Below are 105,630 nucleotides of genomic sequence, written 5' to 3' on the forward strand. Positions count from 1 at the left end.
GGAGAGGATGTGTTATGCAGATCAAAGCCTGGTGTCATGGACAGAGCCTTTGGCATCTATGCCTGTGGATCATCTTCTGGGAGCAAGGACTGGTGGGAAGTAATGGCATCAGAAGAAAGGCCAGAGCATCTTTCCCAACAGTCTTGCTAATCTATTGAGAAAGGCTTCTGAGCAGGTTCATAAGAGTATAAAGATCAAAGCCTAAAAAGAAGTGGAGAAACAGGTTGAATTTAAGATGCAAAAGGAAGCAAAGACCTGGACTTCATAGAATCATAGAATCATAGAATAGGTAGGGTTGGAAGAGACCTCCAAGATCATCAAGTCCAACCCCTGATCCAACTCCAATTACTATATCATGGCACTAAGGGCCACGTCCAATCTCTTTTTAAAAACCTCCAGGGATGGTGAATCCACCACCTCTCTGGGTAGGCCGTTCCAATGCCTGATAACCCTCTCTGTAAAGAATTTTTTCCTAACATCTAACCTAAACCTCCCCTGGCAGAGCTTGAGCCCATGTCCCCTTGTCCTATTGTTGGTTGCCCGGGAGAAGAGACCAACCCCCGCCTGGCTATAACCTCCCTTCAGGTAGTTGAAGAGAGTGATGAGGTTGCCTCTAAGCCTTCTCTTCTCCGGACTAAACAACCCCAGCTCCCTCAGCCTCTCCTCATAGGACTTGTGCTCAAGTCCCTTCACCAGCCTCGTTGCTCTTCTCTGGACCCGCTCCAGCACCTCAATGTCCTTCCTGAACTGAGGGGCCCAGAGCTGAACACAATACTCAAGGTGTGGCCTCACCAATGCAGAGTACAGGGGAAGGATCACTTCCCTGCTCCTGCTGGCCACACTGTTCCTGATGCAGGCCAGGATGCCATTGGCCTTCTTGGCCACCTGAGCACACTGCTGGCTCATGTTCAGCCTCCTGTCGATCAGCACCCCCAAGTCCCTTTCTGCCTCACTTCATGAGAGTGGACTTCAGATTGGCTAGGGAATGGGTAGGCAGGAATCCCTGGGGAGCCAAAAAGGAAAAAAAAAAGAATTGATCTTCAAATAAAACCTCCTTGAAGCACTAGAACAGTCCATTGTGATTGCACAAGAAGATAGGGAGATGGCAGGAAGCAAGATTGGCTGAAGAGGGAGGTTCTAGCTGAGCTCAGACATAGAGAGGACATAGAGAAGAAATATGCAGAAAAGTGGAAACGGGGTCAGGAATCTAAGCATGCAAGAATTGAATTAGGAAAGTCACACAGCTGGGATTGAAACCACCAAGAAACATAGAGGGCAACAAGAAGGACTTCTACAGATAAGCAGCCTTGAAAGAAAAGTGAAGAAAAATGTAAGCTTGTCGCTAAATAGTGCAGGCAAGATAGAAAGGACATAGTGACATATTTGTAGAAAAGACTGAAGTACTTAATGCCTTCTTTGCACTGGTTGATTACTGCAAAAGTCAGGTCTCTGAGCCTAGTAGTAAAATGTGGAGACTGAGGCACTACCCACCATACAGGAAGATAAAGTTAGGAAGAATTTAAGTGTTTCCGGACACAGGACCAGACAAGATGCATCCACAGGAGTTGAGACAGCTGATGTCTTCGTGAGGCTCCTCTTTGTCATCTTTGAAAGGCTGTGGCAACTGGGGAATCTTCCCAGTTTTTGGTGTTACATCAATATTTTAGAAAGCCAATAAGTGAGATCTACAACATGGTCATCTCCTGGGAAGATGAAGGAGCAAGTCCTCCACATTTCAGACATGTGAAGGACTGGAATCAGGCAGCAGAGATTTATCAGGGTTAAATCATCCTTGACCAACCTGATTGTCTTCTATGATGAAATGGCTAGCTCTGTGGATGAAAGGAGAGTTACAGATGTAGCTTATCTGAAGCAAGACTTTCAACACAGTCTTTCATAGTGTACTGGTAGCTAAACTGAGGAGATATGGACTGGATGAGTAGAGTGCAAGGTGAGTGAAAAACTGGCTGGACTGCTGAGATTAGAGAGTAGTGGTTAATAGTTCAACATGGTATTGGGTTTGTGTGTCAAGGTTTTGGTAGCAGGAGTGCTACAGGGTTCTTCTATGGGAAGCTGTTAGAAGCTACCCCTGTGTCTGACAGAGCCAATGCCAACTGGCTCTGAGGTGGACCTGCTGCTGGCCAAAGCCAAGCCCATCATGAATGGTGGTAGTGCTTCTGGGATAATAGATTTAAGAAGGGGAAAAAATGCTGCAGAAACAGCGGTGGAGAAAGGACTGTGAATATGTGATTTTTTTCCTCCCCACTCAGCACTGATGAGGCTACTGGTAATTATACTTCCTATGGAATAAAATAGACTTCAAGATTTTTACTTTTTTTTCACCATCAACTCTAACACCCATCTTCCTATTTTATGTGCATTATATGCTTACTTTTTTCCCTAAGAAATCAGAGTGATTTGACAACTAGCTCATATAACAAGTGTTGTACAAATACAACAAAGAGAAAAGAAACCAGAAAAACTCTAATCCAATATTGATTTTAAATTCACTAAAAACTCCTTGTAAATTTAAATCTCCACAGTACACTTCACTGATGGAGAAAAACAAGATATATCAGAGAATTTGGAATCACTGAGAAATATTATTTCCCTGGGTAAAAGTACTGAACATGACCCAGTCGCACCAATTTTGTCTGGAATAGAGAAATCCTGTGTTTTATTACAAATCATTACTATTTCTTTCAGAAATCTAAGAAAGAAACCGTGCCCTACGTCAGATGTAACAGACACATAGGTTTACTGAGAATATAAAATTACTTTTCGAAGCCATAGTGACTTGGATGGGCAGGGAATCTAGCCTGCTGTCCCTGCCTCACACTTGGCACCGTGTTTATCCATCAGCTTCTGTGATATTTGGTACTTTATTGCCATATTGTCAGGTTTCATAATTTAGCCAATAGACCAGGTTGTAACGAGTAGCTGTGGATGACTGTGTCTAACTCAGATGCTTGGACTTTTGCAAATGTAACACAGAAAAGAAATTAAATCCTTATTTGAAATTATTTTAATATAGAGTTGTACAGTAAGAAATTTTCTTACCAAGGTATAAAAGATTACTTGTTGACAAACAGCAGTTCATTCTGGTTTCAGTTCTGGGAGTTTCCAAGTGCCAGGTGACACACAGGTGCTTAGTGTCTTCTTGTACTGAGGACTGGACTGCTCATGTCTCAGAAGCTGACATTTCAATGGTATTAATGGCTCAGATTAATGGTGAAATATCTTCTTGCCTAAAGATAAACAACCTCAGGGCTGTACCAATAGCCAAAGAGCACAGGACTGTTGTATTATCCTCCTTCTGCTTTTGTTTTACTTTCTGGCTGCGCTGTGATTCAACATTAAGTTAATGGTGATCCTTGGTCATAAATGGCTAAATTTGTGTATCAAACATAGGTGGAGCCAACACTGAGATAGTACTGACAAAGTCATTAACTTTTCTGTCAGTATTCCCAACAGAAAAAACAGAAGCATCGGGAATCATCATCCTACTATCTTTTAAAGTCCAGACACTCTTCTTGGATAATATCTGACGGAATAACTATTACTTAGTATTAATATGCAGAGGACTAAGTGAACAATCGGTTGTTGGCATTGTCAATATATTAAAAAAGAAAGTTTATGGTCTGGTTTATGTTCTTAAGAAATCTCCATATGTACATGTGAAATTTAAAAAAATGGTATTTCCCCTCCTCCTCACTAAGACCAAGATGTCTTAATGAGTCTGTGACAAAGTAGCAAAATCAAGAAATTTTGTTCAACATAAATAATAAGTAGCAGATCTACAACTAGGATTTCTATGTCCAGTCACTTGTTATAGCAATAAAAGATTTTTTTGATAGTCTGAAATATGACTTAGAAATTTTAAATTAGAACTAAAATAGGAAATGAAGATTGGAACTAGATGATCTTCAAGGTCCCCTTCCAACCCAAACTGTGAGGGAAAACTAAGACAGCTGCCAGCACACCTCACTTATTTAGACAAGAAAGAGTTTAAAAACAGCCTAGGATATTTCCAAATATATTTGCTGTTACAGAAGACAAATATTAATAGATGAAGAGAGCACAAAAGGAAAATTATATCCAGATAAGAGTGTTTTTTTTACTTCCACAAACTTATAAATTAGAAGTGCATCTGGAAAATATTAAGTGCCATCAGACGTGGTACTTGAATCTTGTAATATTTACAGGAAGTTCTCAGATGAATGAATCAGCTTCTCATGTAATTAATCAAATTAATTCTTCACTGGGAGTACACAACACTGAACTATTTAGCTAGATATAAATAGCAGCCTTATGAGTTTCATTTGACTCTTACTCACTGTTGCATGTTAAAAGGTGTACATTAATGATTCTCACAATCTGGTTTTGTTTACACACTCAAAAGACAATAGCTAGGAAATTAAAACAAAATACATTTTGCTTTCTATTGAAAACTCTTAGGGAAGTAAAGGGAAAACATCAGTAGCGATGGCTGATCAGTTTCTAGTAAAACAACACTGGAACCAGTTAAGTTTCACATATCTGTGTGTTTTGCCAATGATGTAGTGAAGCCAAGGTTTTACACAAAGAGGAGCCAGGGTTCTTTCTTATGTGTATGTATAACTTACATAAGTAAGTATATACATTATATACTTTAAAAGTATCCTTATTTTGTGGTATGTGTAGGTGACACGTGTAGGTGGCTTTCTATGAAAGCAGCATTAAATTCATTCCATGCGATCAAAGCAATGAATATGTTATCCCAGTTCTACCAAAATACAGAGGAAGCCACTATGTCATATCTCAGGTGACTTTTCAGCAACCATATGTTGGCATGATTTGCCTTTACCAACATGTTCTAACTTTGTAGCTACTCCTGCTTTGAGAAGGGGTGTTGGCCTAGGGTTCAGGAAAGGAGTCCAGGGGTCCCTTCCAACCTAAATTATACACTGATTCTGTTTACAAATCTTCATCTGCACTATCATTACACCAAAACATAACTGCCCACAAATATGTAAACCATCTGTTCCATTTCTCTGATTTCTGTTAGAATTAGTGCATCTTTAATTATAATCTTGTTCGTTACAAGCGTCTTTAGATTGCATATGTACTCAATAACAGGTGTTTTGATTCAGGTGCCATTAGGCAATGACTAACTGTGTTGTCTGATGATGACGTTTAATATGGGGGAATACTGCTTGAGGATCTTTGGAATTGGAAATATGTTTGTTGAGCTCCCCTTCCAATTTAGTCTGGTCCATTCTGCCAAGCGATGGTGCAACTTAAAGGATTAGGTAACAATGTGGAAAGCAATATGCCAAAGAAGGTAACTTCTTTTTTATTGTATCTATTTTGACATTACATCCTAGCAATTACTTTTAATGTTTGGATTTGGATTCATTATTTGTAGTCATAATAATAGCTAAGTTGGCATTCACCGAGTTTACTTTATTTGTGCAGTAGTCACATTATATCTTGTGTGTTTACCTACAACCAACTTTGTCTCAGTAGCAGAGCCTCATTTGCCTATTGAACTATTGTCTTTATAATCTCAAACAGATTTTTACAATGTATCTTGCTGCATCTGTGTCTGGTAACTACATCAGGAGTTTGCTAGGATGTTTAAATAGGAAGATACTCTACATAGCAAGTTATCTCACTTTATAACTTAACTGTGTTTTATTCTTTACTTGGTGTCCTGTATCTAGATCCAGCAAAAGACTTGAACACTCAATGGTGTTTAATTTTCAGCCTATGAAGTGGAATCCATATGCCTGAGTCAAGTGCTTATGTTCCTTATACTATACATGAGAGAATAATGCCAAAATATGTGTTTAATCTGTTTGGTAGTTGTCATTAGTAATCAAGAGAATTCTGATTGCACAGTCTAGCTGGCCAGTGCCATGCTTCAAGAGCTACAGCAGTGGAGGTTAAGACCTTAGGAGGTAAGCACAGGCAGTGTCAAGAAGGGGTCACACACATTCTCAGTACAGTCACACTAACAGTACTATTGATAATAGCAGGGGTGGCAGACTCCTTCCTGCCTGTGAAAAAAAATGAGCTGGCATTATCTTTGTGATGCTGCTACAATGATCAGTCAAACCCTTCAGCCTACAAACCCTACCGAAACAACCCTTTTCTATAGAACCCTGAGGAGCTTATAGGAGGAAAGGCAAAGACTAAACCTGTGGTTCCCCTTGGTTTCCTGTAGGGAAATCCATATGTGCAAAGCTTTCTGAAAGTTTGTAAATCCTGTAACCAGGAAAAATCTTTGTAAAAATCTTGGGTTTTGGTTTGGGGTTTTTTGTTTTCTTCCAGTGGTGCTGGCATCCCACAGCAGCTCCCACCGGTCAATGCATCCTCATGTAACAGGTTTCAGCATAGCTGGGACAGCATCAGGGGATTCCTTGCAGAAACACACGGAGAAGCCTTTAGCAGTGTGCAGTGCTTGTGGGCTGGATGCCTCTATAATTGTGGGATCAGCTCTGTGCAGATCTCCTGCCATTCCAGTCATTTCCACACCATCCACACTAGTTAAAACTGTGGTGAGTGCACAGGCAATACTTCTGGAGGAGCCTCTCCCCTTCACTATCATGCCCAATACATGTACCGAAGGCGACTGTCGGTTGCTTATATTTAGGAGCGTAAGGGAACTGGTCCCTTCAGAGCCTAAAGCCCTTGCAGTGTCACATGTGCTGTGTGTCTCCTTTCCCTGTGCTTTGGGTAGACCATACCTAATATTACATATACTCCCTGTTTACAGCAGTTTATCTGCTTCTTTAATTAATGTCACAAAAACTCTCGGAGAAAAGGTAAGGAGAGCTTCACAGGCACTGTCCCCAGGCACAAAACTGCCACACCTTAACTTTTTGCTTATAGAGCACTAAAAAAAAGGATCATTTTATATTAGGGCCTCATGTTCAGAATATTATGTTTTATAAAAAATAGGTCATCATGACAAACGTATTTAAACTTGGGGGGAAAAAACCCCAAGCTCTTCAGACTTTTCTAATCTTTCAGATGACCGAAAAAAATACTAGAGTTACACAAGTCATACTGTTGGGTCAGCAACACACAAATTTAATAAAATCCGAGTCTTTATGTGAACCCCACGAAAAGTCAGTAATAACTGCAGTCAGTTCCTAAGACTCCTTCAGCAGCAGTGGCCACTGCGTGACATCTGGTGGCCACAAGGCGGCATGGCCAGAACACGGCACTACTGAAACTGCAGCGTGTGCCACCCTACCAGGTAAACCCACAGTGTATCAGCTCTCCTCCAAACGGGCCAAACACCCGCTGTAATAACTATTGCTGCAGTTGTGCGTTTTGACATGGAACAGCCCAGCTTCGACTACTGCTAGTGTGTGGCACACTAGGATCCATATCTTCCTTGGACTTGCGACGTTCCCTCCCACCTGAAAAGTTGTGTCCTTCCTGTGCACTCCTACAGCTGTAGGACATGGAGATGGGGATTTGCTGAGTGACAGAATTGTGGGAGATATCCTTTAAAATGCAGAGGTGGAATTCACTGTGAACTTGGCCCTACTGTGCCAATAAAAACCATTCCAGAATGATGCTTTGGTATGTAACAGATGTCACTGGTGGCAGCAGGTACTCCTCATCCTCCTGCAACTGTGCTATAAAATCACAGAATCACAGAACATTAAGGGTTGGAAAGGACCTTAAAGATCACCTAGTCCCCAGCTCCCTGCCATGGGCAGGGACACCTCCCACTGGACCAGGTTGCTCAAGGCCTTATCCAACCTGGCCTTGAACACCTCCAGGGTTGGGGCATCCACAACCTCCCTGGGCAACCTGTTCCAATGTCTCACCATCCTCGCAGTAAAGCATTTCTTTCTAATATCTAACCTAAATTTCCCCTCTTCCAGTTTGTACCCATTACTCCTTGTCCTATCACTACAGTTGCTGCCAAAGAGTCCCTCTCCAGCTTCCCTGCAGGCCCCCTTCAGATACTGGAAGGTCGCTATGGAGTCTCCACACAACCTTCTCTTCTCCAGGCTGAACAGCCCCAACTTTCTCAGCCTGTCTTCATAGGGTAGGTGCTCCAGTCCTCTTAATCAACTTCGTGGCCCTCCCCTGGACTTGGTCCATCTATCAGGGTGGATAAGATCTACTACACAAAGAATAACACAATATCCCGAGTTGGAAGGGACCCACAAGGATCGTGAAGTCCAGCTCCTGGCCCTGCACAGCACAGCCTCAAGGATCACAACCTGCGCCTGAGGGCCTTGTCCAAACGCTTCATGAGCTCTGTCAGGCTTGGTGTTGTGACCACTTCCCTGGAAAAACAGGAGAAGATAACAATTGGGTAAGAGAGAGCAGAGAGATCAAGTGCTCAAAATCCTCAGACGCGCGGCTTATCGACTGAGCGACCCCATCGCCGCCGCCTCAGAAGCGGGACCTCCCGTCTTCGGCGCTGCCGCTGCAGCATCACCAGCACACTGGGGGCGGCGGGAGACCGACTCCAGGACCGACTCCAGGATGGATCCCGGGACGTACCTTCCCGCCGGGCCCGCCCTCCCCACCCCGCCGCTTCCGGCTTCTGGCGCTGGCGGGGGCGGGGCCGCGAGCCGGGCGGGAGCCGCGCGGCGGGCGGCGCATGCGCATGAGGGCGTGGTCGCGGCGGGGGCGTGGCCGCAGATCGGTTCCTGCCCCGCGCGCGGGCGAGCGGGTGTCGCCGGTCGCGACAGAGGTAACGGCCGCGCCCACACACGGCGCCCCCCGGCCCCGCCCGCGACTGCCCTCGGGCCCTGCCGCTGCCCGGGGACAGCACGCCCGGCGCTGTCGCCGCGGCGCTCCCCGGTCCGGCCCCGCAGGGCGGGAGCACCGCTGATTCACCTCGGGCGGCCGCCGGCAGGGAGGGAGGGAGGGAGGGAGGCAGGCGGACAGACAGACCGACCGACAGACCCTGCGGGGCCCGGCCGGACCGTCCCCTGAATTGCTGTCGGGGCGGCCCCGGGGCTCGGGCGGCGCTGGGGCCCGTCTTGCGGCCTCGGTGACCCCCGGGCCAGTCCCGATCCCTTCCCCGGCGGCGGGAGGCCGGGCTCGTGTCGGTGTTCCCGCCCTGTCTGCGGATACGGGCTCTGCCGGCTGCCCGGGACACCGGGGCCTCGGCGGGTGCGGGAGCTGCGGGGTCACTGCGGGGCGATAACGGGAAAGGTCCCTTTGGCTCTGCGTCTGGGGTGTGATGCAGCGTTAGGAAATGCTAATTTACTCCTTATCCACCATGTGTCTCTAGTTGGGAACTTACTTCATCCCGTTCTTTGTACCAAGTGATGCATTTAATGCCCCGGTGACAGCGTTGATCACGCTTGCAGGAGCGTAGTTATGGAGGAGCCTTTAACAAGATTGTTTTTTATTCACAGTCGTGCTGACTTGTTTTTTTTGGGGGGGGAAATGGGTTACAGTTTTAGCTGAAGAAACAAACTGGTCTACATGTGCTTCACTGTCCATTGGAAGAATGACAGATGACAAAGATGTACTTAGAGATGTGTGGTTTGGGCGAATACCGACCTGTTTCACTTTGTATCAGGATGAGATAACTGAGAGGGAAGCTGAACCTTACTATGTGAGTATGACAAAGGTAGTCACAAATAGTCTAATGCCATGGTTATGTTTGTTTCCTTCATTCTCATTGTGTGTAATGAAAAAACACAATGTTTTTCTTCGTATTCCTGGTACCTTCTGAAAGTAAACATATAACCATGCTGTGTGATTTGTTTCTTTTCACAGCAGATTGAAAACTTCAATCTTGTTTCACTAATGAGGGAAACTTACCGCAGGTTATTAAGATCTTTTAAAAAAATTATGAAAAAGTCAAGTGATAAGGTAAAAGAAGGAGGCTCTACATGAGTTTGTGTGTTCTTGGATAGTGGCCATAAGGGAGAGAACTTTTATGTTATCTTAATATGAGAATGCTCAGTCAGAGCTTTATGAAATCCTAAACACTAAGATCGGTCGCCTGCATAACACAAACTCGTAATGACCACTGGTTCCAGTATTTCTGCTCATGGATGACTTCTTATTTTCTTTTCTTTAAATGCCAGCAGTCATGAGAGATCTACCTCAACAGTAAGAAAAGCAAGTAGAATGATTTAACAGAACAGTGCCTGAACTGGATTGCTAGCTGATGATAAAAATGAGGATGATGGATGTATTTGAATTGTAAGCTGGAAGTGCCTTCTGTAGTCACGTGGTATTTATTTATAGTGTACTCATCAGTTTTCATTCTTTCAACACCTAATAGACATTTGATTCATAGAGAATGTTAGCTGATTCAGTGAAACTTAAATTTGAAATGTAACAAGTGCATGGAAGGAATATCCTGAATTACTAGTTTTTATGTGATTCTGAATTTCTTGAGTCTCATTATACACTGAGTAGAACTTTTTTTCTGTGTTCAACAGCATCTTTGTGTCATCAGTTTCTGATTTACTGAATCAGAAATGTGTATTTAGTGAGGTTTTGAAATGTAATAAACCATAATTGCTTTTTGTTCCGTGATAATAGTCCTCATCTTTCTATATTTTAGTTTTACCACTGGTAAAAGATAAACACTTTTACATCATAACTAGCTACTTTACTTCTGAGCTACCTAGAAGTCTCACACTTTAAATTATATATATGTGAGTTAAAATATGTGTGCCTACATTGTGTAGGAGTTACTTGAAAGATATGAGTTTAAATATAGAGATGTACAATCTCAATCTGTTTAACATTAGCATGGAAACCCTGAAACCACATTATCTTCATGATGTGGCCATCTTTCTAGGCCAAGGAGATAGTTTTAAGCTGGTAGGGTTTCTTTTATTTACTCTGCTTAAACTGTGCACAAAAATTCTCAATGCTTAATTCTTTATTTCTGCAAAATATGATTACTCACACATGACAATTCTAAAATTTTAGTTTCTTCATTTTTCAGGTCATGTTGGAGCTAATTGTATAGCCGTGCTTCTTGAAGGGACCAAGGAGTGATGCATATGTGCATCACCTTATGACACTGCATGGGGGTTGGAGAAGTAAATTAAAATTAACTTGTCTGTCTTTTGGAAAGAGTAATCACATAAAGACTAGGCAGCTCTGGTAAAACACTGTCCTGTTGCTATAGTCAAATCAGGTAGGTTCCTGCAGAGTTACACTGGAAATGGATATTTTGATTTTCTTTGGAGTGTTTCCTACAGATGCTTGTTTTGAGTCGAAGCATATTTAGGGATAGTTAGGTTGAACTACTTTTTGTTGCTGATCTATCTGATTTTTCCCTTGTCCTAAAGTTGTTATGAATTTTATTTTAAAATTATATACTGTTTACCTCTTTGTGCAAACAACAGTTAGAAAGAAAATGTATACAGGAAGCAGAGCACTCATTGGCTGAGTGTATAAGGAACAAAATTACAGCATAAGACAGTTTTAAAATGATATTCTGCTGAAGGGTCTAGTCTTTAACAGGGCCACTCTTTTAGCTTCGTCGATGTCAGAAGTGTTTTGTTAAGGTGTCTGTAAGAGTGAGCAACATGAAGCCATTCCATGTTAGAATGCTTTGTTTCATCTTCCTGGACACTTTGGTGATCAGACCATTCCAGTTCCTGTTAAATCTGTGATTTTTCTGTTTTACAGGCTTTTGCACGTAAAATACTGTTTTCCTTTACAATAAAACCTGTGGAGATATCTGGAGAGGTGCTCTTTTTACACAATGATATATTGCAAACATGTACTTAGGCATTAGGAATTCCTTGTATTTCATTTAACCTCCCAGTTCATAAGAAAACATTCCTCGTTATTGTGACTAGATACTGTAGCAATATACAATATGCAAAAGGAAGGTGTTGTTGCTGTTTGTGTAATTTTAGGGATGGCATGTTCTAGCCTACTAGGATTTATTCTGCCTGCTAATGTATTTGGAGATTTACTTTTGGTTTTTTAATTTAATGAGGAGAACTTCTAATCTTATTTGTTATCTTTCTGCTGGTGGAGAAGGGATATTCATCATGGCTAGGCTTCGCGAACGAAGATTTGGGAAGGGCACTACCCACGTTTGTTGCAAGCGCGTTGGTGGCTAAAAAGGCCAATACGAAATAGGCACGACTGGTTGCAAAAGGCACAGCAGAAAGACTCCTTAGGTGGTATATTCTGCAGGGCACGATTCTTTCTGCGTTGTCTTTTCTCCTCGAGAGTGATCCTGCGTGCTTTCTCAAAGGCATCAGCAGCATTATAGATAGTGTGTCTCCAGACCTCCCGATTGGAGGCCAGAGTAGACCAGTTATGTTGATCAATATGGCCAAGGCTGAGATGTTGTTTCAGGGAGAGAGAAGGGATATTAAAAGGTAACAAAATGAACATGTTTTTAAACTATGCTTTTAAAGATCTCAACACATTTAGTATACTTGTAAATCTCTTAAGATAATTAAAGCTAGAAAAGTGATAGAATTGGATCCTTCCATTTTTCCCATGGAAGGGGAAGACTGTAAGAAGGTAAAAGAGATGGGAAGACCAAAAAAAGAGTTCAGTGGGTTCTACAAATGCTCAGTCCCCGTTAATCTGATCAACTGTTGGGTTTTGTCCTTCAGAGAGGCCTTTTGGGAGTGCTGGCCACATTCTGTTAAATTCAGCTAAATGCTATTTGGCTACTGTCTGTGATCTCTAATTGTGTTGAAATCAAAACTGCATTGTTCTTTCACACTACAAACTGAAGTAAAATATTTTACAGAGGAAGTTACACAGTTTAAATGGTTATGTCAAACACTGTTGCAATAAATAATGCTTTAATATATTTATCTATTCCAGCATGGCTGTGCCACGTGCAGCATGCTGAAAATTGGCTTTTGTAACAGTCCAAATAAGTCTCATCAGAATACACCAGCATTAATTTAATTGTAAATATCACACGGAAATAATACAAAATTATTACCAAAAATATGATTGGAATAGCCTGGACTTTATTCTCTCAGGAACAATCAGTGGATATGTGGAATACATTAATAAAGGATAAGATTATATTGTTGTTCAAGTCATTGAAGTACCAAACAATTCTCACTTGAGTGTGTACATGACTCCATTGAATTTATTGAGTTTATTTACCTTTTAAAAATGAAGTCTGTGTTTTGATTACCTTGCTGAATTAGACTCCTATGAAACAAGGGAGAAACAATACGATGATGGTATTAAAAGCAAAGCTGGATAAAGAAAACCTTCTACAACGTACAAGATTGAGTGTTAACTGACATGGTGACTGAGATGGTGGTGAGACTTGATCTTATGTAGTTTTATATAATCATAAAATTTAGGTGTATCACAGATGTAACCTAATGTAGCATTATCTAAAAAAACAATCAGTTCTCTTCTTATAAGAACTTGATTTACTCTCCATACTTCTTTATGAATCTGATATTTATAAATTATAATATCATGGCCAAAATATTATATAACTTATATATTAAAGTGTGATCTAACTGTTGGAGAAATTCTGGAAGAACGTTGCAGCAGAGATCAAATTTTCCATCAGGCAAATATATCCTTATATGGTTTGGGATGTGGGTACCACAGACATTCACTTAGGTCTAGCATTATTCATATACTATAAAGAAAATACTTTAGGAAGCAACACTGCTTATGAGGAACACTGGAAAACAAATGTTTCTCTAAATCTGCAAAATATAATTTATGTGTTCCTTAGGTCTATCTATTTTTATTAATAATTATGAAGCAAAACTTTACAGGATGAATACTATTGATTTAAAATGTCTGTTCTAAAGCTAATGGCTATTTTACAGGGAGATTAATCTTTTCTCATTCGGACACTGAAATGCATTGTTTGTTAATGCTTACAGACTGATTTATCTAAAGTAAATGTGCCACACAGTCATCAGTTAGAGCACTGATTGATGCAGTCTGCTTAACCACTCTATTAGGCATGAGATTTTTAAAAAACAGAGAGGGGAGGAGGTTGCAAATAAAAATAGCATAGCATTCTGATTTAAATAGTGTATAATGGTACACTTGAGAAAAAAGATAGTATATGAGAATGCTGTAAGAAGGTGTCTTGTTTCAACCGATAAAATATTTACAGTTTTCTTTCTGATTTTAGTTGCAGGGCAAAGGTTAAATAGTGGAAGAATCATAGTAGCCTTGACTAATATGTCAAATTGGCAAACCCAGTGCAAAGAAAATGGAAATTGCCAGCTATTAAGTATAAAACACTTGGAAATCAAACCCTTAAGCAGCTAGTTTTCAATCTTTTTTTTCTTTCTTGTATTTGAATTTCCTTTTGAAGTCATAGCAGATACACAGTTGCTCATTCTATACAGTAAGAAGTTAGAATCTCTTCTTATGTGTTCATATGAAAAAGGTTTAAGACTTCATTATTTAGCCTGCTTAAATACAGAAAAATGGAAATTGAATTCCACTCTTCTTCCTCCTACCCCATTGAAAGAATCAAGAACTTAATTTTATACTATTTTTTGCTATTAAATTTTTTACAATTTTTTGTGTTAGTGTGTTGGATACTGATATTCTTCATCTTCTGAGTACATAATTTTATAGCCTTTCATTGACCATTAATAAGTAAACTAAAGATGTTTAAATGTCTAAAAGACATTTTACCTTGAAAAAGGGAAAAAGAGAATGCTGACTGAATTTTTGTTATGAAAATGCCTACTTGTTACAAATTTTTATTAATTTAGTATATTTAATATATACTCAAGGCTTCTATAATTTTTTTTCAGTTGCTTTTGCCAAGGATAAGCTACTTGACATTGGTAACAGACAAAGTGAAGAAACACTTTCAGAAAGTTATGAGACAAGAGGAAGTTAGTGAAATATGGTTTGAATATGAAGGTACACCACTGAAATGGTGAGTTTATTTAACTTTGTACCTTTACGCAGTTTGTCATGTAATGAGTTCCCAGGTTCAGCACATTATCAGTACTTCTCCTGAACTAGTCACTCCGTTGGGTTTCAAAGATGGCAAAAGAGGAGGAGAGTAAGAAAAGCATGTTGTTTGGGAAAAACAAAAGAAGATTTAATTTTATACATATAGTAAAAATACAGGCAGAATAAAAAACAATGTGTTAAAGGCAGAGGTTGTTCTGTGCTTACTGTTTTTGTTCTAGTTGTTAGTGTAACATGAAATGCCTGTGGTTTTGGCTTTGCCGTTTCTTGCAGGAGAATCGCCAAATAAATCTTGCCTTAACTTATTCCACCTTCTTAAAATATGCCTAATGACACAGATAGGGAGTAGTTTATTTCTGGAATCTGAGTGCAAATAGCTTACATGCTTAAAGATAATAAAACATGTTACAGTTTTCACTGGTGTGATATGTGTTTGCACTGTAAAACAATCTAATACTGATCTACAATCTTTTGTTGAATTCAATTAGTTCAACTTTATTTTTGTTCTGTCATAAAGTCTATTAAAACTATCTTATTTTGGGGTTTTGGGGTTATGGGGTTTTTTTTTGTGAGAGGTTAGGGAATCAGACTGACATTGTTTCATTTAATTAATTTGGTAAACACCGTTCATCAGATATTGTTTCTTCTTCTGCCGTTAAAGAGTTTTAAAGAAAATACTTTGAGAGCTGCAGTGTTTGCTATCTCTATATAGATAGCATCAGCTCTCCAGAAGGTATTTAGTATTTTGAATGCTGAAGAGATTTTTATCTCTTTTTATTTCCTGTATCATAACAGGAAAGAAAACTACCAGTGACGTTTTTTATCTTCTTGAACCTAGATTGTCTTATGACAAGCATTACATCGTGGAGTCCCTGTAGACTTGGTGATATAGTAGATCTCTTCTAGTCTTTTGTTTCTTTGAGACCAACCTTAGTGTAAGCCTTGAAAATATGTAAATAGAAAAAAGTATAAAAACTGCCTTTTTTAACTTTTTCATAACTGTCTGGCAAAACCAGTTTTAGACATCTATTTAAATTATCTGGGATTTAACAAGAATTTCTTGTGTGCCACAGTGACTTTGAGTTGTGGATACTATCTAAATAAACAGCAAGGTACCAAGCTTTTCCTGGTTTGTTCATAATCTCAGATAGATAATGGGAGGAAACTGTAAGTTTTCACTGAAATTGTAACAAGAAATGAAAGAGAGGCTTTTTATATCAATCAAAAATACAACTGTATTTTCTATAAGTTTTCAAATACCATTATGATTAAACTAGAATTAAAAAAAATGTAGAATATAGAGTAAAATATAAATTATAATTCTAAAATTAAGTGATGAGTTAGTAAACTCACTGAACACTGAAATGGAAATGAATAGTGTAATGATGATCTATCTGCTAATTAAGGCTCTGATCTTTGAGAAAAGCTCAGCCAGGAACAGCGTTGATTTCAGTGGAATTGCATTTCTAAGGAAAATGCTATCTGCAAACCATTATTTTAGGAGAATGGTAATTCCATATATAGCTGAAGCTTCTTCCAGGGAAGACCCAAATACCAGAACTGAGAATTAGATTGAGCTAGTAGTTTGTAGAGAAAGAATAGTGAGCATTAATGTTTAATATTTTTAGCTATGACTTTTGCATTCATAATCAAATAGAACTTGTTAATAATCTTGCTTATTTTAATTATTTACTTTTTATTGTGAGGTCATGTTGCTTGCAGTCAGTGCAGTTTCATACCTGGTTGGGAGGAAGTGTATCTCTGTTCAGCTGCAGCTCTTCTCTTTTCCAGTGAGATTTTTGGTGGAAGTCTGAAACATAGTTTCAACTTCATGGGCTGCAGCGCATGGGCCAAGTTCCTGAAGGAGGAGGAAGCTCTCCAGGTCTGGAGTTACAGGGGCCTGGGGCTTCCCACTGAGATTGTTGGGACAGGGAAGATGGTCTCTTTGCCTGCAGAAGGTGTGTGTACTGGGGGGGAGGCTCTGGGTAAAGGAGCCCAGGGTAAAGGGCTGCAGGAAGAGGTTACCAGACTGTGCAGCATTAGTGACTACAAAAGGAAATAGATCAAATCTCAGAGACCCTGCAGCTACAGGAGCCTAAACCTACAATTACACTGAAGGAAATACAGGCAAAATCTGTGGTTATTGGATTAAAAGCAGTCTCCGAAGACATGGAAGAGCAGGAAGCTTATGAGTTCTGGCAACAGGAGGAAGGTTCCAGCGTAGATTCAGATCTGGCTGCAGGTGAAGGCCTGAAAGCTTTGTCCAGTGATGCATCTGATGTTGCTGAGCCTGAACTGTGCAGAGGCACCAGGAGGAAATGACAAAAATAAGTCCAAAGCCTGTATTCTGCTTATTGTCATTTCTCCAGGATTTTTAACTCTGCCATTTCACGGTCATTACAGCTAAAGCTGCCACTGATTATCATATCCAAAACTCTTTTGTCTTGTTAATAAGTAACAGATTCAGCTGTGGGTCATGTCTGGTCCATCCATCTTGACTGCTTGTGTCCCACTGTCTAGATGTCAGAGATTGGCATGAAACAGGGTCTGTGATGCAGAACTTCTTGAGTTTTTTAAAGAAGACTTCTATTTCCTTACCTGGATTGCACGATCTGTTGCCCTGACTAGTACTTCCTCTGATCCTGAACCACAAGAACTCAACCAACCTGTTGTCTGTCCCATTAAGTTTCATCCATCTAAGCTGCTCCCTCACATGGAAGACAGCCCTCTGTCCTCATCTGCCCTGCACGTCTTTACTAAGCAGTTTACGTCAGTCCTTTCACAACAGTATTCCAGTTGTGCAAGCTGTCTCACTCTATCTCAGGCAGACCAGCACTATCACAGTTATGTTGCTGCATGTGGAACTCTAGTTTCTCCTGCTTGTTTACCAACTTGTGTGCACTTATGTAGACACAATTGTGGTAGGCTCTCTTCTACCTTCTTTTATCACTTTGACATCTCCCTTGTAGCTGTCACTTTTCATCACTTATTTTCAATCTGTGTCCATTAATTTCTGTTTATCTGTGGGTTTTTATTCACACTCCTGTTGTTTGTGGTCCAAAGCTCTCCTCACCAGACTGGCCAACCTGAAGGCAAAGATACTTTTGTCCCACTTAGGTGGATTCCATCTCTCCCCAGCATTCCTTTATCCCCAAAGAATGTCCTGTGTATGTAAAAACCAAGTCCAGTTACTCACACCTCTCTGAGCCAGTGTCCTTTTATGGCAGAAGTGTGGAGATGCCACCTAGCCTCTAGAGCTGTATAGTCACTTTTGATACACTCAGGAGTTCCCTTGCAGCACTTAAAATTTGTGCCCATGTGGGTGAACAGCAAGGACTAATAATCCAAGCACAGGACAAACTGCTAGTCTGCAACTTCTTAACAAGCAGCAGACCTCCGCAGGTTAACAAGTGAGATTGGCAGATGGGGGAGAGCTCCCTCCTGTGTAGGATAGTCTCCTAGTACTATCACTGCTTCCTCTTGCTGTGGATGTGCTGTTCAGACAGCTCTGATGCTTCCTCAGAACTTCCATCTGCTTGTCTGCCACTGAGGCACTGATAGCAGGTGGAGAAGGAGCCTGCCCTCTTGCCAGAGGTTAAGGAAACTTTTCTGTGTGACCATCCAGGATGGTGTGGCAGTCACATACTCGCACCACCTGAGCTGGGACCGAGGTCCCTTTGCAGCTGGCATCTCCAGGGACCTGATGGGTGTCCTGTGTGACACACCCCACGTGCGCACAGTCAGACAAGGTTTCCTTACTGGCTTGACCCTTGGCTTCCCAAAGCAGTCCCAGACGTCTGGAACCTGAAAATAGTTTCATCATGGTGCCAACAACAGAATAACAGTTTGAGCTGGGTGCCTCTGAAGAGGTACTCCAAACAAAGGAAACCCTGGGCTTTTATACCCTCTTGGTGTATGTGTGTGATAGTCTGGGGTTTTCCTGCTGGGTCATTGACTCCTGCTGCGTCTCCAAGTGTCTGGTACCCTGGCCGCAGCCACAGGTCCCCATGCCCTTCGTCATGCGAGGGGTTGGTGCCAGTTCCCAGCCTTTTGCTTTGGGCTCCCTTCACCCAGAGCTCAACCTGCAGCTGGCACTGCAGCTGCGCACCAAGCTACCTGCACCGAATGTATTCCTCAATACTAGAGGTCACAAGACTCTGGTCTTCCCCATCTTTTGAGTCTCCGTTGACCACTCCAATGACTGCCAGCTCTCCTCCTCACCAGGTTCTCATCTCTGCAAGGTCTCAGTGAAGATGCCAGCCATCTCTTTATTTTTCCTGATGGTGTGCAGCCCACTGACCTCCTGCAGCTCTGTGATTTGGTGACATAGCTCCTTCACTAACAAGTACCTCCTCTAAGCAAGGACACTTCCTCTGCTTGCATCAACCCTCAGGAAAGGTCCCAAGCTCTTGTGGCAGCTTGAGACCTGGAGAGCTGCATCCTTTCTCAGGAGCCGTGCCTGAGCCACATGCCACTCTGATGTGCTGGAATGGTTTCTTCAGCAGATGCTAGAGGTTGACACCCTATAGCTTGTTTCCATCCTATTTGAGCACTTGGACATGGCCTTCAGTGGAGTTTTTGTCCCCTTTCTGTGGATTGTATTCTAGCCCTGGATGCATAGGTGTCTCTCTTGTACCAACTGGATGGATGACTGACCCTTCCTATTCTTGAATCAGTGGAAGACTGAAGCTCAAAGCACTGTTTGATCAGGCATCTATCAGCTGTGCAAAGCACAGGGATTTTACTGAAAACATCTTGATTACATGAACTTCATTATGTAGTCTATACTGGGTAGAAGATACAGAGGTAGACCAAGACCTAATGGAGGGATTTTTGTGTGGGTGTGGGGTTTTGTTTTGTTTTTGTAGTTATCTGTTCTGTTGTATAGATGGAAAGTAACTGGAAGTCATTGTTCATGTTTGTGAAAGTTTGTGTTCATCTTATTATCAAAAGAAATCTGATTTTTGTTAGTTAACTTGTCTGAAGAACACTCTTTCATGGAACTCTTGCTGAATCCCTATTAAGGGACATGATTGGCAGTTAGTAGTAAAAAGTCTTTGTGGTAAGAACTTGAGCATTAGCAGTGAATCAGGATAAATCTGGATATGCGCTCTATTGTTTGTTCTCGTGTAAGTTCAGGAACTGTAGTAGTTTTTTGGATTTTATTTTGGGGTTGTGGTGAATTTGTCTTAGCTTTGGGGTGGCTCACCCACAGAGGGTGCTAAAGCACTGCTGTAAGAATTTAACAGGTCAGGAAACTGGCTTGGCACAGGTGCTTTTAGAGCAACGCTCTCGGTTATTACTCTCCAGAGTTTAAAACTTATGTATGTGCTTGATTCTACGACCTGTGCTCAGTCCCATTCAATTCAGTGAAGCTACTGAGTTTACACTTAAGTGTGTGTTTATCTCTTTGTGGGATGAAAAGCTAGTAAGGCTCTTTTAGTTATGATTTTTGAAAGATAACAGAATGGAGCTTGATATGCTAAAAGAAAAAAAAAATTATCAAAAATCTTGCCCATGTCTGCATGTGAGAAAACTGAAGGAAGAGCTTTTTAACCAGTGCCTGTAGAAGTCTTGTGTGTGTGAGATTTATTCCTTATACCTCTGAGTGTTGTATCTTCCAGTGAATTTAAAGGAGAGAAAGCTATAAACCAGGTGTTGCTCCTTTAATCTAGAATACCACTAAAATACAAAATTCCAATTTATTTTTTTCTTCCCCTTTCATTCTTTTTAATTTGATAGTAAAGATATAGAGTTCATATTGATCTTTCCTCTTTCAGCCCTTTACAGATATGTCATTTTTTTACTTTGCTGTTTATTCTCTGCAATGACATCAGGCATGTGAGGGGGGAGAGGATGTTAAGGGACTGTGTGGTATAAACCCAGGGCATTGAAATATCTGAAAGCATGTAGGCTTTTCTGTCAGACCAACTATTCCTGCCACTGTTACACTTTTCAGCTAGAAGTTCTGTTTTGAAGGGTTCCACAGAGCAGCTGTAGGCCACGTAACGTTGTTTCAAAAGTAGCAGTGTTTTGTGGGCACAGCTTGGAGACCATGGGTTTAGATATTGAACATGTAAATTCCAAGCTCGATTCTGCCAGAAACTGTCAGTCATTTATACTTGCCTGTATAATTTTTCTGAATAAGCAATAAACAATGCTAAGTGTGGGATTCAAACAGCTAATATTTTTTTTGTGTGTAATGCAAGTATGTTAACTGTTATATGTAGAATTAAATTCACAGCATCTATATTAAATTAATATCTTGTCATTTTTAGGCATTACCCAATTGGTTTGCTGTTTGATCTCCATGCATCAAATACAGCCCTTCCTTGGAGCATCACAGTACATTTCAAGGTAAAACTGAAATACACCCTTAGTTAAGAATAAGTGAGCACAAGATTGCACGAAGTTTGGAAGCTAGGAAAAGGTTTCATAATTATTTTATAAAATAAGTGAATGTTCATTCTTCAGGAAGTGCATAAAGCTTTCTGTAAATCTGCAGTTGTTTTCCATGAGACTGTGTGTGCTTTCATGATTCACCTTAGAAAATTACCCTGTTTTTTGAAAATCCAAAATTGTTTTTCATGATAAGTTATGAGACAATGTCAGTACAATTAAGCAGATAAAAGAGAACTTTCCATAATGTTTTTTATTCTGTCATCTGGAGTTGACTGAAGATTGGGAAGATTGAGAAGTGCTCATCCTTTTAGGCGTATATGAGCATGGATATGAGATACTGTAGAAAACCTTTAAGTCAGGGAATGCTGCTGTACTTCATGTTGGTCCCTTTTAGAGAACTGAGTGAAATTACTTTCTTCTTGTGGCAGCTTAGTCACAAGAGAGACAGTATTTTGATTGTACATTGTAAAACTATTAGGTATGACTTAATTGCACTACTGATCTTTGTTCAGAAAGGTACTTGAGCAGGGCGAGCTTTGGTGCAGGATTCTTGTATACCCTGAAATGCATTGAGACAATAATCCTAGGTGTGTTTTGAATTCAAAAGTACAACTAAAAATCATGGATATTTAGTTTTGAAATGTTAATTTCTCCCTTGTAAAAGAAACAATACAGTAGGAAAACTGATCTGAAGGAAAGTGCTAGGTTAATAGGCTTGACTTCAGTGTGCGAGAGATTTGAGTGAAATTAAAAATGTACTGGGAAGTAGTTGTGTTGAACTACTGTTTTTCATTCAAAAAATTATTCTCTTCAAGGTGTGTTAGAAAAGTTTTTTTAGCTGTAGTCTTATTCTTTTTGAAAGTGTACACTAAAATCATACATTCTTATTATATGTATTTCTACATGTTGAAATTTTTAAACTGACTAAATAAATCTGAAGTTAGGGATGTTTTTTGAAACCATTGTAATTCCTGCACTTCTGTCTGATAAATGTCAGAGACCTGGGATGAAGAAACTTCCAGAATGTTCTGAAGAAAATGTAGGGCATCTAGTTTCATAAATCATGATTTAATTGTTACGTTCTGAGAGCTCTGGCGTATTAACAGTGGCATTGTGTGGATGTTGCCATTGCAAAGTAGAGGCATCTAGAGAAGTAAGTTGCAGCACCACAGCTTCTCAATTTCATGCAGTAATGTAAATTGATTTTAATGTCCTTATATTGCTGCTTACCAAAAGATCAGCTACTTTAAGTTTTTCTCAAAGGTGTACATTAAAGATCAGCAGAAATAATTTACTGCTAAGGCAGTGTTATTTTAAAAGCTGATGTATTTTACTAATATAATACCTTGGAGTTAGCACCTGCATAATCTCTCTTCCCATTTTGATGTAATCTGAAAGTTTATTTTAATAACCCCCTCTTAATCCCTGAAGTCAAAATGTAACTGAAATATATCAAAATATGTCAAAATATTGACAAGGTTTCCATGTGTTACAGTTTCTTACAGCTGAATAGTTTAGCTGTGAGATTTCTGCCTAGATTATTTTTTTAATTTCTGTGTAGTTGTTCTTCAAAGAGTCATAATTTTCATTTGACTTAATTGAACAGTGTTAAATTTTTCTGAGGTTTAACTTCTGTTGTCATGGTTGTCTCCTTTCTTCTACCAAAGCATGCAGTCAACAACAGATAACTCAAACATCTGTAAAGAGTGTTTTTCAGCTTTAAAAAAAAAGTCAAACTCCCCCTATCAGGTTTCTTTGTTTAAAGTTCAAAACATGAAAAAGGTTTATTTCTGTTCAGCAGAAGTTTGGAAGTTGACAGATGCTTGTAACTGTCCTCCCGCGTTATGTATGCAGACCAAATAATAAACACACTTAGTCTTTGCTTTGAAGAATCAGTTTATTATTTTGTTCTTCAAGTATGCAATAAAATAACATGCATTTATATCTTGTAAAGTTGAAAAACAGTTGCATTAAATAGTTGCATAAGGATGAGTTTGAGCAGCGTACTAAGGTCTGAGAATCATGAAGTTGCTTTTTTTACCCAGGTGTGGCTTTAGAGGAGGAGGGAAACTCTATCCCTTCCTGTTAAAATCATCTCATGTTACTCTGCAGCATGCTGAGCACTATTCATGTTCTCAGTGTGGCAACCAACTCTCCAGATTTTGGGCAGTAGATAAGAAGTGGTGAACTGTTCTGGAAATAGCTGTACTACTGGAGAAGAGGGAACTGGGTGTGCCGGGGAAAGGCTGACGTTCTCCTGCTGCTGAAGCCCTTATCTGCTGGTGCCTGTCTCTCCACCCATGACCTGATGTAGAGGAGAAGAGATTGCATCTGTCGTTATATAACAGCCATCATCTTGGTTTTTTTAGGTGAAAATTGGGTCGGGTGGAGTGAAGAGGAAGTACTTTTCCATGTAGCATATGGATAAATTGTGGAACTGCTAGGAGATATTGCAGAAGCTAGAAGTATAAATGTATACATTTTGAAAGAAAAGAGCATAGATGGTAACTAAACACAGATACATGGATGCTCCCCCTGCCACTGGATACATTCCTTGTGGTTTTTCATGCCCTATTTTCTGTAAATGTAGTCTAATGCAACTAGACTGTCACAGTATAAACAGACGTTTTGTTAACTAGAACTGATAGATAAATATGGGTGGAATGGAGTTGTGAAACCAGACTGTTGAAATTGCCTGTGAGGTTGTTCAACCGTTTTATGTGAGAGGTCATTTAGTGCTCCTGTCTGTACAAATGATACCTATTTCTTTATGACCAGTTCATCCTGCGTCTGCTTGTATGTGAAAATAAAAACCAGTACTCTTTGAGATTTTGAAGAAAATTGAAGTCAACCCTTGGTAACTTTTCTTTCAAAGATACAGAACATGGAGGGAGTAAGACATAACCAATAAGAGTACTTGAATTAAAGCTGCTTATGTCATCTCTTAAAACTTTTTGCAAATCTCCTAGTTGTAGAGCCAGGGGTGACTTATCAGCTTTTTTACGATTGACCTTTTCTTCAGGGAACTGAATAAAGTTATGTACAATTGATCACTGTTTCCTCAAGTAGAAAGAAGGCAAGGAGAATTTAGAAAAAAATAAAAATACAAGCACACGTGATCTGTGTATAAGTATAAAACTTATTATTCTGTGCCCTGAATTATAAATCAGTGGGGATGCTGTATTTTCTGTTGATAGTCTCACATAGATGAAACTGTTTCATATGCTTCTTGTAGATGCAGCAGGAGTTTTTTTCTAAGTTATCACTTTCATATTTAGGTTTTTCAGCTTTTGCTTACAGTACTGCACAGAAATGTATCACTGGTTTCCTACCAGAGAAAAGAGTAGACAGCACTGAGATTCTTTCTAGGAGTGTTTTTGAGCCTTTCACAGTGTTACTCCTTAGAAAGTGGGAAAATTTATCATGCCACACCTAGTTCTACACCTGTGGCTAGATTCTTTACACTAGCTTAGATAGCTCTGACCAGTTTTAAATATATCCTTGTTATTCTGCACAGTACACTGTGTATGATTTCTGGAACCCATCCCCAGAGACTGAGATTTCCTGCAATTTGAAATTCATTGGAAAAAAGTCACCAGGAAGATGTCTACTTGTAGAAAGAGAGAAATGTCCAAAAAAAGACCCTGCAGTTCAATATTTAGACATCTGTGTAGCAAAACAGTCCTTGTAACAAAACTGTTGTTTTCATAAACTTAGCTTAACTGTCAGCTTTTAACTACAAAAGTAATTTTCTAGGTTCCTATATTTCTTGGCATTAGGTATATTAGGTTTCTTCCATTTTTTTGAAAGATGCCAGTGTCTCATTTTGAATTCTTGCATGTAAAGAACTTTTTTGATCTTTTAAGTATGCTATTTCTGTCTGTTCATTTCTTCTGGATTGGTTACCAGACATTACATTTTTTATTTGAGCAAGTAAAGTGAACTTCTGAAAGTATTTTACAGGCCTATGCAGATGTCAATTTGAAAATAACAATCCCAGTAATGTTTTTCTAGTAATCTTGGGCCCAATTATGCTGAGACATTCAGCTTTATAGGATAAAATGGGAGTGAGTTCTGCCCCAGAAGAACTTTCCTTATTGTTCTGTCCTATTTAATGTCTTTATACTTGGCCATTCTCATATGAGAAACTAGATTTACCTCTGTCCTTAGATTTCTAGTCAGCTTAACATACATCGGTCCTAAGTAACAACAGCGCTCCCTTTGCTACTTCAACGCCAAACCACATAAACTTTAGTGGAAAAGAGACTAACGGTCTTCTCTTTGCTTTATGGCCCTGTTTTTGGAGAATATCCTTTTGATCCACAGTTTCCAGAGTTTGGGTTCATAAGGAGAAATCCCTATGTAAAATTCAATTATTTAATTTCCAACTCTTTTCAATAACCTAATGAGGAGGGAACTGTCACTGTTGTCCTCAGAATTTCCTTCAGGTAAGGCAATCCCCAGCTCCCTTTCACATTGCCTACTGGTAGTGGGTTTTTGGTATTTCGGGTTCCTCTATTTTGAAGCATTTTAAACTATTTTTCCTGGGTTTATGTGGAGGAGTGAAGGTATGGGGTTTTTTGCAGTGTTACATTGCTCCTACTGCGACGTGTTAACTATGTTGTAAAGGCTTTTGAAAAATATCCCATTATACGTACTTATATTTCCAAAATGGTTTTGACAGTCCCTCGCAAAAGCTAATTTGTAGTGGGTTAAGAGGAAAAGGCCTCTGGTGGAATAGGATGAGAATTAAAGTATAAAAATGTGGCAAGCCCTTGTTATGGAAGGGAGTACTAATGATGCCATCACTCTGGTTTGGCTCTGAGGTTTGCTCAGTTCAATATGATCATAAGCAACTGTGAAAATAAGATGAATAAGAAGGGAATAAAATAGGCTGGGTTTTAAAACTTGTAATAACTAAAGGTAATGGATTTGTGGTAATGAGTATTTATGTTATTATAAAATGGCAAGTGATAGTAAGTGATGATAAAAGAAAAATTAGAGGAAGAACAACTACAACTGTATGCCTTTACAGTGCAGGACTTCTGATCAGTTAATTTCCAAAGAAATATTTTTAGTACCTGAACAAGATTTACTACTATAATTCCTTAATAAATTAATTAGGAGAGGTAGTTGTCATTTACTGAGGGGATAAGAGTTACCTGAGGAATGGTAGCTGTGCATTTGTGATGCTGAATGCAGTGTACCAGCCCTAACTAAATAAAAAGGGTATAGAATCAAGTCACAAGAGCTAGCAATAGTCACATGGATTAGGTAAAGTTGGAGCTGACAAGGATTTCCAGTATCTCTAAGGAAAAATGTTTCTAAGTGGCAGATATGGTGTAGTTTATATATGTAGATGATACTACTTGGAGGAAACATTTTTCAAGGGCCTACATAGAAAGGGGTGATAAACTACCTCTGAGATTCAGTATGAATTAGATGCTTGTCATTTACTTCCCCCCATTTTCTCCTGTTTGTTGCCTGAGAATTGAACATCTGCTTGAAAACATGTTAAAATTCTGGTTTTACAGAAAATTGTTCAGCTTTTATTTTTCCTGAAACATTTTCCCTGCAAACTGTTTCTTTTCAGCAGAGTGAATGGTTGTTACATTGTTCTATAAAGTAGAAGATTCCAGTATGCTTGTTTTGCATAAATATATGCCTGTTTTAAATTATCATTTATTCTTCATCATCCAAGGTATGTGATGCAGTTATTTCTCTTGATCTATCATTTCTCTTTGTAGAATTTTCCAGAAAAGGATCTTCTACACTGCCATTCTAAGGATGTGATTGAAGCTCATTTTATGGCTTGTATAAAAGAAGCAGATGCTTTAAAACACAAAAGTCAAGTCATCAATGAGATGCAAAAAAAGGATCATAAGCAACTGTGGATGGGGTTACAGAACGGTAAATACAACACATCAAGTATTAATTATATTTAAGTCTAGCAAGCTAATAAATATTTTTTTCAAATTGGAATTGTGCTGAGGGATACAAAATGTCATTGTTCTGCAGAATTTTTGTCTAATGTCATGGAAACCATTTATAGTTTTGGTGTTTGGGTTTTTTTGGTTTTTTTTTTTAACTGAAGTCGTCATTTTTGTGATAATTCAAATGTGGTTTGAGTTATTCAAGGAACTAGATTGGGTTGTGACTCTGTTTTAACAAATTAGGAAATTTGAATTAGGAAAAAATCAAAATAGATAAATATTGTTTAACATACTTTTTGGGAGACACTTGGTGTGTTAAGTGCTCAGTATTGGCGATCTCGGACCATAAAGAAAAGAGATTGTCTCCTAGAGGATTTTATAAAAGTGTTCTTATTTTGCACAGATGGCATGAAGCTGTATTGCAGTGCAAAATAAAATTTCTTTTGTTTGTAGTATCTTCCCTTGTTGTGATTCTTAGAGTCCTTTAAATTGAAAAGCTTTTGTAAGTATTTCAGAAACTGCTCTGTAGAATGGGTTTTAATGCCACTTTCATTGCATTTTTGTCATCCCCTGAAGCTGTCATTTGTTATCACTAGTAAATTTATTTGATGGTAGCATTTTACTGTAAACATGAAGGTGTTTATTCTGTGTTCTGATACAAAATACTAAATGCTTAGATTTAACATATTCCCATATGTGTATAAGAAAGATTAAATGAAACAGGAGAACCTCTGAATGCAAGAACACTTGAATCATGCGTTTGCTTTATACAAGGAGATTCTAAGGTAGTTTGGGTTTAATGTGTGTATTTAGTGAGTGGGGGGGGGGTTTCTTTTTTTTTTCATTGTTGTTTAGTGGCATTGCCTTTCATATGGAAGTTGAAATTATCACTTCTGTGATAATTTTGGAGACGAATGCTTATTAGAAACTCTGGTTTCTATTTTTTTATTTAATTGAGTGAGAGTTAGAAATTGGGGGGTTATCTTAATTTGCCATTTGAGTGGTGAGATTTGAGGGAGGCCATACATACCTGCAAAACTTAGCAAGTAAGAAATTACACTTTGTCTAGTTCAATTCCAAGTACTTCTTGAGACATTCTGTATTGTATAAATACTAGTCAGCAAACTGACTGATAATATGTTCCCTTTTGTGAATTAGCAGTAAATAAGAGTTCTGGTCCAGTGAAAGGCAGAATCAGTATAAAAATAGATATTTCCCTAAAGCTTATGTCATTACAGGGCAATTTAAAATGCAATTTTAATAATGCTGTAGAAAAGAAGTATTTTGTTATAATAGTATTTGTCTTGCAAGCAGATTAGTTTGAGGTGCAAAATGCTGTGTGAACATAATTTTGGTTTCTATTTAAAAAATTATTAGCTTTATTGCAAAAAGAAATTCTGTCACTTTGTCCCAGTACTCAGGTGTTCCAGGCAGTGCATTTTATGTGCTCTTTTTATTAATACTTTTTAAAATTAAGGCTAAAAGACCTCCAACACGAGTTACACTGTGAGTATAATGAGTTACAATATGAGTATAATAATGAGTGACATGATGAAACAGTACGAGTTAAGATTCTTTTCTTAACCAGAAGTTATAGAACCTTGATACTCTCAATATGTAAGGTAAAATGACAGATACACAGCATGTTTTTTTTCCATGCTCATTTTAGGCTATATCTTTTAGTCAGTTATTTGTCTAAGAATATCTTCAGTTGTAGGGAAACCAGAATTTTTCTATTTTGCTCTATCATGTTAGGAACAGAGGTTGCCTAGCAAGGTTAATTTCGAGAAGGTTTCACTGTACTTAGTAAGAAATTGCACCTGTGGAATCTGACACGTAAATGAGAAGTTTAAGCAATGTTTTGAATACTTTCAAATGCTAATTTTAATTTCTCAACTCTTCATAAAAGAGAAACAAGAAAAGCTTGTGAAACCAAGAAAACTCTTTTTAAGTATATTGTATCTTTCAATATGTTTTTATAGGCTTTTGTTTGAGATGTTGTAATTTTAAACTCCTTTGTGAAACAGAATGAATGACCACAAAAAAGAAAAGAAAGTAGCATTTGTGATAACTGCTTTGTAAGTAAAGATACATCTGCAGGTTGTTTTTTCTGTGAAACTTCAAACAATTTTCTTCAGTTCTTAAATATAGGAAGTGTTATTTGTTTAACAAGTGATAGCAATACTTACAGAATATGTGTTAAACTTACATTTTTGGGAAAAAAATCCAATTTTGCTTATTTGGAGAAATGTGACTATCAATTAATGTATAATTTAGTGTAAATGTTTCTGCTGAGAAGCAAGTACTTGAACAGGTAGCATGTGAAACTTAACAGTTTGCCTCTAGATGGCTTTTAAGGGAAGAGCTGTAGTAGTGAATTTGTGGGAAAATCTTGTGCTGGTAACAGCTGGTAGTTATTCATAACAACCTTTACATCCCTCCTCCTACCACTTCTGGTTTTGTGTTAATCTGCAACCAAATCAGAAAAGTAAACATACTCTTCTATCTTGTGCTGTGTTTTTTCTTGCTCTTCAGACTTCAGTTAGCCTATTTTTGTCCATAAACCTGATATTTCTTAGCTACAACAATTCTTTGGGACAGGTACATTTTGACCAGTGTCATGGATGTGTGACTGTGGGAGGGAAGTGATAAAAGCAGTCTATATATCTATACTGACCTTTGTTCCTGTGTAAGAATTGTTAAAATTCTTTGGTCAGAATTCATGGAAAATGTTTCTGCTGTTTTTTCTTTAATAGAGTTATGGCCATTTTTATCATGGATAAAGAGGATTTTCAAGTGAGTGTTTTCTTTTCTTCTTGCCTTTTGAGTGGAAAAATAAAGGCTTTCTGCTTTGAAACAGTAAGACTCTGTGGGTCTACTGATGACTCAGGATCAAACAACTGAAATCTCCACTGTTTTTAGGAGGAGAACTGTATTCTTTTGCATGGTTCAAAGAATTAGTATCTGTAACTTCAGTATATAATGGTTCTTATAAATGAGGGGATTTAGATTGAACACATCTGCTTTTTATCAGTTGTGGAGTGACATAAGCAACTATAGTCTGACATTTTCACAGGCATCGTTTATAACCAGTGAAGACTAGACTTGGTATTTCTGATACGTGAGTGGGGGAAATAGTAAAAATTCATAATAACTTTAAATCTTCTTTTATATATTATAAAATATAATGGAGTCATTACTGAAAATATTATGGAAAAAGAATGTAATGCTCGTTCATGCTGTAGGGCTTACCAAAACTTAAGTGGCCATATTGAATAGTTCTTGCTAAAGAAGAAAAATCCTGCAAGCATTCAGAATGTAGAGTATTTTATCTTTTAATGCATGAGATCTCTTTCTTGTCTTACTGGCAGAATCAGTCCTGTGTCTTGATTTTAGTTCTAAATTTTATCTAAACTATTCTTGGGTTTTGAGAGGCAGAAGTCGTGTTTCTTCTGGATTATCACGTTCCTGTTTAGAAATGTTTGAACTGCGAAAAAGGAAGTGTCTTACAATATCAGCATCTCTTGTGCTATGTACACATGGCTCACTCAAGTTTGAACTCGCTGTTCTTTATTTCATGGTAAGCATGCTTTGGTAGCTGAACAATCTCAACTGATCATTTGAAAATTAATTTAAGCACTATATGCTTAGAAAATCCTCAGAAGTTTATCAGGACAATGAATGAACAAGCCATTAGTTTTTAAATCACAAAGCCATCTTTTTTTCTTCTTCCCTGTATTGCTACCAAAATGAGAATTTCTTTCTGTGTTCCATCTGTGGAGGTTTGGTTAACTGTGAAGAAAGATTAAACAATTCTTTTAAGCTTTGAAAATGGCTGTAGTGATTAAAAGAGGTTTTTAAAAAAAAATCATTGCCTTTTTGGGCTGGTAGTGAAAAATTTCTCAAAATGCATCAAATCACCTTATAATTAGCCTCAGTGCCTGCTTTTCCTGGAGTTAAAATATTATGGCATACACACAGCATCGGTTTGCTGATGTTATGGAACTGAGGAGGTGCAACGTAGACACATTCAGATAGCTCTGCACAAAGTCAGCCCAATGCTGATTTGGTGCTGAAGAGGGGCTGGGTCTGGGCAGGCTGGACCTGCAGAATGAACAGCTGTGTCAGAACAGGCCTTCACATGGATTTTTTTTTTTCTTTTCCATGGCAGTGGGTTTTGTTTAGGGTTTTGTTGGTTGTGGTGGTTTTTCTGGTAATGGATTGTGACCTAGACTTCACTGTTTGTTCATCAGTTTTTACTGGCTTGTTATCCTTTCTCCACAAATGACTAAGCCAGTGCTCCACCGGTATGGGTGCAGTATCAAGAGTCTGAACTACCATCCCCCTGAAACTGATTTTTGTCTTGTTACCCTGCTGTGCTGGCTTGGTGCCTACTTGCATAGCTGCCCTTTGTTGCAGTGCAAAGGTGGGGAATTGATGTTAGCCTGCATTCTCCCCAGCTTTCTCTTTTCTGCTCTCAAACGAGGGCAGAGCAGGGCTGCTCTCTTTGAGGCTACTGAGAAGCAGTGGGTGTCAAAGGAGGATGTGAAATGCATGAAGGCAGAGAAGGGAGGAAAGCAAAAGATAACACAACATTAACAATCCTCCTTTATGCTGAAGTCTCTGACATGAGCACATTGCCTAGAGATAGGTAGACAGAGCTAGATGCTTTCTAGTGTTTTCACCATCTTATGTTAGATGTCCGTATGTCTAATGAAAACCATTACACTCGGAGAGAGCAAACTTGGAGGTTTCTTTTTATTGCCTCCTGTTTTCCTTCCTCCTCTTAGCCTCAAAATAAATCGTTTCCTGAAATATATGTAAGGTCTAACTAAAATTCAAACTTAAGTATCTGTAAAAAACAGACTTTACTTTTAAAATTGACGTTCTTTAGTTGTTGAGGGGCTTTTGTTTTGCAATTTGAAATGCTTCTAAGTTACTTTCTGCTAGTACACTCCTGAATTTGACAGATACATTAATATAAAGGTTCCTTTCAAGAAAAGCTTTATTTTAGAAAAAGCACAGTACAGGGTAAGTAAAGTAGGTTAGCGAGTCATATGGTATTATGCTGCTCTGTTTTCTTGTATATAAAGACAGCATAATTAGGAGACGAAGAAATCAAAATATTAAGGCTATCTAGACTTGGAGCAGAGAGCTGGAGGATGGGTAAAATTGTCAGGAGTCCTTTCCCCTTTAACTTACTCAGGGAAGTCTGTAACAAGCCCTGCTGCTTTATTCCTACACAACCTGTGGGTTATGTGTTTCCAAAATGGATTACACTTGTTTGTCATCAGAGCTTTCTTTTTAGAGTGGCAATACTTACTGAGATCACCTGCTTTTTGAGTACACAGAAAGCTTAGATTTTGTAGGATATATGCATTTTCATATTTGAATAAAGGAAGTAGTTCATCTTGATGATTTTTTTTTCCCCCCTAAACCTTTTTCAAGTAAACTGGTGACCTAGAAATGAAGGGAGGTAGTGTTAAGGAAAAAATGTATTTAAAGTAAAACTTCTGGTAGTAAGTGAAAAGAATGTTGGTAAGGTATAGGTCCCTTGTGTATGTTAGAAGAAAGCAGGGAGAAAAGGCATTTCTGCATCTGATAAATAATCTGAAGAGTAAAATGCTGCTTTCTCATACAATTTTCAAAATGTCCTCTTAACCTGCAAAACTTAAGCAATGTGCTCTTATTTCTTTATCTTCAGAACACTACTTTGCTATAAAAACTACTGGATAAATTACAGCATAAATGTATTAAATATACTCATCTCAAACCTAGTCATATAGTATTAGGAGGGGGATGCCCCTTTTTTTTCTCAGGTTGCATCTGTAACTCAATTTATAATGCAGCTTATAAATTAATATTTTTTTAAACTATAGTTTACAGCTAACTAGACATAAAGAAGTTTATCCTAATTGTTCTCTGGTTGTAGACACTGCTGTTGGAAGTTATAGTGCAATAGGCAAGCAGAGTTGAGTTGACTTGATTTATTTACATGATAATAGTACTAAAAAGGGAGTGACAGACCTAGGTAGCCAACCTTGAAGCCCATACCACTGTACTTGACTATTACTAGTACCTGAGGTAGTTATCACAAAGTTTACTTTTGCAGGGAATCCATGTCTGATTTAGCATGGATGGGTCAAAGAAACCCTATTTGTTTTTTACATTCAAATTTTGCAATTGCCGCTGCTTTCCTGCCAGCTGAACATGAATTTGGAGGGTATGTGAGATTAATGGGCACATGGTGTGGTGCAGATATTTCCAGTAATGACTGTTACATAATTGCAAGGCAAGATTATGACTACCTCAGATATATACATTCATGTTGAATTTTGTTATTTTACTATCTGCAATGTGAAGAATATTTTCGCATATTTCTGTAGCTTCTGCCACATAAAGTCAAAACAGTTCTAAGGTCCTGTCTCTGCATATCTGATAGTTACTCATTTGTGAAGATAGTCTGAAAAGTTTAGTAAATTTGCGTTTTCTCTTCAGTGGTGGATTTGTGTTACATACCGTGATTTTTCAAAATACCCAAGTAACCTAAGTGTTTAGTATCAAGAATGTTTTAACTGTGCCAATGTGTAAAATGGAAATTAAAAAAAAATCTTAGTGATGCCATATCAGTATTTCAAACTATGTTCTTATAAAGGCTGTCACTGAACTGTTAGTAGTCACCAAAAGTCAAATATGTATATGAGTCTTCATGAAGTCCTTGATAGTTCTAATTATCTGTGTTTTTATTGTACAAGAAGAAGAATGGTGAGTTTAGGTGGACTTAGTAATTTAAAGAGAGGTCTTTAAATAGCTAAGAAATTATAGCAATCAGCTGTAAGTAATGTTTCTGAATAGCACAGTAATTACTTTAAAGTGTTTAAAATATTTATCTTTCATCAACAAAGCTCCTTCATGCTTGAGGCATACCACACAAAATTTACTTTTTATAAAATTTGTTACAAATACCAGTGAGAACAATTACATATGCATGCAGAGTCTGAGTCTTCTTAGAAACAATATGGAAGTAGCATTTATACTGAATTTTGAGAAGAATCTTTTTTGGCTGTAGCAGTTAAAAGCAATGCTTGTTAGAGCGTGAGTCAGTAGAAAATATACTTGCTTTAATGTTAAGGAAATACACTTTATATCCCTGACTTTCAGCTGTAGCTCTCTGTACTCTACAGTTTATTGGATAATGTGTGTGATGGGTTAAACCATTAGTGAGTTTGTCAGTGACTGAAAGAAAATGTTGGTGGGAACACTTGGTAGACTGGAGAGCAGATCTGCCATTTAGAGGGACTGTGATGAGCTGGAGCAGTAGGCCAGCAGGAGCCTCCTGGAGCTGACAGACAAGTCCTGCACCAGAGACAGGAAAAATCCCCTTAGTCGAGGCAGGCTAGGGACTGACTGGGAAGCGGCTTTGTGGAAGTGGGTAACGGTGAACAACAAGCTGAATGGAAAGTCTGTTGTGTGGTGTTGCATAAATGAGGATTAACTAGGGAGTTGCTCTAGTGCTTGTGCCCCACCCTTGGCTGAGGACTTGTAAAGCCACCCTGAGTGTGTCATGTCCTCTTTGGGACCCCAGGACAAAAGAAATGTGGGCAAACAGAAAAGAATTCAACAGAGTGCTGGTAGAATTATTATGAGCTGGAGCATATGCTCTATTAGAGACTGGGGGGAACTGCCCTGTTCAGACTGAAGATGAAGAGGCTGAAGGTAGATCTAATAGCTGCTTTCCACTACCTGAAAGAAAGGCTTGTAGAGCAGATGGAGTCAGACACATCTCAGACATGTCTCTGTTGGCATTGGAGGCAGTTACCAAGAACAGTTACAAGGTGCAGCAGGAAGTCTGATGAGACATTGGGGAAGGGGGCCAGGGGTGAGCCAGGCGGGGGAATGAAAGTGCTTGAGTGGAAACCCACGGGAACAGTCAAAACTTGACTGGGCAAGGCCTTGAGTAAACTCATTTAACTTTGTGGAGGCAGCTCTTTTGGGGCAGTGGGAGGAGCTATTATTCCAAAGCTTGACCTCCAAAGGCACTTCCAAACTAAAGTTTTTCTGTGGTTCTTATATATCAGAGAGTCTTTGGTCTCTTAGTTAATGCTATGGTTGGTTCTTCCCAAGTACTTCAGTGGTTGTTAGACAGTGGTGAACCACTGAAAACAGACAAGCATTGTGATTTTTAAACTTAAGGGTTGGACACATTTTTATGCAAGCTGCAGATTGGTATTGCTTGCATAGAGCTAGAGATACAATTTAATTCCAAGCAGCTTTTTTTTTTAATTTATATTACTAAATTGTTTTAAGAAGAAACCTTGAATAGTCCAGACAAAATTGTGCATATGTGCTATCCTGAGAGCTACACCATTTTGTTCACATTTTTGCTTTCTAAAAAGATACTGGAATATAAAAGCAATGAATTACAATTTCCTTTCTAAATTTAAGCAATCTTTACCTGTTTTTTACATTAATTCTTTCTGTTATTTAGACCCTCTCAACAGCCTTCTTGAAGTATATCCAATTCTAGAGTCAGTACTCTGATAGCAGTTGCATCTCTGTCAAATATAGAAACAAAATAATTCCTTACTATTAAGGTATTTTTGTTGATAAGTTTAAAGGGGGGGGATTTCTTTTGCCCAATATATTGCAGTAGGGTCTCGATTTTAACTGTCTATATGCTGTTACCAGTGTCTCATTGTAAGTTGTTTGTAGATGTAATTTTCCATGCTGTCATAATCGTGTATGCAGATTTAAAACTATGCTGCAGTGCAATGCATATGTTGATGGCAAGCACTTGAGCAGTGCCCTTTATTCTCTCGGTGATCCATCCTGTTGTAGAGTCAGGTGGGTGAAAGAGATGTGTGTAACATCAAGATCCACGTGAAATTTCAAGTTGTTTGAAGAACGACAGCACTCAAGTTTCAGAAAATGACTGTAAGAGTCTAGCATGAGTGAAACTAATTTTCTGAAGAGTGTTTCAGGCTGAGACCCAGGGACAAAAGAGACCCAGCTTTCAGCCTGTACTAATCCTTTGTTAACACTGCTCAATAGTAAAAGGTTCAGCAGTTACTGTCTATTAACATTAAACTATGACGGAACTACCAAGAACTTTTTAATGTAACAGGTATAAATTCGGATTAATTTCAGTGACTGCTAAAGGATCTCCAGTCTTGCCTAATGGAGGAAACAACAATTCTCAACATGTTTCCCTGTAACAGTAATTTTTTAAACTGTTTTAGTGGGCACTTTAAAGACATGAATAATGTCACTGATAGGTCTCTGAACCCTACATGCATAATGTGGCATACTGTATTTGTAAATTTATAGTTGAGGTTTAATATGTTGCTTAATGAATTTGTGTACCAACGCTATTTTCATGGATTAGACATTGTAGTTTTGCCAACTCATACTTGTTCTAAATATGTAAATATTATTTTCAAAGCTCTCAGATTCTGTGCATCTCTAATGAAAACTAATGTCTGTCTCGCATTTGGGCATTCAGTGACTGCATTTCTAATAAATGAATATTTATAAATATAAGTTACTTGGTTGATACATTTTTCAACTGGATCTCTCCTTAGTTATTTGTTTATTAACTTTCTGATCTTTGGCATAAAATACAGAGAGAAAATTTTAATATTTTATTTTAGGCAAAGTTATATAGCAACCATCATCTCTTGTTTAAGAAATATTAGTGGAGTCATATGAAACTTTTATGCTGTCACTAATCTCACTTTTGTTTGAATCTTATTGTTGTTACTTTAAATATTGTTATTCAGATATGAACATCTGTCTTTTGCAAGTACTGTTTTTTGCTAATACAGAAACTCTCTGATGCTTCGATCAAACACTTTCTTAAAAACAGATGGATTGTGGAAAACAAAAAGTAATCAGTTTTGACTATTATGGTAGTTTAAATATCATGCAGACTGCATAAGCTTTTCAGGAGCGAGCAGGAGGGAGGTGTAAAGTGTGTAAGGTGCTTTTGCTGATAGTTTGAGAACTCTTCCTTGTTTACTGGCTTGATGAAAACTCAGTTTTGTTTTGATTGTCAAAGTTCCGGCCAGCACGTTCTGTCTTTGTCGTGTCTAGCCAATAAACTGATTAGTTCTTGTAGCTCATCAGAGCATTAGTAGCTTCCTGAAGTCTGTTTTGCATAAACGGGGGGTACTGTGACACAAAAATGGGAGAATGATGTGTCCTTTCACTTATATTTTCAAGGGGGCTGGGGGGATTTTATGTGTTTGTGTTAGGGCGTTTTTGTGTTTATTTTAAGCTTTGAGTCTTAAGGATTCTGTGAAAAGCAGTTATTTTTAGATTTTGTATTTTTGGAGTTTTAGGATTCTGGCATTCAGAATTCTGCTGATTAAAACTCTTGCCAGGTCATATATATCAATATGTGGACTGGATAGCCTTTTCTGCTGCTTGTTTTGAAGCTTTGTCTTGGTTTTCTTACATGTGATTTGGTTTACTACTGTAAAAATACTGTATCCCTGGAGAGAAGTTGAGAGGACAGCAATATAAGGTTATGAGGATGAATTGACTTCGAGGTCTTCAGACAGTGCTTTACACACAGTGGAGATCTGTCTTAAGATATCTGACTCCACTATGTCTAGCTAATTTACTAGGAAGTTTTTGATTCCTGGGATATCAGGTGGGTTGACAAAACGTAGTTGATTACAAAATGCAGCAAATTCATCATTCAACTCTTGCAGATTTATTGCTGTTATATTTGGAAACTACAGGAACTATTAGAAATTTAAACAATACATTGTCTTAAACATTATCTGAGTGTTCAGAGAATAATCTGAGAAATACAAATTTGTAAATTTACCTGCCTTAAATAAAATTACCTGCATGCTTTCTGGGAGGTAAGGAAGCTGGAATGAGGAACAGAAGTGAGTTAACTGCACATTACCATTATTTAACTTTTTTTTGTCTTTCAGAGGCTCACTTGTTTGCTGTATATGCCACAAGGGTCAATACACTTAATCTTCTAACATAAGTCTGTTATTTGTTCAGAATTTCTAGTTCTTCTGATCCATAAGACGTGTCGCTTATCTCTGTTGAATTTTGAGGACAGTAAGCTGTTCACCCAACTTTCCTAATTACTGTAATATAAGTGTTAAACAAGTAAATGTAGTTAATGTTTGTTTTATTTTTTTAAAGTAGGATATATCCAAATATGTAGATTCCTTGTTTAGGTCTGCTGAAGCTGCCTAGCTTAAGTAGGTCTCAATTGTTTTGTTTTGTGTATCATGGTAACAGTTTTATCAACTGAGTTATAGTCAGAAGTAGTAATTGAAGTATAAATCAATCAATGCCTCCTGTAGGATGCCTGTCCATACATTTATAGTGAAAGCTGTAAGCTGTTCTCAGTGCTGTCTCCAAGGATGAAGGAATTATGCTAAATCTTCACTTTCCCACTGACAGTTCCTGAGGAGGAGGCAGTCATTCTTTGTGCCAGACATTGTAAGGCTAAACCTCTGACTGTGTAGGCTGGGGTTCCCAAATGCAGGATTGCTTGAGTACATTCTGCTCCAGGGTTGTCACTGTCACTGCCACTTCCTAAACTTCCCAGCCCAGTGAGCTATGGGATAACACCCTGTGTCCAGGCAGCTCGTCATCTAGGGCAGGTGTCTGCGTGGTGGTGCTGACTGCAGCTCAGGGAAGTGCCTGTCAAGAGGCACTTGCTGCTAATGAGGAAACAAGGGTGTGGAAGTACTTTCTGAGTACTATCGGGAAATGCTCCTACAGAATACCTGGCAGGAGTTTGTTTACAGTTTCTTGGAAATTCTTGACTTGTGTTACATTCAGTCAAGGAAAGCAATGTGTTATAAACCCTGCAATATATATTAAACTATGCCTTTTAGTGCACTGATAGGCATCTGTGCAGTATGCTGGAGTGAAGCAAATCTCAAACTCCTTTTGTTTCGTCCAATTGCTTCAATTTTTATGAGCAGTTTCAGAAGCAGGCAGAACCTTTGTCCAGTGAATAGATTTCTGAATTTCATCTTGCTTCAGGGGGTCTGAATTCTCTCGTGGGTATATGGCCAGCTTCTTGAGACTTGGCTGAACATTGTGCCAAAGAGGGAAAATTGGAGACTCTGTGTTCCTTCTGAAGAAACAGCCACTTTGGTGTCTTGGAGAGTTAGGGCCTATAAGGAAATTGATCTTTTGCTTTTCCCCATGTATAAAGCAGCCTTCTCTAGTAAGACTAGCAACAGCTCTATTCATCTTAGCTCTTTGTGTTCCTTTCTATCACTTTTGATATTAGTTGTTTGCTTGATTTGAATAATTGATTTGCATGTATAAAAGCCTTTATTACTCCTAGACCTATGTTGTTCTCAATACATTTGAAACATAATAAACTATTCAGTTCTTGTAATATCTGAACAGGATGAAATGGTGTGCTGCCTCAGGCTATTTTACTAAACGTAGTTACTTGGATAATAAGGAAATTATGTTTCAAACGTAAACTTTTACTTTTGTGTTGTGTCATGAATCTGGCAGTATATTTTCTGATTATATCCTACATTGTTGCAGATTATTTTAAGATTTACATATCCAAATGTAAACGCCTCAAAAAGTTTTTCTCTTACTTTAGTTTCTCTATATTTTACACCTGTTTTTTATCTGTAGTTAAGAACAATTAGATATTTTTAACAAATTATGAGACAGTGTAGACCAGTAGCAGCAGGGAGTGGAGAAACAGGCACTGTTAATTGAGGTAATGAAATCCATAATTTATGGCCCAATATTTCCTTAACAGTGGGAGATAAGATATGAATTCAGGTTGCTTTCTCTTTCAGTTTGATAAGTTGCCACATCACTGTTTTCATAGGAGAATGCAGATGACCTACCTTTGGCTTCAGGCAAAATAGGGAAGAGAAATGTGGGGAAAATAAATTCAAAGATAGGTCAAACTTCTGTAAGAAAAGTTTTCATGTTGTTCCAATCATGTCTCATTTACCTTTTTTAGCTGAAAAAGAATATATGTTACTAATATTAACAAAGTCTAATTTTACTTTCACAGATAAATTTGAGCAGTTTTGGGCAATAAATCGAAAACTCATGGAGTATCCTCCAGAAGATAATGGATTTCGATACATCCCATTTAGAATTTATCAGGTAGGAGACAATGACATAAAGACACTTTTTCAAAATGCTTCCACTGAGGTGTCATATATCATAATTTGTTTGTAGAATTACATGTTCCCTTTTCTAACATTATGGTAAAACTTTGCATGCCCATATTTGCTGGACCCTTATGTTGCATGAATTAACAAACAAAATAGACTATGTTTATTGTAATAGGTAATAACCATTCATCATGTTGTCAGTGTGTAATATTTGAGAATGTGCTAAGGCTGGTATAGATGATGTTTGTCCGTTTTTAGAAAAAAATAAAATAACCCAAAAATCTAATTCTGTTATTTAAAATAACTGCTAACTATGAAGACTGCTTTAGATGCAAAATGCCATCTGAAAGGTCACAGTCAAACACTTCAGGAGCAACACTTTTCCCTCAACCACTGCATAGGCCTCTTTTCTTGTTGGCATTTTAAGGTGAAAGTAATGGCATAGGTCTTGCATCTAGTTCTTACCTTTGTCTTCTAATTGTATACCTTACAATCCAATCCTTAGCTTTGAATGTTGTTTTTTTTCTGTTTTAATACACCAGCACCCAATTTTTCTCAGCAGTTTATTTGGAGATGTTCCTTGGAACCCTTACAATTTTTTTACATCCCCTTAGTTTTTGTAATGTTAAGGTCACAATGAAGTTCAGAATTATGTGTGGTTAAAAGCTTAAACAAAACTCATGTAGCCTCTCTCTAAATTAAACAGTTGTCCTCTGTTGGAATGTTTTAATCTATTTCTCCTTAGGTTTTACACCTGTAGCTATCAAAAGAAGGTCCTTTATTCATAGTACTGAATAGTCTGATACTACTTTATAACAGGTTATAATGACCATAGATACCTATACAGTCTTGCAGTGGGATAGAAGTAACTTTTAATGTTACATGTAAGACATTTACTGTCATAATGAAACTTTAGATTGAGAACGGAAGTCAGTTATTTTGTCAGAGATCATAGCAGATGGCAAGGTCTGTATAAGTATCAAAAAGTATGTATCAGGAAAAGTAGTACTCACGGCATTTTGTTTGGCTGATGACTAAGTCGTTTGCTTGTTCTCTGATAGGTGTGGGGTTTTTGTACGTCTTTTCATAGAAATCACATAAATGGGTTTGCAAAATGGAGGTTTTGCTGTGAATGGGTTGCAGACCTTTAAGGCTTGAGGGAGGCTTTCATTGATATCAAATGATTTCATGCTAGTAAAGCTTTAAAAAAAAAGAAGAAATCTATTTGGTAAAATCTATCCCTTTAGCCAGTAATACTTGTCTTGATTCTCATTATCTTTTCAATTGGAAACCCTTAGTTGCTGTAGTTCAAACCCAAAATATCTAAGAATAGAAGACCAAAGACAAATAAAAATGATGCTGAGACAGCCTTTGGGAAGGTTGGTTTATATTACTTTCAGTAATGCTGCTCTTAGTATTTGTAAATATTTTTAGTCATGTTCCTCTTTTTAAAAAAGTGGAAGCAGGTGTTTCTAGCTTTTTTTGTTTGGTGTGTTGGTTTGTGTACTGATTACTGCTTTAGGTATTTAAAGGAATTTTCAAAAAGTCTTAGGAAGGGTGAGATTATAATTTAATTCCAAACAAGGAATTCATTCCTGTAGTTTTAACGGAATTTTACAGTACTTAGTGACAGACTTTCATATGTAGAAGTAACTGATTCTAAAATGTTCTTAAGATGTATTTAACCCCTACCCCGAATGCATTTAATTTCCAATAGTGCTGGTAGAAGTCAGCTTTGCGTTCTAATCAGTTGCTTTTATATCCCTATATAAATACCCGATTTAACCTGGATTTGTATTGCAGTGGATGTTTATTCCCTGTGTGTTGTCACATGGTATTCTTGTAGATACTTAAGGATATACAGGTGGATGGCAGGAAATGACTAGGCATTGCCTTCAGCAGGGAGACTTCCTCCTCTTAGTCTCCATACCTTCCATTACTCCAAATTATTAGAAGAAAATTCTGTGAAGGGAGCTGTCTAGATTGTTTTTTGTCAACATGAGGTGGATGAACTTGTTTTCCTCCACAGAAATGTATTAAATTATGACATCAACTAAGAAAATTAGTTTTAGTAGCAGTTAAATGTGACTCAGCGAAGTTGCTGCAGAAAAAAATGCATTCAATAAAGTGATCTGATGTGTTTTTCAGTGAAGGATTGATTATTTTAAAAACTCAAAAGCTCTTTCAATTGTAAAGCTTGTCTATTAAAATGCATTTCTAAAGAGTAATATGAATCATACCTCCTGTGGTGACCAAATCTGATGGAGTGTGTGGGAGAAAGAGATGGCAAAAATACGAGCATCGTACTTGGGTAAGTCAAAACTAAACTAACCACAGGTAATTTTAAAAACCCTTGTCCAGCACCTCTTCTAAGTATAGCAGCTTAGATTGGACCAGAATCCTGGTATCTACTGTAGATGGTGAAGAAAAAGGCTGAGTATCACTAAGGATCAAATAGTTTGCAATTTTAAGTTAACTTAGATATCTTGGAGATTGTATTACCAACTATCACATTCTGTTAACTGTGTAATATGGAACTTGCACCAGAAGAAACTTTGACTTAAGTGGAAACTTTTTCTACCGGAGACAGTTTAAAAATAGTGATTATATTTTTGTGACACTTACTTTGATGTGTAAAAAAAAAAAAAGTTCCCCACTTCATCCCTTCAGAGGTGTAAGCTGCTTTGTTTTCACTTGACAGGTGCACAAAACCTTTTTTGACTTTTTGTCTGATAGTACTGTTGAATAGACTGCTTTTTGCACTTGTTCTTTAATAGCAAGAGAGAAAATAATAGTAATGTTTTGAATATATTCTGAATTTAAGTGTTGTTTTTCATGTTCAGTACTAGAGCTATTTTGACTTGTGGAATTTTCCCCCATGTATTTAAGCCCAGCTGATGGTGTGCAGTCTAATTGAACAAACTATATGACTGATAGATGGCAGGAAGTTTTCATCAGTCTTTGTCTCCGGGCACTGTGACAGGTCATATTAGTCAGGCACTGGAAAGGAGTCTCTACATGCTGATAGTGACTGCTCTGATGAACCTCCGCCTTTTGTCCTACGCTGCAGATGAGAGCGCCCTGAGTCTCAGTTATTGTACGCTTAGTTTGCACTCATCCCCCAGTTTTGGTTTTTGCTCTCTGCCCATGTCAGGCTCGCCCACTTGCTCACTCTCTCCCTGTCAATCTTCCACCTTTCCTCTGGAGTCTGCCCTATGAGTATATCAGATTTAAAGTTGTATATAGCATTTCATTCTTGGAAATAAAATGACAAAAGTATGTGCAAGAAAATGCATGAAAACTCTTCATGACAAGTTCTGAGTTCAGATTTCTAGCGTTGCAATTGGCCTGGGGCAGGTTGGCTGTTTGTGTGTTTGCCAGCCCAAAGGGGGATGATCTGGGATTGTTTGTTTGCTTGTTCCTTTATTTGGGTACTGGGAAATGCCATGGTACTGGAATGAGCATTTCCTTTGCTTCTATTTTCGGAAGGTTTTGAGTAGTTTCTTAATTTTATTGCCTAATTACATAGTAGGCCTTAACTTTCAACAGTTTTTCCTATCCTAAGTCCCTTAAGATGCTATGATTAAGTCGTACAGCCACAAATTCTTATGATGTTTGTCTTCCTGAGTAACATGAGTGAAATTCTCCATACTTATATATCAGTTGAATGCAACACTTTGCTCTTTCTGTCAAAGTTGCAATATGGAGATGTCTAAATAGACTTAATTGTTTACTATTACCTAAAAATACCTAAAACTTACCTTTAAAAATAGCAAAGTGGGAATGGGAAATGAAATATTTTAAGACATTATTGATATCTGTCTCAATTAATGAATCAGGAGCTCAAGCATGGCCATTTCCAAGCAATTGAAGGTTTGTTTTATTCATATTCCCACATTAATTGGCAGAACTCAGGTAATCAATTGCAAAACCCATTAGAAGTATGCAAATCAGCAGCACAGTTTGGCCCATGTTATGACAACTATTTAAAAACTGATCAAAACAGATTAATTGGAAAGATATTGGGTCCACCTATAAAGTTTTCAAGTAATAATGAATCTACCCTTTTATGTTAGTAGGTTATTAAAGTTTTCTTTTATTAAAAGTCTCCATTGCATTTCAAGTCTGAATTTGTCTCGCTTGAATTTCTAGATTCTGTTTTGCCTTACACCAGTTTAAAGTCATCTGACTTTCTGACCTCCCAAGTTCACTTACAGAATGATTTCAGGAGCTTCAGTTTTCTTTGGTAAGCGGAGTCAACTGAGCTCTTTAAGCCTCTGGCATACCACTGCTGAAGTTGGATTTTTAGTCATCTTTTCGAACTCTAGCTAATATTTTGATAATTCTCAAGATTAGTATTGAAGTTAGGGAGACATAGAGGCAAAAAGTATAGTTTATAGGATATTAGACCAAAAATACTTCAAGCACTGGTGGAATACAGGTGAAGTTAGCCGCTACTTGAAACTTCAAATCTGAAAACTTTTATGAAAGAAGTTGAAATGTAATGACTATTCAAGCAAAAGAAATAGAAAATCTAGTTGACTTGTCAACCTGAAGAGGGCAACACAACACAACGAGTTTCAGCTTTTTGTTGTCTAGTGTAAAATGCTTTTGAACAGACCTGTGTGCAATACCTTATTTGACTTTTTTCTTATTTATTCAAAATTATTTTTTTATAAAGGACCTGCTGAAAATAGATCAATTTATTTATTTAAAAATTCCTTTTACAAGGAGGAAGTTTGAGCAAATAGAATTGTATGAAATGGTGATTGATTTTGTGTAACAGCTGGGCTCAGATGAATTTCTGTGCTGAAGAGAAACAAATGGACTCTGGTTCATCATCAACTGAGTACACAGAATGATTTATTCTAACAACTGATGGTTCAGCACTAAAGAAACAGTAGCACACTTTCACCAGTTCTAAATTACTTCAAAATCAAAGCTCTATGAATGAGAAAGTTTAAAAGCTTTGTTAGGTAAATCTATTTTCCTAGTGCCTCATAACTGGGGGGAAAAAACCAGAAACCTGTCTATCAGATATTGCACGTGGGCAGCATGATCTGTAAATTCTTGTTTTCTGAACTGGATTGTTTTGTTCTGTGTTGAAAGTAATAGCAATTTGACTAGTTGTCACCTTCAGTTGAAGGTCACTGTGACCACAGTTGAGGTTCCAGAATTGCATAAGCTTTTCTTATCCATCTAAGTGCACAGTGAAACGGCTAACTCAAACCAGCTCTGTTAAAGATGACTTTTTTTACATATTCTATGTTAAGGAATGCCCATGCCGATCTCTTAAGAGACTTAAGGAACCTGTGTGGAAGATCAGCCTTGTGCCTTTAAGAATCTTGGTATAGCATGGGAACGGGAGCCGTCAGAGTTTAAAAGAAAAATTCTGAGATTATAAACTGTATTTGTTGTCAGAAATGTGACTAAAGTTTCCATAAATATGCCCAAGTTGTCTGTAAAACTGTCAATCTGCCTAGTTCAAAGCTATAGTACAATTTGCTTGGTGTTCAGGGAAGGAGATGCAGAAGAGATGGGGCTGTAAAACCTCGATTTGGGTCACTTCTCTGAGCCATGGTTGAGCTGTTACCAAGCTGGATAGTTTTAAGCTAGCTCAGGCTTGTCAATAGGAGCTGCAGTGAGCCTTCGGAGTCTAATGTAGGTGGAGCTTGTATACAATGAATAAAGTAGTTTTGCTTGTGTGAAAAATAGTCTATTGAGGTTCTGAATTACATTATAACTACTTTAAAGCAATTTAGGGATATACTGTATTCTGCACATTGAGAAAAGCTGAGTAGTATTTTTTTTTAAATCCTTTTTTATCTTACCGTACATAGGATACTCTTAAATCTCGGAAGAATCTAGGTGTGTAAAAACCCAAGTAGAATCCTAGTAGTTACTAAATTAATTTGTGTAAACACTTTTATAGATTTTTATTTTTAAGTCAAAGTACATTTTGAGTTGCAATGAAATAATGAACACTTCTGGTGAAAAAAAAAATTGTCTGTTCCTAATTTGCAAATGCCGTAATCTTACCAAATGTCATTTGCACTCCCTAATTGCACATTGGTAGTTACTTTTTTAGCAAATGGGTTTTGTATAAAACTCTTCATTAGTTGTCTTTTCTTTGAATTGTCTTATGATAATGAAGTTTGATATAAATAAGTTTATGTAAATGTTCATGCTACAAGTTTGAATTTAAACCATGAGGTTTGAATTCTTGTGGCTCTATTTCCCTAACCTGTTTTATTAAGATAGTACTCTTGTAAATTTATATATCATCATAAATTTGTTAGGGTAAAAAAATTGCACTTTTTTTTTACCTCAGCTTTGAATGTTAATTCTTAAGAGTATGAAAACATTGCAAGGCTGTGATGAAAACAATGAATGAAGCAGTAATTCAGTTGAGTTAGATCTGTGTATAATTACTATTAGATCTTGTAATTTAAATGCACTGCTCTTTATTAGATTGCTACGTTTCTTCTGATCATTAAAGCTGACCATTTGACTTCTCCATTTCACTTGGTTTAGTCAACACAAACTGATTTGCCACTTTCACCACATGCTTCGTAATGTGGTCAGGTTCTTATTTTGTAGCAAAAGGCCTTTGCCTACCTTACAGTTACAACCTCGAACTGTATTTCTCCGAGACTGGCTCTCTGTTATAATAGCAAGATCAAAAAAAACCCCAAAACACCTAACACCCGAGTTGGTGAACTGCTTTGCTTGCAGAAAAAGGGGAAAAGCAGATACGGAATTTTTTTCTTCAGAGAGATGAGGAATGTCATCTCTTAAAGTTATTTCTGTGGCTGTACAGCATAAGCAGTGCCTATTGCTTAGGAATAAAGGTAGAAGAAAGCCTGACCTATGATGATGATACAGAACTCTGCATAGATGAAAGTCACAGAAGTATCTGTTTTGATTTGTCAATAACAGTATTCCATCTTGTTTATCCTTTGCTTATTTTTAAGTAAAATAGGTAAATAAAGCAGGTTAACTTTTGCACAAAATTGAGGGTTAGAACATACAGGAAGTGTTCAGGATTTTGGAAAGTGCCAAGACTTCTATTTGCACTTTTTAGAAGGCTGAAAGTGAATTCTATACAGGTAAGTGTGGAATGGAACAAACCTATAAGGAATTGGGATATGACACCATATTCTAGGAATACAATACAAATTAACAAAGAAATATTGGAAATTTAGCTGTCCTTGAATATAGGAGTTCCTTCTAGTTAGTCATTACTGTAGAAAACTAAGGATAATTATTGAATTTAATAGTTTGAAGTAGATTGAAAGTGGTGTATGAAGTATTGTACTTTTCACTACTCCTAAGCAAGCAATATAGTGTTTGCTTATGTGCATGTAAATCCATTTCTAAAGTTGTTTGCTTCATAAGTAGTCAGTGCTCCATTTCTTACTTTTATGTGAGGTTTAAGTCTGCATGTGCACTGCAGCTGTGAAGAGCACTATTGATTTGTTGTCCCTGACACTTCAGATACTTTGATATTTTTTGCCAATTGCAAATACGAATCCTTTTTTGGGAAGGAAATGTAATACTTTAAGACCACGCTTTCCTTGTCGCTGTCTTTATCTTTTCAGTGCTCAACAAAACTGCCTCTAGAAGCCATTTCTTCTGTTTAGAGTCTGTTATTTCTTGCTGTATGACAGTTGCCTTCGGTCTGCTTTATGTGTCTAGAGTGTTGACTTTCTTCTGCCTCTAGGATCTGTACAATTTACTGGAGATTAAATAATGCAAATTCAGTTGTTCAGAGAATATAGTGCTACTTTACCTGCACAAGAAAATTTAATTGATTTAATGTCACCAGGTGACAACCAGAATGTGGTTCAGCCATGCCTGTTAGGTATTTTGAGTGTTATTTCTGCAACTTTTTGTATGGAATTGGTAACAACTTTTGGCAATACATACTCTTGCTAAAAATGACCCACCAGGTATAGCAAGACATTTACAATGAGACCTATGATAAGGAAAGCAAAGCGGTATCCTGGGCTGCTGTAGGATGAGAGTTGCTGGCATGTTGAGGGAAGTGATCCTTCCAGTCTACTCAGCGCTGGTGAGGTCACACCAGAAGTCCAGTTTTGGGCTCCCCAGTGCAAGAGAGACATGGAGCTACAGGAAGAGAGTCCAGTAAAGGGCCTCTAGGGTGATTAAGGGACTGGTGCATCTAATAAGAGAGAACAAAAAGGCTGAGAGACTTGGGACTGTTCAGCTTAGAGAAGAAAAGGTTCAGGGGGATTTCATTGATGTCTATAAATATCTGTCTGAACATCAGGATGTACTTTGAACACAAAATCGGTGTGGACAGCATGATGCGTCTTTAGAAATAGTTACAGAAACTGAAGCAATGTCTTCTATTCTGAAGTGTTGCAATGTACTGATCCCATTAAATTTTAAATCACAAATTTGTTAATGGTTGCTTTTTAACTAGGCATATTTTTTCAGGTTAGTAGAACATGTAGGACTTCAACTTTCAAAGCTTTTACATGCTTCTGATTACTTATTGCTATTACATAAAGCTTTTTCTAAAGGATTATAAGAAAGCATTCTCTGCCAGTTTACGTAATATGGAAAAGGGTGATATTTTGAATGGTTCTTTAATATTTTTATAGATGAGCAAGTAATGGCCCTCAACAATGTATGGGAGAATTAACTGAAATAGTTGCTGTATTTCTCTATAGGTTTATAATAACACTATACTATTGTTAGTTGTGTAGAAAGTTAGGATAGAACTGCAGTTGCTTCATACAGTGTGCTCTATTCTAAGAAAGGCTTCAAGGAAGACATGAGTTGTTGCCCACACATGATTAAGAGGATAATCCTTAACCATTTGTGATCAAAAATGGTTCAATATTATTGTCTAGACTTAACTGTAATAAGCCCTATAATGTAAAATTTTAACCTTATTCCAGATGTGTTTGTAATTCTAGTTGTGTCTTTCATTTGACTGCAGTCTTGACTAAGATACTAGATAATTTTGGCTGTATTACTTGCATGAGTTCATGCAAGTATTTGCCACATGATATTTGCCACATGTTATGGTGGCCGTTGTTATGGACTGTTAAAGCTTTCACTGAGAGAACACATCATATAATTGTCCTTGGTTTTAGAACAGTAATTATTAATGTTCAAAACCCAAAGAATGTCCAGTTCTTGTAATACTGTTAGGAGTGCTTTCAAGAATAACAGAATTTTCACTTGATAGTGTGATTCCTTGATATCTGTGATTGATACGGTGATTGCCTCCTCATCCAAGAAGTTTTAAAGATGTATCCAAGTACACATTTGTCATGACCATTCATATGCATATGTGTGTGTATTTGTAGGATTATCTTAAGCTTCTATATACTTCTGCACTACTAATGTAGGTGACTGCTGTTAGTGTAATTAAATGTATAAAGTGTAGCCTGTTTGTTTAATCTTCTTTTGCTGTTGTTGTGTCAAGCCTCTTAAAAATACTAGGGAGTATAAAGTTCCTGTCCATCACCATAAACACTTTTAATTTCATGAGGAAATCAAAGCTTCCTTCTTATAAAATAAATGCAGAAATTCTAATGCTAATTTTAGTACAAACTCAAAACGTGAAAGGATTCATTTTTTTCCATAGGTTACAATCAGGTATCTATTGTAATTTTTGCAACCACTGAACTAGATAATTTATTAGAGGAATTTAAAATGTAATATGGGAAAACCAAGTAATTTGATTTATTATATGTGTTGATTTTACAACTCGTTCTGCAACCCAGAGCACATGCTGTCAGTGATTTGATTTTGTGGTAATTCGAGATAGATGTGTTGGGCATGTTTATACTCCTTTTTGTCTTATGGTTTTTAGTTACATGTTGGACATATAAAACCTTACTTAGTTCTTTTATTAAAAAAATTAATTGATTTTATTTTATTATGAGATGTACCTTATTCTCTGAAGAGTGATGTTGCAGATAAGCAGTTCAAAATTTTGAATGATGACAAAAGCAGTGCTTATTCAAAGCACACAAAATCATAACTAGAGCATCTACTTGGAGTTTGCAGAGGCAAATTAAAGAAATACCAGGAACAGTCTTTTTTTTGGAATGTTGTTCCAGTCCTAACATCTTGAAGAGTAAAGTGAAATAGAACATTTATCAAAGGTATAGAAAAAAGCAGTGGAGTGTCTGGGAGAAGCCCTCTATTGCTTGGAAGATTTGAAGAGGAGTAGAGGAGCAATGATTACAGGATAAAGGAATATCACATTGTTATGTTTTATACCTCTTGTAATAGAAGCTCAAAAAATACTGATAAAATTTGAAAGGTGACATTTCAAATAGATAAAACGAGATCATTTTTGTGTTTGTACTTGTTGGAATACAAAACTTGTCTATCAGCAGAAAAGGATCTGATAGGATTATGTAGCAGGCCATGGACAGCAGGAGCTGGGAGAAACTCCTTACTCTGAGGAGCTTCATCACAAGACCCATTAATATTTAGCTATGTTTGATTGTCCTATCTCTTTCAGCAAGATATGGAAAGGCTTTGTGATGATGATGTCCGACGATGTAGAAGCCCTTTTATTCTCTTCCCCTCATGTGGTCCTCGCTGCGGGAAAATATTAACCACTTGTGTAACTGTAGCAGAGAATTGTGTAATCATCTAGTTAGCATAATCCGTCCCCTGATTAGCATAACCTGTCCTCTTTATTAACACGTCCTGCCTCCAAGACTTTATATTGTGAAGCGTGTATTCAATAAATATTCCAGTTTCTACCCTCGACCTGGGATCGCATAGTTTTATTGACCACTTATATGTACTTTAAGGGGACCCCTGGTGGCCTAGTGGTTAGCATGCGGGACTCTCACCACTGCGACCCAGGTTCGAATCCCAGTCCCCCGGGCAGATGGAGCTCGTTAGCCCTGTAAGGCCATCCATCTATGAGAAAGTCACTCTAAACAAACCTACGTCCTGAGGACCTCACTGCCATTGTCCAAGCTCGCTTGGCCCCGGCAGATGAACCTTAGGATTAAAGGGTGGGCTCAGTTCAGCGCATGCTGTGTCTCACCTAAAAAATCCATTGCGCAGGCTGGAAAGGTAAAAGACCTTTCCCAAAAATCTTCGTTCGCGAAGACTGGCCATTATATGTACTTTAGCTCATTCAGCTGAAAATCACCCTTATGGAAGAGACAGAGTTTATTTAAAAAAACCCAAAAAACAAAACCAACCGAACAAAACAACAACAAAAACCAAGAACAACTCCCACCCAGAAACATTGCTTGCACCTTCTCTACAATTAAGTACTTGGTGATTCTGGTCCAATATTAAGCAAAAAGAAGTCAAAGGTACCCACCCAGAAACACCAGCAGAAAAACAGCATTTCAGCACCACTGGAAGAGCAGTATTTCAGATGAGGTTTTGCAGTATCTTGTTTTTGGACAGACGTGGTATTCTGATGGTTCCGTGACTACAGCAATTCATCATCTTTTCAGCTAGTCACTTTTACATTGTGCATTGAGATTTTTAATTGAAAACATTTCTACAAAGTAGAAGGCATCTTCTAAAAATATGAAAAAATGTTTTTGAGCAAATATTTAATAAAATTTTATTTTCAAGGAGTAGTTAATTGTCTTTTTTTTTAATGAAATAAGTTGCATCATTATACAAACTCTTATTATTAATTCTAAAGCTTCTTGGTTGAGTTTAAATTGGTTTAAACAAAATGGTTCTATGAAATTAAGAGGGCTTTTTTTAGTATAAAGTGGTTCATTACAAAATGGCACAGACTATGAACTTGACAAGTTACTGAAAATATGATGGAGTATGTAGGGAAGTCTCAAGTTTTACAGTTTTAGGCTGCCAGCTTATGCACATGTGGGAATTGTAAGAAATTATTTTTTTACTTTGTGTGTTCAATGTGTATGTTGACTTTTATTTGTTTGAATACTGACTAGCAGCTGAGTGTTTAGGCAGAAAATCCAAATCCCTTCCTCTAGATGAAAATACTGGTAACTGTGATTTTTCCAGATTAAAACCTAGCCATTCATGAGTTATGTTTTTCATTTTAAGATGCATCCTGTATAAAATATCTGACTAATTAAATTGTGGATTTCATGCTGTGTTTGATGTTCTGTTGATTCTGAAAAGGACCAGGCAGGCTGACAACTTTTTTTTTTTCTTCCCCTTTCTCTTGTCAGGATGATAGGGGAAAAAAAAGTTAAAATTGTTAGCACAGTGTGTAACTGTATAGCTTGTCTCTAATCCTGGGAGGCTTTACACTACCTTAAAGGGTGTCTTAAAACTTGCCCTCAACTATATCTCTTGTCAATGCCGCTATACCTGAATAGGTAATTTTAACCTGTTTTTTTCTCACTGTGGTGTAATTTGTTTTCACTGCCACTTTCCTATCACTGTTATGGTTTAAACTTGCTAAAAAAAGAGTGAAGTTTTCATTTGTTCTGCAAAGCATGTGATTTGTGGTGCTATGTAATAATGTAGAAAATGAGAAATTGCAGTTAAGTCCAACTTTCTAGAAAATATGTTAATTTAGAGATGAATATTTGCTTTCATATAAGTTTAATTATTTGGTACTAAATTGTGGATATGATCAGTGTAAAATGCACTGCAATTTTTGGGTCAGGTGATTGTCTTCATATGCTCATATATTTGAAGCCATTTCCTTTGAAGATGTCAGCAGTTACTGATTGACTTTCACCTGTTGTGTCCTGCAAATGCATCCATAATCTTTTGAACAGCTCACAGTAACATGGAGGCTAGACTGTAAAATAAAATAATTTAAAAAGTGCTACATTCTGTTGAAGCTATGATAATTTTAGTAGGAAGAACTATGGATACTGTATGAATACATGCTTTTGGTCTAATGTGGATTATTTAAAATTATTATCAGCAGTTATGCAGTAGTGTCTTTGTGGGTTAGTTTATAGGTAGTACTTTTTTGCGTGATTGATTAAGCAAATATTGTACAAAACACAACATTATGTAAGCAGTTATTCATAGTGGCTATTCCTCCATGTGTTGTAGTAAATAGAATCATAGACAGTTTGAGTTGGAAGGGACTTTTCAAAGGTCATTTAGTTAAATCCCCCTGCCGTGGGCAGGAACATCTTCCACGAAACCAGGTTGCTCAAAACCCTATCCAGGCTGGCCAGGAACACTTCCAGGGATAGGAATACTAGAGTAGAAAGCTGTAGTCCAGTTAGGCTTATATTCCTACACTTGAAAATGGGTGATGGTAAGATTTTTCTGAAATTATTTATGCTCCTGTATGACTAAGCTACTTTGGAAAGTTATCCTATAAATATTGTGGATTGTAGGATGGGACTTTTCTTTTGACTCTTAATGCAGAAGGCATCTGCTGCATGTGAGGGAAGAAGTGTAAGAATGTTGGGGTAATACTGTGCCTGTAGGATTAGATTTGTGAAACCACAGTCTTTGTATAAACAACATCTAGTTACTTTTATCATTTTAACATTGATGAAGACCAGTGATTTTTATTTACATTACCACATCTGTGTTGCTTAACACTTAAAATACAAAATTGAATTCATTTTCTGTAATGTTTCATGGTAGCAGCTAAGGATATTGTTTTGCAGCAGTCAGCAACTATGTGGGAGACCTGAGAAAATACATCTTTGGCTTTTTTTTGCTTTTCCCTCATATTTTTTCCCTCCCTATTATAACTAGGGAAAAAACTGATCATAATTTATTAATAAGAAATGAGAAACTGCAGTACACACTTGGGAAATTTTTATCTTAAAAGTCTGATGACGATAGCAACCTTTGCCTGCATACTTCTGGTGTTTATTCCACTTCTGCTACTTCAGATGGTAGGCACTTGGGAGCTATGACTAGACTTCTGTGAATACCTCATTCTTTTTAAAAATTAAACTTGATACCAAGTTGTTTTGGCTATAACAATGTTTTAAGGGGGGGTGCCTTTTTTTTTTTTTGTTTGGTTTGGTTTGGGGGTTTTTGTTTGTTTGTTTTTTGATTTTGGTTTTTTTTTTTAGTGTTTTGGAAGTACATTTCTTCAGTATAATGTGCTAGAGTTTACTTCTCAAGTGTGGATCTATCTGAGGTGGATCCTGGTTGGCTGTGTGCATGCCATCATTTTTCAAATGTTCAGACATTTCATTAGCACTGTTTGTATCCAGATTTTGCTACCCTGAGGACACAGAGAAACATCATCCCAATTTTAAAAAGGGAAACAAGGACGACCCAGGGAACTGCAGTGCCCAGCAAGATCATGGAGCAGATCCTTCTGGAAACTGTGCTAAAGCATATGAGGAATAAGGCATTCAGCTTGTTTAGTCTGGAGAAGAGAAGGCTCTGGAGACACCTCACAGCAGCCTTCTAGTACCTAAAGGGACCTACAAGAGAGCTGAAGAATGACTTTTTACAAGGACATGTGGTGACTGGACAAGGGGGAATGGCTTTAAACTGAAAGATCCGTAGTTGAAATCATTCTGAATTCCTTTGCATATCTGCAGCAGAAGTGGGGCATATATGTTCTATACGTATGACTAGTTCTTTAGGTAGGCAGGTTGTCTGTCAAAGCACAATACTTTTTTCCTTTTGTTTTTTAAATTGTACTGTTTCTTGCAGCTGAAATAGTTTGAAATTTTTGACATAAAATCTACTGGAAAAAAGTTCACCTGTCTTGACCTCTTAAGGGTACTTGTTTGCTACTGAAAGTGCCTAATGTTCTTCTAAAAGGAGGAAGATAGACTATCGCAGAAGATATTGGATATTTGTTACAGTATTGCTTTGACTTGGCAAAACATAGGTGTATGTTGAATTCCTAAGTTTGTGCTCACTGCTTGTTTTAATTAAAGAATTTATTAAAATGTTTTGTTCAGGCAGATCATATTTCCATAACAGAAGGTTTGGTGGTTTTCTAATGTAAAAAAAAAAAAATAATTAACACTTTTATATCCATGACACTGTCTATAAATCATCTTCACACTTTTTTCTGGGGTGACAGCTTACTTGCAATTGTTAATAAACAAAAACTCCCCTGCATTTCATGATATGAATGAAATGCAAACTGGGGGGGCGGAATGGGGAAATTCCAGATGTTTCCTTTCCTGCAGTCTTTCATTCCGTCCTATCTTCTACCTGTCTCAAATGGTAACACTACATATTTGCACAGTCCTTAAATTGTTGTTTTTGTTAATTTTGTTATTAAAACAGGCAACAACAGAGAGACCTTTTATACAGAAGCTGTTTCGACCAGTTGCTTCAGGAGGGCAGTTGCATACTTTGGGAGACCTGCTAAAAGATGTGTGTCCTAGTGCTATCGCCCCTGAAGGTACTGCAGAAATAACTTTTGTCCAATAAGATATTTTTGTCTGTTGATTTATCGTTTCTTTTGGTATGGTTTTATTTTTTAATAGGGGTATTTTGGAGGTAGAATTAATCCTCAGTACCAGAGTTTCAGATTTCGCTCCTTCCTGGCTCTTTATTGTGCCCTGCATCACCTGCACTGTTTTGACTGAGTCCTTAGCCACTCCTGAAAAATTAATCTCTGGAAGTTTCATTTTAAAATTCATCTACTTCTTTGCCATCATGCTGTTTTTAATAAAAACACTCATATGTTATTTTCTGCACTTTAAAAAAAATTTCTTAAGCATCAGCAGAAGTTTTGTTACCTTTAATTTTTATATTGCAAAAACCTTTCTTGTGTAAAACTCCAAAACTAATAGAAATTGAAGATGTTTTCAGAATGCCTTTTTCCCTGTTGAAGTCCAGCCTTTTAAAATGTACCAGAAAGCAATTGTTACAAGTATATAATACTGTATGATTACTAAGTAGTATTGTGTGACAAGATAACAATTAGTTCATGTAGCATTATATCATTTCATACAATAGCATTTGTTGATCAGAACTTATTCAGAAAACAAGCATTTCTGAATGTTATTTTAGCCTCAAGGATTACAACTACTGGAACTCTGATACACTTTTTAGGTGGGATAAATGTAAAAGTAATGTACTCTGCAAATTAAGATCAAAGTTTTTTAGTGTGAAAGGTTTTTCATCTGGTTCTTGCTATTGTCTTACAAGTACCCGTAAATTAGTAACTTCTTTTTTTCTTCAGTCAATAAATCACAGTTTCTTTTGAGAAATGTATGATATTCTAGAGAAGATCTTGGCACAGAATTTACTGGTGTAGTATCAGTGTCTTTTGAGTGAAACACTGAATTTGAAACCAGAGTAAAAAATCTGCAAGATTTTGTTGCACACAGAAGTCGTGTAATTCAAAATCAAACAGTTGTCATGGATTTCTCTAAGTATCCCGATCTTAGAAAGTGACTGAAATCTCAAACTGTGTTTTTACCCTGTTTAATACTTGTTACACTTGTTTAATACTTGGAACAATTTCCAAAAACAACAAGTTAAGAAAAATATGAAATGTTGCTAACCATGTGTCTATTTTTCATAAAGCTACCATAAATTTTGGAGCATTGTTTTAGGTAGTGCTTTTAGCTAACTGTCCAAGAGGTAAAGGAAGATACAAATAGATACTTGAATATTAGCACAATCAAGTTTAACCATCTTCAAGTACTTAACTGTCAGTGTCCTACAGACAGTAATGAAAAGGTACAGAGTGAGTTTAAAAAAAATGAATGACAAGGATGGATGCATTTAAACTTGGAAAGCAGTAAAAAGCACAAATTAAATTAAAGAAACTCAAAAAGCATTTATACAAAAGTTATTCCAGTATATAGTGGATGATAATTTTTACAAAAAGGATTTGCCAAAGCTGCAGGTGTCAAATGTGGTAGGTACTGCCTTTATTAAAAGTCTGAATGTAGTGCAGTTCTATTTGAGTAGCAGTGATTGTGCTTCCCATCAACAGGCCTTCTTTTCAGAAGTTGACAAAACTGCCAACCTTTAATAGCAGAACAGAAATATGCTGTGCTAATTGCTTGTTTCATCTTTGTTAAAGACTAGAAAGACTTAGAAGGAGCGATGTGAAATTTGTCGGGTTTCCTTGTATGGAAATATGCTTGTCTGTTCCTGTGTGCATCTGCCCAGTTTCTACTGAGAAACTTACAAACTTAAGAATTTAATAAATTTGATCCTTCACATGGGTGTGAGCTGTCTAGAATTCCACAGATTTTCTCCTGTAATCCAGCTTTGTATTGTAGCGTTGTTTGGTTGTTCCTCTTGTATTCTGAGTGTTCTTCTCTTCTGGTATATAACAGAAGGAAAGCTAGCTGAGCTAAATACAGAAAATAATGTGGACCCTTGAGGAGTTATGGGGGTAGACTGATACGTAGAGGCAGCGGACCAGTGGAGCAAACTGACTGAACAAGTAATTTGGAAGAAAATGACAGATCTGGGAGTCATTAAATGTGATGGGGAGAGCGACTATAAACAATGTGACAGGATGAAAGAGATTGGGGCAAAAGCCAAAACCTGACATAATAAATGCAAACACCTGGACAGAGTAAGTGGGATAGGAGATGATAAAAGGATGACGGAGAAAAAGAAACAATGCTTGTGGAACATACATAGATTGTGCAAGGCATCTGTGAAAGAACAGGGAGTAGAAATCCTGCTGGACAAGTGATTTGGAGAAGGGATTTGGAGGAACAAGTTGAATCAGAAGTTAAAAAGAAAGACAGTTTGCACTGGCAGAACAACAAACTGCAGGTGAATGGGTGGTCAGGTGGAGCTGGAGATGGTAAGATAAAGGACTGAGGAAAACCTGTTCAGGGTTTGCTGTACCCCAGACAGGAATACAAAGTAGAAAATTAGGCATGGCAACATGGAAAGGAAAAAAGCATGGAAAGCAAAAAGAGAAGCAGAACTAGAACAAAATGATAGGGATGATGTGGAAAGGTTCAGACTTAGTGTAAAGTGACCTGAAAAGATAGATGTCCATGACAGCAGTGATTCTTACTGCTGAGGACCATGCACACAAAGACAGTGCAAAGAGGTGTGAAGGGCAGTGCTGGTTTAGACTTGACTGCTTGAATTCATCATACTCTGTTCACTGATTATTCAGCTTAGCCAATAAGTGAATTTGATTATTCTCTTGCTTGGCTTAATCCACTCATTCATTATTCAGATTTAATGTGTACCATATTAAGTGTTCATGCTCTAATATAGCTTTGAGCTGTTAAAAAACCAACTAACCCACCAGACTACATAGTGCCACTTTTGAATTTTGCCTGTAGAAACGTTAGCAGCCATAATGAGGACATTCTTCTCCCTTTTCCAGCAAGTAAACTAAACTGGGCCTACTGAACCACAGCATGTCTGTGCTACTTAAGTCTCCATCCAATCAACTCATTTTCTCTCTGATGCTGAATCACAGAGTTTAACAACTATCATCTGTCAATAGATGTTCCAGCAGTTCAAAATACAGAGGAGATATGGCTATAGGAGGGTGTAATTTGCAAGCACTTTTTCAAACCTAAGATACTATGCATAAATGTTTTCTTTCTAAAGTAGTTGCCTCCATTTGAAGTTGAACACTTGAAATTTAGAAGGTGTTAGAGCTATAGACTTCCTGGACAATCTTAATTTCTTTACACATGCACACTGATCATTATTCAGCTTATAATCACTCTCTACCTCTCATCTCCCTTTGTCTTCTGCGAGACTTTTGTCTTCCTGTCCAGGCTGGGCATGTTTTAATGTCAGGTCTGTGTAGTGAAAAATCACAGTCTTGATTCTTGAAAGGATGAATGGAGAATAAATGTGCTTCAGGAAGTACTGTAATTTCGGCAGCTGAATACTGCACCTTTGGGAATTGAATTCAGTTCTTTTTGCCCCGGGGAATTCACTCATATGTGATATTAAGCAAGCTGAGTGTTACAAAATCACCCATTTTATAGAGCAGCATCAGAAAAATCCAGTGATGAACATGAGTGTTCTGTCCCACCCTCTAAAAAATTAATAGTTCTCACTATAATATCTCTTTGACTTCAATGTGTGATCTATGATAATACAGTCTCTTTCTACAGAAAACTTGTTAAAATGGTTTCTGAAAGAAAAATAGTTTGTGTTCAGACATTAAAAATAGTCCTCTTGGGACATTTTTTGCTATCTTCTAATTTTTGTTCTTGTAAACTTAAATGTTTTATCTTAATCTTCACTTTATTCTGACCAAGACATTAAAATACTGTAACAAAACAGAATACATTATGAAAGATATAGTAGAAAATTATGGAAAACTTTTTCACATCTGGATTTTCAGACTTCATTCAGTGTTATCAAAGTTTAGATCTACTCAACTTTTCTGAACAAAGGGGAAAAAAAGTAGTCTCTTATCAAAGATATGCTTAAAGACATAATAGGTACTGAAAAAGCAAGTTGTTTTCTGTCTTTCTACTCTTCAAAGTAATTTAGATTTTTTTTCAAACTGTTTTTAACCTTCCTCTTTAGTGAATTAAATAATGATGACATCAGCTGCATCTTTTTGTCGGTGCAATGCAATCAGTATGAGCTTCTTTCTTTCTGTTTTTCTCCATCTGTTGAATTTTTTTTTTCCTTTTTCCTCTATGGTTTTCTCTTTTCCTATGACTTTTCATTCAACTGGAAGCTTCATGGTAATTGTGGTGGTCGCTTGTCTATGGTGACATCCGTAACTGAGCTTTGTGCCGTGGGAACACAGAGGATATATGGTTTTCAGACTCAGCATTTGTAGCCATATATGTAAGCTGTTCCTGCTGCCAGATTCTTAGGGACCACCACAAGAAGAGGGAGGGAAGGGTTTCAGGAACCACCCACAGTGTCTATATGCCTTTGCTTTAGGAAACGTGGATATAATTAAGTCTCCCTTTTAGCTGTGCTGAGAAAAATATTTCAATGAAAAAAATGTATTTATATATATGTGGTTTGAGTATATGCATTGATTACCAACTGTTGAAAACACGGTGTGAAGAACATTTTCAGAAGGAGAACAGGTGGAATAGTGACATTAAAAGATTGATAGTGAAAATGGTCTTTGTAAAATACTGTGTCAGTATTATTTTGGACTGTTACAGACTGTGGGTAACTGTTTAGAATACTGTGTTTTATTTAAATTAGCTAATGAAACTATTTATTCAAGGCTTTTATTGTTTGTTGAAGTGCTGTAAAAAATAAAAACTTGAGCTTCCCCTACTTCCCTGTCTCTCCTCAAACTGATCCTTTATTCAGTTATATATATTTTTTTTTTCTGCTTAACGCATGCTGTACAGTGTTCACCATTCTGGGTTGCTAAATAGTTTCATCTTCTTAAGCTGTTAATCAGAGTAAAATTGATGGATAGAAGTTTAAGGCTTTTTGTCATGGGCATTGTTATACCAAAGGAAAGAGTGGCTTCTACTTAGAGTAGACTGGAAGGAGTGTTAGCTTTATATTCTCTTATCCTTAATCACCATAGTGGAGTTGGAGCAGAGAGTATAGCAGTTTGGAACCCAGTTGTCAAAATGTGTATCAAGCATTTTATACTTTAGTAGTAATGGTCAGAAAGTGTGAAGAAAAGCAGTACTTGGAATAGAACAAGCACTGAGAGGCCAGTATAGTTCTTAAAACTTTTGGCAGTTACATTAATTAACTGGATACCCTGTTTTTCTAAAGCAGCAAGGAGAATGTGTCTACCTTTGTTAGTAGCAAATGCAGAATCAGAGGAATGGCTTGGGTTGGAAGGGACCTTAAAGATCATCTAGTTCAACCTCCCTGTGATGGGCAGCGACACCTTCCATTAGACCAGGTTGTTCAAAGCCCCATCCAACCTGGCTTTGAACACTTCCAGGGATGGGGCATCCACAGCTTCTCTGGGCAACCTGTGCCGCTGTCTCACCACCTGCTGAGTAAAGAATATTGGATATAAACCTACCCTCTTTCAGTTTAAAGTGATTCCGCTTTGTCCTATCACTTGACATGCCCTTGTATAAAGTCCCTCTTGAGCTCTCCTGTAGACCTGCTTTAGGTACTGGAAACATCTTTAAGAATAATACAATGTTCAGAGAACCTTCAGAGAAGATGCTCTTTTTTTCAGCTTACAGTACTACTACTGCAGTACTGTACAGTACTTCCCCCTGGAAGACTAGGTTAGAGCTGATCTAATTTAACACTCTCTAATTTTCTGTCTAAATGAGTATTTAGACAGCAAATGTGTTAAATCAGGTGTTTTCTCATTAGCTGAATAGTTTTTCTTTGGTATCTATGATACCAAATGATACCTATTTAGATGCTTTACAGGCGACACTTGCGATTATGTGCCAACACAAATAGTAAGACCGGGTCATTACAGAAAGGATATTACCTTGCATTTAATATCGATACATTGCTTCAGTTTTTTTCTTTGTTCCTATCCTCCTGTGTTGACATGAAGTTTGGGAAGCAGTGAAGTCCTTCTTGTCGTGGTCATTAAATACTAAAATAATTTTCAAACGCATACTAATCTAGTAATCACTTCCTCTATATTGTAGCCTACTGTAATCAATCTTTAAGGCATGTTATTTTTTTGTTTTAGTTACTGCATTAATAAATTGTATTTTATCAGTTACACAGCAGTTCATAAATTAAAGACCCCTCAGCCCAAAATATTACTACAGGTAAACCTATGTTGTATATTAGTATGTTTTTTATTTACTGTATTTCCATAATTATTGTTTACTTCAGTTTGTCTAAAGGCTTCATACAATTGAAATGAAATTTGGGAGTTCTGTGGTTGTATAGATATACTTAGCTTGCTATTCATGGACTATTATTCCTGACCTCCTAGAGTTACAGGAAACTCTTACTGGAAGATGTGCAATTTCATTTCAGTTTTCAGTCTTTTAAGGTAAAACTTTGCAAGTTCTGTACTTTGAGCATAGTAAACTGTGTTTACTTCTCAGATGTGATGATATTCTGTTGAGGGGGTGGGAGAGTGCTGTGTGCTTGTTTTTTATGCTTGCTTTTCCCTAGTTGTTCATACTTAAATCCATGGGAAGGTGATCATTTAGGTTCTGGGCAATGTTTCGTTATTTCTGATCCTGATCACAGTATTAGGGAAGAGGGGCACTTATTTTTTAGTTTTCTTTTCAACTTGTGTTGATCCATCTTATTTTCTTTCATGTCAATGTCTCTTTTCCTGCTCGTGTTCCTTCAACATGTATTCTAACAATAGATAACTCCTGCTGTCCTTTGTCACTCTTTTACTATCTGCTTTTACATCCTTTAAAATTGGCTATTCTTGTTTGACTGAGCTCACTCTAATTTATATAACTAATTTTGTAGTTTTTCAGACCTTAGCTGATTTCCTAACAGGAATAGATCTAGTTCTTCGGGGAAGTAGTTAATCATTGTCATTTCTGCTTTAGTTTTTAATTCTTGTTTTCCACCTTTTTGTCCTGTGATGTTCTATTATCTATACTTCTACTTCAGTTTCCTTGAGTTTTCCAACACTTTTTTGTACCACTGGATATGAAAATCTAAAATATGTCGACACCTAGGGATTTTCCATTTCTCGATTTCTCTTGGTATTCAGTTGTCCTCCAAGATGCCCAGTGTCCTGCTTACTCAGGGAAGTCCAGTGTCCCCCTTTTCATTCACCATTTTACACTCTTGAAATTGTACAAAGATCCTTTCCAGCCAACAGTCCAAAGTCCTGTAGTTTTACTTCTCATAGACTGTGCATCATGTAGTTTTGAATCTAAGCTCATGACAGATGTCTTTTTTTATTTTAATATGAAACACCCATTCATGAGGACTCCAGGGTTAGAATCGGATTATTCTGATTATTCATGCTACAGCTTGTCAACTCATTGTCTGATCTTTTTTCCTATGCTTGTGGGTGCCACTTGCACAGACAAAAGTTGGTTCTTTAATTGGACAGTTCTTGTGTGGTAAAGTGGAATTGTCTGCAGTAGTTCCAGTTCCAGAAAATTAGGCAGTTGTTTAAATAACTTCAGAGCTATTGCTATTTGTGGGAAGATTTAGTGGATTATGCAGGAATAGGCTAAGATGAAGCTTGATCTTGCCCATGGTCTCTTAGACTGCATAGTTATAGTTTCTATGCAGGTAAGGAAGAAAAGATATTAAGACTGTGCTGTTGCCTGTAAGTATAGCATAAGGCTACATACCTGATATTGTAGAACATGTTACTTATGGGTATTCTTCCCAAAACTGCCAAATAATAAAATTATCTGTGCCTGAAGGAGATAGCACCTATTTTCCCCTACTGTCTTACTGAGATTAGGTAGATTAGGCCACCTGCTTACAGCAAGACTGTCATTTATGGCAGATAATAAAATTGGTATCTATCTGTTGCTTCAGGGAAGTTGCGTTGCATTTCCCCATGGTTTTCTGCATCTGATGGTAGTGTTCCTGTTGCCAATTAAGGGACCTTTGTTTCCAGAAGTAACACCAGTTCCAAAGTTCAGGGTTTATCAAATTTGAAAAAAAATGCGAATAATTCACAACAATTGAAAAAAATGTTTAGTAGACATTTATGAAGTTCCTGTAAAAGAACATCCTAATATTGTAAACAGTTCATTTAGAAATAGTGACTCATCTTACTAGGAGAAGGGGAGAAATACAGTATGATCTTGTATAACTACAGAGTAACAACTACAAAAGGAAAGAGTGTTGAGTTCAACAGGATGCTTTTGAGATACAAAGGGTTAAAATGATAGAAAACAGAATTGTTCTGGGGGAGGGAAAGACCTCTTTCCTCTTCCACACTGGAAATGTAAGAAAGACATTGGGCATACTGCAAAGATAAAAACTGTATAGTGCAGAAGGAAGCAGTTTTCTTCCACTGCTATCATGTCTAAACAATTCTGGATACAATTTTAATTTGCTAGTGTTGTTGAAGTCTTCACAAAACTTGTTTTGATTTTTGTCTCATGCTTCCTTGAAGACTCAAATGGTAAACATTTGGACATAATGACGCAAACAGTAGGCTATCAATCAATCCCAGTTTTCACAGCATTGTTGTTCATTCAGAAAAGCTGTGTGAACTGACCTCTTTCTACAGCAGTGTCATTAGTTCTTTCAGAAATAAAACAAGGATCAAAAGGACTTCCAGGATTTTTCTTTTAAGACTTGCTGTACTGAATGATTTTGTAAAATTAGGATCAAATGTTTTCAATTAGCTCTCAGCTTTTTTTAATGTATATTGTAAGAGAGACTACATATTAATTGTGTTTGTTCTTCCTCAGTTTTCTAAGCACTGACTTCCAGTAAATTAGTCAAACAGAAAATTGAATTTAGATTAGATTTGCCATGTAGGCACCTAATTTTCATGCAAATGACAAATAGGGCAACAGAAGGAGGTAAATGTATGCAGTGTGAATGTCTTTGGATAGACATGAAATATGATAGGGCTTGCTCTGTGTGAGGTTAGAATTAACTTGATGTAGGGCTTACTGTGGGAGCTGGGGCAGCACAGCACCATCCCAGTCCTTGCTGTTCCCATGGTGAGCAAACTTAGGAAGCCTTTGCTCCCCATGTCTAGCTAGTAAGTCTGACTGCTTGTGCTCTCTGCTTTTTAGTGCTGTGGAGGTACAGTGTTGAAATACTTTCCTAGGCCACCTAAATTTAGAAATAGAACAAGCCTTGGTCAGTTCAAGACAGTTTATTAGCCACACTTTCATCCTACATGGGTATGAGAGTGTTGTGAAGGGTTAAACGTCTTGTAGAGTGTAGGTGTACTAAAAGATGTTTAAAAGCTCACCAGTGATATGAGTTCTAGTCTACTGTCTCCTCTGCTGTGAGAGTCATCTTGCAGGCCACAACTAAACTTCAGACCACTACTTAAGCTATTCCACCCTTCGTGTGTCCTTGACTCAGTGGTACTTTCCGCCTTGGAGGAGGTCATCATGTACGTCTCCTTTCTGGTATGAGTCATTATTTGTGCCTGTTATCCTTTCCTAACTAGACCATCTGCTTGGGTTATCCTTCTGCATCTGACTTTCATCTGAGTGACTGCTGACTTTGATTTCTTTTTTTTTTTCATACCCACAAACACCTGCTTTCCTCAGTTGCTGTTTTTTTAAGTTGGAGTAGAAAGGGGTTTTTCTGTGTTAAAATTGCATACCTTTTGATTTAGTAGTCCTTTTTGATCAAAAGGGGTGCAAGTCCAGAGGTTGGCTTGAGATTATAGAATTAATAGTCATTACTACAGAATTAATTACTATAGAATTCATTTGTCATGACCACGTGGAAAGGTGCAAATAATCTGAGAGTTAATGACAGTTAACAGCTGTGCTGTTTATATGGTTTCTTGTTAGCCATCTTGATTTCTAAACAAGTTCTTTGCAAAGTCAGAGAGGACTTCTGTATGTGCTGAATGTTCTGGCTCGCTTGGTCTCGAAAGAAAAGAGAAAACATAATGGGGATCTGGGGCTGGTTGTGATCTTTCTACTTAGAATTTCTCAGGAAACAGCAAGCATAGCTTGGTTTTAAGGATTTCTCCAACATTGCCTCAGTAGACTCTACAAGGATTATCCATTTGTTAGCTTATGAGACCTTTGCCCCTTTCCTAGTGGCAAATGGGGTGAAATTTAGTAAGTCCAAATGCCAGACTCTGCACCTAGGACAGAGTAATGCAGAGCACAGGTATAAACTGGGAGAGGAGCAGCTTGAGAGCAGCCCTGCAGAAAGGTGCCTGGGGGTGCTGTCTGGCAGCAGGCCTGGCAATGTGTCCTGACATCCACATCCTGGGGTGCATCAAACACAGCACAGCCAGACAGTCAGAAGAGGTGATTATCCTGCTGTGTTCAGTATTGGTGCAGCCTCACCTGGAGTGCTCTGTGTAGTTCTGGGCCCCGCAATTTAAGGATGTTAAGGTACTCAAGTGCATCCAGAGGAGAGCAACAAAGCTGGTGCCAGGGCTGGAAGGTGTGTGCTGTGAAGAGCAGCTGAGGACTGTCGATCTGTCTTATTTGGAGAAAAGGAGACTGGGGAGTGACCTTATTGCTCTCTACAGCTTTGTGAGGAGGGAAGTACAACAGGAGGTACTGAACTCTTCCCCCTGGTATCCAGTAATAGGACATCTGGGAGTGGCTCAAAGCTGCCCCAAGGAGGTTTAAACTGGACCTTAGAAAGTATTTCTTTACTGAGAAGATGGTCAAACACTGGAACAGGTTTCCTAGAGGGTTGGTCAATTCCCAAGCCTGTCAGTGTTTGAGGCATTTGTACAATGCCCTTAATAACATGCTTTAACTTTTGGTCAGCCCTGGATTGCTCGGGCAGTTGGACAAGATTATTATTATAGGTCCCTTCTAATAGTCTGCAATAGTCTCTTCTAGTCTAGTCTTTCCTCTTGTATCCAACAACTTTCCTAACATCACAAGAGGAATGTGCTTTTTCTTTGTAACTTAGAAGTGGTTTCTGGGAGTGCACAAACATGCACATTCAAAAGGATAGACTGTAGGAAGAGGTACAGCAAATAGGGAAATAATCCTGTTTTCTTGAACAAGCCTTTGGAAATGTGTTCAGCTTCAGCTACATTTCTTCTGCCGGCCACCCAATAAGTTTTATTAGTATCAGACACCAGACTATTCTCTTTAAATTTTTCAAAAAGCCAATGAATTTATTTAGGCACAATGAAGTTTTTTAAGTCTATCATTAGCTGTAATAGTATGAAATAGAGAAAGTAAAATCCTCCACAGAGCAAAATAGCTTTTTTGAAATTTAACTTACTCTGTTTGAAAATTGCAAGCCAGCTCTTCTAAAATTCTCTGGAGAAGAGAGGTGGGTTTTTCATCCTAGAGTAGTCTTCTCTTCCTGGGAACATCAGCATCCTACCACCAATTTCCTGATGGAATGCTATGTATCTGAAAATCTAGGCAGTTAAGAAAAGACTATGGAAAATTACTGACAGAAACTCTGCCCAATTTCTAGTAATCTACCATGTATGTGAGTTCTAGGACAACTGTTGGGATCAAAGCATCTTGACAATATTTTGCTTGTGTTGAATTTTCAGTTTTAAAATGAGTATTTTTTGTTTCAGCAGGAGACCTCAGGGTCTTTATGCACTGTACACGTGTGCAATGTATTCCCACAGAATTTATCACTTAGACAAAGGATAAGGGAAGAGAGACAAAAAGGAAGGAGAAATTAAGAGGCACAGAGGGGTGACGTGGCTTGTACCTGGTCACACTGAGGTCAGTAGCAGAGTTAAGAGTTGGATTTTTTTGAATCATGATCTAAATCAGTCTGTCTTACTACAAAGGGGCCACAGAGGTCATTCAGTGTGACTGACCCATCAAAAACTTCACAGAAAAGAAATGCAAAAGAAACCTTTTTTCTAGTTTCTCATATATCCTTGTTGACAGCAACAAGCATGTCAGCAACAACTCAAGTACACAAAATAGACTTGCAGGATATTTTTTATGGTTAGTTTCGTAGAAAATGTGCCAATGCCTTTAGTGTTGTAACTGGTGGAAGAGTAACTGGAGATGTGGGTCTACCAAAACTTTCAGGAGACATTAATAACCTTCTGAAGACCCACAGTGTGAAGTTCTCAACCAGGACACTGCAGCACACAACCAGATTTGGATGTTGTGGTCTTAGTGTTTTTATTTACACTAGTAAACAGAAGAGGGCTAGAACATATGTGATTTGTGCTATATGACTATCAGCAGTTCTCTGGCATAATTTTGGTCAAGGGCAATTAATACTCTCCCAGAAAACTTGAGCAGTGTTCATGGATTAACAATCTGGGGACTATTCTCAATATGCAGTAATGGAGAGGGAGGTAGTTTGGCTGAATAGGCATGAGTTATTTTCTGGCACTTGCCCTGAGGTTCAGAGAGTGAGTTCTGATCCATTTTACGAGTTGCATCTATACCTTCAAATTAGGTATATTTTGTGTGTCTTTGGTAGTTGGCTGAGTAAAATCATTCCCATCTTCCTTGCACCTTGATATGGTTTGAAGCTGGCTCCCTGCCAAGTCTCCAAACCTCACCACAAGAAGTCCCCTCCCCCTCCGCAAAACCAAGGGAGAAGAGAAAAAAAAACCAAGAGAACCGAAACGAGAGAGAGACAGCTAAAGCAATATATATAAATATATTTACACTTATATTACAATTATATACAATTGAAATATATATACAATTTCAAAAGGGAAAGGGAAGGAGGAAGGGAAAAAAAGGAACAAAACCAAAATAAAGTATACACGATCAATAGCCCAAGATCTAGCAACTGAAAGAATTAACAAAAGAATATCTTACTACTCTTCTTGGGACAACAGAAAGTCGCGCTGGAACGACCGCCAGCAACCTCTGTCTCCCAAGGTTGGCAAGGCCTTTCCAGGCCTCACTCCCAAACACAACAGACTCAACAGCAGGGAAACCTGCACCTCCAAAGCCACTGGAAGGAAAGAGGGGCGAAGGCCTTTCCTCCTTTCTTCTTATGCCCTGGCTTATGGAAAAATCATAGGGAATACCAGGTAAATCTGGACACTTGGTTACAAACTGGTCACCAAGGAAGGCCTAGACTAAACTACCACACACCTCTCTTGCAATCTGGTTCTATTCTGCCTTGATGCATATAGGTATAACCTGATTTTTCCAGGAGATAAACCTCTTACAGGGCTGGAAATAACAACCTGCAAAACTAAAGGACCTATAAAAAATAATTAGGAGAAAAGTAGCAGTCTTACCAATAATGTATAGCAGAGTAATCCACTAATAATACTATGTACTATGTCCTACTCTCTTCTCTGAGGATTCAGCAGCACCTGCTAATAGTAGTTGTGCCCTGTTTGAATACCTCATTTTAATCAGAGATTTTGGTAACTTCACATCCAGTGGATAAACAGTGGATAACTTTATATCTTATTTTGCACCTGTAGCCATTTGGAGAATATTTGTAAGAAAACTGAGTTAAACTTATGTCAAAGCCAAAGTCTTATGCAGTGGCTTGACATGTGCACAGAGATGCTACAGTCAGTGAAGATTTGAGGGCTCTTGTGCTCCTTGTCCTTTTTCCTGATGGTACCATCACCACATTTACAACGACACAGTGCAGTGGGTGTCTGCACTTTGGGAAACTTCCGTAAGTCTAGTATCTTTGTGCAAGCTGTTACTAACAATTTAAGCCAAGAAGCCAGATGTATGGACCAGATACACAAACAGATGCCATTCTGCCACTTGTGATGTTGGGCATCAGTATCCTCAGATGAAAGGGGGATTGCAAAGCCAGTTCTCTTTAATGAACTAATACAGCCAAATTAGGTGTAACTCATTTCAGAGCTATGTACACACAGTGTTTTGTCCACATAGCTAATGATTTCTAGTAATATTCCTAACTAATTAATGATACTAACTTAGCAAACTTTGTTTGCAAATGCTGTATGTCTGTGTTCTTTTATGGATCTGGTTTTCTACTATAAAATGGAAAAATACTTTCTGAACTCTAAGATAAAAATACTTAAGTTGTGAGTCAAACTCTCATTAAAAATAGAGATTATGTGATTATGAGTTTTGCAGCTAACTCTCTTGATATTTTGGAACGGAAAAACTAAAATGAACTTCTGATGAAAATTCACTTCCAGTTTTAACTCTGGCCAGGTAGCTGTTTTGCGGAGGGTTGGTTAGTTTGTTAGTTTGTTTTAAACTTTGTGTTCACTGTAAAGAGCCCTGCAGGTATTCCTTTATTTCTTTTGCCACTCTTTCCTGAATTTTTCAATACTAAATTTTTTAATTTTACCGTGATAGAGATCTCTAAATACTTTAGTCTGATAACTGTTCAAAAGAACTTAAAGTACATGTATAGAAAAAAAGATATTTCATGTGTGCAAACTCTACTGCCTGCTCATTACAGAATTTATTTTTCAATGAGTAAGGGCCCGGAAGAAGCTAATGTAAGTATTTTAGCAAGGGTTTGTATTTCTCTGATAAACAGCACTCCCCTTCTGTTTGTGATCACAGGATGAAAGCTCTCTAAGCTTGTATATGTACATTTTTACTGCTACATCATGTAGTGTGCTCTTAAGATTGAGATCTCATTCCCCAGGAAGCATTTCTGTCTAAGATTAATTGCCCTTTTAAAATCAGTGTTTGATGTATTCCTTTGGCTATATCCTGACTTGCTTTAACCCTCTTTGACCTGACCCCACTCACTATTACCGCCGTGGCTGAAGCAGAAATCCTTCAGCTTGATGTATGCAGTACAGACTTGAGCCTGTGGTTTTTCACATCGATGGATTCAATTAGCTGAGTTTTTACTGATCAGCTTAGCAGAGGTTGAAGAATTTGTCGGACATGGAACAAAACTGTCCGTAGTTTGGACATAATTGAATAGCTCATCTCCACTTTCACAATTGTTTGCTTGTGAAGTTGTTTACTTTGTTAAATAACATATTCCTGGAAGTAACATTTTTTAAAAGGAAAAACCCAGTTTATTTTTCTCTCGTTAAATGGGAGAAGGCACAAAACATGAAATAACAGCAATTAAGCTTTTGATCTGTATATGTTGCTCATCACTCTTCAGCCAAATGTTTTTAAACTGTAATTATGTCCAAATGTCCACTTTTGAATTTGATTTATTAAACTAAGCAGATAAACTAACAATTAGCAGTATGGCTTGAAAACAAGCGAATGTGCCACTCTCTTCTATATTGACAAGTGATTTTTCAGAAACAGTAATCCTTCTTTGCCTTGCTAGGAGTAGGTCATCATTTGGTTAGCTGAAAAGTTCTTTATAAGAGATGGACAGCTATTAGAATCACAGAATATTTGCAGGCATGATGTGAATTATAGTAACTTGAAAATGAAATAAACTAGAGGTTGAAAGTTCAAGAATGCCATTAAAACCCTCAAAAGTGTATGAATGTGCATATGCTTAGGGAATGTATAGTATGATTGCATAGAGAATTTGTTATTTAATTGATTGGCATAATAGTATTTTGAATACAATGACATTATAAAAGTTCTCACAAGCTATTAGCAGCAGGGTCTTTTACAGTAAGTTGATTTGCTTTAGGCCAAACTTCATAGACAAAAATATTTATCAAATGGGGTTTGTTTTTGTTGTTGTTTTTTTTTTCCTAGAACAACATTGATCACATTTAGCTCCCTAGCTGTATACAGAGATAGTCCTTATTTCTGAAGGTCAGCTCTACACAGTTAGAGGGAAGGGCAACCTCAAATCTAATTAAGGGCATAGTGCATGAAAGGGTTAACTTATTTTAAGTCAAGATGCCTGCTGTTCAGAAAAGCTACAAAACTCCTAAAAGTGATTTATCTCTCCCTAAGCAATGGAAAATATATCATGGATGAGTTGGCCTCAGTTTGTCACGCATTCAACTTTTAATGCACACCCTGCCTGTTCCTCGTACATATTAATGTATTGTGTGCTTGCTTGTTACATGTAGCAGCAGGACGATTTGCATTGAACTTTGTCACTTTATCCACATGTGCATGGCCAAACTTAACACATTGCAGAAAATTGTTTTATAAACCTCAGTCACTAACCCCAGTCTTTCCTAAACTAGCACAGGTTTGCCAGTTCAAGGCTGAGGCTAAGGCACTGATGCTAAGGAAGAAGGGTTATAAGAATATTTCCTAGGAGTTTAATCTTTTTTTTTTCTTTTATTCTGCTTGAAGCTAGAGTTTGATGGGAAGCATCTTGGGCTCAGTCTTGTAAGGTCTTCTAAAACCTTTTAAATACTAAAATGTCAGATGTTTAAGAGAAGTATTTTAGTGTTCTGTCATCAAGCCCATTAAAAAACTTCTATGAAATATACGAGAATCAAAATAATAATAAAAAAGCAACAACAGCAATGTTTAGTTAAGTAAAGCTTTCATTTCCATCCTCTATCTTCTTTTCCATTGAACCACATGAACTCTTTTACGGAAGGAAAAATTCCCTTGGTTGTCTTAGACAGCATTACTGTCAGTAACTGTTTTGGGGAACTGTTAAAAATAGTCTGCTCAAACTTAGCCTACTTAGCAGTGTTTGAGGCCAAATTCTCTTTCTCTAAAAACTTTTTCAATTGACTTTTTCAATAGAAAAAAGTTTTCTAGTTCATTTACGTGCTTTCTGGCTCCTATGAGATTAGAAGTGTAAGCCAAGTTCTCGTGAACTGCTCCGAAGTGTAATAAACTTGGTAATAAACTTGCTTGTGGTGACTATTTTAATCCACTTTTTTTTGTTATGTTTCAGAAATGTGGCTATCTAACCTGAGGATAGACTTGAGGTAGAAGATGACAGGAAAAAACAAGAGAGGAAAAATTGGATGGAGAAGAAATGAATCAAATATTTGATTCCACCTCAGTATTTAATTATATTTGATGTCAATGATAATATTGCATATTCATCTACTTCCATTTTGGGGATAGAGGAGGCTAGGCATTTGCCATTTTATCCAGGGGATATAATCATACTAAGAACTGTGACAAAGAAGCTTTTTTCCTCTCCTTTAAGTTACAGGTTGAGATGTTTATGCCACAAGAAGATCATGTAGAGATCAACCAACTGGCCTGTGTCAAAACCATGTAAAGAAATAGAGCAGTAATTAAAGCTAAATCAGTGAATATGGTCTTAATGGCAGTCCCTATTCATATCTTGCCTGGAGTTGGGCTTTTGTAGTCCAGTACTCTGCAAGAACAGAGTTCACTGAAGTTGATACAGGTCTAGTTCTATCGCAGCGTTTTGGACAAGAAGCAGTATTTCTTATGAGGGGCTCTGGTAAAATGACATCAAGACACTGTAAGGATTATATTGAGATATGTAATATAAGTGACAAAACACTCCGGGATGGAGAGACTGATATGGCTAACTGTTTATTTTGGAGAAGAATTTAAAAAAAAAAAAATTATTTAGAAAAGATAGGTTAAGCAATCTTGCTCTGTTTTCTGTGAGTTGTTCAGTAAACGTATTAAAAATTAGCATTCCTTTTAAAAGAAATTTTTAAACAAAATATAAAGTTGTAGATTTTATTTGTCATTAGTTGTCGTTGAGGGCAGGAACTTGCCATAGTTTACTGCTCTCTGGGATATCTGAGCAAATATCAAGAATATCCTGAGCCGAAAACATCCATTTAGGAAAACAGTGGCCTTCAGCTTGAGCAATTGAACTCACATTACTACCAATGATTACAATAAGTGATATTGTCTTGTTGCTGATAGTTAACCAGATCTATGTGATTGCTTATTTGTATTCATGTTGGCCAGTTAGATTATATCCAGAAACTGAAATTCTTACTCTCCAAACTTTGTCTTGTGTTTGGAGCAATGTTTATTCCATATACAGAATCATTTTAAGAAAGAGACTTGTTCTGACTTGTTCTGAACGGTGCATTGACCATATATTTCTGTGTTTTGAGTTCTTCGCCTGAAATCAGCTTCAGTGGCTTTTACCAGGGCTGTTGAGATATACAGGCAGGAAGGAAAAGTCAGTCCTGTGCTTTCATGTCACATATTCTAAAATTTTTGAGGTCAGAGGAACCTTTTGTTGTGGCTAGGCTATTTTAGAGTTGGCTTTGCAGAATTTTTTATGTGTTCTTGCTCTTGGTCAGAGGATACTGAACAGTGTATCTGCTGATTCGATCCAATGTATCATCTCTGTGTCTCTTTAAACTGATAGTTACTCAAAATTAGAGGAGAGGAAGGAAATAAGGATTTTGGTAGTAGTTTATGTGTGGTCAAAGTGAGGTTAAAAGTATGTTAAGATTGCTAAGGAAAATGAGTCACTTCTAGCAATAAAGCCTACTACTGTGACAAACAGGGTCGTTTTTTCATAGGATGGAATTCACAAAAAAGTAAGGAAGGCCTGGGGGCTACTGTGAAGCTTCTGAAAACTCCTACTAAGATTTTATTCCAATTTAAAGAATTTTAACTAAAAAAACCGCTGCTCAGTAGAATGTGTAGTAAACTTAGACCTTGAAGCTATCACTTCTTAAATGTGAAATATATCAGTAAAGAGAGCGTAAGTGTTCTGTGTCTGAAGTACTTGTGCTGAGTTCATTCAAAGAGCAGGTGATCATTTTGCTATGAAATTTAACCAAAATCAATTTTTTTTATACAGTTCCCGTACGTAGGTATTGAGCTCCTCTTAGTACTCAGCTAAGTAAGTAAGATTTGTTCAGAATACAAGTATGTTTTTCTATTTGAGACCTTTATATTGAGGTTGTCATTACTGTTCAGTCAGAACATCTCGCCATATTTCTGTACTTTGGTTACTTTTACACCTACACATGCCAGAAACAGATTGGAGATATTCCAGTTAGATTAGAGTTTATGAATGAAAAAGACTGAAATAATAGGTTTTAACTTCTAATATTTTTTAAAGATACTGAAGAAAAGCAATGCTTTAGTACTTGATTTATAGATGGTTTAATTCATTCTATAGCCAAGCTTGCTTACTAAGGAAAGAAATATTTTGCCATAAATTGAAAAATATATGGTATCTGGCTATAGTAAATATTACAAAAGTGATGTGGAAATGTTCACAAATACCCCTTAGCCTAGTTTTTTTTTGTATTTTATGGGCACATGAGATTTTTTTTGTAGCACACATAATCATGAAGCTTGTTTTGTTGTAAATGGTACCCCACTCATTGTCAGTTTTAATATTGGACATTAAAGCTGCTTTCAGTTTTGGACAGGTTATTATTAAAGAGGTGGATGGTATTCATCAGTTTTAGGGCTAGCAGGTGAAAGATCCCTGTACCAAATGGAACCATTGATGACAATATTGAGGTTTGAGGGTTTTTAGAGATGCTACGTACTTAAAATTGCAAAAAATGAAGTATGTTTGTGAAGTACTTGTTTGTTTCTATTCTATTACCAGTGCAGAAGTCACTGGAGGAGTACTTCTTTCTAGACTATGAGGCTTGTTTGGGACTGTCTCCTCTCTGTATGTCCTTTCCCCTACAGAGGGGAAAGATAATTCCAGCTGCTGTTCAGTGCTTTCTTACCACCTGTGGTTACAGGTTAGAACACAGTCTTTGAATTTGCATGCTAATATAGAGTAGTCTTTTGTAAAGAATTGCACATATGTATGTATGTGTCACATATGTGATCCTCTGTGCTAGACCAGAAGCCTTGCTCGAAGAAGAAAATTTTCACTTTTGCTTGCCGGAGACTTATCTCTGCCCAGCTTTGGCTTTAGGCTTTTAAAATTGGGTCAGCCATATCTGTCAGTAACAAACTTAATGGTTGCACATTACCTTACTCACACAAAGCACATTACTGAAGCTATGTATCTGTAAGTCATTTTCTAGGGATCCTAAAGAGCTAGATTAAAATCTTCCCAGTGAAGATGTTGGTGTGTGTCTTCAGATTCAGAGATGTCCCAGGCACCAGGTGCTGAGCATATGCTGTCAAGGAGTGCTCTGGCGTTTCAAGATACTTATGCCTAAGGGCCTGTTCTGCCTGGTAATCTGAGGAACAGGAGAAGTGGGAAGGAAAGCAGCCACACCACAGGCACAAAAGGAGAACTCTGCTTCTTATAATGCTAACCCAAGAGGACTTTTCCTACAGTATCATATAGCTATTGCCAGTAATACATTTAGGATCATCTAATCCAGAAAATATGATGTATTCTGAAGATAAGCAAGCATCTATGGCTCACTTCACAACTGAGAAAGCTGGAATCTAGTTATGTTACATTATTAAAATGCTGCTACTGCATGACACTTGGTTGTATTTACTCCTTACACATTTAAGTATCATTGTCCAATATAGTTCCATGGCCTTGTATCATGCAAGGAGTTTGCTTGTAGTTTGAAGCACTGAGTTCTATTTCGCTATTTAGGGCTGTAAAGCCAATTTTGTAAGTGGTGCTGCCCCTGACTATGGGTGGGTTCTGGGACTTGCTATGCAGAGCACTTGCATACAGAGGATTCCAACTGAGTACTCCAGGGACACTTCTGCTAAATCCTGAATATCTTGTATTGTCTGTCAGTGAAGGGATTTAAGCCTGCTAGATTGTCCTGATGGGTGATTGCTTGAGGCCACACATCGAAAGGGAGGTATTTCATCCCACTAAGGAATTTTAAGTGGTACATCACAGATGTAGTCTGTCTGAAGGAGCTGATCTTGTGTAGGTGAAAGGGAGAATGTCGCTGCAGCATTGGTGAGCATTGAGGTCTTAATCTGTGTGAAAAACTGCTGAAATAAGTACCTCTAGCAGAAGTAGTGCCTTCTCACTATGGTGCTCTTAGGCACTTGACTGCGTCTCAAAACTAAACCAACCTTAGCTTTTCCCTCCATCTTCAATTCTTTCTTTTTAAATAATAAGGTAAGTAATAATAAGGTGTAAAAAATGTATTTAAAATGCAATAATCTGAATTGATGCTGAATAAGCTCATTTTCCTAATATTGAGTGGTTTACTTTGCAAGCCATAACTTACATAGCTAAAGGGAATGGAGAAACTTACTGTGTGATACCATGACATTGCGCATCTTCCCACCTTCTCTGAAGACTACAGATTTTCTTTTTTGTTCTTTTGCTGTATCTCACTGATCCCTGAACATTGAGGGTTTTTTAAGTAAACTGAGGATTCACAACAGCAAATATTATAGTAGTTAGGACATTCCCCTTAAAGAAAGGAGAGTGGACTCAAGCTGTCTCAGGTTGAGGAGGGCTTTGAGCCACTGCCTCAAGAACTCTGTTGAGATGCAACAGGCCACTCTCTCCTGCTTCCTTCCAGCAGATGCTTATCTGCAAAAGAGATGCCTTTGCCAATACTTTCTTCGGCTGGATCAAGGTGGTTTCCTGATCAGGAACACTGAAATGACTGAGAAGCAGATCTCTTCTTAAGCCCTTTGTTTTAGAGGTGCCTGTTTCTCTCCATTTTCTGTACAGTGGAAAACTCTTCTGACTTCACATGGTACGATTCATTAGCCTAGGTCAGGTACCTACTTAAAGTGTTGCAGCCTTGACTTAGTGTCTAAATTAAGTGGTCTGAAATGTCTCAAAAATGTCTTAGTACATAATGTGTAAGCATAATTACCTGCATTCTGGAGATGGAATATTTTTAGGTTTTGCCAAAAAGCTTTGCCATCTGTGCTTCTCTCTTGCCACTAGTGACTTTTGGGGGCTATACTATCTTCTTTATTGATGGAGTTCCACAAAGAAAGAAAAGAAAAATCGTTTAATCCTGGGACAACAACTCTGATATTATGACTTAATTGATTTTCAACCTTTTTTTTTTTTTTTGCAAATGCCAAAACAGTGTTTGTTATTTGTCCATCACGTCAGTAATGGAGTGATTCTGATTTTAAGTAGTCATTATGTACACACACAATAAAAACTTCCTACAAAACATATATTGCTATGCTTTTGTTTTTCTTGTATTTCCACTTCATCTTATTTCTGATATTAATTTGCAACAAAGTAAAAGAAACCATCTTAGGTCATGTGATACGTAACATGATTCTAAGAGGAAATAAAAAGTCGATGTTACTGGAAAATTTGAACTTATTGGTTTTGAGGAAATCATGGGGGTTTTAAACTACATTACTGAATATTGTAAAATGGGTATTGACAACAATGATATCATCAGGTCTGGACTCTGTGCACTATGATGAGCAGAACTATTTGCCCTAATTTTCATAGGCCTGGTCCAATGACATAGAGTGGCATTAATCTTTGTAATCAGGTGTGGTGGTTTGGGCTAGGCCTTCCTTGGTGACCAGTTTGTAACCAAGGAAGGGTCCAGATTTACCCAGTATTCCCTACGATTTTTACGTAAGCCAGACTATAAGAAGAGAGGAGGAGAGGCCTTCGCTCTCTTTCCTTCCGGCGGCTTGGAGGTGCAGGTTCCCTGCTGTTGAGTCTGCCGTGTTGGGGAGCGAGGCCTGGTTAGGCCTTGCCGACCTTGGGAGACAGAGGTTGCCGGCGATCGTTCCGGAGCGACTCTCGGTTGTCCCAGGAGAGTAGTGAGATATCTTCTTTGCTAACTCTTTTGTTCTTTAGTTACTAGATCTCGGGCTACTGATTGGGATATATATATATATATATATATTTTATTTTAGTTTTGTTCCTTTTCCCCTTTCCCTTTCCCTTGTGAAATTGTATATAAGTGTAAATATATTTATATATATCACTTTGGTTGTCTCTCTCTCGTTTTCGGGTTTTTCTTAGTTTTTCTCCCTCTTCTCCCTGAGGTTTTTTTTTGTTGGGGGGGGGAACTTCTGGTGGTAAGGTTTGGAGACTTGGCAGGGAGCCAGCTTCAAACCATATCATCAGGTCATTTAAATCTTGCACCACTCATTTAAATACATGTTGTGTTTAGCAACTTGTACACTTTGTAGATGCATTTTGTCAGTTTAAAAAGACTTTTTGTTATCAAAAAGAATAGAATATGGGGTGGGGAAGAAGAGGACAGCAGTTGGTGTATATTTTGTGATTCTATTAAATCTGTAAAACAGGTGGATGAAGCTTTCATGATAGCTAGCAAGTCACCCAGAACCCAGATGACAGTGGAAATGGATAAGAATTAGACAGCTGTTGAGAAAACAAGCATACTTATCAGTAATGTTATTAGTGTATTTGCTGTTGACAACTTTGCTACAAAAAGTCTAGAAGATATCTGTTGGAGAGAGGCTCTGTATTTGATTTAAAATCGGGTGTGTGACTGAAAGCATGAAAGTTGAGGAAAGTTTGGGTAAATGTGACTTAAGTGAGAGTTTATGGCCCCTAGTAACAAAAAGAGGGAAGAATGTTAAAGTAAAAACAATGGATTTTTTGAAAGAAGGCTGTAGTAAATACAGAATTGGTAGATAAGATCTTTTTAGTCGAGCCTCAAGGGGAAAAGGAATTAAGGAGAAGTGATGCTTTGTCAGAGATAATACTACAGCACAAACAATGCTAATGCAGAGATTTAGACTTTAATTAAACTGTAAATTCTTCATTTACCTCTGAGACTTTCTCAGTTTGCTGAGGAACAGAATAAAAGACTTGTATGAGAAAGGGACAAAGCTGGGTAAGGAGCAGGGAATGGGACACCCAGATTAACTGCATTTCATTTCTAAGCAAGAGGCATCGAGTACACGCACATACATAAAAAACACTGTGTCACGCAGTAAAAGAAGAGCCAAAGAAAATGTTTATCATGTATAAACCTTTCCTCCAATGACAAGAAGGTGATACTGAGGTTCTAAAGCATTTAATCTATTTTTTACAAGTTCTTGCTAAGATGAGTCTGATATTCATAGGATGCTAGCACAGTGCTAATGCCAAAACAGCATTTTGTCATCTGTTTTTATGCAAATTAGTGTTTTCTGAAAATTAAGTAATACTATAAAATGTAAAAAAAAGGTCACTAACTCTGACCAGTTTAAGGAATACCATAGGTAGGTTTTCATTTGGAAGTGTTAAGTACATATATTTGGAGGTTACTTAGATATTAGGAATATTTAGGTGTTCCCTAACTTCTGAATGGAAAAACTGGGTTTCCAAGATCTTTTCTTTTGGAGTTATACTCTTGACAATCTGACTGGTAATGTTTCAGCCCAATAAATATATGTTTTGGCTGGAAATACCAGAAGTTTGTTTTTAAATTACGTACTTCATTCTTCAGATTTGTCTGCAATAAAACCAGAAACCAGCAATTGTTTATGCTTAATTTAGTGCAATAATGCATATATTATGCCATTCAGGGAATCAAGAATTTGTACAGAATATACTGTATGTAAGTAACAAGTAACAGAAGTATAATGCTTTAATTTAAGCAAACATAACTGTCTGCTCTCACAGGAAGAATTATTACTAGCATGAAGTCAACTGCATATTTAAGGATGATTCTTCCCAGTGTAACTTTGTGCACTGGCATAGGTACCTGGTTATACTACAAACTTCTTCAGACAGCTGTCAAATCATTTTGATTATCAACAACTAGACAAGATTTTGTCTAATTATAAAATAGAAATTATGCTGCAACTGGTGTGGTTGAATGAAAGAGCAGTAACGGTACCTTCACCTCTAGATTCTTCTCTCTTTCATGCAGCTCTAGGGGAAGATGGTGGTTTGTTCTGTAATACAGACAGTGAAGGGGGGCATAAAATGCCAGTTACTAAAGGCAGTGATATTTTTGACCACTGAATGTAGATTTCACTGTGGTAGGTCCATGTGAGAATGCCATAGTGTAGTATAAAATCACTAAAAGGTCACTGCCTACTTTCCCCCCCTCAACCATTATTTGAAGCATATTTTGTATACTCTTCTCATCTCAGGACTCTGAAATAAATATTCATTTTTTGTTGTTTTAGTTCATGTCATGACAGTTATGTCAGTTGCTTTAGCTGGTTCCCATAATTTGAATCAAAGGATCAAAGTACTTGCATCCTCTGGGACAAGTATAAATAAAAAGAATTGAAATATTCTTAGAAAATATTCTTGTCATACTGGGAATCATTTGCTAATTTAGCTTTTCCAAGAGATGAAACTAAGTGAGAAAGAGTTGATGCCAGTTCAGCCCTTGGAGTAACTCTGAAATTTTGCTAGCGATCTACATAAATTATTCTTAGCAAAACAAAATTACTTCAAGAATATTACAGGTATTATATTCATATGCCTTACAGCCAGGCCAGGTGGATATGCCTTAACTGGGTTGGCACCAAGCTGTGATCACTGTAGGGAAAGAAAAAAAACAACCTTACAACTAGTAAGGAAGAATAGCGTTTTCATTAAGTTTCATTTTAACCCACTTTTTTCTTGGAATTAATTTTAACTCAAAGTTTCTGGTTTAGATGATAGAATCTCAGCTTTCTCCACATTGATGGTTCCTACTTTTTGTTCTGTTAAATGTTAAATTCTGTTAACACCAGTTAAATTTACCATAAATGAAGTTTGAGTAAATGTTTAATTTTTCTCTGAACTTTGGATGGTATACTAGTAGTTTATCTTTTTTTTTTTTAATTAGATGGAGAGCAGAAGACTCAAGTGATGATTCATGGAATTGAGCCAATGCTGGAAACACCCATTCAGTGGCTAAGCGAACATATGAGCTATCCAGATAATTTTCTCCACATTAGTATCATTCCCCGACCTACTGATTGAAACTCAACTATATTCGTATAAGGATCATTCTCAAGCTGGAATTATAAGGGCATGTCAACTTCTTGCTTCTGTCAGTCTTGACAGAGGCAGCCTGACCAGAAAAAAAGAAACCAACAAAAAGCCGAAACAAAACAAGAAGTCCTCACTGCTGTAAGCCAAACAGGAAGAGAGATCCTGTCATCAGATAAGGGCAATTGGGCTGATCTTATTTTGCATCACTGCTGCGTTTGTTCACTGCTATAATTAAATCAGTTGCGATATGAAAGAATTTACAGGACTTCTGCAAGTCTGCTGTTTTCTTGTAAAATATAATGAAGCTGAAAACTGTCAGCCGAAAAGCAAATGGAAATATGTCACTTGATTGTATTTCTGATTAACAAATAAACAGGGCTGTTTCGTAAAGTGGTAGTGTTTCAGCTTTGAGGGTGGAAACACTGGTTCGATTTTCTAGAAAGTTAGACACTGAGAGATTCGGTTACCAGTAGCTTTTTGTAAAAGATCAAATTACTGTAAATCCATCTTTCCTTAATGAGAAGTTCATGTTTACAGTATATGTATTGGTATGCAAATGATCTTTTAACTTTGATAACAAGCAGTGAGAGATTTTAAAGTAAGCCTATGAGCATGTTTTTTCAGTTAAAAACATGCACAACTTAATAATTTACAAATACTTTTGATTTGTATGCTGTCACTGAATACTCTAGTGTGTTTATTATTCAAACCGGTTTTCATAAACTAGCAATGATGTAGGATAATTTGTCTCAGGATTCGTCATGGCATTTCTTTGTGCTCATCTATTTTTTTTTCCTCCAAGAATATTTTCTTAATTTACTTTAAAAAGTTTTTTTTTTAAAAAAAAAAGAAAACTAAATGGATGTTGCAAACAGGATTGTATCCTGCTGTTTATTTCCATAGACTAGAAAACAGTTAAATCATAAAATGATGAACAGATTGCTTTTTAATGATTTTGAATTTTGGAAAGCTGAGGCTTTTCCAAGCTAATACTTCCTCACATCTGTGGTCCCTAAGCAATCAGTCCGAAATGTGGAAGCTTCTAATCTCATTGCACAGATTTTTCCTTAGTTTAGCAGATGTATTTTTAGGTTATTGGATCGTTTTGGTTTCTAAATGTTTGTTACCATTGCAGATGCTACTAGAACTCTACCAATTTTTTTGTTACAGTGAATTCATCAAACTGTGCTCTATTGCTTTGTCTGCAGTTTGTGGCTGTTTGTGGCACAAAACAATGTTTATAGTAGACATATTATCAAATATGTCAAATATTATCAAATATAAAGAAAGCATGACATTCTTCTTTCAAAAATAGTGGCTGTTGAAGTTTCTACTCACAGTCTTGGCTTGTAAATGTCCTGGTAACTGCCAGTGTTGTTCCCATTCGTTTCCATGCTCCCTTTATGGTAGGATACTTACCTGTATCTGAAAAAGGAAGAAAATGAAAAATCAATCAAATGAATAATAACCTCTTTATGAAGCAAGAGGGGAAGGATCTCCATGGGTGAGGATAGAGTTGAAGCTAAGAAGAGCCCTAAGGGCAGAAAAAGTCAGTAGACAGGTTAGATAGTGTTTTAAATGTTAACGAGGAAATAGCATGAAGGGAATGGAAGGGAAAAGGTACTAGTGAAACAACCTATGCTCTATTCTGCAGGACATGAAGAATTTTTAAAATAAAACAAACCATGCTGATCTCTGTTTATGCAGAATTGAAATATAATATTCTTACAGAGGGATGATTTGGTTGAGTTATTCTAATTTCCAGTTTTGTTTGGAGTTTTTGTTACATTGTTGGATTGGCATTTCTAAACTTCCTTAGGCAGACATATCTAAATATTTTGGGCAATTTCAAAGTCCTCCCAGTGGATAAAGCAAATATTTTGTAGAGTCTTCATATTTAACAAAAGTGTCTTTTGTAGGCATAATTTTTCCATTAATCAGGATAAGAGGCAATACATGTAAAAAACTGTAGAGATTGTGTTTCCTTTGTTTTAAGGTAAACTGGAGGGAGTCACCGGCTATTTTAATATGTTCTACACCAGCATTTTAAGTATACAGCTCTTCTCATGACCCGTATTTGCCAGTAAATCCAACTTTAAGGCCTAGCATGGAACAAAAAACATTTTGGCTTTAAAACATGTTCTTTCCTCTTACTTTAACTATTTAAACTTTATTAAAAAATAAAACAAAGTTTGAGTCTGTCTTTATTTCCAACTAAATAAAGATATTTCTCATGGAGTGACAAGAATATTTAATAATACTTAATAAGTAGAAACTTCTTAAAGAGCTGGTTGGGTGAGGTATCTAAACAAAAGCACATCATCACAAAAATGAAATGGTATCTTTGCTTTACCTGAGTTAAATCACATTTTTGTAGTTTCTTTTACTTAGTGTGCCAATAACAATAGAAGATGTGTTGTGGCGTAATTAAATACTTCACTTTGAAATTCTGTAACTTCTGGAAAAAGATCTGGTCTGAATTGGTCAGAATCTAAAATAGTGCTCACTAAATTAATTGCGGTAATAAGGAAAAGTGCCAAATACATCCATGCACACTCATCAATATTTAGAATTTAAGTGTAACTGGTGAGCAAGTTAAATCATAGTGTAAAATGCACCAAAATACAGAGCATGTTGCCGTCTACATTGTATTTCATGTTTGGCAATGGCTACTTTTGATTTTTGAATGTTCAGTGAAGAAAAAGCGAATTTTCTAATTATTTTTTTGATACCACTGGTTGTCAGCCAGCATACACGGTGATGCCTTTTCTTAAAGTGGTTACTTTAGTTTTAAATTAATTTCCATTAATTCTTGGGTGGGGCTGGGGGAGAAGAGTGGAATGGAGTGAAGGAACATCCTCAATAAAACAAATTTGTACTGGTAAAAAGTCAAATAACATTACCACTACTAGGGAGAATGTGAACATGACATCTGATGGCCTGGTAACCCTGAAAAATGGAGAACAGGAAAAATGTTGAAATTAATTTAAAGAGGAGCTTAGAAAGATTTCTGCTGGGAAATGAGTAGAACTTGTGCAATGGTGCATTATTCGGCTAAAACACTTGTAATCCTGGGTTCCCATTAGGTACAGAAAATTCAGAAAAGGGAGCAGAGAGGAGTTGTTTGTCTGCAGGGACAGTAGTTCTCACATGGAATTTTGAGGGAGAGGGGTCTGAACATCCAGGGAAAGGAGAGATTCGGGCTGATGTAGGGACTGTGCTGCGTTAGTGGTAGAAATGCTGGATATATGTATTGCTGTGAACAGGAACTCTTGCAGGAACGTGAAGAAATATTAAATCTCAGGACAGATCAAGCACAGGAACATGCAGTATGAACTACCATTAATAAACTGTTGAGCTGTTTCAAACCTGGTTACTTCTCCACTAAGAGTTTTGGGAGATGTGGAGCAGGTCAAGACAAATGTTAAGTTATAAAAAGCATAAGAGTTGTTTGCCTAAAATTGCAGTCGTTGGAATCAGTGACCGGGAAAGTCGTTTCAGTTCTGTATTCCTTTATGTTTTGCTCTGACAGCCAGATACTTATCAGCTGATGAAGACTTGATCATCACTTCCAGTATTATTTATATCCTGCATAACAATTATGACTTTTTTTTTAATTTACCGTATATGATGAATGAAGTCTGAGTGACAGCCCTGTGTTTGTGGTACTGACGATAGCTGGAGTTTTTTCAATTTTGATATTTAGAAAAGTCTGCATCCTGGCTGTATGAGTGTATAAGCACACTCTTAGAAGATTACTAGGGCTGAAAAAATGACAATTGACTTGAGAGAATGCTTTAAGCAAGTTTCATAGCTTGCTAGTGATAATTCATCAAATTGAGGGACTGGACAAGAAAAGGATAGGTTAATCCCTTTCATGGATACTTTCCAAAATTAACATTTTTATGTGTAATGATTTTAAACTCTCTGAAGAACCTAGATGTTAGTTTGCTTGCAAATTAAGCGGTAGTTTACAGAATTTATTCATATGCTACCATATGTAGATATTAAAACTGATTACATACTTTATTAGTCTAATATTAATATTGATGATTATCAAAGTGTGTCAGGAAGAGAACCATGTTAGTAATCATGAGGGCTCCTGTAGGTGGCATGGTTCTAGTGCTGCAGTTGATGAAATGTGAAGATTGAGTGCATCTCTGGCAAGTACTACCACTTTTTCCAACTTCAACCTTCCAGCAAAACCAAATGTCTTTACTGAGAAAATAGTGTTATTTTCCTGATATAGTAAAAGTGTATTTCAGCAGAAAAAACATTTTCCATTCAACATTTGTGTCTGTATCAGAATAATAAGGCTTTTGGAAAGTGATTTCAGCCGTTGATTTTAGCAGTCGCTGTTTATTTGGACAGGAAGCAGATTCCTGATTTTTTTTCTCTCCTTAGAATGAGAAAGGTTATGCACAGAGGTTCTTAGAATGTCACCACATATAGAATGGATTCTGAATTAAAGCAGGTAGGTATCTGTTCTGTGTTAAAACTTCTGATTTTGAGACAGAGCTTGGTGACATTTCAAAATGTCACACTTAACCTGAGTAATATCTCTTGAGAGAGATGTTAAGTTTCAAATGCTCAGAAACTAGATTTCAGATTACTGTACTTCCAAGTTACACTGTCAAATTAGCTGGTGGAAGATGAGTTTAGAGTGAGAGAGATATTTTCTTTCCTTCTCTTGCCTTTCATGTCTCTACGATTCAAGTAATTAAGTTCTTTTAACTGTGAAATGAAACACCATTAGTGAAATGATGCAGTAGAGTGAAGAACACAAAGGAATACAAAACAGCTATGCAAACAGCTACATGAAGAAGAGTTTGGTGTATGTCAGGTTTTTATACATATAAAATAACTAGCATTATGTGGAGTTTAAAGGTGTGGGTTTCATAGTGTTTATATGTATAAAAACCACTTAAGGTAGAAAGAGAGGCAGTCAAACACCATGTTAGGATTGGAGTATCTTGACTGCACTTGAAACTGCCAAAATGTGTCTGATTTTTAAATAGCACTTTCCACTGAAGATGTTTAAAGTCTTAATACTTGCATCATTTCACTAATCTAGGTCAACAGATAAAATGAATATGTTGTGGAAACAAATCTGTGGTCTAGTTACTGATACACATTACATTCTCAGCACTTGCAGTAATTGTGAGTATAACATGGTGAAAAGGGTGAAGCCAGTATGTGATGTAGTTTGTTTGCATCTGCCAGAATTTGGAGGATCATTTGCTAGACTTTTATCAAGTGCGTTTTGCAAGTTCACATGCACATCTTAAAAACCTCTAGAAGGTAGGTTCTCTTTCAAAGAAAACTGGGCTTTAGTGGGACGGGGCAGGGGCTGGAAATAATAGAGTTGTTCATTAAACCTGTCCCTTCAGTAACTGCCTTACAGGGAAAGGCATGTGGAGAGAGTCACGAGTGAAGGCTGGTGATGTCTTATTTTGCACAGATACGTATATAATTCCCCCTTGTCTATATTGTTGCTTAGTGTCCCAATTGACATAAAAACTCGGCACTTTGTAATTCTTTCAGCTAGACAGAGGCACTCAAGTATTTTTACTACTACAGAATTAAAGATCAGAATGAAAACTATCTAGCTGAAACTTGTACCTTACATGCTTTTATGGCTATAATTGAAATAATCTGCACTTCAGACGTTTGATTTCCATCAGTTAAATGTATGCACGCCCTCACTGTATGTTTTCCACACTTCAAAATTAGCAAAATAGGCTGGTCTTCCTTCATTTTAAAGGTTATCCAAGTCTGTACAAGGCAAACAGGAACAGGAGATCAGGCTGTGGGGGTGACCCTAAAGTCCTGAAGTGCTGGCATGACCCCAGAAGTCATACGTCTTCTTCACTATTTCCATTTTATCATAGGAATCCTGGCCCCTACTAGCAGGTTCTTCTTTAATTTGCAGCTTCTCTTAAGCTGATTCTTGACCTCAGCTGACTAGCGCTGAGGCTGTGCCTGCCCCTTGCTCCACAGCTCCCTTGCAGGATTGCTGTCGGTCACTGTGCCCTGCGTGGGACTAAAACCCCTGTGTCTGGAGCCCTCCCTGGCACTGCTTGCACAGCTCCTCCTTCACCACTGGAGATATGAGTTCATTTCTGCTGGCAGTTACCACGAACCGGGTGGACCTGTAGGAAAACAGTGAGAGAAGGGTGCAGAGGAGGAGAGAGGGAAACGAGAGGAATTAAAAAACAGTGAAGGTGGGGCTTGAGAGAAAATACTTTGTGGGGAGTGAAATGACAGAGCCAAATTCTTGATCTCAACCAGGTTTCTCATTCACTCATCATCTTACAGCTCCCACCACGTGCTTTCCTCTCCATCCTCTCCATGAATACAGTGCAATGGCTTCCACCTGCAGAGCAAAGTGTCTGGCACCTCTGGTGTTACCACCTGCTATAGCTGCTCCTCCTTGGAGCAAGCAGTGCACTGCGAGGGTGTATTTAACTTTGATGTTTTAGCACATTCTGAAGGAGGCCTTTATTTACAAGAATTGTTTCAGAGCTTTCTCCTCTGTGGCAGGTCCTGGGCCTCCTTCATCTGTGAGGAGTCAGAACTGGGAGGTCCCAGTGCACAAAATGGTGGCCCAGCTTCCACAGCACTGTGGGTTACTGTTCTAATACACTGTGTTCTGGGAAACCGAATCATTGGCATTAGTTTTTTATTCAGGGGCTGGCTGGCTGGATGGCTGACTGGATGGATGGATGGTGGAGTTGGTCAAGGACCTTTGTGTACAAAAATCAGTTTCATGGCTCTGAAGTTTTACTTTATGCAGTTCCGAATGTTTCATACAGAACAGCAGAATATATTTTCAACATGTGTAATAAATACCAAAAACCAGTTTTGGTCACAAGCCTTTTCTGTTTCATTTTCCAGTCAGAATAAAATTGCATTATATGGGGTTCAGTTGTACAACAAGATGTCAATATCCATAACAAGGCTATATAGGCAGAATAAAGAGGACGCGTCATTTTTAATCATTAGCATTTCTCCCGTACATCTCAACACCTTTCAATATGAAGACATACAAGGACTTCTGCCTTTCTGCTGAGGCATGGTTTTGCTGAACCACAGAGGCAATTTCTGTGCCAATTTGGGGGGTCTACTCCCCTATGGAAGCTATCTAGTTTATTGTATATAGATTTATACTTGATGGCTGTTGAGGAAATAACTGGAAGAATAGTCATAATGGCAATTAAAAAATAAAAAAAACCTTAATTTATTGCTCGAGTGTCCTTCACTAAGAAATCATAATGTGAGTTTTCAGTGAAATTAGTGATGTCCTACTTCTGGTTGTGCACTCAAGTATTTCAGTGGTAAGAGGGCACAGTCCTCATGGGTCAGCTTCCAATTGCCTTAAAATATATTGTGTGTAATTAGTTAATATGTCAATAACAGGAACTACTTGGTCTTCATTTTACTCTTACTGAAATTTGAATGCATTAAAGGGTTCTGCTGCAATTGGCTTCCTCAGGGAGATGCAGCAGGAGTTGTGTCTCCTCTGGCCTTTATAAATCCCACTGGGTTCAGTGTCTCTTGTGGGTACGAGGGAAAGTATTTCAGTTCTCTGCAACCTACTTGCTTGCACTCTTCACTCTCTCCTTCCTCTAACTAGATGCCACAATTTTCCATAATGCAGCCCTTCAGGTTTTTTTTTGTTCCATGCTTTGAACAACAAAGCAGGTGAACTATAGCTACTGAGCATAACAATTAATTCTCCAGTAATCATTTTAGAGGACTCTGAAATTTAGGTCTTTCAAGTTTCTGAGCCACACCTCTAACAGAGACTTGTTCTTGGGTAACCACACAAGCTTCCAACAAGACAACAGAAGGTGGAAATTAAATTCTCTTTAAATATTGGCACTCAAGTAAATGGAAGTATCTACAACCTTCGTTCACGCTCATTTTGCTGTCTTTATGTAATCAGCTTTCTGTGTACTTTCAAAAAACAAACCTAACAGATATCGTGCAAAGGCGAATGGAAGATGCCTATTGCACAGCTCCCCTCCCCCTGCCTGCACCCAGGTCAGCCCTTGTTTATGTCACTGCAGGCAATTAACAGTGCTCAAAACCACATGCGGCTCCTATTCCAAAATGCCATTTGATGCTATCGGGAGGCTTGAGTGTTCAAGAAAAAAATACATTTATTCTTTAAAGGGAGTTTATTCTTCAGCATTAGAAAATGCTGAAGCAATAAAAGGCATTGAATGTGCAACATCAACAAGTAGATCTTTGCTGCAAATTATGATCTGGATGGGATAAAAATGCTTCATCTTTAGTATAATATATGCTTGAAATGAACTGCAATATATTTATGTGTTCTATTTCGATCCTAATGTGTTGTGAGGCACTATGCTGAAGTGAAGGTGGATACCATCAATAGAGGAGAAGATCCTTAACACGTTAATATGTGGGCATGCGTTGCCATCGCCACATAATGAACAAGGGCGTAAGCTTTTCAGAGCTGCCCCAAGATAGGGAACTTTTACCTCCTGTTGTTCCAGGGTAAGTGTCTCTGAGAGCAGTGGAGTGCTTTCTCTGGCATTGGCCAGGGAGGGAGAACATGTGGATTAATAATTATGGTGGATTTGCCAGATGCGCTGTAACCACACGTGTGCATCTTGACCTGATAGTAATGAATATGAGTGTTCATCTTTACCTTTAGGATTCCTTCTGAGTGATTTTATTATTTATATCAAAGAGGGTTTCAGAGATTTGAAGTAACCTTAGGACAGGGATAATTTCATTGACGGGCCTTGGTGCTAATTATTTGAAGCCAATCAGTCACTGAGATTTTTATTAAATTTCACTGTGGAGTGAGGTGAGATAAGATTAAGTGTGAATGGTGTGACTGGAAATTTCTTGAGCAATATTTGAGTTTATTTTGCAGTGGCAAATACGATCACAGGAACAAGAGAAGACTCCTGCTATTACTGTCTTTCTGCTGAATGTTTTGGTGGATCACTGTTTGCCTGGAGCACTGAAGTATCCCTCTGCCATTCAGATCGTGTAGTAAGGGTGTTATCCTGCTGGAAAACCCCCCCTTCCCAAGATAAGGGCTGACCTAAACCTGATTCTGGTTCTTCTGAATTCTGACGCTAATACATTCACTATGCACAATCCACATTGTTGCCTGCTCAGCACAGTCTGAAGCTTTTTCTGGATTTATTGCCTTGCAGAGATCAAATGTGCTATTTAGTCTTAAAAAATCCTACCTCAACAAATGAAGAACATCTTAAAAGTTTTTGAAACTAGAGGGAGAAGCCAAGAGCTAGGAGGAGCTAGCAGCAACTCCCATGATGTACCAGAAAGAGAGAAAACCTCAAATGTGGCACTTTTCATGACTTCACAAGCTTCTTGATGCAGCACAAGAGAAAGGTTTCTAAAGAAGTTGTCTGATGTTCGGATAGAGAAAATAAATGGGATGCTACTGCTGCTTATGTTGATGTCAGTACCTTCTACTTTCCAAGAAGAGTTTATCAGCTTGTGCCATGAATTTGTTGTCCTTCCTCTCCACGGATGGGGAAATTCATCTTCCAGGAGAACTGTCATTTTGGTTTTACTGGGGGAATGAATTGGTAGAAGTTTGGAAATATAAGATAATGTCGAAAAGGTTGCTTATGGCAGAAGATCCTTCTCAAAGCCATGTTTAATCCTGCTATGGAGCAGGCACTGGTCACAGCTGGGGTTATGTTGAAGCATCTGCCAGTATGTCAAGCAAGCCTGTCAGTAATATCTGGGTGATGGTTTGGAACTCAGAAGGGACAGATGTTATAATGCTTTGCAGTGCAAAGTTTAAAGAGTGTGTGATACTGAATTCACAAGATGGTACAGTTTGGTAAATGATGCACAGTCTGTATGGTTTCGTTATGGAATGACTTTTTCATGGCATGGCACTCTATTAATATGAGAAGCATTGTTTTAATTATCTCAGCTGTTGTTCCTCTGAAACTGCTTTGTGGGTAATTTTAACGGATGCACGTCATGGTTTAGGAGTGGTATTCTCCAATTTAATGTTCCCACTGAAACCACTCCAAACCACACTCCACTCACTCACTTCCCCCTCCCACTCCCCCTCTCCTTGCAGTGGGCTGGAGAGGAGAATCGGAGGCACAAAGGGTAAAGATCACTTTAGGCTTGAGGAAAGAACTATTTACTGGAAACAGCAATGAGATAAGAAAATGAAAAGTAACAGCAACAATACTAATGACAGAGGGTGCAAGAAAGAGGTGAATGATTCACACACAGAAACCCCCCCGACAATACCCGACCACTCCCTTTGTCACACTACACTGACCCGGAAGGGAGCCCTTCCTCCGTCCCCAGAAAATGACATGAGGTGGTGTAGAATAACCTTTGGGTCCTGGCCATGCTTCCTGCTGGCTACTGCAAAAATTAACCCTGTCTTGGCCAGAACCAGGGCAATGGGGAATGGAAATCACTGCACTGGCAGGTACAATAGCCAGTCATCTTATTTGCTTGCAAATGTTCCAAGCAATCATGTTTGACACCTTCCTGCAAATGAGGCAAATCTTGCTTGGCGCTCAAGCCTCTGAGGAAGAAAGCTTTTATATTGTAACATTAAAGGCAGACACTTTGTTTTAATCACTTGCCAAAACAGCTGAAAACAGTTATTAATTAATAGGAAACATTGACTTTTAACTTTGTAAGCTCTCCAAAGAAGTGACTGTGACAACTTGCATCTGGATTTATGGATAATTTGGATACAGTGAAAATGGGCATCGTACTGCAAAGGTTGACTGCTTTAAATTCATTTTAAGTGTACACATAGTGCTCTTAAAATTAATATGTTTATAAACCTAAATTGGTTCACTTGGATGCCTTTTGTTCTCTTCGTGGCTTCATTTCAAGCAACAACAAAAAGCTGTGCTTGTTTGTGTGTTTAACCAAAATGTTAAATGCAATTAATCCACCAAAAGCATACAAATATTTTTTGAATAATAGAGGCGCCCCTTTCACAGTGTCTGTGGTATTTAGCACTATGGTTTGGAGAGTTGAAGGCAACTTTTTCACATCTCATAAATAAAATTTAAAAAATCTTTTGCTTGGCTTGTTTAATTTGAACCAACACAGTGCAGCACCCTCAGTTTTTCTTGTCTGCTTTGATAAGGCTGAGGTTAGTATGTATGGTTAGGGGGAGGTGGCATTCTTAGTGTTTTAGATTCTAGATCTTACTTTCCCTTCTGAAAAAATACTGCATCTGACAAATACAGCTCCCAGTAAATAAGAAGGAGGGGATGAATATTGCAGTCTGAGACAGAGCTCCTGTTTGATCTGACTAGGGGGATGATTATTGGGGGTTTCATCATGCAGATCTATTGCTTTTGCCTCTTTTGTCCAAAAAAAAGAAAAAAATTCCTTGGATTTGGTCAGAAACAGAGAATATCTAAAATATTTCAACAAGATCAGACCACAAAAGTTTGTTATCTTAACTGAGAATCTTGAGACATCCCAATTATTTTAACAATGGGAGAGTGGCTCCTTAGCCTGTCTGCTTCCAGCCGGTCCACTTCCCAGTTATTGAGAAATTCATGGGGAATCCTGTGACAACTTTACTAACTGCAGACTCAGTTAAAATCTCTTTTCTAGCAAACATGAGAGCTTTGCTTTATGCATTTGCTCCTAAGACTCTTCTCTTAAAAAAGGTGTGTGTTCTCATCTCTTATTTAAAATTCTGCTAGTTCTGCTAAACCAGCAACTCGCTCTTTGCCAGGTAACTCAATCTGAGCTCATCTTGTATGCATGGGACTGAGTCTTGACTGTTGAGAGTTGTCTGGTCATATTGTGTAGCTTGGATGACTGACAATTTGTGTGTGTCCAGGGTCTAAACCTGGGTATAGAGAGCCAGGTACCAGAATTCATCCATGTCATTTGAAGAAATGTCATCTGTTTCCCTCTTTAGCATGATTACTTCTCAATAGTTTATAATGACTGGGAATATGCTTAGTTGTCCTGTCCTTTTGATCAAGGCACAACATACCTAGCTATTCACCAATCTATGGAAGGCAGATGGATCTGGTCTATGTAGTCCTATATTTATGATTAAGAAGAAAATTGTTATGCTGTTCAAAGGTTGTGTCTGCAGATAATAATGCTTTGCTTCTCCTGGAATGTTTTGCACAAGTCTCATGAAGAAATCAAACTTGTCCTTGTTTTATCAAATAGTTCAGACTTAAATGGCTACTGAAATGATGCCTTCAGCTAGTTTCCCTTTTCCTCCTCCTCCCCACCCACCACAGTGCTCCTGTTGGAAAGGAGGAGTTGGAATGTGCAGACACATGGATGCAGCAGCTTAAAAGTCAGATGTATAGGAATGAAGGACAGTGCTGGTGCATTGATGGAGTGACATCTCTGCTCTCATTGATAGGGGTCAATAATTTCAATAACAATGATCATATAAATATCTGGGGATTTTATGGGCTGAGCTATGATAACTGCTCTACTTCAATTTATATTTGTAATTAATGAAGTCTTACACATCTATCCTGAAATTGCTTTTTATTACAAACAGTGGCTCTTTGCACAAAGAACTTCATAATCTCAAAGCAGTTATCTTTCTGCAAGTAGATAATTGGGTCATTACCAGCTTTTTCTCAAAAGAAGGGGAAAAATTAATTAGTCTAATACTTTTCAAATGCAGATTGAAAGTTAAAAAAAAGGTAATTTCTGCAGTGGGTTGGGCATTTTCTGCACTTTTGTTCTCTACCATTTTGTTGCTTGATGGTCAGTCGGGAGACCTGTACTAGACATTCTTCTTACCAGGCATAGCAGAACAGTGAACTGCACTTATGGCATCTCCAGAGCATTGTGACACATCACAAAAGAAAGGAGTAGGTTGCTTCTGGTTACTCACTGGTGTATTAGATTTCTACTAGCAGAACCATTTTCAGGTTTCTAGATTGTATGTGGCAGATGGAAATAATTACTTTCAGTATGCTCTGGGGTATTGCTACCTGAACAAGAAAGACAGCGTGGCTTCCCTCTCCCACCACGCCGGGTTTAGGGTATGCCTAGTTGGAGTGCAAAGAGGATCTGGATTGCTTCCTGAGTTTCATTTTGATGTTCTTTATTATTTCCACAGAAGCAGTTGAGGGATGAATGAAAATTCCAAATGTCAGTCTCCGGGGAAGGTGAGAATCTGATCTGTGATGGCACTTGTTGAGAATGAATTCAGAGTAGTCTCCCTTTTAATGCTTGGTTTTCACATAGCTTGTGATGATTTGGGGTTTGTTGAGACCAGTGAGGCTCCTTTATGCATTTGTGCCTTTTGAGCAGTGTCCTTTCTGAAGGCATCAGTGCCTAATCTCAGGCACAACTCCCGTGCAGCAGAAACCTTCCCCGTCTCTTGAATTTCCTAAACACAATCTGGGGTTGCAGCATCCTCTGATGCTTCTGTAAAACGTTGTTCGGATTTGGTCTGTTCCTCTCCAGCTCTTTGGATCTGCCAGCTGTGTGAAAATAATGGGATGTTCAAATTTTAAAATAAAAAAATAAAATATGATTCCATACACCAACTTCTGAGGACAACTGCTGATTATAGTACATTTTCTGTGCTATCTTCTTTTTCACTGCTGTTTTCTGTTACTGTAGTAGAAAGAAATTTGTGTTATCCTATGCTTACGGGACATAGGAACCAGCAGATACCTAGGTATAAAAATTCAACATTAAACAAGTGATTTGTTAATTTTCTGAAGTTGTCCAGAAAGTAAAATGCATTGTGCTACCACAGAGCAGTCCTCAGAGTGCTCCTTTAAATAACAAGCTACTTCTTTTGACTTGGCCATCTTGCTTAAGATACAAAGTGCCCGCCAAGTCTCTCTCACAGCTTTCATCTGTATTTGTGGAGCATTTTGCAAATGAAAGTTGAGAGGTTTGCCGCCCTTGTAAACAATATTGCAAACCCTAATTCCAGAACTGGGAAATGCCTCCCTGTCTAAACAGGCAAAATTCAACAGATGCTGAATTTTGGAGTTGTTTTATGTCTCACAGCATAAAAGCCACGGTATGAACATTGAGGAAAGGCCTTTTTCCCACCAAAACTCTCAATCAATCTTACCAGTGAAGCAAAGCTGCTTCCCCTGTCCTGAAGAGAACATCAGTTAGAGGCAGGGATGTGCAGCAATGAATGAGAAGGTTTGGTCTAACTGGTCTTTTTCCTCACATGAGATCAGCAGAATACTATTTGTTGCAGTGTGTTGTTGAAGTACCAATATTTGGGATTTTTTTTTAAAGATAAAAAGGTTGATTTGATGAAAATCAATAGAAAAATGCAGGAAGCTGCTGATGTGGAAAATTTTCACATCATGCCAAACCAATATTTTTTATCAAGCTTTTTTCCTTTAAGGTGTCACTTTGCAAGGTTGCATGCCGATGATAATGTTTTGCTGCTAAAGCTGAAGGAAATGAGACTGATGAAAATTTTCTGTGTGAAAGCATGTAGAAGTTGACTTCAAACAGTGAAATGTTCATAAAACAAGAATGCGGCAGAGATGTTCCACAGGAATGTTTCAGCTATCAGGAATATGAACTGTTGTAAGCATTTCCCCTCTCAGATTTGCATAGATGGAGATACATTGATTCAAAACAGAAGGATTTTGATAAACAGATATTAGCTTCGGTCACAGCTGAGTAAAGAGGAAAAAAGGTAGGTCACATTCAAAACAACGGAAACTCAACAGCTTAATTATACACTATGAATGGTCCTACCTCTTCAGTCAACAAAGATGGAAAAGTCCTTCGTTAAATGTTATTGGTACACGTGAAACTGCGGTCTTTAAGCCTATGCCAGCTGCTTCTGAAATCACAACAGCATATACTGCAAGCTGCAATTTCTTTTCCCGAAATCATGTGGTTTAGCCTACAAGTGAAACTTAATTGGGTCAAATGAAAAGGGTTTGGATTTGATGAATGAGTTGGTATTTGTTTTGTGAACTTCTGTTGCTGTTTTGCCTTTTCAGTTGAGAAATACTAAAAACTTTGGACAAGATGAGTTAGTGAAAGTAATGCAACAGCTTAGATAATGTAACTTTCATGATGGCTAGAGGATGGCTCAACATTAATTATGCATGATCAGTAATAAGAGTAAGCTAAAATTATAGCTTGACAGTGCTTAGGAGGGGACTTGGAGGATATGTGTAATACGTTTGCCTCCTTCCAAAACTTGTTGGGCTAGCAACCTGACTACAGGAAAATCACTGTAATTTGGCTTTTGCTGGCAGTATCAGCACTGGAATCTAGGGCATATATACATTGCTTTGTATATATCATAGCCCAGATCTAACATGGGAGCAAGTGAATATGGGAAAGTTTGCCCTGTTGTTGCTTCTCCTATTTTTAAACAGGAACAGGGACAGCTCAGGTTTGGTCATGCTGGAAAGCAGACATGCACTTAAAAACATTACTTTTATTTCATCCCAAATATCTTACTGAATGGAGATACAAGTCCATATTTTATCCGGTCTAACACAATGACACTCAGGCAGGCAGTGGGGCTGCTCTCAGGCTGCCACAGAGGATGCAAATGTTGAAGCTCATGGTTCAAATCTTCAGGCTTGGCATGGGAAGGCAACTCCCATTGCACTCAGTCCCCATCTGAGATAAAAGCAGTAATCACTGCAAATCTGGACTGTCCCCATGCCTCACATGTGAGAGAAACATTCATAGTTCCTTTAGTCCAGTTGCTCGGATGCATCTGACACAGCTCATGAGCTTTGATTTGTGGTGTGTCTGGGTCAGAATTTGTTTCTTATGATAGGTGGAGACTACAGACAAGGAGAACTGTGGGTCTTGGTTTTAAACCTTGGAGGAGTATGGTAGCCAAGCTTTATACTGCATGCATTCAGTTCCTGTTCCTGTGAGCTAAGGAAGCACTAGTGGTGACATGTTTTGCCAAATAAATTAGCATAAGCAGAATGAGCCAGCCCCAAATGTGTCACTGACCACTTTGGTGGCTCCTTTTGCCACACTTGTAAGAAACCAAGAAATTGCTGCAATCTGGAGAGACAAACTTTTGGGTTTGTGCCAGCATGTACCTGTTAATAGGGCTTCATTGAGGTCTCTGACCTCCGAACGTAGATAAGCTGCTCTTGTGTGTTAGGAGATTTGAGGCTGCTGGGCTGAAATCCAACACATTACAACCCAAGCTCTTTACCTTTTCCTTGGTTAATAGGTGCTTGAACTATTTGGCAGGGAGCCAATGAGGTCTGCTAGGTCTGCAATGAGGGGAGGAGTTATGTTTAAAGACCCAGTTTCTAATTAATCCAGGGCCTTTGTAACTCTCTGAGTGGCTTGCTCAAAGTAACATTGGTGCAGGGTCACCCTTGTCTGCCGAGTGTGAGACAGAGTAGATGAGGCCTGAACTACAGTATAGATCATTAACATTTTGAAATTATCCTTAGAAAAATGCTAGAAAATTATCTGTGATTATATCTTGAGGTGCAGAAGGCAGAACAGAGTTAATTGACTGATGTTTCTCTCTTGGGCTGGAGTTCAGCATTACCCCACGCTCTCCACTAAGGCTGTTTTTTGAATAAAATAGAACTTTGCATGAAGCTGTTCTTGGTGTGGCTTCTGTTTAGAGAAGATAAAAATGATGGAGAACTCATAACCAAAGATCAGCCTAATTTTTTTCTTCTTTCTGCATTTCTGATGGTAGGTACTGGTTGTGGGGAAATTGCGTTGTTGCACCAGTCTGGAAGCATCACTGTAGCTTTGACCGAGGTTGTGGGAGATGGTCCTTGCTGCAGATGTGCCTTGGCTTTACTAACCCACATGATTGTTTTTGATATGCTCTTAGTTCATAGCAAGTATCTCTCAAAGGTAATCTGTACTCTCTGTCACTGAAGTACATCATGTGTGAAAATATGATGATGTGGTAACCCTATGACAGAGCTTCTTAGTGTAGTAGTGTCATGGTGAATACCCCTTTTCAGTAACTGAGGTGGGGTTTGCTAGCAAAAGGCCTGATTAACATGATACTTCTATGGTCAACTGATCAAAGCTATGATTAGAAGCACAGTGCTGGCAGTGCCAATTCCTCTGTCGCTGGTTGCAACTGAAACAGAGATCATCTGTAATAAATGGCGATTCAGTCCAGACCCTGGATATATCTACCCATTGCTTTAACAATTCACCCTCACAGGGGATTTCAGATGCCTCAAATTTTACTTGCCCAAAGAGAATTCAATTAAAAAATCAGGCCAACAACAAGGCTCAAACAGGAAGTTTATTCTGTTCATTAATATAGTCTCTGTAAATATAGTGTGTTTGTTAATATGGTATAAATTTAGTTGAGACAAAAGATCTAAGAAACAGAACTTGTGTTGCCTGAGTTCTGTGTGGTGTGTATTTAATGAATTTTCACTTAATCATCCATTAATATGTATTAATAAAATATACATGGCAATTGAACAACACAGTACTAAATACTGTTCTGAAAGAAAAACACATTGAATAAACTAAAACAACTGCATTTCTTACTAATCTACACAATGCATTTCATTTAAAAGGAGAATTTATAGTATTTGAAATCTCCTACCACATACTGAAACTTTTAATGTAAACTGCCACTTTCTGACTATCACATATTGAAATACTTGTGGCGCATAGTGAAATTTATGTTACATTGTGTAAAATATATAGTGAAACTGAACTGATGTATAATGAGACACACATGTGCCTGCAATGACTTATCAGTTCCATTATTTTCTAACTAACATTATTTTCATAATCAAGTTTTTCTGGGTCAGAGGAAGATGATGGTGAAGACCAGGACTAGTACTACAATGGAAAGGGTAGACCCAAACTTGCACAAAAACCCAATCAAGCTGAGTTATCCTTTGTCGTTTTCTGATATAAATTCTAAATGTGAAGTCTGCTGATGGCTACAACATGTCTCTCTTTCTTTGCCAAAGCTTCATTACGAACATCAACATCACCCCAACCAGGGAAATATCACCAGCCGCAAGTGGAGAGGCTGAGTGCCCAATTCTCACCAGTTTTCACCAGAACAGGGCTACCGCGTGAGAGACTCTGGTGAGGTACGTGGGGCCTCGCAGGAGCACCCAAGCACAGGTTTGGTCATTGAGACCCATTCAGGTCTTGTGGGACGCGGACATCTCAGACCTGATCTCCTTCGTCCACCAATGCTCTGGATCTTCTGTGAAGACCCAGGGTGGATAGACACCAATGGTGGTGGCTGTGACCTGCAAAACGTCCTTCTCTGCTACTTAGATTTGTTTTTTTCTTGCTTAAGTTAGGTCCTGACTCTACATCCAAGCATTCCTGCTAGGCAGGGCAGGCAGGCTGACCACTGGGTGTGCCCTGCTGCTGGCGGAGGGGGACTGTGGTAGCCGGTCCAGCAGTTCCTGGCCTCCTGGTGACCTGGGGTGCTCCTCTGCAGGGCTGTTGCTTGCAATTCACATTTGCTTTCCAACCTCAGCTGTGGTTTGGGCTGAGGATGTCAGCTCCTGGGCTGGCTGGCATGGGAGGTGGTTTTATCCCTGTCCTGATTGACTGCAATCTTTGCAGGTCCCACCTGGCACAAGGCTGCAAGATTTCTCCAGCCCTGTCCACTCCTGCCCAGAGCTCGCTGCTTGGACCACAAAAAGAGCACTGTCTCTGACAACTGGCCAAAAAAGAAACTGAGGTCTCAATGCTGCTCAATCAAAAGAGTGGGAAATAACCCATAAAAGAAACCCCTCTGATGGAGCTTGGAATAGAACTGATCAAGGAGGTGTGAGATTTGTGGTTTATCTTTTACCTGGTTTTGCACCTGTGCCAGTATGACCAAAGCGTTTAACACTCAGAAAGTGATGACTGCAATGAAGTTCCCTCCTTCTGATCTGCCTCAATAACACTCGAGTCAAGGTGTGTTTATGCCATCCTTGTGTTGGACTGTTGGCCTTTTGCTAAACCAAAATAATCTAGGCCATACTGAAATTGAAAGAAGGCCTTCCTACTTCATGTCTGTTGTGCAATCAATGCTCATCAAGAATGGTTTTAACACACCCTGCATTTGAGGGTAAGGTATATTAACCTTTCCACTTGGAATGCCTAATTGCTCAAATATTGCCAACATTGTTCAAACTGTCAGATATGTTAGAGAACAGGCAGAACTGGAGGGACAACTCTATATAAGGGGTATGACAAATTTATTGGGTAAATTGTATGTGAGTGCTTAACCCTTCTCTCTGTTCTGTTTTTTGTAAGGATAGCTGCCAAGCAGAGTTGATCATGACTAATTCATGTGAGGAAACAGCACAGAGAAGTTAAACAGCAACAACCAGTTTAATTTCACTTGTCACCAATAAGGCCTAACGTAAGTTTCAAAAGGAGATGAAAGGTAAATTTGCCGTTTGCTCTCTATATTTTAAAAGCTGCAAGAGAGCTTGAAGAGCAATATGCTCTGCATTATTAATGCTACCTCTGTCCTCAGAGCAGGAGGAGGACACAGACACAATTTAATTTCTGTGTATACCAGGACAAAAAATTCTCCAAAGCACCAAATTTTTGTTGTACCCCATGGCTTTTAAAAATCATTCTAGAGGTACATTAGTTATCCCTGAAGCAGGGCAGAGCATACACGGGCTCCTACATATGTCAATGCCAAAACTGACCAAGATGATATAGAAACAATAAAGAAGAAATTATCATGAGAGAGAAGAAGTAAGCAGGAAACATATCCAAAGTATCTGAGCATCAGCTTTGGCAAACAACACATCAGGCATGAATATTTCACCCACTACCTCTTTTTTGACCTGTCTTCTTATATGCCCTGAATCAAAGGGTGCAACAATGGTAACAGTGAGTGGATGTATTTAAACAACATCATGGAAGATGATTTGTCAACAGGGAAACAGAAACATTTCATAACGCTTGGAGGGAAATTCATAGAGTAATCCCAGAATAATAGATTTTTAATCCTTGATTGTTTCCTTGTATGATATAAGCTACTGAGTATCACCCACTCCTTTGAACCCTTCTGCAACTTCATTGAGGTAGACCATTTCCTTTTGAAAGATATTCTATCCAAACCAAAACATTTACCAATTCTTCATCTCTGTGGCTAGAGAAGAAACAGAATAGAACAAAACAAGAATCTTTTCAAAGGCAGTATATAGAATTATTATCCCTCTGGGCTAACTTCAGGAAGCAAGCACGTGGCTGAGCTTTTGTAAGATCAGACTTAAACTTGGTTCTCTTCATCTAAAATGCTTCTGCAGAAGCCAATCTTGATTTAAATGTCCACTACATGAACTGTAGATGAAGACCATTCAAAATCAGGCTGCCAAGCTGGATCTGCCCTCTACTGAGCTGGATGAATCTCTGTGAAGAGTCTGAAGGCAAATGGCTCTTGCATACATTAGCAGCTTAGCAATTTTCTCAGCATCCCCAGAAAAGCTGGAGGTGATCACTTGCCAGTAAAGGGGGCACTTTGCTAATGTGGGCCAAATTATTTTCTTCCCTGGCTGCTTATATCCAATCATGGATATGTCAATGTGCTAAGAAGAGCAGCAGCTTCCTGTCACTGGATTTTCAGTTCCAGGGAGAAGTATTAGCAAAGTAGTATCTGTCAAAATAAGTAGAATCCTAAAAAATTGAGTAAATTGGTAATATCAACCCAGCAAAATACTGAAGGTGAGCTTTGGCAGGGTGGCAGCAGGCTTCTGAGGAGCGACAAAGCATTGTGGATGTTATAGTTTGTCAAGTCATGGGTGAAATTTCATGCCTCAGAATAAAGTCAGAGATGAGAAATTCTGGGCCTTTCACTTTGCATCTTCAGACTGTGAAAAGATGTTCTTCCTTTTTTTTTATTTTTCTCTCTCTTAGTATTTCATCTCACCCTTGCCCTTAGTTGTGTGGGTCCCCTCACTCAGGAGGCACCAGGTTTTCCAAAGAAAGGTGGTGTTTCACCACTTCCCTCCACCAGAAATTCTCCTTCTGGGGAGACTGAAGAAGCTGGTGGCCACGTACCCCTGTGACTGGTGTGCTTGCAGGTCTGGCAGCACCAGCAGGGATCCAGGAACCCCAGGAATGCTCACAGAGGAGGCAAAAGGACAGGGCTGGGTGCAGGAAAGGGGAGGATGAGAAAGGTAACAGGGATGGAGAGAAAGAGTGCAAGGTCCACCACCCTCCCATGCTGGTCTGCATAATGGGTGACAAGCTTCTATTGGCAGCAGTACCACTGCTTGATTCATGGAAAACACCAATCCTGCTGTGTTGTGCTGACATACCGTAGGACAGCCACAGAGAGGGACAAATCCTGCTAGTGCATGTGCTTTCCAAACCCTGAGAGCTTGCCCAAGCAACCAGTGAGAACAGCCCCAAAGCAACAAGTTTGAGCACTCAGAGGTTGAGAAAAGCCAGAATAAAGGCTCAGTCAAGCCCATGTGGATGTATGATGACTTGGTCTTTACAGGATGCATGTTAGCTTTCCCCTTGGCTTGTGGAATCAGGAACCAAACAAGGCTCTAATGTGTAAACTCCATACCTTGGAGATGGTCTCTGTTGAGAGAGGAAGGGTAGATGGAGGAGCTGTCTTGGCCAGAGAATGGAGTGCTGCCTAGGGGAAATGTTTTCCACTGCCTGTTACCCAAGGAGTTGTGCATGGCAATGGAGCGAGTCACTTGACCCAAGTTTTCACAGGCTGTGTTGTATAGTAATCTCTGGTTATGTCCTTGGTTTGAAGGTGTTGAGGATTCCCAGTGACCCCTGAAGGTAGGACAAACTATACCTCAGTCAAATAACACTTGGAATAAATTGTCCTGGAAAGTCAATATTTGACTTGAAACTCATGTATTTTGTTTCTTTTTCAGTTGCACATAGGGATATCACCTTCCTCTCCCACATGGACACTGACTGACACAGGTGAAGGCTTCAGCCATCTTCCCAGTGGGTCCACTGAAAGCACTGAGGAGCAACTGGCCCCAACTGGAAGCAGGGCAGGAGCACAAAGGTCAGAGCTGTGTGGCCAGCAACCAAGATGGGATGAGAAGGAGGGCATTCCTGCCCTGTCCTATGCAGGACAGGCATTTCCCGCCTTGTGTGCTGAGCAAGGTGTAAGTCCTGTGGGAAAACCAATGTGTGATCTTGTGAGCAAGGGCTGCTCCTGAAGCTGTATGCAGACAAGCTTAGTTAATTCTGTTTCTTTATAACTTTTTTTGGTGCTTGATATTTCAACCTTGCTTGCGGTGTGTTAATGCAAGGAGAGAGGTGTATGTATGCAACTGAGTGAAAGTAGCATCAGCATTTTGATTAGAACAAGGCTTCCATTAGATACAGACACATGTCCAACCTGATACCTGTTTGTTTCCAGGCAATGTGAAGTGTGAAGGCCCACTCAGTTCAGCACACTTCTGGGGGCCCAGGCTTTTAAAAGCATGTAATATTAATTTCTGGCAACAGATGAGAGTTAATACATTGTGTTTAAATCTGGGATGAGTTGTTGACCAGCTGTGGTCTATGTGCAGAGACACCAAATGCTTTTCTTTAGATAATGTCAGTTCCAGCCTGCAAACCACATGTGGGTCAGAGGCAGGACCGAAGACCAGCAAAAATAACCCATTTGATCTCACGAAGCCATGTCTCTCCTGTGAGCATTTGGTGCAGTTCTCCTCTAATGATTTAAGCATTTCAGAAAGTTCTGGGTGAGCTGACTCCTTTTTAGTGCAGCATGTCAGTCAGTGCTGGTGGGAGGTTTCTGCCCTTCTGTCTGCACTGGAGAGGTAAATTAGTAAAGCAGAGGCATGAATTATTTGCATGCAGCTGAGGTGGTAAATGTGTTATCTCAACAGCAGAAAAGGAAATGGTTCTCTATAGATTATTAATTACTGAAAAAGCAAAGGCATGTCTTTTGTTGCCATCACACCACTGGTCTGACTGTTGAGCAGATACGGATCAATATCCCCCCCTTCCTCCTCACCCCCCTTGCTCTTCACATTTTCACTTAGGCTGAGGTGAAGAGGTTTCGCTTTAATTTATGTCATTCCTGTATTGCCAAATGGCATGCCAGAGCAACTGAACCGGGCGTGATCTGAGTCTCTGTTGTGTTCTCTCACATGCAATCCCCTCGTGGGAAAATGCTGAGAGAAAATGGAAATTTAAGCTGTTCACCTAGTCACTGTGGTTTCTTGGGTTTTTTAATAGTGCTTCGTTTGTAAGGTCCTTGGGGCAGAGAGAGTCTGTGTTGAGTTCAGGGTAGTCATAACCTGTGAGGGTTTCTAAATATTACAATGTTGCAGATAGTATTGTAAGCAACTTGTTCTCTCCACGAACAACAAAATACATGCTGTTACAGATCAGAGGATCTCAAAACAAGGTACAAATATTAGTACTACACCACAACTTGCACAAGTCTTGTACCTTTTCTACAAATGAGTCGGGCCCTGTATGGGAAGGTCAACTGACTTGTTCCAGACCGCACTACTAGTTAGCGCAGGTACCAAAACCAGAACCCAGCCATCTTGGCTCCAGGGTCCTTGTCTTTACTGCAAAACTTAGCTCTGGCTGTGAGGTATTGAAGTTTCTAGGTTAAAAATAAAAAGGTTGTATTTAAATCTCCATTGTTAGATAAGTTTAATAATGGATATATTCCCCTGTGTAGATACTCATCACTGCTTTAGTGTTTATATTGATCTAAATAATTCCATTGAAAATTAATTTAAAAAAAAGTAGTGGGAATGGCATCAACTGGTATTCCCAGACTTAAGTATCTCAAATCTGGGAGAAATGAGAACCTGTAGCTGAACTCTGTGGCTGCGTCCATCCCTGTATGTGTTTTTGGACTCTCATGAGGTTGAGACATTCCTTTGTGGCTAATGGGTGCAGAGGGAGATGACTGGCAGGAGATCAGTAGCAAAGAACTGAGATTTAGCATTTTCATGTCTAACAAGACACTTAAAATGTTTTGCAGGGGTATCTGCTGCTTCAGTAAATGGGTTTGATGGTCAGGGAGGGCCCTTGTTTTCTGGGCTCCTCAATTTGGATGAGTAGCTGAGTTTTTGAAGGAAGTTGTAGAGCACTGTACCTCTATTAAGGTCTGCACCCTTCACTTCTCAGCCCGCCTCTCTGTCACGTGCTCACTAGCACAATGAGGATAATCCTGCCCTAGACAGCAGAAGGGCCTGTGCCGCATTGCCTCTGCTCCAGAGGAGCTTGAACCACTTGCACCTACAGCCATCTCCTCAGCTCCTTTTTGAGGTCAAGCAAGACAAGTGAGTGCAGCAAACAACACAGTCATTCCTAAA

General features: G+C 38.2%; 1 protein-coding gene across 5 annotated transcripts; it reads left to right on the top strand.

Moving 5' to 3' along the window:
• Positions 1-8,630: 8,630 nt before the first annotated feature.
• On the top strand, positions 8,631-83,533 carry ATG5 (autophagy related 5). 5 transcript variants are annotated; one of them, XR_003535974.1, is made up of 9 exons: positions 8,631-8,710; positions 9,426-9,586; positions 14,736-14,863; positions 21,180-21,258; positions 27,051-27,213; positions 40,273-40,367; positions 55,577-55,694; positions 67,329-67,482; positions 81,195-81,305. XR_003535974.1 is itself a non-coding variant. In XM_027694033.1 (9 exons), exons 2-9 carry the CDS (start codon positions 9,479-9,481, stop codon positions 81,232-81,234), a joined length of 765 nt encoding a protein of 254 aa, XP_027549834.1. In that variant the 5' UTR covers positions 8,631-8,710; positions 9,426-9,478; the 3' UTR covers positions 81,235-83,533. The 5 variants fall into 5 exon arrangements, 3 of the variants coding, with proteins under 3 accessions (XP_027549834.1, XP_027549819.1, XP_027549826.1); XR_003535976.1 differs by having other exon boundaries at positions 67,332-67,482; XM_027694033.1 differs by lacking the exon at positions 67,329-67,482 and adding an exon at positions 72,488-72,521 and having other exon boundaries at positions 81,195-83,533.
• Positions 83,534-105,630: the final 22,097 nt, after the last annotated feature.

This window comes from Neopelma chrysocephalum, unplaced genomic scaffold, assembly GCF_003984885.1.
Source record: "Neopelma chrysocephalum unplaced genomic scaffold, ASM398488v2 Primary Assembly neopelma1_23, whole genome shotgun sequence".
Taxonomy (NCBI): domain Eukaryota; kingdom Metazoa; phylum Chordata; class Aves; order Passeriformes; family Pipridae; genus Neopelma; species Neopelma chrysocephalum.

What these genes read in the sequence shown, in the direction of transcription:
- ATG5 (XM_027694018.1), top strand. Translation starts at nt 9,479, where the DNA reads ATGACAGATGACAAAGATGTACTTAGAGATGTGTGGTTTGGGCGAATA. An exon ending in TCCCATTTAGAATTTATCAG is followed by an intron (nt 40,368 to 55,576) that starts GTAGGAGACAAT and finishes TTATTAAAACAG; the next exon opens with GCAACAACAGAGAGACCTTT. An exon ending in TAGTGCTATCGCCCCTGAAG is followed by an intron (nt 55,695 to 81,194) that starts GTACTGCAGAAA and finishes TTTTTTAATTAG; the next exon opens with ATGGAGAGCAGAAGACTCAA.